We start from the raw sequence: 144,179 nt of genomic DNA, 5'->3' as shown, positions 1-144,179 counted from the left end.
CAGTATTATATATCTTTTTCAATTTGGGTAGTCTGTTTTAACGAGGATGCCGACTGTGATGTAAAATCAAGCACATGTCTTCACAAAGCCTATCATGAGTTCTGTTATAGTTAAAGGTACAGCCTCAAAATCAGTGCTACTCAGTTTTTACTGGTCTGAAAAAAGATAAGCTACTCCAGATGCAGATAAAAGCATTGCATTGAGGAGGTCTAAGCTGAACCAAACCCAATGCTTGCATCAGAGTCGATTTGCAGTTTACAGACAGGCAGCCATCCTTAGACCTCACTTTGACTGGTGTGGCTCTAAATGATGCTGATTTAAGGAGGGTACATGAGGAGAAAAACATCTTCAAGAAGAATAAAAAGGATCGTGGTGATTAGTGGAAAATTACCCTTGAGATTCAGTCTAAGTTAGGGACCTAATGGAAAACCTCTTCAGACTGTATTTCAGTGACATTCAACACACATCTGTTGATTTCTTCATCTGTGAGGGGCATTGTGTACTGAGGATTTACAAATTTAAATAAGATATGGGCTGAGCCATGGTTAGGGAGCCTTAAATGCAAATAACCAACTGTGGCTGCTAGGGGCCTCCTCTAATATCTCTGTCTCCTTCCACCTTAGTAGCAGAATCCTGATTTTATTCTTGGCAGCAATGGCCTCAGGTAAAAGATCACACATCCCAGCATCCCTTGCAGTTAGACGACATCACATGATTTCCAGCAATCATCTTGTATCATCAGGGGAACTTAATGATGGGAGTTTCATGCTATAGGGATGTAGGGGAAGAATGATAGAAGGAACCTAGCTCTCTGATGACTTTGTGGCATCTCCAGCCCTGCCTGTCAGTGGACTTCTACAAGAGAGAATAAATCCTGTGTGTTACAGCTTCTGTGATATGCAGTTGAACTGCATCCGAAATGATGGAGACTTTGACACTTGGAAGGTGGTTGCTCCAAGAAACAGAATTTAAAGTGTGATATTGACTGAGTGGAGGAGGTGGAAAGGCAAATATTTAGAACTCAGACGTTGCAAACTGGAAAGCTGGTGACCCTAGTTCTGCATTGGTGGAGCATTTGATTGAATTGTTGCCAACGGTAACCGGGAAAGCAAATGGCAAGTTGACGGAAGCTCTCACTTTAGGGGAAATGGCAGGAAAAATTCAGTGTTTGTTTGCTGTCTCTTTCCTTCCACTTCTAACAAAGTCCCACAAAAGAGAGCTCGCCGGTCTGAGGGCAAATACAGAGAGAAACACTGCTTTGCTTGGGAGGTCCCCTCTGCTTCGGGCTGGCAATCTAAGTTTATTGAGAATCTTATAAACTGAAACTTTGCTGGCTTTGTATTACTAGCGGCTCGAAGACCAACACCTTAGCAAGAAATAAGGCTGGTGTCCACCACCACAAAGACAGGATTAAGGGTGCTGTCTTCCACAGTGTGGGCTGCCTGCCTCTGAACTCATTTATGTTGGGGAGTAAGCCCTTGTCTTTAAGCTTCTGAGATTTTGGATTAATGAACTTAATCTTAATTGATACTCTGGTCTGGGGACTGATTGTGAAGGTCTTATTCTGTTGTGCTGAGGCCTTGGCACCTTATCCTCTGGGCAGGGGGAGCGGCCTGATAAGACCTGATAAGAGCGGGTTTCAGGAGGTAAGGAGCAAGCGTCCTCTAAGATGGTGTAGGTTATAAGGTTGTGAGCAAGGTCTCCTATTCCATACCCTACTGCACCCCAGCTTGCTTGGCTCCAGACAGTCTCCGCTTACACTTGTACTTCTTTGATTTTTGAGTGCATTTCAGATGTTGGAAGTCTCTTAATGAATTTTAAATACTCAGAGTAGAGGATGGATGCAAAAAATGCTCCGGCCCCTGACAGCTGCCAAAGGCCCCTGCCCTGTGGGGCCAAGCTCTGAGGAGTGAGGTAGAGATGCCCGGGAGCGGAAGGGGTGTCACAGAGGAAGCCAAGCTCACAATTCTGCACAACATTGGTGCAGCCAGGGGTGCCGGGATGTGTTTTTCAGTCAGATGTATTCTCTGAGGCTAAACCTGCTCAGCGTCAGTGAGATGGAATTTGATCCATGTAGATAGCAGATCTGGACATTTTGGGCCTGGATTATTTGTTTGGCTGTCTCCACTGATCGAATTAACTGGATAATTGCCAAATCTCTTCTCAGTTGTGCTCCGCTAGGCAGCTGGTGAGGCCAGCAGGACGGGATGGGCCTCTGAGGGCAAGCCAGATTAGAGAATTAGCACGTGCTTGCTACCTGGTCGACCCAGGGAACTGGCTATTTAATCAGGGTGAGGAATGAGGGCCTGGGTGGGAGGAAGTGGGTGATGGATGGGCCTCAGATCTCCTGGCTTTGCGAGCAGGAAGGTGTAAGAGCGATGCAGCCCAGATTTCCCCAAGTAGCCCTCCGGACCAGCAGATAAGACGGTGCCTAATTAGAATTAGGGGGCTGCCCTAGTTCTGCTCCTCCTCACTGTGGTATGTATGTTGAAGATGTCGTGGGGGTCTTCTCTCTAAGCAATTTGTATGTGGGGAGATGGGTTTCTTAAACTCTAGGGCCAAGAAGAGCTTTAAATGGGCCATGGAAAGGACAGGGAAAGAGGTCTTTCTTTTACCCTTTTCTTGGCACACTCTGGTCTTTGACTGTTATTCGGATTGTTTTGTGTGTGTTTCTTGCCTCCTCAGTCAGGATGCCTCTTCTCTAAGAGATGATTCTCTTTTGGTTTCCTCAGCACCAAGGGCAGCATCTGGTGCATCATCAGTGCTTGCTGAGCTGGCTGGTCTGTTGCTTAATTCAGTAAGACTTATTGAGCTCTTATTATGTCCTTGTAGACTCAGGGGAGAGCAGAGGTGGTCAAGCCCAATTTATAAGGAGCCACCCCCCACCCCCGCCAGTTTCATGGGATTACAGTGCAGGATGGCAGGAGAGATAATAGCTTTGAATGGAAACACTGGGGGTGTATAAAATGGTGTTGGAGGCCAACACACTCATTGAACCACAGCCCCATAAGGGCTGAGGAAACAAGGGAGGTGTTAATTAGCCCCATTCAACAGAAGAGAAAACTGAGGTTCAGAGAGAGTAAATGGCTTGCTTAAGGTCATGCCACTAGCAAGAGTCAGAGCTAGGATGGAGACTCAGGTTTGCTGGCTCCCTTTGTATCTCTAGTCTCGCCCTCTTGTAAAGGATTACATCTTGGCGGTCAGTGAGGGTGCAAGGGCATTGGGTACTCCAATCGGACAGGGATCTCAGACTTGTGCTCTGCTGCCTGAAGCCGGCTACAGATGGGTTTGTTGGGTTCAGATGGTGGTGGTGTTGTGTTAAAACACACCGAGTTACAAATCAGGATATCTCACATAAAGTTTCAGATCTCTGCCTTCACTTGGAAAAATAAGAAGACCCACCATTCCCGAGTCACAATTTACTGGCACCCAGCGGTAACAGGCTTTCTGGTTAGGGTCGCTCACCTCCTCTGCTCCTGGCTTGACCTCTTCAGACATTTGAGTTTGTGAGTCTGGGGTTGAGGGACCAGAATGCTGACCACTCTCCCAACTCTTATCCCTGGATGTTTGTTTTTTTTTTAATTGCTGTATAGTCAATTTACAATGTTGTGTTAGTTTCTGGTGTATATCATAGTGATTCAGTTTTATATATATAGATAGATACATAGATATCTCTTTTAATATAGGTTATTACAATATATTGAATATAGTTCCCTGTACTACACAGTAGGACCTTGTTGTTTATCTATTTTATATATAGTAGTTTGTATCTGCTAATCCCCAAATCCTGATTTATCCCTCCCCACCATCTATTCCCCCTGGAAACCATAAGTTTGTTTTCTATGTCTGTGAGTCTGCTTCTGTTTTGTAAATAAGTTCATTAGTGTAATTTTTTTTTTTTTTTAGATTCTACATATAAGTATTTTTCTTTCTCTTTCTGGCTTACTTCACTTAGTGTGATCATCTTTAGGTCCATCCATGTTGCTGCAAATGGCATTATTTCATTATTTTTTTATGACTGAGTAGTATTCCATTCCATAATCAACATATTCTAGTAGACAGAGCACTGGGCCAGGAGTCAGAAATCTTGGGCTGTCGGTCTGGCTCTGGGAGTTGGAGCAGGTCACTTTCCCTCCTCCTCACTGCCAAATGAAGTCCTGCTATGGTGTCTGTGTGGCCCCCAGTGTTTCTGTGTAATGGACAGAGACAGTGGAGGTGAAAGCTTTTCATAAACTGTTGACTGAGAATAAAAATAGGACTGGCAGGTGGTTGTGATGAATGAATGGTGAGGGTGGGCCCTGCAGAGAGAGGGAGTATCTGCCTGCACTCCCTTTTCCCAAAAGAAGGGGCCTCCAGCCTGCCTTCAGACAGGGCACAGGGAAGTGGATGTCAGTAAGAGTGGGCTCAGCTTCTGGTCAAGGGTCCCAGATGTCCACTGAGAACCATCGACCAGGTCGGGAGGTGAGCGCAGGAGACTCCTGGAGGCCTTTATATCAACAGACTCCTTGGTCCCCATGCACCTGGTCTGGCCCCGAGGACTGGGTACATCTGCACGTGGCCCCTCCTGGCAGGGGGCAGCAGGCTGGGTGTGTGCCCGGGGATTCCAGCTCTGTTCCGTGTGAGTTCCGCAGCAGCTATCGCCCTCAAGCCATTTCTGTTGGACTCCCTCTCTCGGGAACTTCTGCTTTGTCATTTAAAATAGTTTGGGAACTTCAGATTTAGCTGAGTGTCAGAGCAGTTTATTTGGTCTGTAGGCGGTTTTGTTTTTAAAATTCATGACAAGTTCCTTGCAACATGTTTTATTATTTTTCACCACCTGTTCTACCTTGGGGGTGGTTTTAAAATCTGGGACTATCTATCTATCTGTCTTTTTTTTTTAAGTTTCCTTATTTGCTATTTATGTGTCTTGCAAACATACAACATGCACGCACATAATGTGAATTTAAATATAAATAAATAAATATATATACATACATATATATATATGTATATATATATGTATGTATATTTCTCCTTCTCCCTCTGTGGCTTGATTGGCTTTAAACTGTGGTTGTAATGTTGAAGGTGTATGTTTTGCCAGGCTAATTATGGAGTTTTAAATGATAAATTTGTAAAACAAATAAATACTTGGAAAACACTTTGCCAATGTAAAGTGCTATCTCCTTGAACATTTATAGCAAAAAAAAAAAAAAAAAAATATGCCACAGGAATTAATCCTCTAAGGAAAAAAGCCTTTGAAAATGTTGCTACTCCTTTCAGCTTCCACTGATGTAGAAAAGGAACAGTGTGTCCATTTTCAAAGATGGAAAAATCAAGTCTCACCAAGGGTAGCTGGAAGATCAGTGGTGGAGGCAGGGAGCCCATCCCCAAACTCCTAACATCTATGTAATTATTTGCAGTATCTATGTCAACCAGAATAAAAGACATATTTACAGCACTATATTCTATTTCTTTTCTCTAAAAATACACGTACCATGCATTCAAGTTTAACGATGGTTTCCTTCGAGCCCCTGGATTCAACTGTGCCTGAAGCTGAAATTTTAACTTATGTGAGCCAATAAATTATCTTTGGATTTCTTCTACTTAATATGAAAGAAAATTAAAAAAAAGTCCCCACCCCCCAAAACAATCTATGCTATCAGAGTTAAGCTTTTAACATATTATGTACTTAAATTTGACATAAGAATGTGAAGTTTGTATTATCATCTCCATTTTTTATAGATGAAAACCCCCCAGATATCCAAGTGGAATATCCTATTGCTTATAAACCCAGGTTAACAGGTATATAAGTCTCAAAATAAATCAAGATTCTTTTATAAGAAATTAAAAATAGTCCACTGTATTTTTCATAATTATCATTGGAAAATATGTATTAGGGTCCCTGATGTGGTGCCCTATCATGGTCCTTTTGCTGAGATTTTTCAAGGAGTGTTTTATTTGTGGCATTGAGACACTGATGGTCTCTTTATTGCCATGGAAACAGAAGCTTCCCAGGGCTCTCAGAGGACCTGCCGTATCCTCTGTAGGTCCCCGCTTCTCCTATTTCTCAAGGAGATGATCTGTAGGATTGCGTGACTGGTAATATGGGGAATGAGTAGAGTGAGGTGCATTAATTCCATAATGTATGCAGGTGGAATTTGCAGAGTAATGTCCTGGAGCAAATATAAAGCCAGGAACTTGTAATGGTTAGGAACGTGGGTTTTGGTGTCATACATACCTAACTTAAGCTTAAGTTATTTGACCTCTTTAAGCATCTATTTCTCCATCTATAAATGGCAATACTATGATTGATGTATGTGCTTAATAAATGGTAGCTATTCCTATTATTTCCCATAAGTGTGGTCAGGTAAATCGGAGCACCCCTGCAATCTTAAAATCTTATCTTTGAGATTCAAAACATTCAATACCGTAGTAAGACTTGGAGGAGTTCTCCAATAAAGCAAACTGATTACTTTCATTCATCCTAGTGTTTTTAAATCTAACTTACAGATAAAATGCTTTTCTTCTCTGGACTTTTCCTGCAGAGCTAAGAGTCCCATGGAACACACTTTGAGAAACCCCAGGGATTCATAACCTACAGTAATTGAGGGGGATTCATTAGGCCACCACTAGGGGGTGTGCCAGCCAAGTTTTCTGATTCTCAGTCAGAAAAGGGGGTTTGCTCTGAGCATCCAAAGAACAGAACAGAATTTGAAGGTTCCTTGGGGAGTAAGGAGAGACCAAAATGGCAATGGCTTAGAGAAGCAAGGAAAGGAAAGAGAAGTGGCCACACCATGTGGAGAGAGAGAAGTTTTCCAGCCCTTCCTTTCCATTAAGACATGCAAATGGCTGACCTTTGGACAATGAATCAGCAAAGACCCCAGAGTGGCTGAAAGGGGAGACATGACTTGGAAGCCAGGCCAGGGCAGGGGTGGGGACAGGGAAAGCAGGCTAACTGCAGAGCACCAGGGGCCTGGGGGCGGGAGGGATGGGGGGGGTCAAAAAAGACTAACAATTGCCAGGATATTGGTTCCTATGTCTAATATGAAGATTATATATAATATATACTAATATATAAAGTAAATATATGTTTTCTGTTAACTAAAGGTTTTCTCCTAACTTTGGACACAGTTTGATGCTTGTAAGTGAGCCCGAGTGGTGAATTAGAAGGTGGACACTGAACATCGAATGATATAAATGTTCGGAGTAGGAAATTTGATCAGTTCAGAAAAGCAAAAAGAAATCACTTGCAAACAGACAACCTTCTCCAATAACATTTTGAAGTATGTAGGGGGATCTATAAATAACTGGGTGTTTGAGGGAGCACGTGTTGGCTACGATGCTTTTGGTTACAAACGACAGCAACCTGATGCAAGAAGCAGCTTTATCATACGGATCTGGGATCTTTGGTCTCATCATCCTGAGGGCGGGGATGGCGCCAGGCCTTAGGCACCGTGGGGACAGCAGGGACTCAGTGCCGTCAGGACGCTCTCTTTCTCTGACTCGTGTTTTTCTCTCTGCATTTGCCTCCTCTTGTGTCTTCTCTCTGTGGCTCGGCTGCCGGGTCTCTGGCTCACAGGGTAGGACACGTGGGCCCAGCAGTACAACTCCTATCATTTCTGTGCTGCAAAGAGACAGATTCCCTCAATTCCAATTCCAGGATTACTGGGAGGGAAGAGGATTATCCTGGCTGGGGTCAGATGTCCACCCTGAACCAATCAACTGTGGCCAGGGGCCAGCCATGCTGCACGTAATGCCTCCTCTATGGCAACAGTGTGTGTGTGTGTGTGTGTGTGTGTGTGTGTGTGTGTGTGTGTGTGTAGTGCCCAGAAAAGCTGAAGATCTGGAGATGGAGAGAGAGGAAGGGGATGCTGGCAGACAAAACAATATTTAGTACTGTGTATATTTTCTATATTTATATAGCTGAGGTTAAACTATATGTAAATGTATCCTGTTTTTAATAAAACCTTATGTCATCGGCCTTTCCCCCAGTCCTCAAAAATCTTTGTAAATAGCATTTTAAATTATTGCATTGTATTCTGTTATTTGGGTTTACTTAACAAATTTTCAATTTTTAGATATTTAGATTGTTTTCATTAAAAATTTTTGGGAGGCTAATTACTAATTAGTATTAGTAATACTGTGGTGGAAGGAAATTTTCCTGATGTCATGCAAGGATTAGGTACATTATTGTGAATAAAAATAAATAAGATTTGGTCTCGCAATCCCTCACCCCGTTTTATAGTTGATGCCAACTGTTCTGGATCTCACCCCCTATTCTGTTCCACTTTTCCCTTCCACCTTTCCCAAAGTAAAAATGGTGGTGGGAGTTGAGGTTTGGGACTGTGAAGGAGAGGGGGCAGGAAACAGATATGGTGGCTCCCCAAGGCCTCAGGTCTGCCTTGTCCCTGACCCTTTTCCTTCTGGAAAAAGTCAAGGAAAAGTGAGTCATCTGTGAATAAATCCTTCCACCTAGAACGGAAGAGGTCAACGTCCCCAAAGTCAGGCATCTCAGGAACGAGGCTCCATTTGGATCAGGCTGGCCAAGTTAACGCAGGAGAATCCAGGAATGGAGACCATCAGGGGACCTGAGCAAAGGCAGGCTTCCCATGCTGTGTGCAATTCACTACCTCCCTGCTTTGGGAAGCAAACAAGTCGCCCAACCACTAACCTGCCACATTCTCCCCTGGGAAAGGCAGTCTCGGAATGTTGGTGTTTTTCAACATCCCGTGATTTTCCCCAAGTTGGAGTTAAACATTTGCTCAGGTTGCAATGTGGCTATAAAGGCCCTTTGTGGAATAATGAGATTTCATGAGATGTTTTCTCACGGAGAACAAAGAATCCCTAAATGTGATAACCTTAGCCGGAGGGCTTAGACTGTTTGAAGGAAGCTCCATTGAATGCCACTAGGAAGGGAAGAAAACTAAAAATGATGTCTTTTTGTGTGCCAGGCACTGTGCTGGGCACTTGACATTTTATCCTTCTGAGCTTTTAAATGGGGCTACCCCGGACAGTGCTCTCTGCGTCGATTTGCCTGGATGTTTAGAGTTGCTCTATTATTTCAGGTGATCTCTGTTTGGGGGGAAGGTTCAGAATGTCCTCTGCCATTGTTTTTCTGCATTTTCTAACACTTTCTATTTGTGGAATACTATGGTTTTTATTAGATATTCCAGTTCCTTCTGTCCTGGAGCGGCTCCAACTGATGTTTTATCATTCTTATTTGTTTTGAATAATAATAAGTGAATAATAATACCAAATGCTGTGACTCCAGGAGGTGGAACATTTCTCAAGCTAGGGCTGTGTTTAATTTTGTTTTGGAAACTGCCGAAATCATTCAGTGCAAGGGGGCCAACAGGCACTACTTTTCTGACTGGGGTTAGGGAAATGGGAAATAAAATGTTCTTGCTTCATTTGAGAGGGAAGGGAGGCTGATACCTGAATGTGATGTTTCCCTCCATGGTGGGGTCAGACCCCTAAGCTTGAGAGCAGATCTTTTTTGTGGGGGAGGGGAGTAATTCGGTTTATTTATTTATTTGTTTATTTTAATGGAGGTACTGGGGATGGAACCCAGGACCTCGTGCATGCTAAGCACACACTCTACCACTGAGCTATACCCTCCCCTCACCTTGAGAGCAAGTCTTGAATGGAGAGGAAAATCTCATTCATTTGGACTTTCTACTAACAGTAGGAATTTGGGGACATTGATCAATACTTTTGCACTGCCTAGGGAAGAAGTGTTTGGTAAGCAAAGAACAACGGGGCAGTAGGAGCAATGTTTGACTCCCATAAAATAACTACATTCGCAGCTCCTGTTAGGACAGCCCTGCCAGGCCCTCTGTCTGATTAACTGAGGGGTTGCTCCCTGAGGTTAACTGAGGTGTGCTGTCTCCAACTGTGAAAACTGCATTTCCTACCCAGACAACCCAGACAACCGCACTCTGACTTGCTTCTAATTCAGATCTCCCTCCAAGTAAGTAAAACTCTAGCTAGTAAAATAATAAGAGTTCTCTACATTAATTGGCTTTGTTTAAGGAATTATAGCAAGTCATTTATACTTTTTGCTCTGTTTCCTCATTGGTAAAGTAAGAAAAATAATGGGTCTTCCTTACAGGATCATTGGGAGGATTCATTGAGCTAATTTATGTAAATTGGTTGAACAGTGCCTGGCATGAAGTAAATGATCAATAAATGCTATTTATTTATTTATCTAGGGGATGATCAGGTACATGGCGGCTGCCTGCTAAATTGCACTGGTGTTTGGTCCTAATGCTACAACAAAGAACTTGTGTTCCCTGGGCAGACAAAAGTGAGAGTGGGGAGAAGAAGTTTGGAGACATGTTGAAACAGGAAATGGGAAGCTGACATCTACTGAACCCAAACTAGGTAGCCTGTGCTGCCTTACTGAGATTTTATAATTTAACAAATCATAAATAAACACTGAAACCTAAATGAATGCATGATAATAAAATACAGAATATTTTGTCTCCTTTAGAGCCCAGGAAAAGCGAAGAATCTTGCCAAGCAGAGCTGTGTGTGGATAAGAGAGCCAGGCTCCAACCAACACACCCTGCCTCCCATGCTCACCCAAGGCTCCGCCCCCACAGACCACCTGCCAAGTTCACTTCGGAGAAAACAGAGCATGGTGAATGATCTATGTGGAATCTGACGGAACCAAGTGATCCTAGGCCAGGCTGCTGGAGACAAGGTGGAGAAGGATAATGGGGAGACAGACCCTTCACCAGTCCTAGGGGAGAAGGAGGCCGTGGCCAACACCCAGGTTCTCAGCAAAGGTCGGCTGTTGCACTCAGGTGGGACTATTGTTGGCTAACTTCAGGCAAAGACATTTCTGAGCCCTACTTTCATTCTCTGTAATATGGGGATGATAACACCCACTTTGCAGGACTGTTAAAGGGTTAGAAACAATACTTAAATGTACACAACGGAGACATAATAGGTACCCAACAGTTATCAGTTGGATTGTGAAACCCCTGCCAGATTCATATGTTGCTGTCACAACACCTAGTAATTCAGAATGGGACCTTATTTGGAAATAGGGTTGTTGCAAATGTAATTAGTTAAGATGAGGTTGTACTGGAATAGAATGGGCCCCTAGCCCAATGTGACTGGTATCCCTATAAAAAGGGGAAATTCAAAAACAGAGACAAACAGAAACATGGGGAGAATGCTATGTGAAGATGAAGGCAGAAATCAAGGTTTTGCTTCTCCAAATCAAGGAACATCAAGGATGTCTGCAAACCACCGGGAGCCAAGAGAGAGGCATGGAACAGATTCTCACAGCCCTCAGGAGGAACCAACCCTGCTGACACTGGGATCCCGGACTTCCAGCTTCCAGAGCTGTGAGACAATACATTTCTGTGGTTGAAGCCACTCACTCTGTGGTACTTTGTTATGGCAGGGGAGAGAAAACGAGTTCACCAGCCAATAGGAATGATCCTCATCATCCTTGATAATCACCGTGGCTCCTTTTCTCTGCCCTCCTTCCTGATGGTTTCCTCCAAGGCATCCAGTGGGCAACCTGAGCACCATGAGGGGGGCACAGAGGGAACGCACTGTAGGGTGGAATGATCGGTCTAAAAGTCTATGTCTAAAGGTCTCCTCCGCGCACAGCTCAGCCCAGGCAGACAGTCCACCCAACCTTCCCTTCTTCTCCTGTTCCCACCCTCCTCCCCCATCTTCTGCTCCTCCTCTGCCCACGTATTCACTTCGTGCCCATCTGTGCCATGGGCTCTTAGAGAGGACTATTTCTCTAAGTCCCAGCAAGGCTCCTGGATCTGCCAAACAAGGATGCCCGGCTTGGCGGAGGGATCATAGACAATTGTCATGACAACTCCCTAGGCTTGAAAAGTGCTTCTGCAAAGTGCTTTTCTAGCCATTGGCCCTCAGAAGAGTCACACAGGGCAGGGAGACACCTGGGGTAAACTAGAGGGACTGGGTGGGTGGGGTCAGGGTGGGCAAGCAGGGAATAACCTTTAGGAGTAAAGAGCAGGAAACAAAACCGTAGTATTCTGAATAATTTAAAATTCTGTGAGCCTAGGTGTGGGAAAGCAGGAACCGAGTCTCCTGGGAAGGCTTGAGGGTTCTGGAGCACACGGAGTCTGTCTTTCTTTTCTCCTTTCCCCTTCCTTTCTCTGCTCCCTGTCTTCTGTGCACTGCTTTCCCCTCCCTCTTAGCTGGGTGCTGATGGGGCCAACCTTATGTTGCCGAATCCTCCCATTAATCTGGTCTGGTTCCCAACGTGTGATTTAGTGGTGTTTCGTGCCCTGAGCGTAAGCAGAGGGGTGGCAGGAGGGGAGAAAAAGGAGTGGGGGGGGACCGTTTGATCTGCTGAAATGCACCTTAAGAGCAAACCCATCCACATTACTGAGGGTATCAGCTGGGTCCTGCCTACAGTTATGTCAAACAAAGTGTGCTGCGAAGTGCCAACTCTCCCTTTGTGCTGTGACACCGAGAGCTGCCAAAAGATATTAAAAAGCTTGCATGAACTAGGTGATGGCAGCTGTAACTATCTAAGTTACTGCCTGGCAGCTGCAGCGCTGCCTCACTGCTGCTGGCCGCCTTTATGGTTGGTTCTCCATTTGTTTGCCCTTTCTCTAGGAACTGAGAGCACCAAGCCTGCAATGGGCAAGTGGCTGCCCCAGCCCCTCGCGCCTGCAGGAAAGGATGCTCGCAGCGAGCGTGGCCAAGGAGGGGCACCCCCTGTGGCTCCTGGGAGAAGTTGTGTTTCTCTTGGCTTGGCCCCAAGCCTGCTTTTGCATCGGTCAGCTCGACTCCAAGGAACCTTGGACGAGCGGATGGCGCAGCGGTGAGCACGCACACCCAGGCGCACACACCAAATGCAGCTTTTTGTGTTTGTGTGTGTGGCTTTTTTTTCCCCTTCCCTGTTGGCGCTGAATGAGTGAGAACAATATCGCCAGCTCCAAGCCCTGCCAGTCCTACATCTGCTCCCTAAAACCTCCAGCAAATAAGAATACGGTGGGGTTGTTTAACCAACACTTACAGTATACACACTTTTCAGCTTTTCTCCCTCTGGGTTGCCCAGGCTCAGAAATCTGGATGCTGGTGGCAAAGGGTTGAGAGATAAGGGGCTAATGATCCCTATGGGCATCTGTCTCTGAAGCCTCCTTCTCTGACAGGTTGATCTGTGGCATAAAATACATTTCATTGTCATGGGCTTCGGGGAAGGTGTCTGTACCGAGCTGGTTTTTTGTGTTCTTCTGTTGAGTTTGGTCTTTTCAGCTGTCTGTTAAATAATTCATACAGCTCATGAAAGTAATATTTCTGGGATGTAGGGGGTTCCATTTTTCCAATTCCGTTTCACTCCATCTTTTTTTTTTTTTTTTTTTTGAAGCGTTGGTGGGGAGAACTTGGCAGGCGTGGCCTGGGTGGTATAATAAAACCTTCTGTCTTTTCCTCTCACTTCTCCAGCTCAGGCTGGGAGGGCAGGAGAGGTTGCTGACCTTCAGCAGGCCGAGTCAAGGTCAAGGCTGAGGTTTGAGTTTGGCCATCAGAGGGATCCAAAGGCGTAGGCCTTTTTCATTGCCATCAGAGCCATTTTCCTGCTGGGAGGGTCTTTGTTGTCAGTATTCTCCCAAATGCTTGCCCAGTGCCTAGCATGGGGCTTTGCCACTGGTAGATAGTCAATGAGTGTCTAACAAAATGAATTGAACTGAGGCCATTCTGGGGGAAGGCAAGACTCAGCACTCCTAACCTCTGTTATGGTCAAGTCAATCAAATAACCATGCTGGCCATTTTGTTTCTCTTCATGTGTTGGGTGGGTGTGTAGGTTTCATCAATGCAAAAGCAAAGCCTCTTTTTCTAGAATGAGCAAAGCCTCTTCACTCTAGCCCTGCAGAGCCCCAGAGCTGGGTTCTGCGTCCCATTGAGTACTGGCCCCACTCTCTGCCCTGGATTGTGGTTGCCCACTTGTCTATGACCCTTGACGGCACTGAGAGTTCCCTGAGAGCAGGAACCAGGTCTACTCCGTGCACTGCTGGATGCCCAGCATTAAAAATAATGTTGGACATGTAGCAAGTGTTCTTTGAGTGTTTGTTGAGTGAATATGTGAAAATATATTTTCTCTGAACAACACAAGTTTTTATGGTATCATGTACAACTTTCCTGAAAATCTGAGGTGGGAGGGAGGTTTCTTGGAGCCCTTTCATTCCTTTAGAATCTCCACTTTATCCTGAATCTCCTTGGTTGGACTTCCAGTTTCCAGAACTGTGAGAAAATAAAGTCCTGTTTTTTAAGCCACACAGTCTGTGCTGTTTTGTTACGGCACTGTGAGCTGATGAATACAAGGGATTAAATGATAGAAAAATAGAAATCTTAGCATCGCATTTGGCACATAGCAAGGGAAAATAGTATAAGTTAGAAGTTTTTCTCAGGGATTTGTGGCCTAAGAGGTCAAGGACCCAAGGCTGGGGTGTGGTGGGGAGAGCCCAAGGAACGTCCGTGTCCACGTGGGGGAAAGGGCTAGGATGTTTTTCAATGAATTTTGGAAGGCTTGTGGAGGAGGTAGGTTTTAGTGGGTGCGAGTGATGGTTGAGAGGTCTTTGGACGGTAGGATCAAAGTGAAGCCTTTCTAATATGAGGTGCAGACCGAGGAAGGTGTGAGAAGGGGAGGGGACTGTCATTTATCAAGGGTTCACTATGTGTCAGACCTGTGCTCTGCACATCACCCGTGTCCAACATCGAGGTTCCAGCCAATTCCGTTCCCAGTGAGAGCGCTCCTTCTGGCTTGCGGAGGACCACCTCACAATGTCCTCACACCTCCTATCTCCCGGGCATGCGGAGAGAGAGACAGAGTGAGCTCTCTGGTGTCTCTTCTTATAAGGACACTAATCCTTTCGCATCAGGACTCTGCTTCTATGACCTCATTTAACCTTAATTACTTCCTTAGAGGCCGCACCTGCAAATGTAGACACACGGGGCTGGGGGTTAGGGTTTCAACATAGGACGTATTTTACAGAGGGTCAGTTCCTGCACATTCTCCCCCAAACCACCGTGGTCTCAAGCCACCAGGACTGGAGCACCTTTTATGCAGGGCTCTGGGGATCCCACAGTCAAGCTAGATGCAGTCTCGGCCCACAGAGGGCTTTCAGGCCAGGAGGGGAGACAGTTAAGTGTGAAGAGGGTCTGGGAGATGGTTAATCAGGAGATCTCAAAGCTCTGCTGAGGGGATTTATCTGTAGCGGGGTTGCTGGAACCCCAAATGTCAGACTGACCAATGTTTGAAGGACTCGGCATTTTTTGCCTTGGTATTAATGTCCATCGCAGGGTTTAGTAAAACCCATCGATTTAACTTATTTTTATTTTTGTTACAACTGCCTGGCTTCCAGTTAGCTGCAGGTGGATAATCTGCTTTGTAGCTCCCCGGGGCCAGTTTTCAGTCCCCAGCTGACCTATTTTTACCACTTCAGTTTTCTCAAGTCACCTGTGCTGCCTTCCCAGGGACCCCACTTTGCACATCACATCTGTCCCGTTCAACAAACATTATCCATAATGAGCCTACTGGGTGCCAGTCCTCGCGCTAGGCCTGGGAACCGACAGCTGAATCAGACACAACAGAATCAAATCTGATTCAGTTCAGAGACTTTATAATCTTTTCCTGAAAAGTTGAGCGGAAATTAATTTTGGTAAATCTAACATCGAATGTAGTAAGAGAGTTTACTTTTCAAAGGAAACTTTACAATTAGGGTTTGAGTGTCTGTACACTGGGTGTCTTTCGAGTGAGGCACTTTTTTTTTGGATGGGACTTTTAAATTTTGGGCCAAATTATCCACCCCTCTAGGGCACCTGTCCCTGTGGGCCCAGGTTCGGGCACTCTCCTGCAACTTGGAGCTTATGTGCAGAATTTCAACCCTGCCGCCACATTTGGCTCCTTGAATTTGCTCCACTCCAAGAGCGTGTGTGATGCCGACAGAGCTCTCCCTCTTGTGCCCAGAAACCACACTAAAGAAGTGAGGACAGATGCAGCCACCACTGCCCTTGGTAGGGGAGGCCATCGAACAGAAGGGCGCGAGAGCAGGGATGTGGCACAGGAAGCCTATTGTCCCGGCCGCAGCAACCCCGGGCACGTGGACCCCTGTTCTCCCGGGCTGCTACCCCTCGAGGAATGCAGAGGGCAGGCGCGGGATGGGCACATGGCCCTGGAGGCTGCCCCTGCCAGCAGCGACCCTGGTGGGAGCCGTGAGCAGAAAAGGACCTCACCTGCTCTTTGTGCAAATCGTCATCCATCTTGAGTAGCCAAGTACTGATTCTGGCAGTTTGACTCATCTTGCGGATGAAAACCTGAGGGCTTTCCTGAGATGAGAGGTGGACCAAAGTGAAGAGCCTTTCTTCAGAGTGGCCCCCATCTATCGGCGATGGATGACTTGGATTTGGGCTGCATTTTGGTCATCCCCGAATTGTCTCCTGGCTGGGATCATACAAAAGGCAGCCTCCTCACTGCACACATTCAGAGCAGAAAAAGAGGGAGGGGGGTCACTCTGGGAAAATCTCACAAGCATCGGGAAGATGCTGATCTTCAGCCGAGCGCCTGTAAAATGATAACCAGCCTGGGCAGGAGGACGGCGGACAAAACCAGATAAGAGAAAAGACCCAGACAAAGAGCTTCACTGGGCTCCTGGGTCTTCTTTCAGGCGGAGGACTGCCTACGTGATTGTTGTGAACTAGAGTTAGGACCAAGGGGACTGGAACATTCTCTGCTGATTTCCTTTCTTGTCCTTTTTATATGGAGGGCTGTGTGGAGAAATAGTGGGGTGATGAGAAACTTGTTGAAGAGAGCCGTGCAAACAATGGCTGGTGGATGCCAAAGCTGGCAGTCAGTGCTTCTTAATGTTTGAATGGAAGTGACTGGAGCTAGCTTTTTTTTTCCTTTTTTTTTTTTTTTCCACAGTCAGTGTTGCCAAGAAAACAAGGAGTAGCTGTTTTAAGCATTTACAAATGGTAATGTACCAACAGCTGGTCTCAGTCCAACGGAGCTATTGTAGGGGTATTAAAAAGACAGGCCAGAGTTGGAGATGTACTGCCAACCTCCCTTGCAGAGTTGGGGAACATTTTCCTTGGAAAAAAAAGGTCTTATATTCCTGCGGAGATCGACAGGACGGTTCTCCCGTGGAGTCAGTGCCTTGCTTGGCAGAGGAGGCCGCGCGGGCGGGCGAGCCAAATGCTTCGGCGACAGGGTAGCGCGGTGTCGGGGGGCTTGCGGCGGTTTTATCAGCGCAGCCCCGCCGCCTCCCTGCCGGCCGCGCGGCGCGTGCGCGCCTGCGTGGGGACCACGCCGTCCGGCGTGTCCGGGTCCCCAGTCCTCTGACCGCCGGCGGGGGCACGTGAGCGGCAGCAGCTAGACCAGTGTCCGCCTCCTGTTCAGAGTCTTGGCTCTCTCCTGTAAATCCATCTCTCCTTCCCTTTACTCTTTCCCCAGGCCACGAGGAGGTAGGAGAAAAATCTCACGAAAACCTGGTCCTCCCTCCCGTCTTTCCGCATCCTCTGCAACTAGCGGACGGCATTTAAAGGCACCTGAGGAAAGGGCAACCCACCGTTTCCCCCTGCTTTTCATCTCAACCCCCAGTCTGGGGTATTCTTCAGGGTTTTGTTCATTTCAGGAAATTGTAATACACAGAACATGCTTCTTCGCTAAATGTAATTACCAGCGGCCCTGTGTTTATGGATGAGGCATGGTGGAAAGGAATAGAAAATGATTATTTTTCGTTCTGAAGGCCTTCTTTATTAGTGGTGCGGTAGGGACGTCAGCTGCCTTCTCTGAATGGCAATGCAGTGTTTTGCTTTCCCCGGCAAGATAAACGATCTTATTTGTTGATGTTTGGTGCTTGAGATGACATTTATGTGAAATAAAAGGGACCAAATTAATAATAAAAAAAATGATTAGCCAGACACAAATGAAAAATGTACATCTCTCCCCACCCCAGTTAAGTTGTTTGTATTTACATGCTATTCACAAATAATGGCAAAATGCCCAATAGTTGGATGGCGAGGTTTTTTTTTTTTTCTTTTACAATCATATGGCTTGATTCCATTTTCCAGATCTTGTCTGAGAGCTGCTATTTGAAATAAAAATGTTTGCATCCATTTCCTCATTAATCCTTCCGTTGTAATACAACCTGCTGCAGAGAAATGGCAAAACAGATGCAACAATGAAAATTAAAAGGGATGGACACTTATCTTGGGCTATAAAAGCTGCTAACCATGTAGGAACTAGAGAGGCTTTTGGACAGAAAATATGGCAAATGATAGAAACAATCATCGGACTAAGAGTTTGCTATTTGGAAAACTCTGGTGGGACATTTCTCTGCTCGTAACGGCTGGAGGATCACTCCTGAGTTTAGTGTGCACCAGAGAGAGTGTCTGTCTGCTTTGCCTTGAGGCCTGTCTTCAATATTTGGTGCATCTACCCATCTGGTTTCTCATTGGGCTGGAATTTTCTCGACACAAACAAGCATTTTGCAAAGAGCCTGTGGTCCTCATGTTTTGAGGGCTCTATATTTTGCTTGGAGATACTGCTTCCTGCCCTCCTGGGAATCAGAGGTTGAGTTCAAAGCTGTGTTGACCTTGATCTTTATTTTTTAACCAAATATATTGCATAGTGGGGAAGTGGAGTGTTTTTAGCATGTGTTGGGATCTCGATTCCACACTGCTCGAACAACTTGGTGAAAAGGAAAAAGAACTTTCAAATGTACCTTTGTTGCCGTATGTGATACCAACCTATATATCATTCTAGGTGTCCCCCCCTCCCCCACGTTAGTTGTCTGATGTTATTTCATGGCTATAGTCAACTGAATTCACTGGGATTCGGGGTCATAAGTAGATTCAGCCTTTTTGTATATCTCTATTTTGCATCACCTGTTTGCAGTCTAGGGGTAATAAAGAGACAGAGAAAGGCAGAAACATGGTCTTTACCCTTGTACAGCTTATAACCTCTTGGCAGAGACTGGATTGGCACAATTAAATGCACATAAAGACAAACAGCCAACCCAGAGCCATGCACAAGGGAGTTGATGAGTGGAATGTGAGGTGAGAGCGTGGCTGGGGCAGGAGGTTTATTTGGTGGAGCCACAAATGCAGTGTTGAGAACGGGAGACCACTACTACTTGCTGATGGGCTGATCAGACCCTAACAAGTGAACTAAACAACACAGGAGATGGGGGCTCAGGCATTTGGAATGTTTGTCCAAATGTGTCAGGCCTCCAGTGACTGGCCCCTGGCTTGAGTGACACAATGGAATACATTTTAGTCAGGATAAAGGTGCATTTTAGAAGAAGACTAGTGGTAAAGGAATTCTGCAGCTAGATCAAGTCTTGGCTCTACCACAAACTAGCCAAGCATCCTTGGCCTTAATCTTTCAGTGCCTCAGTTCTCAAATCTGTGAAATGGGTAGAGGAATAGTGCCTATTTTATAGTAGCAATATGAGGATTAAATGATAGTATATAGCACAGTGCCTAGCATCAAGTATGTGTCCAATAAAAGACAGTGTAAACAAAAAATTGTTCTTATCCTCTTTATATGTTTGCTTTGCTTTCCTTTCTAGTCTTGTCTAAAATGCGGGGCTAAAAGTGTATTAGTAGTTCTACTTAACATCATCAGTTGACAGAGAAAATTCTTATCTTTTCACTAGAAAAAAGGTCCACTCCAAATTATGTAGCTGAAGACAGGAGACTGGACAAATGACTTTTCATAGTCACTCTAAGAATTTGGTTCTCAAATCTTTTGAATTCTTCTGCCTCAAAAGCCTTAGCAGGGCTTGGCCACGGGAAAGTATGCCTTTTGGGAGTGGATTGGCAGGCAGAGGTTAATTTGGTACAGTCCCCAGCACAGAAGTCCCACCAATGATGTAAGAGTTGGGAGTCTGGTTCTGTTGAACCATCGCATCTACATTTCTAAAGCGGTTTCATCAGAGAACTGCTCACAGTGGTGCTGAAACTCACCACTACTAGGCAGGCGGCATTGCACATGCGCAGCTGCTGAAGGGGATGAGCAGGGAAGGCGGGAGAAATAGTAACACAGTACCTGAAGCCCAGTCTCAGGTCGTGTAGGCTGGCACACAGTGGCAGCAGAAGGACCAAACTGGCACAGTGCAAGCAGAGATGGATTGGTGGGTGGGAGGAGGAGATCAGGGCTGGGGAGATAGCCCTTGTCAAGCTAAAGCTTCGGGCAGCTCATAGGGGAAGGACCTGGGTGATGTCCTCGTTTATCACTAACTTGGACGTGAACATTAGCTGGTTCCACCTAAATTCTGGCCTCCCAAATATTGACGGGCGTTAACTAATGAACCCTTCAAGGGCAAAACCCATATCTTCTGCATCTTTGCATTTATTTCACTAACACTTGAAGTCCCTGGCCCAGTGTAGGTGCTTGCTGTCTCTTATTAGAAGACTGACCATGTGAATACTGCACACGTGTAGAGTGCAATGGAAAACTGCTTCCGCAAACATTTTCTTGCCAAGTTTGGGCGCGAGACTGATAGGTGTAGTTTTCACAGCTAGAGAAAAGATTCAGGAATTCTGACTTGGCTCTCATTTCTTTGGTCAGGTGACTCATTTCTGGAGCAAGTTCCTGTCCCTTAAGTGGGGATGTCAGCATATGAAAGAGCTGCCCAGATCTTTCTTTTCCTCTCTGGGGAGGGAAAGATATGTGAAATTCAATGACATCTGCTGATATTCAAGCATATTTTTATTTATTCATGACCATGATCAGGGCAGAACCTCTAATTTCAACCAATAATTAGACTTGACAATAGATGTGGAAATAAAACATTTTTGCTGAATTCACTTGTCATTCCTCCCTGCTATAGCTGGTGTAACCCAGATGTCAGCTGTCCCCTTATTTTTCTCTTTGAGCTCCCCCCTCCCTCAGTCCATTCATACAAATGCATTAGTGAGTCTTGTGGCATTTACTAAGGGTTTCATGGGGGAGACAGAGAGTGCCAACACTGCAGACTTCTTAGTCACCCACTAAATATCTCCTGAGGTCCAAGAACAGTTTTCTGAAGACATTTTCATTGCCATTCACCAAGAAGCTCTTTTTCTTTCTCTCCCCACACACCCAGAGCAGTAGGTTTCAACCCCGCACCCTCTTTCCCACCATTCCCAACCTCCAATTCCTCGCCTTTGCATTAGGCAGTTTTGTATTTCATTCTTGATTTAATGCTATTCTTCATGCTGCTGTTCACGGCTGATCTAAAGACCTTCTGAGCCAAAAGGCCCACCAGCCTTTGCAACTTGACTAGCGTTCCTTTTGGAAGGATTTGGATAATTGCCATCTTCTGCACTGATCACGCCCCAGTGTTCCTTTATGCTTTTTGCTGTTTGGTCCTGGGGATGAAAGTCAGGATTATGAGATGGCTGTATCTGCAGAAAGTCCTTGCTGGCCTTTCCCTGAACTTCCAGGAGAGCGACAGGGCAGGAGCCAGAAGGTCAGGAAATGGGCAATGATGGGAGATGAGGAAGGATGGATGGTTAAAGCAGACAACACTTTTAGAAGTTTGCTTGTGAAGGAGAAGAGAGAGATGGGGCTGGGATGAAGGGTCAGGAGAAGCTGTTTAATAAAAGAGAAAGACACCAATACATGTTCGAATGCTCATGGGAAGGAGAAAGTAGAGATGGAGATGTTGAGGACTGGCAGGAAGAGGGCATATTTGCAGACAGATGTCTCTGAGAAGGTGGGAGAGCACGAAGTCCAGAGCACTGGAGGAATTAGACTTAGCAGAGGACAGACGTGATGGGAGAAGGGTGGGGGAGGGTACCGGCTGGGACAGGTTGGTAGTGGGGCCGAGGGTAAAGCGGGGACAGATGAGGCAGGGTGGATGGTGCATATCTGAGTGCAGGGAGGGGAAATTCTGTAGGTTATTGTTTACTATTTACCATGTCACTCCCTGGAGCCCGTCTACAATCCTGGTCTGCAAGCTTCCTATGGACCAGTGTCTTCTCAGTGGGCTGCTGGATCCAGCTCATTCTGGTGCTGATTGTTAAATCTTTAGGAAGTTTGCAAGCCAGTCATTAAACCACTGATAGCTTGGAATCAGCTATGGCGAGAGAGTGCAGACATTACAGAAATCTGCAAGGGCTACAAATCAGGGTCTTTTCTTCTCCCCAGAAGGCTGACTATTGAACATTCAGCAGCACACCGTGCTTTGAACTCTTGCTCCCTACCTCGCTCATTCGGGTGCACTGTTTGTCCTTGTCCGCCCTGTTTGGCACACTGCACCCCCATCCCCCTGCCAACCTCCCAGAGTGCACAGAATGCCTTTGCTCTGCTGCGCCTTAGCTTTCTCCTCTGTCCTCGGGTCTTTGCAGCCTGGGAGGCCAGGTAGAAATGGGACAAGGGTGGAGCGGAATATGGTTTCTGAACAGCGTGGAGCACATCACTGGGGCCATGCCTGGGCTGGGATGTTCATGGTGCTCTTCTGCAAGAGATGTTCCTCAGCGGAGATGCGGCTGCTCTCTCCTCCCACTGGCAAGTCTGGCAAACTTTGGCTTTAATTATTTATTGCCAAGCCTGCATCCTGGTGGATGAGGGAGTTCCCCCTCCCTCCCAGCTTCATAAAACACATGCACAGAAGCAAGCAGTGCAGCTGCCTCCCTGGCTGGGGATGAGGGCACCATCAGTGCAGTGGCAGCTGGTAACTGCAGCGTGGCTGATAGGGGCTTCCACAGGTGGCTCACTCTTTCCCAGTTCTTTAGCAGAGCACTCTGCTTGTCTTCCCACCCTACCCCTCACCTTCCTCTGCCATGGCTTCTCCGGGCTTCTCTTGTCCTGGCTATCACTGGCCAATAGGAAATGTTGGGAAATCTGGAACTCAGGACTGGAAATGTCATTGGTCTGCTGTCCAGGGAGTATGATGAAGTGGAGAGAGCCCAGCTTTGGAGACTGACAAGCCTGCAGTTGAGTTTGGGCTCTGACAGGTCTCCCAGTGACCTTGGGCAGCTTCAGAGTTCTCCTCTGGGAAGGATTTAGTGTGATCATGTTTGTAAAGAGACTGGTGCAGGGGCTGATTTGGGACTGAGGAAGAGTAAATTATGGATTTAATATCCCCTTCCTCCAGGAAGCCTTCCTGGATTGCCACTCTCCTCCTCTGGTCACTAGTCACTGACACTTCTGATGATGTCCCATATCTATATGCTTCCATAACATGCTGATACTCAATATGAGGATGAATACATTTTATGTTGCAAGAAGCTGGGCTAGGGGCAATGTGGGTAGCAAAAGTTCAAAGCTGCTGTGTGCTGCTGAATGCTGAATAGCTAGTTTTCTTGGGAGAGGGAGATCCCCTGATTTGTAACCCTTGCTGATTTTTGTCACGTATACTGTCTCACCATGGCTGATTCTAAGCTACCAATGGTTTAACAACTGGCTTGCAAACTTCTTACAGATTTAACTATCAGCACCAGCATGAGCTGGATCCAGCAGACTGAGAAGACACTGGTCCATAAGGAGCCTGCAGGCCAGGACTCAGGGGGGCTCCGAGAACACACATGGTAGATAGCAGTGACAATAACCAACAGCAAAACATTTAAGAGTAGTTACGCAGCAGCACAAGGCAGTGCAAAGAAACTGTTGACACTTGAGGGTCTTCCATAAAAGGAAGGATCAGAGCCGAGTCAGGGCTGGCATTCCAGATAAGAAAGAATTTGATGGAGGGAAGGTAGATCTCGCAGAGTGGGCAAATGGCTTTGGCAAAAGCTCAAAGGAGGAATCCAGAGGGTCCAGCTCAGGGTGAGATGGGAGTAACCCAGAGAGAGACGTGAGGTGAGTTTGTGGCTTAGCCCTTGGGCTCTGCAGTTGGAGAAAGGCAGTCTTGAATCTTAGTTCCATCACTAACATGAAGTTTTATGATCCTAAAAAATAAATGGAGATAAAATGAAGATGCCATCTACCTTTTAGTGATGTTGTGAGGATTAAATGAGACAACACAGGTGAAATGCTGGCCCAGTGCCTGGCGTTAGTGAGGGCTCAGTGGATGGTAGCCATTATTTGTCCTGTTCATCTTCTTCATTACCCAGGGGCCTGAGAACGGAAATCTGCTTCTCCTTACCCAGTACAGGGCGTGGCACAGGCTGGGTGCCCACCTCGTGTCCTCTGACGGACGGCACGTCTCTGGGCCAAGGCTGGACAACAGGGCACTTGTGGATTGCTTTCCCTCCCAGCCCTTCCCGGCTCGGTGTCGTGGGGCAGCTTTGAGAAGCTTCAGGGTCTCTACCTTCTTCTGTGCGGTGGAGCCTGTACCTGGCGAGTTCCAGAAGCCTGCTGCTCCCCGGACGCCTTGTTATTCTCCCCTCTGGGCAGTAGCATCAGGGGACATGCTGGCGTAGGGGGACCCTTTGGCTTGTTCTGTACAAGTTTATCGAGCATCTGGGCCTGGCCCTGGGCTCGTCACTGGGAAGCAAGATGAATAAGACAGAGGCCTGCCCTCAAGGTCTCAGCTGATGGTGGGGATGGCGACACTCAGTTATGAGGCTTTATGTGCCATGATGAAGGCGTGTGTCCATGTCACACCACGGCCAATTTGGGCAAAGTCTCCACCACAGGCTGGACAACAGGCCTGTTCATGTGGTTTGCCAGGGTCTCCAGAAACCCTAGAGGCTGCCACAAAGCCCTTTCTAAACTCTCGAAGCACAAATCCTTTAAAGCAAATCAATGCAAAGTCTGTCTTCATCTTTTAGGGGAAGTGATACTAACAGTGTCCCACTCATCAGATAAAGATGCTGGTGCTGTGAAAGGGTGGAGAATTGCCTGGGTGGAGCAGGTTCCCCCTCCCCTGACCAACCTCCTTCCCCAGGCACCCCCCCCCCACCGTCTCTGTGGAATATTCTGCTACCTGCGAGCACCTGGGCAAACCATCACTCTGATGATCCAACTCTGACATCAGTTAGCTTTTGACAGAAGACTAGACCCCTACTCTTTTTCCTTCTTTCTGTCTCTTTTCACACTTTTTGGTGCTACTCCCTTTCTTTCTTTTTTAAAAAAAAAATGATTCTCTCCTCAAACCTTCAGAGGGCTCACACACACGTATACCACTCAGTCCCCAGTGGATCTAGAGTTGAAGAAATTGCTCATTCTCCATTAAATTTTTTGGCACTTTGTTTCAGCCTGTGGAGCAAAGTATTGGTTCCAACTGACCAGCATTCCACTGTGAAGGATGGTCTGTCAGCACCAAAAGCAGGGCTGGGAAGGCAGGAAATCTGAGGTTTGAGGGGTGCTGAGGCCAGCTCAGGAGTCAGGAACAGACAGAGAGAGAGAGAGAGAGAGACCTGAGTTAGGGCAAGTCAGACTTCACCTAGGCCAGCAGATGATCTGAAATTCTGGAGGTCATGGCAGAGAGGTAGAGAAGAAACCAGGAAGGCATTTAAGAAACAAACGGTCTCAAGTGTCAAAGAACCAGAACTAGCCAGGGTGACGCCTGAGAGGCAAGTAGGAGCCAGGGGGGCAGCCAGGGGGGCAGCCAGGGGGAGGCGAGGACACGACGTGGAGCACATGCTTCGGGGACACATCCGTACCAGTCCAGCTGCTGTCCCACCAGGTGGTCCTCTGTGTTTCCTGCTGGAGGGAATCTGCTCAAGGCCACCGAGAAAGGAGGACACAGGCAGTGCTGGGACAGAGGGGACAGATGGGTGGGACACAACAGCAAAAACTGGCAGGGGTGCAGACGCTGTTCTCAGCTCTGACTTTTATTTCTGACTCACTTTTCTGGTCAGTGGGTAACTGGACTCTTTTTTGCCGTGACCAGCCACGCTTCAAACAGAAATGTGGCACCTCCTATCTCATGTTGGCCAGGTCATGTACCTTGACCTGCGTTTTCATTTGTGGGAAGGGGTTTGCTGAAACACTCAACTTCCTCCTCAGCTGGGTCATGGCCCAAGATGCATGTTGGTGACACTGGATTCAAAGGACTTTTTATTTATTTATTTATTTGACTGTTGGACTTTGACATTTGGCTAATTGTTCATGGTTTCTTTTTTCCTTGGCAACTTGGAACCAAATTGCCATCCTGTGAGGGCACCATTTTATTTGTAATTCACCCTTGGTTTCGTGCTATTTTTTTCCCTGTATGTTTTCTTCACCCTACTTGTTTTTCTCAATCTCTCGGCGTGTATAAACCACCTCAGTTCGTTTAGAAATTAGCCTTAGAATTAATTAAGTGTGATCCCTGTGATATTTTTGCCTCTGCGTTGAATAAATATATACTGAAAGTCCATGGGATGGATTGCCAATCAATGCTTAACATCTCAGCAAACAACACTGGGCCCTTAAGGGCTATTATACTAAAGAAAAGACAAGTGCCTGCCCTCAAGGAGATTCTAGTCCCAAGTCATAGACAAAACAGATAGATCCAAGTCAACAGAACTATTTAGCTACAAAATTGTAGAGTTGTTATAAATAGAAGGGTCTCACTAGGTCCTTCATCCATTTAAGAATCATTAATTAGCACCTAAAATGCCTGAGGCACTGGGTTATTTCCTTGTGGTAAAGCTCTTGGTCCACATAGAGTGTCCGCATCGTAGTCATGGTGAGGGTAAGGGCTGGACGGCTTTCTGGAAGAGGTAACTCAGTAAGACTGTGCCAGCAGGAATGAGTAGAGCTGAATAGATCCTCGGTGTCTTCCTGGAAGACATGAGCCTTAGCAGTTGTGCTTTGAGTGAGTCCAGCATTTTCTTACTCACTTAACCATAGGTGGCTTTTTGTTTTGGTTAAGGAGGTGAATGTTTCCTCCAAAGCCTGCTTTAACTCCCAGAGTTCTCTGCTTGTTGGCAGTATGGCTTTCCCAAGCTGCCCTGATAGCCTTGCCCTGTCTCTGCCACCTCTTCTTAAACCACGTCCAGACCTTGAGCCAGACAGCACGAGGGCTGGTGGGTGCATGAGGCAGCCAGCCCCCACCTACCCACTGCCATGGAAGCCCCGCGATGAATGGCACGTAGATGCCCAGCACTGTTGGGAAGAGGGGACCCAGGGCGGGCCAAGATGGCAGATGGCTTAGAGTGGCATGCTGTTTTCAGGCCCCTCTACCTTTGTTGATGGTGCCATTTGAAGCTGCTGGTTACTGTTTTTAGCTTGGCTGTCTGTGGGCTTGAGGAGAGAGCTTTGGTAGTCACTCAGGAATGCAGGGTATTTTTAGCTAGGAGATTCTGCTTCAGGCATGTGCGTTGTGTTCTTCCAGTGACAGGCAGGGCAGGGGTGGGCGAGGATCTGAAAATGTGGGGGATCAGCTGCATCTAGTCATCTAGAAAAGAGGTGGGGAGGTGATGGATAACCGGGACCCTCTGTTGGGTCTCCCAAGGGATTTAAAAAAAAATCTTGTCTCCTTATTCTTCCTCTGAAGCTGCTGCCCAGGTGAAACGAAGGTAGACTCCAAGAAGGAAGGGAGAGTGGAAGACAAACTGCCCTGTGGTCGAAGAACTGCCTAAAGGAACTGCGGAGCCAGGAACCACATTTATTAGATTGTCCCGTAAGAGAACAGGTGGTTGCGAAATTAAAATTTGCGGAAACCCTTCTCATATGTTTGAAATCAAGTTGTAGTTATTTATTTTTGACTAATTCACAAGAAAGAATGAATGAGCAAACGTTTGTCCGTCTATTTATTCATTCACATTGTGGCCACGCACGATCTTTAGTCTGGGAGATGCACAGAATCATCCAGCTTAATCCATTCCCCTCTTTCTCTGCCCTGCCTGACACCCGCCTCTCTGCCCCTTTCAGAGACGAGGAAACTGAAGCCCAGAGAGGTGCAGTGACTTGTCCAGGGTCACACTAATTCGCAGCAGCTTTGGGACTGGAACCCAAAGGTCCTGACACCAAATGCCTTCTTCTGTATTGTTTCTATATTGTCTATGTTTATTATATCATTGGAAACATCTATGTTGCCTACTTTTTGTTCTTATTTTAATGAACAAATGAAAAGGAGAGCTTCAAAGACTGCCTGAGATAGGGGTGGGCAGGGGCCATGCTCAGAGTCTTGAAACTCAGAATTTTTCTAGCTTCCTTCTTGGCTACCTTCTTTTGGTTTCCTTTTGCTTGATGTAGCTCCGATTTTTTCTTTTTCTTTTTTTTCAAGAGAAGAAAGGATTTATTACTTGCAGCAAGTATAGAGAACACTGGGGATTCTTTCCCAAGGCAGCGTCTCCCTGAACGTAGCTCCCATTTCTTGAGCACCTGCTGTAAAGAAGTCACTATGCCGGGTCCGTTCACATGGAGAAGTTTGCAAACTCAACAGCCTTTGAGGAAAGCACCAGACCCAGCTTTTCAAATCTGAAGACAGTGATACAGAGGAGTGAAGTTGTTTGCTTAAGATCAAATATCAGCAAGTGACAAAGCCAGAATGCAAAGCCGGGTCTGTCTGCCGCAAAGACCAGTACTCTTTCCCCTGACCCCCGGCTGTTTGCGCAAAACCTTAGGAGCTGTGTTGTTCGGTGTCTTGGGCACGGCGGTGGGCACTCTGATCAGTGGAAGATGCTGTGTACACTTGCAATGTGGGTTTTCACAGATGTGGAGGAGATGAGGTATTCCATTCCCTCACACTCTTTAGTCACTAATGAATACAATGTCTCCTTTTGCCTCCGGAAGTCTCTTCAGATTAAGCTCAGCCGGTCAGACCACCTCTTTCCTTGGACCCTCAGGTTGGCTTTAGAGCTACTGCTTGCACCCCTAGATTCTTACCTTTTTCCAGAACTCTGTCTGTGTATGTTTTGTCTCCTGAGTGGATTTCCACAAATATGGTTTAGTATGATTGAGTGTTTACTGAATGTCTCCCAAGGAGCTGGGAGCTGGATCACAGAGGTGGCTCTGTACTTTGGATCTCATGACAGGACGGGGCTCTGAGCCACTCATTTATTCTTTTAACAAATGCAGTGCCAGGCAGCCTCAAGGTGTGGAGTCCAGGAGGGGAGGAAGGCAAATACACAGGGCGACCTGAAGTCCCAGACACCTCCAACCCGGTGGGTCACGGGAGCCCACACTGACAGTGACTGCTCCGTGGGACCCAGCCCCACCTACAATCTGCCCGTGTCCCCAAGTCTCCAGGAGATAGCTCACTGCCTCCCCTCAGCCTCTTCAGATGAAGCAGGCTCTTCATTAGGCTGTGTCCCCAACTCTTGACTTATCATTGCACAAAGACTTCAGCTTCCCACTAGGAATACTGAGGATACTGAAGGTCCCAACAGGACGTGAGGAATCCTGAGAACTGAGGATTTAATTTTTCCCAGGGTGTGAGTTTCCCAAGTTGGACAGGAGGAGGAATGTTATAAGCTCCTTGGGTTAAGAGACCCAACTTCTTGTTCATCTTTGTATCTCCGGCTCCGACTGTGATATGTGACAAGCACGAATGATGTTGAATGTGCAGGTGGATGTGCGAGAATGGATTTATTAAGTGGCTTCTTCCCTGTAAACTCAAAGGGGATCTGTCATGGTCTGAAGAGCTGACAATCGGCGTGTTAGAGAAGACCGGACTGGGCCTGGGATCACATTCTATCACATACAAAGTGACTTAATGTAGTAACCACCCTGCTCATGGAGGGAGGGAGCAGCCTTGCTCTTCATCCCAGGAGAAAGCCGACCCGGAGGAGGGGAGCCCCTCTGTTCTCTCCTAACTGGATTTTATTTTGGATTCCCTCAAAGCAGAGCCTGAGACAGGGATTTGGGGGTCTGTGGCTTACGAAGGGAGGACCTTCAGGGGAAAGGGAGCGAGGGAAGCGAGGTAACACTGAGAAGGTGCAAAACAAGGGTGGGTCCCCAGCTGGAGTCTGGCCCCAGCCGGATACTCCGGGAGCCTGGAGCCTCACCTGCAGCACAGAGTTGGCCCACTTTGATGCAGAGGTGCTGCCTCTGTACCCCTGTGTCCATCAGGGATGGGCTGGGAGCTGACAGGGGAGAGGGCTGTCCTCTGGGGTGGCAGGGAGTGCTGTTCTGCTGAAAGCGGTTCTTTGAAGAAGACGGGGCAACTGTGAGCCGATATTCACAGCAGCTGGGGGTGGGCGGGGTGGGAGCACCAGTCCGGTACAGGGCATCTGGGCCGGGCCCAGCGGTGTGGACTGCACCCTCCTGGGCCTTCTTCAGTGAGCCCATAACTACTGTTATTTTCATTTCATTAGTCACCGCGTACCTTTATCCTCTCCCTCCCTCCTTCTCACCGTCCCTCTCTGTTTTTATTTTTTCATAAATATTGGGTGAGCTCCTGCTGTGTAAGGTTTAATGGGATATTGTTGAGAAATACAAGTCACGGTCCCTCTTGGAGAGTCTCACTGTCCCACTGGGAAGACGTGACCTACCGGAGTCAGCAGTGTGTGCAGCAGCATTTAATTGAATATGACTTTGTGTGGCTGAGAGAAATGTAAGTACCCTAGGAGTTTAGAGAAAGCAGCCATCAGCAGGGACCAGGACTGTCACAGAGGACTTAGAGGTAAAACCACAAGCCCAAAGCCACTTGTGAACCGGTTGGTGCCAGAAATGGTGCCGAGGGTCTCTCGTTCCCCGTCCCTGGGCTCTTCCTTCTCAAGCGATACTGATGGAAAACAACTGCTGTGTTCAGTTCACATCCCTATTTAATTCAGTTCCTTTTAGGCCACACAAAGTTTCTGTCTCAACAAAAGCCTTGGTCGGGGCGGCTCTGCCGATACCCTCTTGTTCTGCCTTAAAACAATGGGGTGGGGACAGATTGTGGCAGAGTGAGGTGGCGGCTGCGGCCGCCCTGCCCGCCAGGCACAAATGAGGCCTTTCAAGTCCGGGGATGTAACTCAATCCCTCTTTCAGTTCTATTTGTGGGATGAAACCAGGTGGAAAAGTGAGGAGGGGAGGAGATTGTGGCAGTTTTGACCTATTCAGGGTGTGTGTGGAAAAAGGATTCTTTCTTCACCTGGGAAATAAATGTGCACTTATAAAAATATCCAAGTGTAGTTGCTGTATAATATTATATGTTACAAGTGTACAATGTAGTGATTCACAATTTTTAAGGTTATACTCCATTTATAGCTATTATAAAATATGGGCTATATTCCCCATGTGGTACAATACATCCTTGTGGCTTATTTTATACCTGATAGTTTGTACCTCTTAATTGCCAACCCCTATACCCTCCCCCCTTCCTTCTCCCCACTGGTAACCACTAGTTTGTTCTCTGTTATCTGTGAGGCTTCCATTTTTGTTATAGTCACTAGTTTGTTGTTGTATTTTTTAGATTCCACATATAAGTTATGCCGTACAATATTGAATAAATGCACGCTTTCGATCCTGCTTGTGTTGGTTCTGTCCACCTCTCCCTTTAGGGCCACTCGTGTGGTCACTAGACCTCAGGCCAGGTTGATAAGAGTTGAAATGTGGAGACAAAATCCTTTTGCAAGCAACAGGATCTTTTCTCCAGGTTGTCTGGCTCAGTCCCACTGAATCTGTAATCAGCATCTCCAAGTCACAAAATGTCGGATTGGAGCTGCTGTCATTGGAAAGAAGGGAAACTGGCACTTGGTTCTTGTCCATGGCAGGGATCCTGAAAGGTTTCCTGTTTAATGTTTTATTTGCATTAAAAAAAAAAAAAAAAAGCCAGCGTCTCCAAACTGGAGAAGATTCAGTGTGTGGGTGCCGTTCATAGGCTGAGGGTGGTGTGGTGGGAGCTTCCGTACCATCTGAAATCAACTCCTCAAAGGCAGCCATTTTCAACACGATCCTTGTGTTTGCTTGGCAAAATCCAGGATTGGAAAAACAAAAGGTTTTCCTGCCAGATTCCATTAATTTCAGCAGCAGCAGTAGCAGCAGCAATCTGGTTCTGTCGGATGAATGTCTGACAAGAATGGCCAGGAGTGAGGTTTGGGAGTCTTGCGGGGTTTCTGTCAAAGTCTAGATTCTCTCTGCCCATCTTTTCTCTTCCATAAGAACGTGTGGCCACAATGACAGAACGATAGGCTGATGAGCTGGCAACATCCCATGAGTGAGTGGGAGGACAGGGGTTTCTCAGAGGGAGCAAAGATGTGGAAGGAATGGACAGCGTGGGCTCGTGGTGGAAGTGTCCCTCTGGCCCAGCCACAGGAGATGTCAAGGGTCACTTGTCACCTGCTGGGGCTGGAGAGTGTCCAAAGGGACCTGGTGTGGGAGCAAGGGATAAGTCCCGAGGTGTCTGCTCTCTGGGGACACAACACACTGCCTGGAAAACAGGAGCTGCTGGTTACAAAGGGTGACACGGACGGAGGGGCTGGTGACCTGGGGCGAGCAGGAATGGGGCTGGGGAATTTCCACTGGGTCCATGGTGAGGTCGGCTTGTGTGTGACCCGCTTGGAAATTTTTAGGTGTCCTGCAAGCAGACTGGAGATGCCCTCCTCGGGGGAGGGTCCTAAAAGCTGGTCCTGCAGTTTGATGATGATACTAAACATGGGCTATTGGCTCAGTTATTTCTCAGCTGTAATTTTTTTTCCTGTCCTTTTCGTAGATTTTTATGATCTGGGGGGGAAAAAACTTTATGGAACTGGGAGGATCCACGAGCATGTGACCAACAGAGCGAGCTTACTGGATGGTCATCAGCCTCCCCCAGGAGGTCAGAGGGAAGGTGCGTGGTGGCTCACACTCAGGTGTAAACAGCTCCTTACCGCCCCATTGGATTAGATTGCTTTCCTGAATTACCAAGCTAATCACAGCTCTTCTATGAGGCCTGCAAGAGTCCTAGGGGTTATTTAAAAACAAACAGCCAGCATGGGCAATTCACCCACCCTCCACCCCCCCAAATATCTCACAGCTTTCTGACAAAGCACTAACTCATGACAGTGATGACTGAGCACGAGGATGATGCAGCTTTGCTATGGTCCCTGGCCCTGGGCGGGGTGTGGTCCTCCTCTGTCCTGCTTAGTCCTCTGTCCTTCCTGGGCAGACGAGGTTATCTTTATTTTACTAACGAGAAAGCACACCTGAAGACCTTGTCCTGCCCAGGGTCAGGTAGAGCTGGGACCAGGTTTGTTTACCTGAAAGGCCTGGCTGGACCCCCCAAGAGGGGGCGGGAGTCCTGGGGCTGAGGCTTCTCTGCTCAGCTCGCTGAGGGAGAAAGAAGAGGAGGTCCAGCCCCTGGGGGGGGGGCCTCCTTGCTAGGCAGGGACACAGGACTAATTCTGGCCATTGGACTGTAGCAGGAGGGATGGATGTCAAGTCTAAGCCAAAGTACAGAAGGGGTGTGGGTCTTCCCTTGCTGCAGCCTGCCCAGGAGCCAGTCTAGAAGCATTGCTGAGATGCTGATGTCCCAGGTGGAGGTGAGACCCCCGGATCATCAATAGAATCAGAAGGAGCAAGAACTAATGTAGTGAACACTGACATTTCAGGATTTGTTTCCATCATCCAGTAGCCTAACTTTCTGGAAGAAAACTCACCACTGGGTTTTCATCCACCTTTTTATTTTATTTTCAAGAAGGTGGAAAGAGTGTTAAGAGGAGAAGATGGAAAGGAACACATCTGTGGCATTGGCATGCACATTCTCTTTGTCTGACATTGTGACATCCCTCTCTAGTGACTTGTTATGCTTCTTGTCACCAGTGAGAGCGTGGGATTTATGGTTCCTTGCATCCTCCAAGTGCATAGTAGATGCTTGGTAAACGGTGGTTGAATTGAGATGAGTGAAACTTGGCTCACTAGAATGTAAGCTCTGTGAGGTAGGGAATTTGCCAGTTTTGTTCATGGCTGTATACCTTAGGGTAGTCGCTGGCACATAGTAGGTGCTTAATGAAAAGTTATTGACTGAATCCTGCAGCTTCAGATGTGTAGGCTCTGTCAGTTACCTGAGCCTTTCCCTTACTGCTGGAAGCACTGGGAGACACAAGTCACCTACTCTGTCCGTATAATGTAAGGGCCTACCTGGCTCTTTAAAACTTGAGAATCTTTCTTAAATCCAGTCACAAGGATGCTGCTGGGTGAAAATGGCTAGCGGGAAGCTAAAGATTAAAATCACACTTTATAATCCTTATGCCAAGAAAGATGGGTGTCTCTGTGTAGACCTAACACCCCTTTGTTGCTGATGGGCAAGGTGGGTGACATTCCTGTATCTCTATGGATGTTTCCACTGATTGCTTCGTCTCCGTCCATGGAGAAATGGTCAGTTTTACATGTCAACAAGGCTGGGCTATGGTATTCAGTTATTTAATCAAATCCTAATCTAGGTGTTGCTATAAAAGTATTTTGTAGATGTGGTTATCATCTATGATCTACTGACTTTAACTAAAGGGAATTACTCTTGAAAATGTGGGTGGGCCTCATCCAATCAGTTGAAGACCTTATGAGCCAAAATTGAGGGCTCCCAGAGAAGAAGGAGTTCTGCCTCAAGACGGCAGCATCAACTACTGTCTGAGTTTCCAGCCTGCTGGCCTGCCCTGCACATTTCAGACTTGCCTGTCCTGTGGATTTTGGACTTGCCAGCTTCCATAACTGCATGAGCAAATTTCTTGAAGTAAATCTCTTTACACACACACACACGCACACATATTTCACTGGTTCTGCATAAAAGACACATGGGTCTTTTATGTAGGGCCTATTAAATCATAAATTCATAATCCCATAGGAAAAGATTATGTTATTACTGCTCCATAATTCCATTGATTGAGCAACGCAGTGTGATAAGTTCTGTAATAAAGGGGCGTGCTAACCGTGCTGTACGCGTTAGAGCCAGAGGAGGGAAGAGCCTGGCTTTTTACCTCAAGGGACTTAACATTACAGTGGAGAAAGATTGCATCCCATTTTCTCCTATTCTTTGTCATGTCCTCTTGGAGCCTTTATACTTTTACTGGGAGGGTCTCTCTCCTCTCAAGAGGTGAGGCATTTGTCCTCCCTGGGACAGAAACCTCCTGGAGCTGGTTGAGGAGGTGGAAGGTTGAGGGAGTGAGGATGTTAGGGCACTTTTGAATGGATTGTTTCAACATCTGCCTTCTGCTTTCTGTTCAAGTCAATTCTGCACATTTATCACTGCCTCACTGGGGGAGCTCTTGTCCCCTAGAAGTTCACACAGCGGACCGAAATGCAAAGGACGTTCGGAGATGTCACGCCAGAGCATGAACCAAGCGTTAAGGGATGTGAGGAAGGGAGAGAGTTCTGATGGGGAGGTCAGGCAAGACTTCTCAGAGGCACCATTTTAACTTGAGTTTGGATAAGAATTCAACTTTTCCTGAGGGGCAAAGACGGGGATGGAGACTGTTCTCAAGAGAGGTAACAGCTCCAGGAAAGGCACAGGGGAAGGAAAAAAAAACATAAGGTACGTTCAGACAGCTTGGAAAGTATGTTTAATCTTCAACGTAGTGGATGTCTGGGTTGAAAGAAAAGAAGGAACACCAAATAAGATGTGGACTTTAATAGGAAAATAATTGAATTTCAAGTTCAGACTTGGGATCATATACAGAGCAGAATAATGAAACTTTAGGAAAGGATGTTATTTTCTGTCTCCGTTCAATTTATTACACTGTTCCAACCTGGTGAGTGGGCTCTGTAGGGTAGGGGTAGGACGGTGGGTCTAAGAAACAGAAGATGCAGCCACAGGCTTAAGGAGGTTATAGTCATACTGGGGTGATTGATAGATGGAGCAGTTAACATTCATTTGAGAAGCTTTCATTCAGTGTCTGCCACGCTTCAGAAACTTGAAGCACGTAAAATTAACTTTAGGTGTGGTGCTGCCCTCAAGACGCTCACAATTTCAGTGGAAAAAAAACAAAAAAAGAAACTATTTTTTAGACCTCAGTTAAGCGCTATGACAGAAAAATCATAGTGGTGATTTGGGTGTCCAGAGGGTTGACTGAGGAGGGTAGGAAAGAAAGGCTCTTTGGAGGAGTGTGTTTTTAAGAGGCAGAGACTTGAGCATGTTTAGGATGCAAGGTGATGGAAAGGAGGAAGTAGAGAGGGAGAGACTAAAGACAGAAGAGGGAGGGTGAGCAGGTGGAATCCAGAGCTGGACGGAGGAGCCGCCTTGGACAGGAGGAGGGTTGCTTCAGAAGGAAAGAGGAGAGGACAGGTGAAGGTGCAGACAGGTTTGTGGTGAGGGGGAAGCTGAGGGAGCACCCGCCCTAGGTTCTCAGCATTTTTGGAAGGCGGCAAGGCTGAGATGGAGTGAAGAACAAGGTGGCAGAGGAGGATTCTGAGGTGAGAGACCTTAACCAGAAGGATGGATCAGAGAAGAGGGGAAGGGCTCGGCGGCAGGGCTGAGGCTGGAGACTCCATTTTCATGGAGGTTGCAGACCCACGATTGTGTGATTTCCACCGTTGTCCTCAGCAGCTTGGCTGCAGGAACGAGGGATTTTGATGAATCTGGAATTTAGGATTCCAGGTCAGGAAAGCACACCTCGAACCTAAAGGCGAGGAAGCTACTGAAGGGACAGATCATGAGGTGTTGGTTAGAAAGGGAAGAATGTGAAGCCAAATAAGAGGTAATAGATGGAGAGAAATTTACTTTGTCATGAACACAGAGTGTCTGTGAGATGAAAAGAAAAAGTAAATTGAGGAAAAGAAAGATAAGCAATTGTATTCAGAACAAGTGATCGGCTTTTAAGACTGAAGATATTGAAAAGGTAGGGTGCGGATTTGAAGGGGTCAGAGTTGATGGAACAGAATGGGCCAGGGAATATGAGGATGCAGTGGGGGAAGGGCGGTTCTTCCATGAAGGCTCCCTGGACGATGGCAGAAGCAGGATGGAGAGCGAGACAGCCGGGTAAGTAAGGGGAGCGACAGGGCGCACAGGACCTCCTTCCTCTCTCCCTCCTGAGCGCTGTCATCCACTGACCCCTTTTCCTGCCCCGCCCCCTCATTTACCCGCTATTCAACTCTCCAGCCCCATTTTTATGGAAAACATTTATGTATGATGGTAAGGCCAGATTTCAGAGGGCCCGCAGAGAGGTGGAGGGAAGTGAAATGACAAGGAAGGCCAAGGCCTGGCCGAGAGGGAGAAGCTGGGATGTGAAAGTGTTTCTAGCTGCTGCAGGCCCCTGAGAAGCTGACACCCCTTGTCTCTTGTGGTACAGTGGGCCTTTTGAGCTTTTCCTTTAAACGGCAGAGAAAAACGTTAAAAATGTTGCTTTGGGCCTTCGTAGAGCTCAGCCTTGCCTAGGCGGAGGGATGGCTGTGGCTGGAAGCAAGATGGAAGACACTGGGGCTCTCAGTGCTCTCTGACCTTGGCCAAGGTCATGCCTGAGTCAAGAGGGAGGTTGAAATTGGCTTGTGTCCTGATGGGAGAGGTGGGCACACCTGGGCATCCAGGCTGGTAGAGGTGAGCCCCAGGTGATTGAGCGGGTCAACTGACAGCACAGCCAAATTTCAAGGTGACATTTAATCAATTGCTGAAGCTCGTGGCCCAGTTAGAAAGCACTCTGGGCTATCAGGCTGAAGTCATCAAAGAGGAGCTTCTGCAGGAGTTGGACCATTTAAGACTTCCTACAGCTTGGGAGTGGAGGTGGACGTGGGCTGAGCTCTGCAAGGGGCAGTGCTTCAGAGAGGTCAATGCTGGGTCCTATGAAAGGGCCACTGGATCCCCTATTTGGTTTCTGGCCGTTACCCCCATGGGCGTGGGGTGAGAGCATGTGGCTGGCATCTTCCAGGGACAGCAAGAGGCTGGGTGAGTTGGCTACCTGGCAGACTGGCACAGGCAACCGACTCACACTGGCCTCCTTGCAGGTTTTGTGGGTGTTCACAATTCTTACTGCTCCATCCCAATCCTCCCACTTGTTTTTACAGCACATACAGTATGGCTGCGACAATCAACCGCCCCTGGAAGCCTCTGTAGGCAGAATGATGGGTCTGGGCTACTCCCCATGATTTTGTTTGCATCATCGGTTCCTGCTGAGACTAGTTAAGTCCCCTTTGTTTGGGCCTGGCAGACCGCAATGGGGCATCCTATCTAGCGGGAAGTCCTCATTAGTTCTGCCTTCAGAAACTCGTTCTATTCTAAGCCATCCATCCTTGCATCTGCAGAACAAATGGCAGATGGGCTGGGACTGGGGTGGGAGTAAGGGAGAGAGAAGGCTTCACAGCTATGGTGAGAAAGGTGACAAAGAGAGAGGGCTACAGCTCAGTGGTAAAGAGTGTGCTTAGTATGCATGAGGTCCTGGGTTCAATCCCCAGTACCTCCATTTAAAAAAAAAGAGAGGGCAGAAGACACTGTCATGCCATTTCTTTGATGAGGACACAGAGTATGCTAAGGTTTAGCCAAAGGAAGCAGAGGAATGACCTGTAGCTCCTGGCCCTCTTACCTCCATTTTCCTCTGTCCCAAATGACCCCTTCCCTCTCTGCAGTGGTATCTAAACATCTCAGTATGTTTTCTGTTTCAGGGCAATTCCCACATTGTGTAGAGGCCCCTGCTTCCGCCTTTAGAAGCTGAAGTGGAGCAGGTGTGCCCTGTCCTGCCCCCTGGTGTCTGGGCACATGCAGGTGATGTAGTCCTGGACAACTGGGTGCTTCCATCCAGTAGTGGAAGTAATGAGGGTCCAGCAAGGGCAATGTATGTTCAGTGACAGGAGTGGTATCTGGGGCCAGAGGCCAGACTGTGCCTGCAGGTGTGTTGGCTGTCTCTACACTGCTTGGCCTCCTTGTCTCCTGTTGGCTGCTTCTCTTGTATTTCCATCACCTCTATGAGCTCTCAGTTATCCTCCCAACAGGTCTCTTTTCCACTGAAGGTGGAGTTGCTTTCCGTTGGCAACTGAGAATCCTGACTGAGGAGCATGCCCCTGGAACCCATGGTTCCTTCCCCCTTTTCTTAAATTCAGAAGCCCATGGTATACATTGCTCTTTTAGTTGAGTTTGTAAATCTTGTCTTCCTGTGTTATAAGCTTCTTGAGGAAAGGGATCATGTTAAATTTTTCTTTCCCAAGAGCCCTATGTTATTTTGTTTGCTCTGTAACATTTATTGAATAATGAACAAATGAACGATCACGTGGCTGAGTATGTGTATTAGCTACCTATTGAAGCACAATAAACACCCAGAACTTAGTGGCTTAAAACAGCAATAAGTATTTATTATCTCACACAGTTTCTAGGAGGTAGGAATTCAGATTGGCCTGGGGGGTGGTTTCCTCATATAGTTTCAGTTAAGATGTTGGCTGGGGCTTTTGAATCCTGGAGTAGACCTGGACAGTCTAATACCAAGACATTTCATGCAGGTGGCTGGCAAGTCAGGGCTGGCCTTAGGCAGGAGCCCTCAGTTTCTGTCTGTGAGGACTTCTTCACTGGGCTACTGGAGTATTTTTATAACATAGCAACTGGCTTCTCCCAAAGCAAATGAACCAAGACAGAGCAAAGCAATGCCTTTTGTGACTTAGCTTCAGAAGTGACACTCCTTCATTTCCGCAATAACCTATTGGTTCCACAGTCAGCTCTATTCAGTGTGGGAGGGGGCTATCCAAGAGTGCCATCTTGGGGGCTGTCTGTTGCCACATGGCTCACAAAGACGCCAGGACTGGATTTCAGGGTCAGGGGCTCTCTCAGCCAGATACTTTGGAGGTTACAGGGGAAGCTAAAACTGATGTTGGCCAAACTGGCTCTGAAGATGAAAGCAGGGGTCTCTCCTCTGAGGTTGCTCGTTCTTCCCTGGGGGTCTTCACTTTCAGTTTCCTGATGTGCCCCTCTTGGCATCCATGATCTGATCCTCAGAGGCCTGGGGGTGGTGTGGGGAGGGGGGTATGGGATGTGGGGTGGAGGAGGTGACGTGGGCAGAGTTGGGAGGCTTCTGTTACAGGGAACTGACCCACGGCTTCTCATTCCCACTAAGTTTCTTCGTCATTTATTTTTCTTGTGGTTGCACTAAATTCTCTTGCTGTTTGGCTCTAGAAAGATGGAGTGGGTTGAATAGTGTCCCTCCCCAAATTTGTGTCTACTTGGAACCTCAGAATGCTATCTTATTTGGAAATACGATCTTTGCAGATGTAATTAATGTAAGGATTGAGATGAGAACATACTGGATTAGAGCGGGTCCTAATTCCAGTGAAAGTGACCTTGTAACAGAAAAGGACAGAGACACAGAGAGGGAGTGATGTGATGATGGAGGCAGGTGCCAAAGTGACCTTCCAGGGTCAGACCCCTCCCCCTTATCCTCTGCTGTAGCTCCTCTCTGAAGTGCCTAGATAATAGTGTCTCATGCATATTTCCTGAGTTTTTCAGATGCTAAAAACTACCACCAAAGGGAAGAAATTAACTACTTGATGATCAAGAGCGTGTGGCCCCCAGACCTCCTGGCGCCTAGGAATCCGTAGTGTTGACCGCCCTGTTACCTCCACATCAACCAATCAGAGAACTGTGCACGGGCTGACCCCACACCCTGCGATGCCCCTCCCTCACCTGGCCTTTAAATATGCCTTGCTGAAACCCTTTGAGGAGTTTGGGGTTTTCTTGGTCATGAGCCACCCTGTCCTCCGTTCTCGGCCCTGCAGTAACCCTTTTCTCTGCTCCAAACTTCGACATTTGGGCTTGTTTGGCCTCACGGTGGGTCAGGCACACGAACTTGCCTCCGGTAACAAAGGAACGCTGAGGCTTGCCTGCCAGGGGAGAGTAGTGGCTGTCCTGCCTCCAGAACCTCCAGACAGAAGCAATCCTGCTGTCCTGACACCTTTCGGACTTGCGGCCTCTTGCACAGTAAGAGAACACATTTCTGTTCTTTTAAGCCATCCAAGTTGGTGGTGATTTGTTACAGCGGCCCTAGGAAAGTAATCCAGAAGGAGAGAGAAAATACAGTCTTTGAAAGACCTTCTAAGCCTGACCTGGTTCAGAATGAGTAACTGGGGGTTGGAGTTGGGTTTAGGCAGGTGCTCCCGGGCGGCGGGGTCTTTCTTCACAACCAGGAAAACCTCAGGGTGGCTTGTTCACCTCTGACCTTCCACAGCCTCCCCACATCTGATGGTGCTCTTCCCGGTAAGGTCCCCGGGACAGTTGACACTTTGCGGTGGGATGGGGGTGGAGCCAGAGGGCTCACAGCTGGAAAGGCGGAGTGGCAAAAATGGGACCTGTCGCGGCCAATGGTCCATTGATTGAGTTAATCAACAATTTGTTCATTGACTGACTAATTAACTGAATGATTAATTCAAGGTGAATCAGAAGCAAAGCTGTGTGATTTTTTTCTCCCCTTTTCTCTAGTTTATTTCTACACTCCACCTAGGAATCAAATGCTCCTCTTAAATACGATTTAACGGATTTTGCCTCAACAGAGTATTTGAATTTTAAAAGTGAGATCTGGAAAACTCAGTACTCACTCACTAGTGCTGGTGATGCAATCAAGGAAGGCTTCCTCCGCCCTACTGCTCATCCCACGGCAGTCTGCCTAAATCCGCGGTGACAAGCTAGGGGGTGGGCTTCTCTGTGCCATCTGAGGTGGGACAGGACTGGGGTGGGGACAGGAGAAACTGAGAGAACCCTCTCTGCCCTTGGGCAACTCTCTCCCACTTCTGCGGAATAAAGCTGGGGGTGGGGTAGATCAGCCCAGGGCTTCCTCCTTGAGTGGAATTGACCTTCGGAGGGGCAGTGCTGTCCCCAACCCATTCCTCTGGGGCTCTTTAATGCCAATCTGAACAGTCTGGAAATGGAATCCCTGGGACCCCTCCCATCACCATTATTATAATAAACTCCAGAATTGTAGCCACGGAGCCTCAGGCTTCAGGAATACAGCCTCTAATTACCTCGCTTCTAAATGCTTATGGTAATGGACGATGAGGCCTCATGCATCAGACCAGTTAAATTGCTGTGCATCTCAGGCACAATTTATTCAGCAGACGGCTCGCTCAGACTTGGCAAATGGAGAGAACGTGAACTATTCGGGAACTGTTAACTTTTAGAACAACCTGGAAAGTGCCAGGGAAGCCTCTGGAAGGGAGAAGTCAAGTCAGTGAAGTCTTGGACCATGAGTTGTCATTCATGTCCACCTCCCTTTACTGCCCACCCTGGTCCCATGTCACAAGGACTTGAGCCTGAAGGTGGCAGGGATAAGCAGGCACTCTGCTGGATGTGGGCAGGGGTTAAGGAGGGCTGGAGACTGATCACGCTGGGTCTCTGTCCTCTAGGAGTTTATTTATGTCTGGCGGGGGGCAGACACCCACACATCTGTTTCATGGGCCACGCTGGGACACGGATCCATTCTATAGAGTTACAAATTGAGGATCTGGGGCTTACTGGAGACTGAGTCATCTTGCCATGGAGCTTGGGGAGATTATGGAAGGTTTATTATGGAAAATACAGGAAGGTGATATCCTAGACATTGAAGAACGCACAGGGTTTAGACTGGCTGAAGGGAAAACTTAGTGAGTGACCAAGATGTCTATGTAGGCAGGGAAGGAGGCCTTGAGCAATATGGTGGGTTGTTAGGTGAGTGGGCAGGTGGCAGAGAGGGAGAAAATGAGAGAATGCACTGTTTCCAGGAAGCTGCGGCCAGGCTGTGAAGCCAGATTCATTTCCTTTCCCAAGGGAATATGGGTGCAGGCCTCAGCAGTAACAACCCGGCCGCCACACCCAACCCCTCAGTTGGGACTGAACAAAGGCTGGTCAAGCCGGGCCCAGCGTGTAGGACAAGGAGCCTGCGTTAGCTCTGTGTTAACTCAGTAGAGCGCAAACCAGCTGGATGGCTTCAGAGCTCCCAGCCCTCCCCCTCCATGCCCCCCACCCCTCCATGTCCTTGAAGAGAGACTCGGGTCTGCGCGTGGTCATTCCTACCCCTGGTGTGATCCTCTCCTCTCCTCCCCATTCTTCTCCCCTATGTTATGATCTGAAAGGGTCAGCCTCAGCTCCAGAGAACTTGACCTTGGGGTGAAGAGCCAGCGGCAGGGAGGTTTGCAGGCGGACTGCAGCTGGCCATGTGCTGGTCTCGGGCAAAGCACTCCCTGGGGCCTGTTCTGTCTGCACAAACGGATATGCGATATGGCACTTCCCACCACCCCGGGATGGGCTGCTGTTCAACTCAGAGGCACCACAGGGCTCTGGCCAGCCTCCCTGTGACCGTCTTTTCCTCCTTCATGCTGCCTTTCATTCATTCGCTTGTCCCTGACGGCTTCCAGATCTCCTTATACATTTGCTATGAATCTTTATTTCCAGATTAGCCACCATGCACACAAAATGGAGTGTCTCTGATTTGAGGAGCAAAAACAGTGATTACTAGATTGGTTCTCGCTCACAGAATGTGGAGGAACAAACAATGCCGCCCAATTTCAGTTTGTATAGCGTCTTTCAAACCATGCGATGCCCCGGGCACAGCGCAGAGTTGCTGTAAATAATACAATCGCCGAGATGAACATTCTAAACATCTTTGCATCGAGCTTCATTTTGTCCTGCCATACTGGGCCCAGGAGGCTGGAAGGAAAGAGAGGGGGCTGGGTGCAGCCCCGGACCCTGGGGAGGGAGCCAGAGGGGTGCAGCCTCAGGGGCCAATGAAGAGAGATGGGGGACAGTGGTCAGGAAGAGCTGTGTTTAAATGAGCGCAGGAAAGGTCATTTCAGACAGGAGGAGGGAGAGGCAGGTAGAAGGGCGACAGGAGAGGTGGCTCCCTTTGTGGAAGTGTTCAGAGTGTCATGGAATGAACACCGGGTGGTCGCTGTGGCTGTTTTACTTGCATAACCTGTGTTGTGGCTCAGTTTTGTTTCCCTGACCTTGGATTTCCCACAAGGAGGTGTATGGGACATTAAGTTCCCCACAGGCCTGATGGTCTCTGAGGCATTGATCCTGTGGCCTCCACAAATCCCCTGGATTCTGGCCACCTCCCCTCTGACTAGGGGGCTAGGGCAGATGCCCCCTCCCTCTATGCCTGCATCGGGAGCATCCCCAGCTTCCAGTGGAGCAAACCCTCCATCTCCTGGACCCACTCTGGAGCAGGGGAGGGTGAGCCTGAGAGACTACACCTTAACTGAAAAACCATCTGCCTCTGAATCCCCTTGTGGGACCTTGGGCAAAAGACAACAAAGCTGACTGTATTTTGCCAACTCCAAATAGGCATAGATACCTATTCACTGGGTTTTGGTGAGGATTAACTGAAATAACATGTCTAAGGTCCCTGGTATGCTGTCTGGCACACAGTGAGTGCACAAATAATGGTGGTTATGAGGATGATGATTTATATGACTGGTGATGGTGATTCAGACACTGAGAGGGAACACACTTAGCTCTGGGGGAAGCACATGGGGACTGAGGGTAGGTTGCAGGTTGCACGCTGCCCTGCTGACCCGACCTGGGGGTCCCCGCTCTGGGTGGCTGCCTCTGGGATGAGCTTGGAACTCGCTTTCATTTTCGAGTTGTTGAAGTTGGTTCATCAGTTCCTCTTAATTTGGGTGAAGTTCGCCATATGGAGAGCAGGGAACAGTGTTAAAAAAGCTTTCACACATAGATAGCACAGCACTCTCTCTGCTAAATGAGGACTGTCTTCCCCGGCGCAGATTTCACACGCCGATCTCCAGGGTGTTGAGTTCCCTCATCAACAGGGGTGGAGTTGTTGAGGCTCTTGGAGCCATTGTCTCTGGCCAGCGGGCTCCTGTTCCGACCCCAGGAGAAATCCCATCTTCTTTTTCCTCCCCAGGGGTGAGGGTTTTCCAGCCCTCTCAGGTGCACCGACTTTGCTTCCAGGACTGGGCGGAGTGTGCCCGGCTCCTCCCCACCCTTCCTGCTCAGCGGCTGCCAGGCGCGGCGCGGGGTCTCCCGGGGATGCCTCTGGATGCTGCTCCTGTTTCACGTCTGGAAGGGAGCTGGGCTGTTCTGAATTGAGCCCAAGCCCCCTGTTCCCCAACCCACGGTGCAATCTCTAGAACTTTCCCAGCCAAGACATCTGCCACAGTGTGGCTCCCTACCCCTCCTCCCACGACTTCTTCCTGGCCTGACTGCACCAGTGTGCCTATTTGAGTTGTTAGAAATCCGTATCTTTGCTTGATGACTGGAGGCTGAAACGTGCTGTCCTTTCCTTCCCAAGGTAGCACTCTTCCTGCAGGTGCTTCGGAAGGCTCTCCCTCAGCCAACAGGACAGTGTTCCTTCCCAGGGGTCACACTGTCTGGCTTTGTCTTTCTGGGTGGGGCTGCAGTTAGCTAGGGGGTCAGTGGGAAACTTGTTTGACCTCAAATTCTTCCCCATATGTGCTGGTCCTAGATATTAAGATCTCATTTCCTACTTACAATAACTAGGCGAGGTCTGTGTGACTGCCCTGATTTTAAAGAGGGGGAACCGGAGACTCTGTGAGGTTGAGGGACAGGTGCAGAGTTGCACAGCTAGTTAGTGGCAGAGCTGATGTTCAAACCCAGATCTGACCCCAGATCTTGTGCCATTTCCATCAGCCTGCTCCCTGGATCCCATCCTTGTCTTAGTGGTAACACCCTGGTGCATCCAAAGATACCTCACACTTGGGTCAGGGCAAAAGCTGCATAGAAATACCGTTGAAGACTGAAACTTAAAAGGCGATGGGAAGAGGGCTGGCAGTTTCCTAGACTGACTTTATGGAACGGCATCCTGTCTTAGGATCGAGAAGTGAGATGCAGCCTGTCAGAGTCTATGACTTTGTTCCAGTGGAACTTTACCACCCACGTGGGTTTGGCTCTCCTTGGGACCCCCGCACAGCACTGCAGGGGCTGGCTTTGCCACCCTGAGGGAGGAAGGGGAGCTTGAAATTGTTTTTTGCGATGTTTTCATTGATTTTCTTTAATGCACAAAAACATTTCCCTTCCCACATGAGCTGAGTTGAGGGGGACAAAAGAAAAGATCTGACACAAATTTAGGGGGCTAGGTGGAGCTCAGGGAGGGAGGCTGAGTGTCTTGTCGATTGCTCTTCAATTTATCAGTATTTTCCTGGAGTTCCTTTGCAAAGCCCTCTGTTTAATCCCACTGCTGGGTAGGAGATCGGGAGAGGAGATGTGGCTTCCCGGGTCCCTTGGCTTCCAGACCAGTTTAGGCCGGCAGCTCTTCCCCTACTCTGTTGAAACTATAGCCCCAGAGCTGCTTTGTTTTCCCCTGAGAGCATCTGGCTTTCAGAGTTCTAGGTCCCCAAAAGGAAAAAGTGGGGGAAACTGGTACGGCTTGTGGCCTTATGTGGGGCTTGGGACCTGATAGGAGGCCTCGGTCCCCAGAGCTCTGATGCTCTTGGATCTGTAATTTACAAGGGAAACAGTCCCACACTGTGCAACAGCTGTCGAGAGCACTGAACAAGTTCCAACAAGGCTTACGAATTTGATGAAAATAAAAATAAAAGCCAAACATCATGGATCAAGATCTTAAAGAGTGTTGCCCCGGGTGGGTGAGTGGAGTCTGGGGCGACAAGGAGGAAAACAGGGACCCTTGCTCTCTGCTCCCTGGGCCTCCTCTCCTGAGGGCTGCCAGGCATTCCAGGGCCCTCAGGCGAATGCTCTCCAAAACCTCAAAGAAGCCTCCTTCTCAGGTTTCCTTGGCTGGCTGCTGGTTCAGTTTGTAGGACTACTATCAGGCAGTGCCACAGTCTGGGTGGCTTAGAACCATAGAAATGTATTGTCTCTAAGTTCTGGAGTCTGGAAGTCCAAGATCAAGGTGTCAGCAGGGCGATACCCCCTCCGAAGGCACTAGGGAAGGATCTGTTCCAGGGCTCTCTCTTGCTTGTGGGAGAACAGCTCCGATCTGCACGTGGCATTCTCCCTGTGTGCGTGTCTGCCTCTGTGTCCAAATGTCCCCTTTTTATAAGGACACCTGTCATATTGGATTAGGGCCCACCCTAATCATCTCATTTTAACTTGATCACCTCTTTAAAGACTCTATTTCCAACTAAGGTCACATTCTGAGGTATTGAAGGTTAGGACTCCAACATACCTTTATTGTGGGGGACAAAATGCTAGGAGGCTCTCTCTACCTCAGAACTGCTGGGGTTTTTTTTTTTCCAATTAGCTGCCCCTTAAATTTGAATGAGACTTTACAGTCACAAACTACTTGTGTAGTGAGAAAAACCTGGGCTAGAAATTCGTGTAGGTCTGCATTCAAACCCTGGTGTCCAATTTACTAGCTACTGGGGTGGGGACATCCAGCAGTCTGAACCCTGTTTCCTCGTTGGAAATTAGTAGTAAAATTTCCATTTTATGGATCAAACTTGAGTTCTGATGAACTCAGGTACCTGGTGTGGTCCCTGATACATGGCAGGTGCTCAAGAACAGGAAGCTTGAAATAGAGGAAAGTCGTTATTCTCCCCTTTTGTGGATGAGGAAACTGAGGCTCAGAGAGCCTGATCTCGGGCAGCATGACCGCCATCTCTGCAGACTCTGGACCCCTCCTCTTAGACCCATCCCCCCTTGTGCCCCATGTGGTTATGGTAATGATTCATGGTATTGCATTCGCTATGTATTTTTTAGCCTGTCGTCTTCTCTTGCTAGGCTCCAGCTTATTTGAGGATTGTGATGAACATTGTTCCCTTCTTTTTTGTATTTGGTTTTTATTGTAGTGAAAGATATCTAATGTAACACTGACCATTTTTACCATTTTAAAGTGTACAGTTTTGTGCATTAAGTACATTCCCATTATTGTGCAACCATCACCACCCTCCATCTCCAGAATTTTTTCATATTCACAAACTGAAACTCTGTACCCATTAAACATTAACTCTGTTCCTCCCTCCCCCAGCCCTTGTTTCTATGAATTTGACTATTCTAGGAACCTCGTATAAGCAGAATCATGCAGCATTTGTCCTTTTGTGACAGGTGTATTTCAGTCAGCATGTCTCAAGGTCCATCCATGTTGTAGCACGTGCCAGAATTTCCTTCCTTTTTAAGGCTGAATAATATTCCCTTGTGTATGTATATCACAGTTTGTTTATCCATTCATCCACTGAGGACATTTGGGTTGTTTCTACCTTTTGGCTATTGTGAATATAATGCTGGTATGAAATTTATGTACTAATATCTTTCAGGCACTGTTTTCAATTCTCTTATTAATGGAAATGATTAAATCTAACCATATTCACCTTTGTATTCTCAGGATCAATTAGGGTACCTTGAGAACCTTATTACTTAACAAATGTTTGTTGAATGAGTATATCAAGGAATGAATGATTGAATGAGTAATTGAATAATACATGAAACAGGGAACAGAAGCCTGGCAAGGAAGAAGGGGGTCATTTTCACAGTAGGAGAATCAGATGAAGCCCATGGACCAGATTAGAAGGAAGGAGAAGGGAGTGGTCAGCTTTTGCAAGAACTGTACAACACAGCATTTGGACTGGCTCCATGTTACACCAGCAAGGACTCAACCAAGGCACTTACCTAATGCTTTCCTCTGAGAATTCTTTCTGAATTAATGAAGGTACCAACAGGTTGATGCTTTTGATTAATTACTGTGCTTGAGGACATATTGGAAAGTGATCTGGAATTCTGGACTTGCAGGCAACAACCCTCTAGGCCTCCTCACCCACAGGCAAATCAGAAGTCTTACCGGCAAGGATTCCCCATGGTTTCTTCAAGCACCTACTCCTAGGAGCCTGCTTCACGCATCTGTTCTTTGCCTCACAGAACTGGTTACATGCACTGCCCGTGTGACCCGTTCCTCTTCTATCTGACACGAATGTCATGTGGCTGAATGTGACTTTATTTGTTTTTCTTTTGTTCGGAGCTGAGGACAAGCTGCCCGTCTTCCTCCTAGCCCTGGATGCTGGGAGGCTGTGATTGGCAGTAGCCCAGGATGAAAGAGAAATGTGCCTTAGGTAGCAGATCTGCCAGAAAAATTCTGGCTGGTCTGAGCTCATCTCACCCCATTCTTGATGGCAGGAGTTTTTCATTTCTCTGGGCAACTCCCTCCTCTCATCCCTCAACCAGCCCCTAAGAAACTCAAATCCCAGGGGCAGCAGCATTGGCTCTGAAGGTTTCTTCTCATTTTGTCAGCTCATCGCTCAGATTCGGCCACCAGTTTGACAAGGAAAGGACCCGGGAGGGTGGTGTCAGGGGGTGAGGACGGTGACTCTGAATGGCTTAGCCAAGGCTTACTGCTGCAAACTTTATTTAAAAAATGGCAGTATCCCGCTGACCTCCTCTTTCTAGATAGAGAAATAAGAAGCCAGTGAGAGGAAGGACATCTTTTCTGCATCACATCCAAATGAAAGCAGACGCCCATCTGGAGGCCCAGGTTCTTTCTTATTTTGATGTTAAAGCAGGAGCGTTGGTAGGGGGCTGGATGGGGGAAGGCAAGCCCAAAAGGGAGTTGGAAGGGAGGAGGGGGCACAGGCTGGGTGAATAGGAACTCAAGAGCTCTTCTGCACAACGAGATTAGCGCGATGTGAGCATTTCCATGCCAAGGTGCTAACGCAATAATACACACGAGTTTGCCAACTTTTCAAATTGAATGTATTTGATTATTTGCTTTTAATTAGTGTGAGTTTTGGAGTATGTACAGGATTGTCAGGGATACACGCAAAGCCTCCTACAGCCCATGAAGCCTCCCGTCGGTAAAGACGGGCCGGGATTGTTCTTTTTTAGCTGTGGAGAATGAGATTTAACAGCTCTGTTAAATGTTTTAGGCCATTTCCATTGTGCCTCTGTTTCAACCTATTGGCAAGACCAATTGAAGGGAGAAAATAAACCTCTTATCTGATCTGAATGCTGAGCTCTGCTCCTAAGAAGAATTTTCCAGCTCAACTTTGGCTTTCCATGAACATCCCTGTTTTGTGTTGAGTTGTGCTTTCTTTTCTTTTTCTTTCTAGAGTTGGCTATGACGCTTTTTCTCTTCTTCCTTCCCTGTAAGGATGTTTTAGGAAACATCTATACACATGAAAAAAAAAATAGTGAGCATGAGGCAGAGGATAAGGGAAAGGAGAAGAAATGTGTTTATATAACTTAGAAGCATTTGGAGGGCCCTTTCTCTCTGCCAAAGACTTGAGGGCATCCTGGGTTTGGTGTCTCTCCAGGCAGTGGGCGATGTTCAGGGAAATTCGAGGGGCTGTGCTATCCCGGGGACAATGAGGCTGCAGAGAGGCTGGTCTCTCTAGACTGATGAGGGAGGGAGTTGGATTTGAGCCTTATTCCCTGTGTTCCCATCTGCACCTTGGGGGACAGCGGTATCCTGGCTGGTATAACCAGCTACCGCATCTTTCATTGTATTGTTATTTTACCCACGATCTCTCCTGCCCCTGCCCTACGCCCACGTCGCTGTCTCAGCAACTCGCTTGGGCCACGGAGGAGCCACCATGTAGCAGGGAAGCAAGACCCCTCATACACATTCTGCGGACAGCCGCCCGCTCACCCATTACCTACACAATCTCTCAGTTACATTAAAAAAAAAATCTTTCCCCCCCTTAACAATAGAGAGGAACAAATGGTTGACAAATAACAACAGCAGCAGCTCTCCAACAAAAGCACGCAATTATTACAATTATACTATCCTTGATTAGGCTGCCATGCATTGCATTTCAATGTAATTGATGTTGTAGGTTGACACATCGGACACCAAATATTCTCGCCTGTCCCTTCTCTCTTTTGTTTCAGAAGCTGATTTGCATTTTCTATGCTTTTAGTAATGAAGACTTAGCACTTTTCCTCCATTAGAAAAAAAAAGAGGGATACAATAATCTGCAACTCGGCACTTGTTTAAGGATTCTGACCCTCGAAAATACCACTTTGCTTCACACATTAGCTGCTTACAAAGAAGGAAGCTAATGTATCATCTAATTGGGCAAACCACTGCATCTGATTTCTCTCAATCAGACTATTAGCTTCGTAATTACCCATCTGCCTCGTGTGGAAAAACGGCAAGGCGCACACCCAGCTAATAACGTTCTCAAGAGCTCTCCACCGCAATGAGAGGAGGCGCCGTGGAGGGATATGGTCTCTAACCATTTCGGTGCCAAGGTGGTCACACAATGTAGGGGGGCTTTGCCAACCTCCCCCCGCCTGCATGTGTTTAATTATTTGTCTTTAATTAGTTGAAGTTTTTGGGGTCTGTTCAGGATTGCTGTCACTGCTGCTGCGGTGGCGGTGGTGGTGGCCGCGGTGGCCGCGGAAGGGCGGTGACCAGAGGGACCGCGAGGAGGAGGCTGCGTGTGGCCTCTGCCAGGGGTGCCGGGGTTGAGGGTAGCCCGTCCCCTGGCTTGGCGGGTGTCCTCAAAAGGGGATGAAGAGTCCACCGAGATCCAGCAGGGTGTTTCACTTCTCTTGCTGTTCCTTTTAGTCTTCTGGGGTTGGGATTCCCCCCTTTCCCCATGTGGGTGAAGAGGCGCCCTTTGTATCCCTGCCAAGACTTGCCTGAGGGCGAGGATGCCAGGAAGGGGCACCTGGACCTCCTGGTCTGTGTGCTTTGGCTTGTCACCATTTCTTCTGGTTCACTTTCCTAGTGGCCTTTTATTCGGTTCGTGGCTGCTGGGCTTTGCCGCGGTCTGATGATTGTGTGACCTTGGGCAAGTCAAAGACTCCTCCTTTTCTCCACTTCCATAACCTGGGAAAGGAGGTTGGGTCCACTTATGTCCTCAGAGACTGAGGTGGTTGGCAGTTGGGTAGGTTTGGGAGGGCAGGTGGGGCCGATTTTGGTGCCAGCTGGAGTAAGTTGTTGGGGTCTCCTAACCCCTCAACTCAGTAGCTCAGACGGCTATTAGTTGTATGTCTGTCTATGTCAATTTTATTTGAACAAACAGTTCCGGCTAAAATTTTTGAGACCAATTGGACACCCATGGTTCAGCTAGTAATGTCCAATGACAATGTCCATTTCAAGTCAGTAAACAGTGCTTATGGGGACACCAATATTCACCATGGAACAGTGTCTTAATTTAGCCCAGAGCCTCTGCTATTTAAGTAGGAGGTAGCATATCAAAATGGAGTCTTTTAGGGCTGACATAGTGATGAATTTTGCATCTGTGGATTGTTTTTTGTAGCCAAGTTTAATTGTGATATGACTTAAAACACTCACTTATAACTAATACTAAAGTATTAGGTTGAGAACAGAAATTTATTTATTTACTTATTTATTCATTTTTCATTATTGTTTTTTTGGCAGGGGGAGGTAATTAGGTTTATTTATTTATTTTTAGAGGTGGTACCAGGGATTAAACCCAGGACCTCCTGCTTGCTAAGCATATGCTCTACCATTTGAGCTATAGCCTCCCCCAACCCAAGAACAAAAATTTAATATTTATTCTTATCCTATCATCCAGAAAACATTTTCAAAAAACCCTACCATGTGTGTGCTGTGGTGAGAGGCCCTATAGACATTATTGATATTGGGCATAATCCCTGACGATGTAACTTTGCTAAAAAAAAGGATAAGTTTGTCCCTTAACATAAGTAAGAGACAAAGTCTCAGGATTCGTCTGGTCTTGCTAAATGCCCCATCAAACGGGCCGTGATTTTCCACAACAGAGGCATGACACGTTCATTCACATATCAGTCAAATTATTTACATTTCATATTGCTCAGGTTTCCAGCAGTGAGTTCTTTTTAATTTCACAGTCCCCTATTGAAAGAGTCTGGTTGATCTGAGATACCTTTACTTTTCTATCTATAGGGAAGTTGGGGATCTTAGCAGCTGCATGTGTCTCTTAGGTTTTAGGAATTTTGTGGAAGATGCTGTCACTGCATTATATAGCATCTTACTTATAAAGATCTTCTAAAAATTCCTTCCAGGTATCTGTTCAAGGAAAACTCTGGCTTCCCTTGTACTAGGTGTACACCCTATATTTTATAACTGATCATCTTTTTTTGCTTTGGCTGCCAGGAAGCTCAAACATCAAATTTTAGCCTGTCTTCTCTGGCTTAGTAAGACTATATGTCTTATATTTTATGTGTGAGTTCCACTAAAGCTTTGTGATGTTTCTGTTTGTAGTCATATTTTTCTTTGCTCTCACTCCTGCAACTGATTGTTTCTCTTAAATCTGTTTATAGTATATGCAATTTTGTACAGTAAATCCTTAGTGGGAAATGTCCCAGTAGAAACAGGAACCAGAGAGGTTAAGTAATTTGTCTACATCACACAGGAATGAGTGCAGTCAAGAAATCTTCCCAGTGCTAAGAGCACATTTTGCCAAATGTTTTGATGTCAGCTGTGAAAGCTGCTAAAATGAGTTTCCCTTGTGATCGGCTACAATTTCTTAACTTCTCTTTGGCAAGGTTCACGTAATTTGTTGGCCTCTGTTACAGACTTTTACTCTTCCCTGGGATGCTAAGCAGTCTGAATGCATTAAGCCACATCCAGGGAGAGAGGTAAAGGAAAGATGCTCTCATGGCTTTCTGGGCTTGGGGTTGAGTCCTGATCATCACAGTTGTCACTTCTGTCATCCTCTGAGCCACCCCCTCAGGGTGCCTCCTCTGAGAAGTCAGTGTTTGCTACAGCCTCTGCATGGCCCCAAGGTTAAGGTGAGAAGGGACTTGTGCATCACTGAGGGAGTGAGTACAGAAGAGCAGTGGACAGGTTTTCTGCTTCAAACTCTCAGGATCCTCACACAGGCTACCTGCTCACAAGTCGCATATGAGGGTGTCTGGAACTTGTGGAATGTGCTGTGTGGGATGTGCTCTGCTTTTAGCCTCAAATGAGAATCTGTTTGGGTCAGGCCTTTAGCAGTTTTTCACTTTCCCTCAAGCATAGTCACTGTTCTCCAGAGACCAATAGGGAATCTGTTCCAAAAGGACCTCCCCAGGGAAGGTGTTTCCATAATGCAGCAATTCCAAACCTTTTGGAGTGGAAACATTCTATCAACTGCTTTTAACACTGCCCTTTCCCTCCCTCCCTTTTTACTGAACAATGTCATATGACCTTTTTAAATAAATATACCTCTTTTGAGAATTTGATTGTCATCTCCTCTTCCTCACCAACACAGACCTGGGAAAAACTGGACCCAAAGGGCAGGTACTACAAAACAAGACCCAAGTGCAATTCTATAATAAGTTCTAGTTTGAAGAACCCTCGGGAAGTTCTTCCCTGTCTCTAACTGTTGTCCCTCCTATTGCATTTTATTCCATTTCCTCCGAGGAGATAAACATCATACTAATATCTAGATAATTGGAAATACAGCCAACTTTCTATTGATTATAAGTAGATTATGTTGCAGTTTGTCTCTGGCAAATCTTGCTTTCATCTCTTAGTTAACATCTCTGTTGCTTACTTAATTTCTTTATTGCCTTTATAACCATTGCCATCTGTTACCGAGACTGAGGTTCAACAGGAACTAGAATATTGAAACTTTCAAAAGGAAAATAACAATTTTGAGGCCAATGAGACTGGGAAAGATAGAGGTCTTAGGGGAGAAAGATGTTTGCTTAAACTGACCACAGGATACTGAGAGTCAGGTTGGTCTTAGCAACCATCTGATCATCTTCCTCTAGGTTTATTGATGAGGAAATCAAGAACTTGATCAGGTAAGAGTCTTGGCAGATGTCACAGAGCTACCTGGTGCAAGATCTGACACTAGGGTCCAGGTCTGGGTATCTGGATAGTCAATCATGATTCTTACTTATCAACCTGAAAGGTGAAATTGCCCATTTTGAGCATGGAATGTGTGGCTGGGTAGAAGGGCATGCTGGGACAGAACTGAAAAATGGGATGGTTCTGAGCTTCCCAGCTCCTCTGGAATTTTGTCTTCATGATGCAATTTCATGATTTTGTGTGCTGTATCATGAATAACCAGGGCATCAGACATCCCCATTCAAAAAGGCAGGCGGAACCACAGACTGTAACACATACACTCCACAGTAATTTGACGTATGGAAATAACTTCACTTCTCTCCACTATTCCGATTACCTTTGTGAGGATCGCTTGCATTTCTGTAGACAATGAGGAATGGGCGTTATTTATGCCTTCACGTAGGAGGAGTTGGAATATCTGCAACATCCTCAGCCTCTGGACCACAGCCAGTCTGTATTTTTTCCCCCATCTGCTCCTGGTATTTTAAGTAAAAATGTTTGTATCTGCATCCCCCAAGCCCTGTTGTAAATTGTAAATCATGCCATTATATCTGGTAAAACCACAATGTCAAGCAACAATTCGCCAAGCCACAAAGATTCTCCGGAGTAATTTTCCTGTTCTCGTTGATCAGTTTTATATTTTCCCCTTGGCCATATGCACACATTAAATGACACTAATTCAGTGAGAAAACTCATAAGGGATAATATTTCAAGTGGCACAAATGGCAGCGATGCCTTTACAAGTATCTATTTTATAATTGCCTCCGCACTCTACCTGAATCTGCTCTTCTCTGTTGTTTCAGCTGAGTGAAACGGACGCAGAAGCGGAGCGGCGGTCGGGGAGTGAGGGAAGGGGGAGGAGAATGTGTTAGTTAAATTAGGTGTAAAAACAGGAAAATCTCAAGTCAAAAATTGTGTGCTTGCAATTATTTCTTTCTTCTGGTGAAGATATTTATTGTCTGATCTGGAGAAATGACAGGTGGGGAGAGCAGGCTGGTGCTGGCTCGGCGGGAAGGATGCTTATGATTGAATGTCTCCCATCTAGAACCTGAAGGCAGGACTTTATCTAGGTCATTCATTTCTTCTTTTAATTTTTTTGATTTTTTTTAAAATGAGAATTTTTAAGTAAGCTTTTTAATTCAAGTACAGCATATATCCAGAAAGGTATGTAATTTGTAGTTATACAGATGATTTTTTTTTTTTTACAAAGTGAACACAGCTGTGTAGCCACCACACACATCAAGAGGCAGAAGCTTTCCAGCTGCCCAGAACATTCCCTCTTAACTCTTTTTTTTGGCCAATAACTACTCTTCTCCCAAAGGTAACTACTATTCTGACTTCTGACATTATTCATTATTGGGTGTGTGCTCTTCTGCATCTTGTTTCTTTTACTTGATGAACATTATATTTGTGAGATTCATTCATGTTTGAGAGTGTGGAAGTATTCTGTTCATTGTCATTGTTCTATTGTATTCCATTGTGTGTGTGTGTGTCTATATAAATCGCCTGTCACTTATCCATTCTACTATGGATAGACATTCGAGTTGTTTCACGTTTTTGACTTTTATGGATAATTGTCTTGTGAACATTTTTGTTCATGTTTTTTGATGCACGCTGTGTGCATTATGCTGGGCATATACCAAAGATGGAATTACTGATTTATAGAAACTATAGATATTCAGATTTAGTAAGGACTTTTTCAAAGGGGTTGTGCCAATTAAATCTCCCACCAGTAGTGTTATGAGAATCCCAGTTGCTCAATACTCTCACTAACATTTAGCTTAATGTTTTTAAATGTTTGTTGAGCTCTTAACCATTCTGATGGGCGTGTACTGTATCTCACTGAAGTTTTACTTTCCATCTCCCTGATGACTAATGGAAGATGACCACTTTTTCATGTGTGTTTTTTTTGGCACTTGAGTATTCTCTTTTGAGCAATGCCAGTACAAGTCTTTTGCCTGTTTAAAAAAAATTGGGTTCTCTATTTTTCTTTCCTGATTTGTTGTTTTTTATATATTCTGGATGCAAGTCTTACACAATATATTAATATTTATACAGCAAATATCTTTTTCCATTCCATGATCTGCCATTTCACCTTCTTAATCCTGTATTTTGATGAGCTTTAATTCTTAGTTTTAATGGAGTCAATTTATCAGTCATTTCCTTTATGGTTATTGCTTTTAGTTTAAGAAATCTTTACGTATGCCCAACATCATGCGTGTATTGTCTTATTTATTTTTATTCTCTTATTTTATATTCTAGAACTTCACAGTCTGATATAGTCACCACTAGCCTCATGTAGCTATTGAGGATTCTTTTACTAGCTGTACTGAGGTGTAATCAATATGCAATAAACTACACATTTTAAAGTGTGCAACTGATACGTTTTGACTTATGTACACCTGTGAAACCATCACCACATTCACCACAGTCAAGATAATAAACATACCCATCACCCCTAAGAGTTTCCTTGTGCCCCTTTGCAATCTCTCCCTCCCAGCCTTCCCCCTGTCTTCAGGCAGCCACTGATCTATTTTCTATAACTATAGATTAGTCTGTAGTTTCTAGAATTTTACACAAAAAGAATCATATGATATGTACTCTTTTGTTTTGGCCCCATTTCTTTCAGCATAATTATTTTAGAGATTTATCATGTTGTTGAGTGTATCAGTATTTTGTTCCTTTTTATTGCTGAATAATATTCCAACGCATGGTTATACTATAGTTTATTTATTCATTCACCTTTGATAAACATTTGGGTTGTTTTCAGTTTTTGGCTATTAGAAATAAAGCTGCTATGAACACATGTTAGTTTTTGTATTGCTGCCGTAACAAATTATCACAAACCAGTGGCATAAAACAACATAGATTTATTATCTTACAGTTCTATAGATCAGAAGTCTATCAGTGGTCTAAAATCAATGTGTCAGCAGGGCTGAGTTCTTTTCTAGAGACTCTAGAGGAGAATCCATTTCCTGGCTTCTTCCAGTCATTAGAGGCTACCCATACTGGTGGTGGCCCCATCCTCCATCTTCAAAGGCAATAATATGGCATCTCTCTGCCCTTTCTCCTGTCGCTACATCTCTCTCTGACCACAACTAGGGAAAATCCTCTGCTTTTAAGGATTCACACGATTAGATTGGACTCACCTACGTAATTCAGGCTGATTTCCTCATCTCAAAGCCGGTAGCCTTAAATTTTATCTTAAAAGTCCCTTTTGTAGTGTAAATAATCACCGGTTCCATGGCTTAGAGGGCGGACATTTTCAGAGAAGGGGAGGATGGTGGCAATTATTCTACCTGTTCCATTAATGTTCATTTGCTTTAGTTTCTCTTGGGTGAACACCTAGGAGCAGATTGACTGGATCATGTGGTAGGTGTATGTTTAACTGTTAAAGAAACCCCCCCCCATTTTTTTTTTTTCCAAAATTTTGTAACAGTTTACATTGGCATCAACTGTTTATGAGAATTCTAGTTGCTTCACATACTCACCCACCCTTGGGATTGTCTGTCTTTTTATTATAGTCATTTTAGTTGGTGTGTAGTGGTATCTCATGGCTTTAATTTCAATTTCCCAAATGGTGAATGACATCGAGCATCTTTCATGTGCTTATTTGCCATCCTTATATCTTCTTTGATGAAGGATCTGTTCAAATCTTTTGCCCATTTTAAAGTTGCTGTTTCTTTTCTTTCTATTGAGTTTTGAGAGTTTAAAAAAATATTCTGGGCTGAAGTCCTTTATCAAATATGTAATATGCAAATACTTTCTCCCAGTCTGTGGTATGTCTTTCCATTCTCCTAAAAGTGTCTTTTAGAAAGCAGATTTAAGTTTTACAAACTTCAGCTTATTAATTTGTTCTATTATAGATCTGCTTTTGTTGTATCTAAAACATCTTTGCCTGATGCAAGATCACAAAGATTTTCTCTTTTATTTTCTTCTAGAAGTTTTATAGTTTGAGTGTTTTCATTTAACAAAATATAAATAATAAGAAAAAAGTCGTCCATATTTATTCACTTGGCTACCATTTCTACTGTTCTATCATTTGTAGAGATCCTTACTTTCATCTAGTATCATTTGCCTTCTGCTTAGAGGACTTCCTTTTACATTTCTTGTAATATGGATCTCCTGGTGATGATTTGTGTCAACTTCTGTATGCCTGAAAGAGTCTTCATTTCACCTGAAAGATATTTTTACTGGATATAGAATTCTAGGTTAACAGGTTTTTTTCCCCTTAAGTACTTTAAAAATGCTACTCCACTGTTCTCTCATTTGCATTGTTTCTGGTGAGAAATCTGCTATTGTTCTTACTTTCATTTCTCTATAAAACTTTTTCCCAATTGCTTTTAAGATTGTGCATTATCACTGGTTTGGAATGACTAGATTATGTTGCAGGTGATAGATATATTTTTTTCTCCGTATTTCTTTTCTTGTCGGGGTTCGTAGAACATTTTGGATTTGTGGTTTTATGGTTTTCTACCAAGTTGGAAAATTTTCAACCATTATTTCTTCATGTCTGTTTTTTTTTTTCCTTCCCCTGTTCTTCAGCCATTACAATCACTCATATAATTAGGCTACTTGAAGTTGTCCCATAGCTTACCTTTGATCTTTTTATTTAAAAAAGTATTTTCTCTGTATTGCATTTTAGAAATATTTATTGATATTTTATTGTAATATCTTCATTAATCTTTTCTTCAGGATTGGCTGTTCTGCTGTTAATTTCATCTAGTGTGTTTTTTGAAATTTGATGTGTCTTTTAAATATATTTTTTATGCCTCTGCTTAACTTTTTGTATGTATGGAATATAGTTATAACTATTTTAATATTCTTGTCTGCTAGTTCAAATTGGTTGTTTTATCCTGTTATTTGCATGCCTGGTAAGTTTTTATTTTATACAAGAGATTGTAAATTTTATCTTACTGGGTGCTAGATGTTTTTATATTCCTATAAATATTCTTGGACTTTGTTCTGGGAAGCAGTTAAGTTATTTGAAAACAGTGATATTATGGGGTCTTGTTTTTAAGTGTTATTAGGCAGATCAGAGCAGTGTTTCATTTAGGCTAATGATCACTCACTGTTGAAGCAAGACCGTGTGAGTACTCTACCTGATGTTCTGTGAATTATGAAATTTTCCAGTTTGGCTGGTGGCAACAGGTAATATTTTTAGCTTTGTGTGAGTGCTTGATACTATTCTTTCTGACCCTTTCTTGTGTTTTCCCCTTGGCCTTGGGTAGTTTCTTCATACATGTGCTGATCGATTCTCTGTTCCACACTTGATGGGATCTTCTGCAGATCTACAGAGTTCTCTCCGTACAAAGCTGCTTTTTCCCTGGTACTCTTTCCTGCCAGTTCAGCAGCTTTGGCTTCCTTGGACTTTCCAATCCATCTCCTCAAGTCTGGAAGTCCTCTGTGCTCTGCCTGTGTTTCTTCTCCTTGCACTTTCTCAAGGTAGTGTGTTGAGGCAGTCGCAGGACTCACCTTGTTTTTTTCACATTTCTCAAGGGTCACTCTTCTTTGTTGCCTGATGTTCAGTATTTTGAAAAACACTGTTTTATATTTTTTGGGCTTTTTTAAAATTTTTCAAGTAGAAAAGTAAATATATTTTCCCAGCTTATCTATGCTGAAAGCAGCAGTCTTGGTAACAATTTAAATTTGAATTACTTGATATGAATAAAATTTTAAAAATTCAGTTTTCAATCATTTTAATAGACACATTTTGAGTGTTCAAAACCCATATGTGGTTAAAGGTTACAACATTGGATGGTGCAGATATAAAACATTTCCAACATTATAGAAAGTTTAATTGGTCAGCTCTGACATAGAAGTATAATATTTTAATTTTACAAAAGCATCTGGGTTTATTGTTGTGCATGGTATGAATTAAGGGTCAAGATAATGTTGTTTTTCCAATATGGATATCCAGTTGTGTTGTTTATTCTGGACCTTGGCACTTCCACTAAATTTTTAGAAATAGTTATCAATTTCCAGGAAAAAACATGCTGAGGTATTAATTAAAATTGAATCTATCAGTCGAGGGAAAATTGACATCTTTAAAACTTGCATTCTTCCCATCAATGAATGTGGTTTATTTCCTTACTTACTTTTTTTCTAATTTCTCTCAGTAGTAATGTTTCATATTTCTCTGGGTAAAGGCCTTAGTTACTTTCCATTAGATTTATTCTTAGGTATTTGATTATTTTAGTTGTTTTTGTAAATGGTATCACTTTTTGTTTGTTTGTTTGTAACATTTTTTATTGATTTATAATCATTTTACAATGCTGTGTCAAATTCCAGAGTACAGCACAATTTTTCAGTTATATATGAACATACACATATTCATTGTCACATTGTTTTCTCTGTGAGCTACCATAAGATCTTGTATATATTTCCCTGTGCTTTACAGTATAATCTTGTTTATCTATTCTACAATTTTGAAATCCCATCTGTCCCTTCCCACCCTCCGCCCCCTTGGTAACAACAAGTTTGCATTCTATGTCTATGAGTCTATTTCTGTTTTGTATTTATGCTTTGTTTTTTTTGTTTTTGCTTTTTAGATTCCACATATGAGCGATCTCATATGGTATTTTTCTTTCTCTTTCTGGCTTACTTCACTTAGAATGACATTCTCCAGGAGCATCCATGTTGCTGCAAATGGTGTTATGTTGTCAGTTTTTATGGCTGAATAGTATTCCATTGTAAAAATATACCACATCTTCTTTATCCAGTCATCTGTTGATGGACATTTAGGCTGTTTCCATGTCTTGGCTATTGTAAATAGTGCTGCGATGAGCATTGGGGTGCAGGTGTCATCCTGAAGTAGGGTTCCTTCTGGATACAAGCCCAGGAGTGGGATTCCTGGGTCATACGGCAAGTTTATTCCTAGTCTTTTGAGGGATCTCCATACTGTTTTCCATAGTGGCTGCACCAAACTGCATTCCCACCAGCAGTGGAAGAGGGTTCCCCTTTCTCCACAGCCTCTCCAGCATTTGTCATTTGTGGATTTTTGAATGATGGCCATTCTGACTGGTGTGAGGTGACACCTCATTGTAGTTTTGATTTGCATTTCTCTGATAATTAGTGATATTGAGCATTTTTTCATGCACTTATTGATCATTTGTATGTCTTCCTTGGAGAATTGCTTGTTCAGGTCTTTTGCTCATCTTTGGATTGGGTTGTTTGGTTGTTTCTTATTAAGTCGTATGAGCTGCTTATATATTCTGGAGATTGTAAATGGTATCACTTTAAAATTTCACTCTCTAATCTTTTTTTTCCCAAATAAGTGAAAATGCAATCCATTTTGTTTATTATCAGTGACCTTGATGGAATCAATTATTAATTTCAATATTTTATCTGTAGATTATTCTTGGAGCTGTATGTAACCAAATATGTATCTAAGAATCATGCTGACTTAATATCTTTTCTCAAATTTTTATGTTTTACATTTCTCTTTCTTGATGACTTATATCAACTAGGACCTGTAAAAGTTTATTGTTAAAGTGATGATAATGGACATTCTCAGGGTAAAGACTTTCAATATTTCACCATTAAATAATGTATGATACATTTTTTGGTAAATACTCTTTGTCTTCTTAACTTTTTGCTTGATTTAAAGACAATTCCATTTAGTATTTCTTGCTTGATTGATTTTTAAATTTCTAGCATGATATTTGAAGTCATGAACAGGTGTTGGATATTACTGAGTGCTTTTTCTGAATCTATGGAGATGATTACATGATTTTATCTTTATTTTCTGTTAATATGATAAATTATATTGGTGGATGTTCAAAGTCTAAATCAGTATTTCATTATTGGATTAAAATAAGTTGTTTATGATATCTTTTCCTTTTTAGATATTACTGGATTCTATTCTTCCATTTGCCTATGTTTTTGCTGAGTAAGACTCTTCAAAAAGACTTTTGAGTCTATGCTTTGTAGAGATATTGGCTTGAATTTTTTTTTTCTATGATAAGCTTGTTTGGTTTTACTATCAAGATTATACTGATTTTATAGAATGAACTTGGAAATGTTGGTACAAGATTGGCATTATTTCTTTCTTAAATATTTGGAAAGATTAACTGATAAAGCAATCTGGGCCTGGAATTTTCTTTGTAAGTAAGTTTTAAATTATGAATTCAACTTATTAAATAGATATAAACTTTTAGACTTTTAAATTTGTCTTTGTGTCAGTTGTGCTGAGTTGTGTTTTTTTAATTTGTCTGTTTGTTTAAAGTTTCTCTTTTGTATTTTCTTTGTGTCTAACTTGGTGTTATTTTTCTAGCTTCTTGAGCTGGGTGCTTTGTATAATTGATTTTCAGCCTTCATTATTTTTTCCAGTATGTGCATGTAAACTATAAATTTCCCTCTAAACGAGACTTTTGTTGTATTTTATAAGCCATTATAATGTTGTATTTTATTACCATCCATTTCTAAATATTTTCTGATTTTGATTTGATTTCTTCCTTGACCCATGGATTATTTATAGTTTTTTTTTCATTTTTTTCCCTCTGTGTTCCTGTTTCTATATTTTCTGCTAATCTACCTTCTAGTTGAATAATCTCTTCTGATGCACTAATATGTTGTTAAATCCATCTCTTTATTACATGATATCTGTAATCGCATTTTTTTTGTTGTTAGAAGTTACATTTGATTCTTTTAAAAATTATTCACTGGTGAAATTTCCGTTTGTGACACATTTTCTTGAACACATCAATCACAGTCATTTTAAGTTCCTTGTTTGATAATTCAAATAAATGAATCATCTGTGAGCGTTTTTATTGTCTATTTTTTCTCTAGATTTTTAATCATTTGGTTCTATCTCCTGGCATGCTTTTTAATTTTTGATTGAATGCTGGACATTGTGTTTGAAAAATTCTACAGATCTTGATGATGTTATTTATCTCTAGAGAAGATATTTTTATTTGTTTGGCCAGCAATTAGATTAAGGGCAGATTACTTTGATTCTATCAAGTATTGAGATAGCTCAAGACAGTTTCAGGTTACATGTAGACTCTCTGTGGGCTGCTTAATTTCTGGGTTTCTCCTTTGAAATCTCAACTAAAAGTTTGGTGTGTAATTGAGGCTACTCCTCCTTGGTGGGTCAATGTTCTAATTTTAGTCTTTGCACTCAATACAAATGATAATATTTTAAACCATTTATAGCCACTTAGCTGTTTTCTCTTGTCTTCCCAGCCTCTCATTCAGGGCAGCTTAGGATCAGCAAATACTTCAAGAGCAAGAGCTGCAAAGAATTTTAAGCTTATTTTGCTGAGGTTCTTTTTTCTCTAGGATCTTGGTTTCTTAAGTCATAGCCCCTTGGTGTCCCTGAATTTCAACTTTGGTCTTCCCAACACTGTGGGACTGTCAGATACTCTAGGTCATTGCTTGGGGCAATGAGAGAAAGAGAGGGGCTGGGAGGACAGTAGTCCATGTAAGTGATACAGCTAGTGTTAATAGCACATCGTTGAAAGGGGCCTCTACTACACAAACCTGACTACAGCCATGTCCATCTCCTGCCCATGGCTCACAGCCACAGTACTTTGTTGCTTTAGTTATAATGACACAACTTCTGTTGTTCATGAGAGAATTGCCTTCCATAGAATTGCGTTTGATTATGTGCATAATCAGATATACTGCACTGCAGGGGAGATGGGAAAATCTTTAGTTCCTTTGTGACATTGTCACTTCCGATCATCCTTCCCCCAGCCCCTTCCTGGCTCAAGAATCCCAATTACAGGTGGCAGAAACACTCCAAAAACAACCATAGCAACAACAGTCACTGAGCCTCCTGTGTCAGGCACAGCGGTAGGTGCAGGAGACGAGCTTGAAGACGAGCTGCAACCAAATGATCTAACAACATTTACAGAGAGATCTAAGACAGGGACAAGGGAATGGGTAAGTGGATGCCAGGCTGTCTCTCTTCTCCTACAGTTTAACAACTTTCTCTTTAATCACCTATAACTCAATTCTTTCTAGGCTTAAAAAGTCCTTCAGAGGTGCTATGTCTGAGCTGTAAAATGTTAACAGAAATAGGTAACTATTTTATAAATACTATTGTTAAATAACACTTAGTATGACAACGCTAGTTTTGTGCCAATTCCAATGACCTGGGGAGAAAAGGACCCTAGGGATACATGGAATTAGTGCAAAAATAATTTCATATATTAAGGTTTTACTCTGTCCTAATTGTGTGGCAGTCTTTCTAGAGGAGGAAAGATCTGGATGCTGCCTGTTCGTACAGAAGCCAGAGAAGGTAGAGAAGGTAGCTGAAGGTGAAGGAGCTCTCTGGTTAGTTATCATGTAATGTTTCCATCAAGCATGCGGTGAGAGTAAGGCATGATGAGACATTAAGAAATGATTGAGATGAAGTCCTAACCCCTGCCCATGTTGGGTCTGGGTACCTCCCCGGCTGTGCAGCTAGTCCTTCCTTAAGGGAGGAGCTGGGTGGCACGTCTCCCGTGTTTACCACCGGAAGTAACAGGAGGGGTGATAGGTAGGGAAGGAAGCCATACAGACAAATGACAGCAGTACCAGGCGGATGGTGGCAAGTCATTCCAGAGCTCCATTATCCCATAACACTGTGTGTTTTGCACAGACCAAGTCCAGTCAAGAGGAGGAGACTGGGAAGACTTCACGCGAGAGATGAGATTTGAGGTGTCCCTGTCAGGACGGATAAGACAGGCTCCCTGCTGGGCTTGTCACAGATGAAGGGTGTTTGCAGAGAACAGTGATGAATGGCTGACGTTTACCTGGATCTTGTTCTTTGTCAGTCCCTGTGCTGAGGGCTTCCCATGCGAGTTAAGCCTCACAACCATCGTATGAAGTGTAGGAAATTGGCACCCGTGTTTCTATAGAGGGAAACTGAGGCTTCGAGAGGTTGGACTTGGAGCGCCCAGAACACTCTGGCAGCACATGAGAACTTGAAAAACCAGTCACGCCTGTTGGCATTGAAGCTAACCTCTAGAGTCAGGGCTCAGCCATCTGCACCTTACACGAGCTCTCCAAGTGATCCTAAGGAACAGAGAGGGGTGAGAAGTAGTCACAGAGAGGAAGCTCAGTACTTTAAACAAATATTACAAAGTATTTTGAGCATACTGGCAGTTATTAAGGAAAATACAAGAAATTGCCCTATGCCTAATACCCACCTTAAAATGATAAACAGTGCTGATCCAGTTGTAGTTCCCTGTCTCCTCTGTCTCTCTCCCTCTCCTAGGGAGCCACTACCCTGTATTGAATTTTTCATTCCCATCCATTTCCTTACAGCCCCCTTTGAAGGCTGACTTCCGTTACCTCCGTGGGATGGGACACTTCGCCACAAGCAACCGTAGCTCTTTAAGATGTGATTCTAGTGGTGTGTGTGGCGGTGGGGTGGGGCTGGGGGGAGGTGCGCTTGTTCTTTAGGGGAGGACATATCAGCATCTCTTGGAGAAAGGAAATTTGTCAGATTTGGAAAAGCAACCCAGAAGTCCCATCACTATCCCTTCCCCCCCATCTCCAGGAGTTCCTCCTCAGTTACGGTATGGGTTCATCTGCTTGTTTCTTGTCTGTCCCCTCTGCCCACCATTGTGCCACGTACCCTCTTGAGGGGGAAGACACCCTGTTCATCATTCTACTCTCAGCGCCCCGGGCTTGCACTTAGTGGGCAGGGGCTCATTAGACCTTTTTTTGAACGAAATGAAAGACTGAACTTACAAGCTTCTCAAGAGCTGGAGAGCTTTTAAAATAACAAAATGCAACTGAGGGGTCAAGAACATGGGTTTCGGTGGTAGAAAACTTGGATGGGATCCTAACCCTGCCACTTCTGATCTGTTACACATCTTGGGCAGAGTTACTCAACCAGTCTAAGCCTCAGTTTCCTCAGCTGTAAAATGGGAGCAGCTACTCAGTCGTAGTGAGGTGAGGATTAAATGACTCCATGAATGTCTTAAATGTGTTAAATGACACAACGTGTGGGAAATGCATGGGAAACCTGTTTTGCACAGTGCTTAGTGGCAGCAAGTGTTCATATTAGCTTTAGCTATGGTGCTGGGCTTCTGTGGGGTTGTTTCCGCCTTGCGCCCCTCTTTTCCTGGGAACTGTCCCCTCCCACTCCGAATGGCTCCCACTGGGAAGTCCTGTGTTCCTGTATACCGCGGTCACGTGCCATGTCCATGTGTTCCTTGCCACTGCCGCCATACCTTGCTGTTTCCTTCTGGGCACTTGGTCCACTCTTTGAAGTGTGGAGAAAAGTTGGAATTAAGTCCCCAAAAATATTGGAAAATTTTAAGGAAAATTAGCTGAGTTAGAAGTGACCTTGAAGATGCCTTTAATGTACCTGTGAAAATGACATCATGGAAGGAGGAACCATACCTTCTTGGAAAGTATTCCTTGTTGCCTGTGCAACTGCCCCTGTTAGAACAGCAAAAGTAGGGCATCTCCTGGTCTTTAGGTTAGGGTCAGCTATCACCTTGAGGTGGCACACAGCATTTTGAAATTTTTCCCCCATGTGAATATCACTGACATTAATTAAGATGATATCCACAACCTTGGGGTATTAGCTGATGCCTCCCAAGTGCCAAGAATAGAGCCTGGTACATAGTAGATGCTCAATAATTATTAGTTGAGTGAATGAATGAAGGACCATGTTCAAAGTGACTTTGTTCTGTGCATTGGCCCTAGATCTAGATATAGGATCTTGCCATTCTACAGATGAGGAAACTGAGGCCTAGAGAAGAAAAGATCACTCAGCTTAGCTAAAAGCCATGTGATGACAAGGACTCCTTTTTCTCTGTCTCTAAGCCATTGCTGCCAGGCTCTGCTCCCATACGACTACATTACTGCATGGTTGGGTGGGGGGTCAGTCAGTGACTGAAGATGGGGAATCTCTCCCTATGGGAAGCTGACCCCGGGAGAGGAGTGGGCATTGTGGCTGCACTTGGGGGTTAATGGAATGAGCACAGGCATGGGAAACGTACACGGCGGACAAGCTCATCCAGGCTGTAAGGACCAGAATCCTCACTGATGCTCCTGAATCTGGTCATTCCAAACTCCAATCAACTTGGTGTATTTTTCTCTATGGAAGTGACCTTCTTGCCTTATGTATCATTTCAGGGCCAGGGAGGGCAGTCCAGAGAGACTCTGATGAAATTCAGGGAATTGCTGCCTGAGGGAGGGGCGGTGGTGCAGAAGTCTGCAAGAGCATAGCAGACTCTGGCTGCCAGGGTCCAGGGACAGACTCTCCAGAGAGAGGACCAGGCTAGCCTGGACTTTTCTGGGAAAACAAAACACAATCAAGCAGGAATCTGAGGTTGTGGAGGAAGCCCTTCCCTAGTTACTGTTGTCCACACTTTCTCCTGGGAAGGGGATACTGGAAAGAGACAGAGGCAGATTTTGCTGCAGGCTGACTGCTGAGGAGCCTGTTCCTGGCTCCGAGTGCCCGGTAGCCCTTCCCATTCACAGTGCACAAAGCCCTCCCAAGCCTTTCCTAATGGGAGGTGTTATCTCCATTTTCCAGACTGAGGAGCCCCGCGTGGAGAGGAGCTGGGCCTTTCCACCCCCGCGCCACCTCCACCCTTGGTGGGCAGAGGGTGAGTTGGTGGTGGGGGCACAAACGCGGTACAGGTCTTCTGCTTCCAAACCCGAGCTTTATCTCCCAGACCGTGCTGCCTCTTGGAGCCTTCTGGAAGAGGCTCCCGCTGTGGAAATGAGCATCAGTCCAAACTTTGGAGCCTGGCCTTGAAGGGCCTGAGCGACTTTCTACCCCGCCTTCAATGCCTTGTGCCTTCCCTTGACAGGTCTCCATGCTGCCAAGAGAAACTGCAAGCTGTTTCTTTGCTTCTGTGCATCCAGGCAGGTCTTTGCCCACACCCTAGATTTCCCTTTTCTCCCTACTTAATTTTTCTCTGGGAGTTATTTAAGTGAAAGCATACAGATCCTGGACAATATGTGGGGTGATTTTCTTTTGTACTCACGCATTTGGAATATAATAGTTGTCATCTGTATAGCCTCTCAGTTCATCCATTCACTCCTCGACCCATCCTCTGACATACATTTATTGAGCTCCTACTGTGTGCCAAGCTCTGTGCCAGAGCTGAAGGACTCTCGCCCTTCATAGATGATTGGGAAATAGGAATTTGTAAGGATGGACCAAGTCTTTCTCTAGAACATGCAAATTCTGAGGACAGTCAAGGATCAGAATGCTGCTAAACCTCTTTTTCTCAGACTCATCTGGTGAACCGCAGGAACCCTTGTCCCCACCAGCAACTATCCTCTGGTTCACAATGGAGGTGGTGGGACTTGTAATCCATCATCTTCTGTGTTCTGTGTGGCCTCCTGGCTTCCCGGGCATGGTGAGGTGTCCAAACGCTCCTTCCAGGTCAGGCGATTGGCACTGATGCTCATTCCAAGAGTGCAGTGAGCAGGCTGCCTCTCAGCAGCACAGACAAGGCTTTCTCTTCTCTGACCAGCTTTGGTTTGGGCCGTGAGGCGGAGCCTCTGAATGACACCGTATCCCCTCACTCACAGCAGTCACCTCCAGTGCAGTTAGGGTGCCCAGCCAGGGCCACGGCCAGCTCCGCGTCCCCCTGCAGCCTGAGGCAGCTTCTGTGGGCAGTTGTTAGTGTTTCCTGTCGTGCTAGTGCCCCACTTGTTCTCTCTGGGAATGTGTGAGCAGACCAGGTGAAAACATGCGATTCAACAGACACCTTGGTTCCGGGGCCTAGCTCGGCCACATCTTGGCTGGGAGATGTTTGGTCAATTCACCAATCTAGACTATAAAATAGAAAAAAAAAAAAAAAAAAAGTCTCCCTGGATCAGTCAGGGTTCTGTAGACAAAGAGAACCAATAGGAGCTAGAGACTTATTTTAAAGAATTGGCTAGCACAATGTATCTTAAGGGATTTAAAATAATTTAAATTGACTGATAATTTATTTTAAGATGACAGACAGAGTTGTGGGAGCTGGCAAATCCAAAATCTGTAGGGCAGGTCAGCAGGTTGAAAACAGTAGGTAGGAGCTGAAGTTGCCGTCTTGAGGCAGAATGTCTTCTTTGGGAAACCTCAGATTTCAATTCTTCAGGCCTTCACCTGATTGGGTGAGACCCACCCACATTCTCAAGTGTAATCTTCAAAGTCAACTGGTTGTAGCTATTCACTACATCTACCAAATACCTTCAGAGAAACACCTAGGTCGTGTTGGTTAAGTAACTGAGTACTGCACCCTAGCCAAACTGACCCACAGAACTGAGTATTGCATTCTCTCATAGGAGAGTTATGAGGATTGAGTGAAATAATGTAGGCAAATTGCTAAGCAGGGAACCTGGTACTTGGTAAGCATGTATTCATTATTGATATTATTACTACCATTATTATTTTGTATTTTCCATTTATCATTGAACGGCTGATTCAACAAAGCCATGTGCTTCATTCCAAGGTATTTGCTACTCTGATACATTGCATCTCATAGGAGTAGTATGTGTTCTCATCACTCAGCTCCTGGAGAACAAGCATATGTCTGGTTTACACACTGCTCAGAGTGAATGCTCTCTATATATGAAGAAGCAAATCCACAAATGAAAACAAAGTTCTTATGAGCCTGGCTGTCCAATGCAAGTAAATATGAATTTCACATGTAATTAAAAATTTTCTGGTAATCATGTTTTTTTTTAAAAAACAGATACTAATATCCAAAATATTATTTTAAAATGTGATCAATAGAAAAATTATTAGTTAGACATTTTGCATTCTTGTTTTTCCACACTGAATCTCTGAAATCCAGCATGTGCCTTGTACTTAACAGCACATCTCCGTTTGGACTGGCCACATCTCAAGTGCTCAATAGCCCCATGTGGCTAGCGGCTACTGTCTTGGATGGCATAAGTTTAAGAGACTGTTTCTCCAAGGTTAGTTCCTGAATAATTGCATCCTAGTCACTGGGGCTGGTTTCTAGAGTGGGCAGCATGTTGATAATGGACCCTACTTTAGAACGAACTCAGTGCTATCCACTGACTTATGCCTGCCAGTTTATAGCCAGTTTATGATCAGTCCTCACAAAAATAAGAACAGAAATTGAGAGCAAGCATTCAGGAAATTTTATAATGATGGACAGAGTAATTTTACATCCATTGAATCTAATCATAAAAATTTGGGATTGGATTATGTGTTATTTAAAATTTAATTTTTCTACCAATTCATTTGTGTTGTGCTTTACAAAAAGTATCTGGCCATGATGAAGTGGAAATAAATTAAAACTGGCCCTTTGCCAGAGAGAGTTTGAGAAGAGTGTCTCTGGGGTAGATGGAGGACTTGTGTTTTTAACAACCCCCCCAATACATCCTAGACTTATGGAAGTTAGAAGTTTCTGAAATCTCCAAGAAGTGTAGACCTCATTTCATTTTTATTTTATTTTTCTCTCCAAATTGCTGTGTGTAGAGGCACAGCCTCAGGCCTGGATGGGTCTTCATAACAAGGACAGTGCTGCTGACTTCAAAGACATTGTCCCAGCGCTAGCGGGGAGGCCTGTCCCGCCCTGAAGTCCACGCGGGCCAGAGCACGCATCCCACATGGTCCTGCTTCTTCTCCAGATCCTTTGTGACTCCTCTAGGATCCAGGGATTTTTCAAGGTTTTCTCTGATCCCCCACACAGAGAATACGACTTTTCAATCTCCATCTCTTGGAGCAGACAATCTGTTAAAAAAAAAAAAAAAGGAAAAAAAAATCTCTAGACCCAAAGGAACTCTATTTTTTCTTGTCCTTGCTCAAAGCTTTTATAGAACATCTTGAGCTTTCAAAGGCAGTGCACGTATTGATTTTTTGTCCCTGACCCCCAGGGTTCATTGCTGCTGTGTTTTGGGCTAAGGCTCCCTATAGAAATCCCAGTGGCCTCAACTCGGGAAGTCTTGGTGATTGGATGATACTGGAAGCAGTTTCCTTATATAAACCATCACAGATATCCTTTGTAATTTGTCATCTTCTCTTTATGTGAGGCTCTCCTCACAGGAATTTTTCTGTGTGGCTTGAAACTTTTAAATCAGCCTTCAGGCCAGAATTCCTGCAAGGAAGTGGATGGAGGCTTTTAATTCTGGTTCTGCTACAGCTGCCAGTGAAGAGGTCCTGGCTCCCACCCCACCCACCCAATACTCAAATACTAGAGATAGATACCGTCCCTTCCCGAAAAGTCTCAGTATATCACTGTCACTTTTCTAGGGTAGGCATAACATAAGACCACAGACAGCGGCTTACACAACAGAAATTTATTTCTTACGGTTGTAGAGGCTGGAAGTCCAAGATCAAGGTGTCGGCAGGGTTAGTTGGTGTCTCCTGAGGCTCCTCTCCTTGGCTTGCAGATGGCCACCTCCTGGATGTGTCCTCATGTCCTCTACTCTGTGTCAACGTACCCCTGGTGTCCCTTCCTGTTCTTATAAGACCACCAGTGCCATTGGTTAAATGGGACCTCACCTCATTTAACCTAAATGACCTGATGAAGGGTCCTATCTCCAAATCCAGTCATATTGGGGTCAGGGCTTCAACACATGGATTTGGAGCTGACACAGTCTACAACTCCTCAGTTCGCTTCTGCTCACGGCCTGACTTCCTTTTGGATTTGGGGGTCCTTGCACGTGATGGATGTGTTCCCTGCCTCTCTGACCAGTGATTGCGTCCCACCCCACCCCCCTCTGGAGGCTGTCCCTACGCCGGGGAGAGGCCTGCTCGACTTCTCTGAGTGTGGACCACGGTCATCTGCCCTCAAAGCCTTGTTGGATTCTGCCTGTGGTGCCCCTGCTGGCTCTCAGAAGAGTGTTTTGTGGTCAGTGGTGAACTCTAGCAGAGACTGCCCTCCACCCCCTCCCCTTCAGAGCCCTGATTTTGGTGTGCACGACAGTTCCCGCCTCTTGCACAGAGACGTGTCCCCCTTCATTGCCCCCAGTTCGGAGGGAGAACAGGAACTGGCCACCTGAATCCTTGCCGCCACTGGCACTCCTGTTCTTCCCTTTAGAAGACTGGGTGCCTCCTTGCTTTCCTTTTCCAGTCTGTTTTATGACGGGAACCCAGGACCATTTCTACTTTCTTTGCAGTCATTAAAACAAAAGACCAAAGAGGCCAGAACAGGCAGATGTAAGTCTTTAGTGACCCTCATCACCTCGCTAAGTGAAGAATCAAGAAGCGTGTGTCTGGGACCCTTTGTGAGTTCATTGATTCATTGATTCATTCCTCAAACATTTGCTGAGGTCCATCACCGCCCGGGGAGTGTGTTGGTGGGTAGGGGTGACAGGGAAGAGACACATGGCTCCTGCCCTCCAGGGATGTTTGGTCTGGGAATGATAACAGTCCAGTAAGCAGGCAATTGCAACACAGTGCGGCAAGGGCAGTGTCGGGCAAAACTTGCATGTTGTTGTACACAGAATGGGACCCCCAGCCCCCCCTAGGAAATTCAGAAAAGGCTTCCCAAAGGGGATGAATACTGAGCTGAATCTTGTAGGAAAAGGAGGAGTCAGCCTGGTGCAGGAGGGCGAGGTGGGAAGAGGAGAGAGGGTGGGACTTTCTAAGCAGAGGTAAGAACGCATGAAAAGGTGGAGGTGGGAAGGAGGGGGGCCACTGAGGAAATAAGTAAGTCTTGCATCTGGTTTCTGGGGGCCAGTAGTTAGAGCCTGAGGATGGTTCTCCCTCTCACCTGGACGCTGAGGGATGCACTCCAGTGGGGTTTGTGTGTGTATGTGTGTGCGCGCGCTGGTGTGCACAGTAAAGGGAAGCTCCTAAAATGAAAATGGCACTGCCCCAGCTCTCTTCCTACCTTTCTGATCACATGTTCTTGAACTCCTTCTTGGGCTTCCTCTGACCATCCTTTCTTCCTTCCTTCATCAGTCACCACATCTCAGCCCTTCTTTATAGAAATAGATGTTGTAGAGAGCGCTTGTCTCTCCAAGCCTCGCATCCTGCTCTTGTAGCTAGCAGAGACCATACCGTGTGATCCCGTCTTCCCTCCAGAGCTCTGGGCTGGCACGGCCAACTGACTCACAGGCATTCCCACCATCGCCTAGTCTAGGGTGACCACGTGTCCTGGTTTGCCTTCGTGGTCCTGGTTGTGTGTTTTGTTTTGATGTGATTATTAACGGTGCCCTCTTGCTCACTCTCAAGTGTCCCATGTTAAACCAAAAATTATATGGTTACCTTCCATTATACTTTGCTCTTTTTTCGCCTCTTATCCCTTCCCACTTCAAAGATCTCTTCTGATTTCTTGGTTTCTGATGTTTAGTGCTAGGAAGGTCTATGGACTGTGCCTTTTTCTTTGTAATTTTTCTTCATCCCATCACCCTTTGTTCTTTGTTAATTTCTTCCACATTAACCTACCTTTCCCTTTACTCTACTGCAACCGTGGTCCAGATTCTTGCACCCTCTGGCCCTCTTCCCACTCCCCAGATCTGGTCTGAGCAATCTATTTCAAATTTATTTAACACATATATTTTTTATTGAATTATACTTAGTTTACAATGTTGTGTCAACTTCTGGTGTACGGCATAATGTTTTAGTTATACGTATACATACATATATTCCTTTTCATCTTCTTCATTATAGGTTACTACAAGATGTTGAATATAGTTCCCTGAGCTATACAGTAGAAACTTGTTTTTCTATTTTATATATAGTAGTTAGTATCTGCAAATCTCAAACAGCAATCTATTTCAAACACAGGTTTCACTGACTTACAGTTTCAACTCCTCTAGTGGCCTCCCAGGGTTTATAAGATGACATCCTTACTTTAGCTGAGCATTTAAATTTGCTATATTTGGCCTAATGTTACTTTTTGGAAAAAAAAACACATTTAAAATTACTGCTTGTTACTTTGCATCAGCCAGTTCATTCCACTGGCCGAACTTGAAGACGTGTGCCTATTCCGACTTCCACATCGTAGCTCGTGCTGTGTTCTCTTTTATTCAGTGTCCTTCTAATACTTTTCTCCCAAGTCTTATCCAAACTTCTAGGCCTAGGTTGATTCCATCTCCTCCAGGGTGCTAACTCTGAACTCTCAAGCCCTGAGGGGTCAGTTGGTTTGTCTCTCTTTTTCTTTTTTCTTCTGGGTCTTTGGATTCCCTTCTGTTTAGTGCTCAGCAGAGTATAGAGGTCCTTGTTCACGCTGCTTGAGCAAATGAAATATTGGCTGACTTGAGGTCTTGAAAAGACATTCCTTTTATCAAACTCTTATTTTTCCAAAGGCTAGATATTTGCAGCCAGCACTGTCACCTCAAAAGCCATGGTGTCGTAACAGGATTTCCAAACCACACCTGGCTCCAAATCCTCTTGTGTCCCCAACCGGCTGTGTGACCTTGGGCAGACTCCTGAACCTCTCTGCAACTCAGCTTCCTCTTCTGTGAAATGGAGCTAATATTAGTATCTGCCTTCGGAGATGGCTGTTACGTGCTTAGTATATAGCATGTGGTATGTAGAAATAACTGAATGCATGTTTGCCATTATTGCTGTCAATTTTTTTCCTCAACAACCAACCAATCCTTGGTAACAATTACCTGGTTTACTATTGGGTCTTCTTGAAGCTAGCAGGTTAAAAGACAGTAGCAATGACTGAACTTGTAGACATTTATTTGGGGATAATCATAATAAAAAAAAAAAAACCCTTCCTGATTTACCCCCAAATTAACACCAATAGGTGGAATTAAAACCTCATGCCTGCACATTGCCTGCTCTACCTAATTTAAGTGAGTCTTTTAAATAATGCCAGTGGGAGGCTCTTGCACTTCCCTGCACCAACGCCACATTTTCCTGTGCTGATTACCTATTGAGGACTGTCCCCCCTCCACTTAGCTAAATTTGCCCCATCCTGAGACACCAGTCAAGGTCCATCTTAGAGCAGGTGCCATGGAGTTTAGCCCTTGTCTCCTACAGTAAGGAATTAAAATTTATCCTTATTTTATGGAACTCAGAGAACTTGTCTCTTTGATGAGCACACAGCAAATAGTTCAGAAATACTTGTGGGTTAACTGCTATTGAGCACAACCACTGGGTTATCCAGGGCAAATTTATTGGAGAAATGTGTTTTCACCTACTCCACGTTCAAAAGAGCATGTGCCCCCAGGTCAAGTCGAACCCACCAGTTCTGATTCTTCTATTGGACTGATAGCCCACTGAATTCAGAACAAAGAGAGGAAGATTGGAGAGTGGACATATTTTCGGATTTTGCGCGAATTCAGTATCACAGCTAAACATAGCGTTATTTAGCATTATGAAATAGGCCCATTTTAGAGCCATTTTAAGTAAACCTGCGTGTTGAAGCTTCAGTTTTTTATGTGGGTCACCTGGATTCTCCGTGAACATGAGAAAATGAACCAAGGATATTTTAAGCGAAGATTCCTGTTGGGTTTTACTTCCTTACTGTCCTCAAGCTCAACTCAGCGCCTGAAGGACACGATGTCGTCCGCAAGCGCGTTTGGCGGGGAGACTGAGCAGAGCAAGGACGCGCCTTTCCCGGCCCGCTGTGCTCGGTCCTGCCGACTCCCGCCGGCCGATTCCCTCCGGGGCGCCACCGGGCCGGGGTAGGGGAGTTGCGCACGGCTCCCTGAGTCTACCTGGACTTTTCATCTTTAAGGCCTGTTTTTCTAGTCTCTTGAGTGCTCTTGGGCGAGTCCCACAATCTCCGTGTTCCTCCTGGCAACACGGAAGCTAGCTATCTCTAACATACTCTCCGTCCCCAACGCTCGTGATGGAGAAGATGCAAGACGGGCTTTCCCAGAATTTTCCAAAACGGTGAACCAGACAAACCTGAGCGAGGGCGAGAACCCAGGCCAGGAAGTGCCAAAAATGCGAGGAGGCGAGAGGCCCCGGAGCCCCACACGGAAGGCTGTCTTCACCGGCAGCAGAGCCTGGGACCCCGTCCCCAGCGCCCACCTCCCCAGCCAGGGCCGCGCCAGCTGCTCTTCAAGGAGAAGGCGAGACTTTGAGATGAACAAGGCTCTTTAAAAACATGGGGGCTGACGGTGTGATAACCACTCAAAAGCCAACAGAACAGCTGCAAAATATGATAAAAATCACTTGAAAAGTTCATTGATTTTGCAGCAAAACTGTGAGTACTTCACTTTAAAATAATTGTTCCCTTGCGCTCTCGAATCTTGTACTTGAGCTGCAAGGGCGTTGGGTCAGGGCAGCATTAAGCAAACAGGCCTGGGAAGACAATGGCACGTGGCTGAAGAGACACTTTAATCATGAGCTAATTTACAAACCAAAGCCAAAGAGAGTCGGGTTTTGTCTAAGATTATTAGAAGATGTTAATTCTGGGCTGAAATGATTTCTCTCCCTCCTTTCCCCCCTGAGCTCATAACTAATACAGAAAGGAACATCAACCCAATCTCGCCTCCCCAATTCTTATCTTCCTAATTAAATTTTGTGACTTGGCATCTGAGGGGGTGGCTGGGTTACTTTTTTCCCTTTCTTCTTTTCTCCCCGAGGACAAGGTATTTGTTATTCAAATTCTAGATGTTTGCTTCTATACCCTGGTAGAATGGCTGTTGGCCCTTTCTTCCCATTTTTTAATTCTGGGTTGGGAGACACAGTGAAAGAACTGGGTACAGAATGAGGTCCTCATGGGTCCTCAGCCCAGTGGAAACCAACAGGCTGCTCAGTGGCCAGTGCTGGCCTCTCTGTCCAGATCAGCAGCGGGCTCTGTCCTGCCCTGTCCCCTCTTGCTGCCCCCACCCTCCTCCCAGGCTGGCTGGGTCCCATGGCCCGGACTTAAAAGTACATGAGCAAACAAACCCCAAACTGGACTAAATCTCAATTATCCGCATGAGTGGAGGACTAATCCTATTCATTTTCACTTGGCCTTGGAATGCCTTGTGTGATTTGTGCAGGACAGATTTACCTGGATGTTTCTGCTTTGCTTGGATGAATAGTGTTACCTTTTCCAATATGCCCACAGATTGCTGGTGAGGATAGCACCCTGGCATCCTTCTGGGGTGGAAGGGAAATCAATTTGGTGGGAGAACCTGACAAAGATAACCCACATCTAATGTCACCGAGCTGGCTGTCCTCCCATCATTCTGTCTCATGGCCATTTCTTCTAGTTTATTTTTTTCATCTATTCAAAGCATCTGGGTAGACTACAGTATCCTGACCCATTTCCACTCTCTGATGGTAAGCAGAAGCAATTTACGGATTGACTCATTTATTCCATAAATAGTTATGAAATATCTCCTATGTGCCTGGCAGTGTGCTAGGGGCTGGGACACAACTCTAAAGTCATCGAGGTGGCGCTTACACACGTATAAGATAGTCTGGTCCCCAGACAGTGATCAGCGAGTGTGAGGGGATTGTGATGAGAAAGGAGAAGTGTGGGATGGTATCCCTGGGTCAGGACACCTAATGGAGACTTCTTGGGGGATGAAAGAAACATTTAAGAAGAGGAGAAATCTTACTAAAGACCTGAAAAACAGTCTCAGGAGATTGGGTGTTTGGGTGGGAGTGGGGGTGTTCCAGGCAGAGGGAGCTCCTTGTGCTGAGGGCCAGCAGAGGTGAACTCCAGCGTAGGGAGCTGGAGGACCTGAGAGGAGTTCAGAGTGGTTGGAGCGGAGTCAGAGGCTGGAGGAGAGAGTGGACAGGCTAGACTCGTAGGGGTGGGTACTGAAGGCTTTCAAAGAATAGTAAGGACTTTGAATTTTATTCCCAACCCTCTGGCTGCAAACTCTGAGGGAGAGAGTCATCAGTGTTCCCGGCTGGTGAGGAGTCTGTTACCCCTTCAAAGAGCTATTAAAAAAACCCAAAAGTATATGTTTAGTGTTTATTTTTAGAGGATCAGGAGACACTAATTCCTTATTAATAAAAAATTGTGTATCTCTTTCTTTGTGTTCAAAATAAGGAGTTAATTCTTTTCCCCTTAACGTAATAATTTATCATGTTTGGATTATGTTTTTTTCTTGTAATCTTACACGTACCTGGAAAGTGTTAATCGTGCATAGGTGTAACTCACAAATGTGGTTACATGATCTTATTAAACATATTTTTAAAATTTCTCTTTTTTGGATGCCATGTAGATAAGAAGTGTTCCCATTTTTCTGAGTCTTTTTCTTTTGATTTTTTTTTTTTTTGGTATGGGTGTCATTTTCTGAATAAGACAGCTTCTTGCAAGGCTTCAAATTTTATATATTTATTTATTATAGTCTTTTTATTGAAGTATAGTTGATGTATAACACTTTATAAATTACAGGTGTGCAATATAGTGATTCATAACTTCTTAAGGTGATACTCCATTTATAGTTATAAAATACTGGCTGTGTTCTGCATGTTGTACAGTACATCCCTGTGGCTTATCTTATACCTAACAGTTTGTACCTCCTTATCCTTTACCTCTACCTTGCCCCTCTCACCTTCCATCACCGCACTGGGAATCACTAGTTTGTCCTCTATATATCTGTGATTCTAAAGGCCTTCAAAGTTAGATAAAATAAGTCACTTGTTTGCTAATCAGAACTGCTCCATAAATAATTGAGTTTCAACATTTCAGCAGAGATGGGTGACTTCAGATGCCTGCCATCTGGCTGGTCTCAGGTTGGTGGTGTGGCCCAGGCTTTTCCAAGAGAATCACTTTGTGACTATTAGAAATACTCTGTAGCGCTCAGTCTTCTGGGACACTACCCACTCGGGCCAGATTGGAACCATTTTCTATTTTGTCAGTGCTGTGAGTCACACACGGAACCTGACTTAACTGGCACCACATGTCTGATCTGCTTGAGTGATGTCTCAAAGTGTCTTATAAACTGTTGCCCCAGGGAGCTTCCAGGCCACCTGGCCCCATGATATGGTTCTCTCTGACACTAGGTTTGAAGGGAGCAGGAAGCAGACAGAGGGAGAAGCGTTGGTGACCTGGGTGAGGGGTTAAGGTGGCCTCAACCAGGAAATTCATAGTGGGGACTGAGAGGAAATACCAATTTAAGAAACACTAAAAAGTACAACTGGCAGATTTTGGAGAATGAGGGTCTTGTGAAGGATAGCGCCTGGATTTCTTGTTGGAGCAACTTGGTGGATGAGGATGCTAGCTATCGAGGTAGGAGAGAAAAGAGGGGTGGACGTAGGGAAAGGATGCTGAGTTCAGTCTGGACATACGGAACTTCAGGTACCTGTGTTTTACCCAAATTGAGATGTCAAAGAAGTAGTTGAATGAACGGGGTCTAGCTCAGGAGCCCTAGCAAGTGATAAATGTGAAATCTGGATGTCACTCATGTATAGAAGGGAGCGCTAGATTTAGACAAGATCGTGCAGAGAGAGTGGAGAGTGAGTGCAGACAAAGACTCAGGACAGAACCTTGAGAAAAGCCAGTTTTTAAGGCACAACCCAAGGAATAGAAACTACAAAAGACATTAAGAAAGAGCTATTAAAGAAAACCAACCAGTTTTAAGAAGCAATTCTAAATCTTTGTCTCATTGTGTATTTAAAAATTTTATTTATACTTATTTATCTTATTCACTTATCTTTACCATGAAATATTTCAGACATTCAAACAGGTATAGACTACAATAATATAGCGAACACCCATGAACACCCCTGCCGCTCTGGGCACCCCCCTCCTAAGCACACTTTCAGCTTCCCCTCAGGGCTAACCTATTCTGTAATTCCCATGTTTTTCTTTATATTTTCAGCATTATACCTCATGGTATCATCATGCAAAAGAAAACATCCTCTTCCATTGCAACTGGGACATGATCCTCAAATTTCAAAGAAACGAACATCTACAAATTGTTTTTAAAGAAATTACAAGTGTGCTTCTATTTGTTAAACACCACTCGCATTTGGATTGCTAAGTGTACCCAGTTATTAATTCATCTCTCTGCTCCAAATTCCCCCTTTGCTCTGCTTTGTGGTGCTGCGGTCGTGGTCTGTTAACATTTTTTCTTTGCCAGCTGATGCAGTGTTACCCTTGCCAGTAGAGGGCGCTGAAGGGGCACCGCAGGAGGCAGGGACTTCTCTTCCTGGTTCCAGCGTGCTGCTGCTTGCTCCTGCCGGGTGGCCGGTGGCTTGCAGGTCATCCAGGCAGGGTGCTCACCCTCTAGTGAGTTTCACTGGCATCCCAGTGGGTGACTTCTCAGGGAGCCTCATGGTGCCCTTTCCACCCCTAGGAGATAATTTTCTACCCTCCAGCCCTGGTGTGTAGCACTCCAATCTCTCCACCATCCAGGATGTGGCCAGAGCCACATCCTCCCCAATGAGCTCCAGCCCCAGGGTGGGGTTCCTTCCCTAGGCTGTCTGCCTCTGCCGTAGATGTAATGACTGTGCCCTATATCTGCTCCCTATGCCTGCAGTCCCTTTATTCTCCACTTCTCTTTACCCTTTAGAAGTTAATTCCATGTTACTGTGAATGGTTTTTTACATTAAACTTTTCTTTTTCAAACTATTGTATAGATAGTTTCTCCTCACTGGGTGCTGACGTTAAATAAGCGTTAGAAAAAACACTGGGCTTGTGGTAACAGACTCTTGACTTTGCACTTTTCTTAGTGGTGAGACGTTGGCAAGTCATGTCATCTTTCCGGATTTAAATTCCACTTCTATAAACTGGGGGTACCTTCTACTCTTCCTACTAGTGTTGTTCCAAGAATCACATTGGATGATGGAAGTAACTTATGAAGGGGTAGAGTACAGGATACACATTCAGTCCAAGTCCAAGTAGGAGAAAACTGAAGGGTTGGGGAGAATAAAAGAAGATGATGTAGAAAATTTTTTGGGAGCAAGACTCTGATGGGCACTTATGGCTTCCTGTCCCCCGAAGCCTCCTCTCTCTGTCCTCTCTGCTCAGTAGAATGAAAAGAAGCAACACTCCTAGAATAAGGAGCTTGAAAAAACAAAGTTCTTTCCTTTAATGATCTTAGATGTCTAGAAAGAAATAGGTTTATATTAGCTCCTGGGAGCTGGTGCCAAGGAAACCTAAGAACTGGGGACAAACCAACTGTAGGGGTTTTTGATGAATCTAAAATTTAGGGTGAACTAATAAAACAGCAATATAGATCAAAGAGAAAGATACCAAATTGTACCTTAAGACTTTTAAATTAAAAAAATGTTTTTTTTTGCTTTAGAACAATTTTTTAAGGCCTTGTTATATCTGAGTTTTAATATCAAATTACATTGTTTTACTGAAAGAGGAGACACTGGAGTCTCATTGTTCAGAATGTGTCTCTATGGCATGAGACCTAGTGGCCAAATATCCAAATTGCAGGTTTAGTTTTTAGTTTTGTGGGCAAAGCAGGCAGCAGGCTACAACTATGGTAACCAGGTGAGAGGGTACAGGCTGTAAGTTAGCAACCATATACCTGAGATGTTTCTGATAAAGTCCTGTTTTTGTGTGTTTTATTCTTCTCCATGAGCATAATTTGTTAAATGCACAACAAAAATTTAATTCTATTCAGTATTTTGTCCCATGTCCTGAGTCTTTTTGTTCAGAGAGCCTGGTCTTTGTAGATGAGTATGGCAGGAAGACTCATGCTAGAATGTTCCTTCTGTGGTCCCTTCCCCTTCTTGGTCCTTAATTTACTGGTCTATAAAATAAGAGGGGTTGATTTGTTCAGTGACTTTAGAATTTTTTAAACTGTGACCCATAGTGAAAATTACTTTTACATCATTTTATTTCTCTCTCTCTCTTTCTGCCTCTGTGTCTGCCTCTGTCTGTGTCTTAAACACACACCCCCCCCCCAAATAATTTCCATGAAGCAATGCCTATGCTTACTAACTACAAAGCATTTGGTCCCATTCTATGCCACGCCATGCCATTCTATTCACAAAACAAAACTGAACACAAACTGATGGGTTAAGAGCTGCTAATTTTGTGACTTACAAGTGGGTCTCACCCCAAAGTCCAAAATGCACTGAGCAAAATAATCTCTAACATACCATCTATGTCTATGAGCCTATTTTCTAACTTGATGATAAAATCTCCTCACAATGGGTCCCTTACAACTGCTACCACCACCTGCTTCAGCCCTACCAGGCATCTGCCATCAGCAAACCCACAGTCAATGAGAACCAAGTCTGAATATAGAATAGGCACCCCGTTCCTACCAGTACATAGTATTTGGAATTAGTTTTGTGCTCAAAATTTGGCATGTAGTGTACCTCCCCGACAGGATGCTTTCTTGTTGGCCTTCTGCCTCGGTCTCCTTTGCTCTGGGGGCCTAGATTCCTGTTTAGCTGTGAAGGTTGGGTCCTACCTCCTGGGTACCAGCCCCTGGCTGTGTCCTGCTTTATTCTGGATAAACCTTCCAAGAAGCATAATGATACCACCTGTTTGGCAACTGGATGTTTTTGATTCTGATGTCTGTCCTGCACATTTCTTCATTCATCACTTTTCTTTGGGTATTCGGAATCTGACTGCTGGCCTCTCTCTCTAGGCCCACTGTTCCCTCGCCTGTCTGTCACATGAAGATTCCAATAAGCATCATGGTCCAGCCTGGTGGATTGGGGAGTGCTAAACCTATAAATTTATGCATCTACAGATTTGCAGTGAGCCATGGGTAATTTAACTTTCAATTTGCCTATTAACAATTTCTGTGAAGCATTTGCTATTCTATAAATAATCACTTAAATATACCATGAAAATTTACCTTAAAGATGGAATTATTTCATGATTTTTAAAATAACCTTCCTTTGTAACATTGAAATGCATTTTCCCTTCTCTACCTACTCCTTGTCCCACAACCTACTTGTTTTATAAGACCACAGTTTTGTATATAGTTTCTTAAAGTGGGTGTGAATCTTTTTTAGCTCAGGGAAGTTCATGTATTTTATCACTATATTTTATATTTCAACTCTAGCTCCTCTAGGGATAGAAAAAGTTTCAAAACACCCCAAGGAGAATTTGGAGTTAGAGCTTAGGGAGGACTTCCTGATGGAGGTTGTGGAATGATTCCTTTAAAATAATAGTACTAATAAAAAGGAGAGTGGATTGGGGAGGTCGTCCTGATCTGTGAGAGTGGAGGGGGCGGGTTACATGACTTCTCAAGGTCTGACTCAGCCCTAAGATTCTTTGATGTGACTGCTCTGTCCTTTCCAGCTGTCTGGTTTTGAGCCAAGGTTTTGCCTGCTGGAGCCCTGAGCTCTGAGTGAGAAACTCCCAGCTCGACCCCACCTTCTGCAGCCCAGGGCCTTGCACCAGCTGGCCGGCTTGTGTGTGCTCTCTGGGAATTCCAGACACGACTGATGGGCGTCTCTGATTTGCTTTGACTATTTGGGCTTCCAGGGAAGGCCAATGGCGTATGGAACTGGTGAGCCCCTTCCAGGGACCTGCTGCCTCCGTTAGTTAACTCATTAAGGGCTTTCCGGGCATCCTCTCTCACACTGAGCAGAGTCTGCCTTTCACCTTGTCCTTTTTTTGCATTTCACTGGTTATGCATGGTTGACTGGATAACTCAGTTCTGCAACCAACCGCCGCATCAGAGTCCAGCCTCATTACTGAGTCCCTAGGTATGGCCCAGGTTAAGTAGGAGCCACTTTAATCCCTTTTTTGAGTACAAAGTGAGCCAGCAAGTGGAGTTCTCTAGACATATTAATAAAAGACTTGGGGAATAGGATGCTTTTAATTTAATATCTGTATGTCCACTGCAAGGAGCAGTTGGATCAAGAACTTGTTTGCTTATTTGTATATGTTTTAATGCCATCGACTCCTGAATAGGCTGAAACCCATGTGAAATCCCCACATTCCTAAATATGAAAATACTTGTATGACTTTCTTCTGAACCACATTCCTGTCTTGTGTCTTTTCAACTTTTGTGAACAATTGTCTCTTACTTCATGAGATCTTTTTATAAGAGTAAATGGACTCCCTAAAACCATTTTAAAAATTGTTTTTCTTCCTTTTTATGTATACATATCTTTCTAGGTAAAGATCTTATTTTTGTTCTAGAATCAGGCCACCACTAAAGTAAACTTTTAAATTCATTCTAAATTTCTTTTTTCTAGTAAGGTTCATCACTTTCCTTTTAAATTGTAGATGTTGTTAAATTCCTGAACAATCCACGAGTTTACTCTGGCTAAACATTCAAACAGCACAGCAAACCTTAAGTTTGCCTGGACTAACCACTCCAAACCCAGTTTCTGGCTAGAGGTGGCCACTGTTCAGTTATTTGGAGGGCCTCCTTTGAGCCCCTATCCTGAGCATTGTTGGAAGGACAGACTCTGCCGTCCATTTGCTTGAGCTTGAATTCCTGACCTGCCACTTACCAGCTGAGTGATTAGGGCAAGTTACTTAACTTATGCCTCAGTTTCTTTCCCTGCAAACATAATAGTACCTATTTCCTGAGGGTTTGTAGGATTAGAAGAGTTAATTTGGGTAAAGCACTTAAAAGACAATGTCTGGCCTATAGTAATTGCTCCGAAGTGTTACCTATATGTCTACCTACCTACTCTAGAGAATTATGTTTTATATATGTGGTACCACACTGTATGTATATTTCTCCTACTTCCTTTTTAAAACCTATTTCCATATTAGCACAAATAAATATAACTCCACTCTTTTTTTCAACTGCTGCACAGGTGTTCATTGTATGTACATCATTTATTTAGCCATCCCCTACTGATGAATACTCATATTACTTTCAGTGTGTTGCTATTGCTAACAAAGCTGCAGTGAACGCCCTTACACAAGCCTCCTTTCGCATGTCTATGTCAGTGTGTTTCTCTGGGATAAATACTGAGATGTGGAATTACCAGGTTAAAGGATATACATGTTGTTGTTGGTGGTGGTGGTGGTGATGTGTGTGTGTTTGCTATTTTGGACATTGTTAATATGCTTGCTTTAAAACGCCTTTTATTTTTATCCACCCATTGACTTTGCTGGGATCGTTTATTACTTCTTGTACGTTTGTGCTTCTATTAGGATCCTCTGCAGCCTGAGAGGTTCCTTTAGTATCATCCAGAAATGCTGATGATGAATTTGCTGAGGTTTTTTTTTTTTGGTTTTGACTTGTGAGCATTACTTATTGCCTTCATTTTTTCCCTTAAGTAAAATGTTTATTTTGAAATCTTCAGAGATTCACATGTTGTAAGAAATAGTACAGAGGGATCCTGCGTACCCGTCACTTAGTAGTAAAATGCTGTAAAACTACAGGACCAAAAGCCTGAGATTTTCAACAGGATCTGTCTACTTTGGCTGGATCTGTACCTTGGCAGCTCCCGAGCAGTGTCTGATTCCTGAGATCTTTGTGCACAGCACCGCACCTCCCATGGGCTATCCTCTGTGTGGTCTTTTGAGGTCTTGCCCTCCAGGAGTTGGACAAAAGCTGGAGATGAATTTTATGCAGATTTTTGGGGCTCTTTTTTTTTCCAGCTCCCTCCTCTCTGAAACTCTGCCCGCTAGACTTCAAGCACTGTGGCAACCATTGATGCTACTCTCTTCTCTCCATCCAGTGAGCTGGAAGAAGATGAAGTCAGGGAATTGAGAGTAGGCTAGATTGTGCTGGTCCTCGTGAGCTATTTCAGCCACTGTAGGCCATTATAATAATTGATATCACAGATTATCAACATTATAAATGGATGTTAATTTGGGGGAGCATCTATTGAGATAATTATATCGATTTTTCCTTTAATATATTAATACACTGGTTAACAATAGTAGGTATTTAAGCTTAAGCCATCTTTATATTTAAGGATAAATTATTTTGCTTATGATTCATTATTTTTAATATGCTGCTAATAAATTGCTAATATTTTACTGAGGACTTTAGTACACCTGTTCAAAATACTGGCTTATAGTTTTGTTTTCCTGTGTTGTACTTGTCCATTTTTGGTATCAGGGTTGTGCTAGCTTCATAAAATGAGTGAAGTAGCTCTCCATCTTCCGCCATGCTATGCAGCATTTGGTATAAATTGACTATTTTCTGTTCTTTAAATGTTTAGCAGAGAGTCTTTCCAAAGGCGATTTGTCCATTTTTGTTTATATTTCGTGAGACTGTTATAATTCATGTTTTCCTGTGAAATCATTATTTTTAATCTAGGTTTCAAATTTATTGCCATAGCATTGTACACAGGATTCTCTTCCTTCTAATTTAAAAAATCGTAGCCATAGTTACTCTTTTCCGTTCATTTGTAGCTCTCCTTCATTTCTTTATCAGATTTAGCAAGTTTGTTTACTTATTTATTTCAAAGATCTAGCTCTTAGCTTCACTGATCAATGCTTTTGAAAAAAATATTATCTTTCATTAATTTCTCGATTTATTTTCACTGACTTTTTCCTGCTTTTTCTGATTTGTTTATTTTTACTTTTCTAGATTTTTAATTAGTTCAATTATCAACAATTTTATTTTCTATCAAGTGTATTAAGGCCATAAATGTTCTTAAGATTCCCTTAGGGTGCATGCCATTGATTTTGGTATGCTGTTTTCTTTTGGTTGTTCATTTCTAAATAGTTTGTTTTTGCAAACCTACTTCTTTTTAAATCTAAGATTGTTTCAGAAATGGGTTTAAATTTCTGGGTGCATCTTTTGGGGATAGAGGGGCACTATAGTGGATGCTGTGGTGTGCCACCCAAGTTCTTCCTTTAGGACCAAGGCACCCATTCTCCCTGGTGCAGGGAATGTTGGCTGCTACTGGGTCACAGCCCAGTCTGTCTATAGTCAGTGCCTTCAGCCAAGGGAGCCACGGACCCAAAGTCACACCCCTTCTTAGGTTCCCAGGGCAGCTCACATCCAGTGACTGGTCCATGATGGGTACAAAGGCTTGAACTTCTTGCCTCAATTTGTACAGCTTTGAGGGGCAGTCTCAGAGCCAGAATCTCCTGTAGGCTTGGCTGAGATCTCTGTTACTGCTCCAACACAGTCAGCTCCTCCCTCTGCCCGGTCCTGCTTCCATTGCTCTCTCATGGTCACTGCTCCCCAGAGTGCTGCTTAAAACCCTCCTGCACAGATTTCCATCAGAGCCCATTTCCTGGGGAATCTAATTTCTGAGAGGGCTATCTTTTGGTTGTTATTTTTAATATGGTTTACATCAATGAGCATTTTTTCCTCCTGCACATGTATGAAAGTTTCTATACCTGGAAGTGGAACCACTAGGTTACAGGGAATATGCATCTTCAGCTTTACCAGATCTTGCTAACTGGTTCTCTGAAGTGACTGTGCCATTTCCTCTCCCATCAGTAGTGCAATCCATATCCTTGGCAGCACTTTGTGTTAGCATCCCTTCCTTATAGCTTCTGTAGATCGCTCTCTTTGTATCTCTCATGGATGGCTTATAGGTAGCTTTAAAAACCTCAATCAGTGAGTCTCCAACTTTTAATAGATTAATTCTAGATATTCACTTCATTATTAAAATCATTTTTATTAATCGATGGACCTGGAGAATGTCATTCTAAGTGAAGTAAGCCAGAAAGAGAAAGAAAAATGCCGTATGAGATCGCTCATATGGGGAATCTAAACAGATTCACAGACATAGACATAGAAAACAAACTTGTGGTTACTGGGGGAGGGAAGGGAGTTTGAGATTTGCAGATACTAACTACTATGTATAAGATAGATATACAACAAGTTCATGCTGTATAGCTCAGGGAACTATATTCAATATCTTGTAGTAACTTATGGTGAAAAAGAATATGAAAATGAATATATTTATATTCAGGTATGACTGAGGCATTGTGCTGTACACCAGAAATTGACACAACTTGTAAACTGACTATAGTTCAATAAAGACTATATATATATTATATATATATATATAAATCATTTTTATTAAAAAGTTCTAGTTAATTGACTTAGATAGTTCAAAATATAGGACCAGGGGTCAGAAAACATGTATTCTAATGCCTATTTACCCAAGATCAATTCTGTAACTTAGAATCAGTCATATATCCTCTCTGGACCTCATTTTTCTCATCTTTTAAATATGGCATTTGGACTAAGAGAAATTCCTAGGTCCCATTCACTCAGACAGCAAGTGATTCCCAGGGTTCAATCCCTGACTCTCTTTCCACCACTACCATCACCCGACTGCTGCCTACACTAGAGTCATCCCTTAGACCCTCCTCTCTTAGAGGAAGAAGAAATCTTTTACTTCTCATGGTGCTAGGGGCTTGAGATCAGGCTTAGAGTAGGAAAATGCCCGGAAGTGGGAAGGGGAAGACTAGGGTGGATTTCTTCATTCTCTTCGCTATTTTACTTTATCCCCCCCATTTCCACCTAACTCTAATTCTAACTCCCTACATACTGGTCTAGAGAATTAGGAAGCCAAACTGGGAAGGCTTCATGCGCCCTGGAAATAAGAGGCTATGTCCAATTCTAGTGTTCATTAATTTTTTTTTAATTTTAAAAAAAAATTTGTGTTTTGTTTATTTTGTGGGGAGGTAATTAGGTGTTGTTGTTGCTGTTTTTAAACTGATGGACCTCATGAATTCTTCTTTTTTTTAAACTTTTTGTTATTGAGTTATAGTCATTTTACAATGTTGTGTCGATTTCCAGTGTAGAACACAATTTTTCAGTTATACATAAACATACATATATTCATTGTCACATTTTTTTTTGCTATGAGCTACCACAAGATCTTGTATATATTTCCCTGTGCTGTACCATATAATCTTATTCCCACCTTATGTAATAGTTTTTATTTAGTTCTTTGAGATATCTCACAAAGTAACAAAAATCCAATCCTTTGAAAGTTAAGGTTTCAGATAGATTGATATTTATTGAAATTTATTGACTACGTATTGATGTTATTTTGGTAACAGTGGGAATACAGACTGAATGAGAGTCTGTCTGTCCCCTCAACGCCCACAGTCTGGTGGCAAGCCCTGGCACAGCAGGAGCGTGCTCCAGACAGAGAGTTCCAGGTGCGGTCAGGAGTCAGGGCTTATCAGTCCTGGGGTTGCCGCCCGAGCCCTTACTGAGGAGATGGAGTTCAAGGTGGCGCCAGGATGGCAAAGAGGAGGGGGTGAGCCAACATTGTCTATTCTGGCTCTGACTGTACATGGTTCATGCTTCTTCATGGGGAGAGATGAATAGAAGCTAAAATCATGGTAAGCTTTTCAAAATGCTCTAAGCTTTGGAATCTGCTCCAGGTAAGATCTGGTGTCACCCTTATGTGTCTTTATTATTAGCATCACTTTTTCTCATTCATAGTCTTAGGATCCTTTCTCTTGAGATTTTGGGGGAGAGAGAAGAATGTAAGGGGGGAGCTGCTGAAGAGCTCTGCTTTTCTTTGCCAGGCAGGTCACTGGTTTCATAAGAGAAGATGCCCAGTCAGCCATGAAAATAAATGACCACGTGTCATGTCTACAGACTGGAAGAAATCAGTCCACAAATTTAATAGAAAGCAGACCTTAAGGAAATGAGTCAAAACCCATCTTTTAAAAGATTTTAAAAAAATCTTTTATCTTTTTTCTTTACTAGTCCCTTCTAGACTTTTGTTTTTACTTTTCTGTGTGTGTGAGTGTGAAATTCCATACTGGCAGCAGGATTGATTGCCTCTGGGCAGATGTCTGTGTGTCTAGAGCCTACTGATAAAGGGGCAGGAGAAGGAAGTGGAGATACTGGGAATTAATGAAGGAACATATGGGAGGAATCAATACAAATTATACCAACTGAAGTGGAATTCCAGTGACCAAGCAATGTTGAAACAAAATGGCTGATCAGTTTTCATCCCTGATGGAAATGTCATCCAATAGTTCCCCTTCTGGGAACAACGCCACAAACAATTATAGAAAATTGACTTTATACCTGAATTCCCAAATGAGAGGGAAAAGTTCCAGGCACCTGATTTCTCAAATGAACACAAAAATACTCGTATGAAATGATCTGGAACAGTGTATCGGTAAATTATGTTCTTCAAAGCAACACATCAACATGTGCAAATGGAGACGGAACCCGAAAGGAGTGACCACGCTGGATGGGGTTCATCATCAAAGACTTGCTAAAAATGAATTTTACATTTTTTTAAGGCCTATGAAGACATAGATTGGGGTTGAAGACAGGGGTTAAATTCCAGGTGGCGAGGTCTTCTCCCTTCCGTGGTGGTTTCAGACCATGGAAATCCCAGCTAATCGTCTTCCCATCTCCATCTCCCAGTGCCTTCTGCACCCACAGCCTGTAGGTTGCAGGAAGGGAGCACGTATTCCAGGCTATTCTCTGGAGCCCAGCTCCAGGTGAGTGGGTGAACAAAGCCCCTTGGTGCCTTCTTTAGCATTCAGTTCCCTAAAGGTTTATATTTCATGCCCATCATTAACATATCAATGCCACCAATATGCATATATTTTCATTAAATTGCTTTCAGTTGGAATAGCTAACATGCCCTTGTAATGCCATTAAGTGTGAACAATTATGAAGAAAGGGAACATTCCATTTGTTCTCTCTTTCAAGACCTCAAACTAGATTGCCTTGTTCTCTTAATAGGTGAAGGTCCTTTTACCCAACAAATTAGATATAGACAAATTGCTTCTGTTTCAGGATATTTTGAAAGCCTTGCCTCTCTGTTACCTTTCCCATTCATTTGTACTGGAGGTGTAGTGTTAATTCTTGATCGCAGGCATGGAATGGGAGGAACTGTATCACCAGTAATAGAAAATGGTAGATAATCCAAAAGACATTTTTATTTGGCTTTGGAATATACATATAGCCCTGTCTTTGAATAAGAGGATCTTTGACATTCCAGAAACTTATTTCAAAACAAATTAGGAAGCCAAACTGGGAAGGCTTCCTGCCTCTGGAAATAAGAGGCCATGTCCAATTTCCAGTCCTGCCAACCCCGATTAATTCCACCTTGCAACTCACTTCAAGCTGTGGAAAAACACGAAGGGCTGTCAGATGCACTGACATTTTATTCTCAGCCAAACCTGTGCTAAAGCAGGGAAGGAGTTAAATAGACCCAGTTTCAACAGGTTTCCCTGAAGAAAACAGAGAGACTTGAGAAATCAACAGAACTTTGGTTAATACAAATTTAAGAATTAATCAGTGAAGAGCCTTTGTCTGAGGTTCCAACAGAGTAACTTTCCAAATATAGGTGTTCATCCAGATCAATACATCGAGTTCATTATGCACCAGACACTCTGACTGTCATAGTGAAAATAAGATTAAAAAACAAATGAGCGAACATCTTATGACTGTAAAGACTTAATTGCCCTAGTCTGTGTTTGTCTCTTCAACCTCGTCTGCACCTCCCTGCCTCTTGCTGACTACGTGCCAGCGCCCCTCGAGTCTTCTCTTGTTTTCTTGAACATGCCAGGTCTGTCTTGACCCGGGACCTCTATACACTGGTTCCCACTGCCTCTGCCTGGGGTTCTCCCATTTCTCCTCATGTTGTGACTCCTTCTTTACCTTTGGGCTTCAGCTCAAGCAGCCCCACCTTAGAGATGCCTTCTCTGAACTCCTATCCCCAAATACACCCCCTTTTGTGATTATCCACCTTAGCACCTCCTCCTTTTTGTGTCAGCTTGTTTCTCCATGGTGTCATCCTTTGCTAGAATGTAAGCATCCTGTGGGCAAGGACTTTCTTGTTCAGTTCCATCTTCAGCTCCTAGCACAGAGCTTGGCTTTCAGGGAAACGCCCTCTGTATTTTTGAGTCAATCAATCCACGCTGAATAAGATCTGATGTGAAAGAGCTCACAGTCTAGTGCTGACAGGTGGCAAGTCTGAAAACAGTAATTACTGTCAGTTATTTCAAAAGCTACTGTAAGCTTAAAGTTTTAAAAAAATTGCATGACCAATTTTAAGGATTTTTTTAAAAATTGTATTTATTTTTTGTTATAGACAGTTTCAAATCTTGCTTCATTTATATTCCCACCTACCTTTATCTTCCCACTATTGGATTATGTTGAAGCAAATTCCAGACATCACATGAGAGCCAGGACTAGGGAGAAGCAAGCGAGGTGCCTCAGGTTCAACACTGATGGGCACCTCAATTCAGGGCTGACCCTAACTTTGCAATACCTGATGACCCAACCCCAGCCCCAGTCCCGCCTCATATCATTTCACCAGTAAATATTTCAGTATGTATGTGTCTGTATAAGACAAAATCTCTTTAAATAAAAAGTCCACATAACTACATTACCATGATCACACTTGAAAATAATTTCTTAATATCATCAAGTGCCCAAGTGCCCAGTCTGTGTTCAAATTTCCCTGGTTATTTTGTAACTTTTTTTTTTTTTTTTTAGGTTGGTTGGTTGGAAGAAGGATCCAAACAAGGTCACATGTTGCACTTGGTTGACATGACTCAAAAAAAGTCTCTTTCAATCCCTTTCCTCTTTTTGTTGCTCTTTTTGTTTTGGATTTTCCTTCCGATTTATGGGTTAAAATAAAAACAGGTGATATGTCCTTGGAAAGTTTCTACATTCTTAATTTTGCTAGATGCATCTATGTGCTATCTTTGAATATGTTTTTCTGTCTGCAGTATGTCCTGTAAATTGGTAATTAGATTTAGCAGCTTGATCAGTGTCTTAGTTCGAAGTGCTGTAACACGATAGAGCACTGGGTGGCTTTTTTTTAAATTGAAGTATAGGCAGTTTATAATGTTGTGTCAATTTCTGGTGTACAGCATATAAACAAAGGACATCGATTTCTCACAGTTCTGGAGGCTGGAAGAGTGCCAGCAGGGTCGGGTTCTGGTGAAGATCCTCTTCGGAGTTGCAGACTGCTGGCTTCTTCTTTTATCCTCATTTTGCAGATAGAGAGGCTAGCTCTCTAGCCTCTTCTTATCCAGACACTATTCCTATTCATGAGACCTCCGCTCTCTCATGACCTGATTACTTCCCCCAAACTCTACCTCCAAACATCATCACATAGGGGAATAAGGTTTTAACACATGAATTTTCAGGGGACACATTCAATCCATTGCAACCAGATTCAATGCATTTGCAAGGGTGCTTCACAGAAGATACCTCATAGATGTTCTGTACATCCACACAGAGGCACATAATGTCTGATCATCTTTATTTTCGTAATATCAGCAATCATTGAAGATCATTGCCTAGCTTCATTACTTATTAGAGTTACAAAATGGTGATATGCAAATTTTACTATTCCTCCTTTATTTGTCAGCTGGACTATTTCTTTATAGAGGAATTTCTCATTGACTGTGTTTACTTTGAGATACAGAAAAGGCAGATACATGCTCAATTTTTTCCCCTTCATGTACTAGTTTTCAAGTGATAAGTTGATTTTCTTTTATTCTCCAAAGATGACCAATGACATTTGTTGTTGTTTCGTATCTTTAGGAAATCATGGGACTGATAATGTAATTGGTGTGTTTCAATAAAGTTGTTCCAACTTTTTTCAGTCGGAGCCCCTTCAAGTTGGCACCTGAGTCCTTTCAACAAGACTTAGTAGTCTTGCTGGTTGCCTGGTATGACTAGATGTTACAGGCTTATCTTGGATATTCACACCCCAGACCTACAATCAAGTCATTCTGCCAAGGTGCCTGGATTTCTTTTAGTAGAGAATTATATTAGGGAACCACAATCTGAATGTAAAAAGATTTAAATCCAGGATCCCTAATGTCTACTTCTATTATTAATATATGTATTTGTTAAAGGAAGACAGTCAACAATGTTTGATAGTCCAGGGCATGGGACCAGTAGAAGGGAAGCCGGTTAAGTTGGAGGCCAGCAGAAGGAGGAGTAAAGAAGAAAGAAGACATCGCTTCCATTTCCTCCTCTTCCTCCCATCCTCCCTGCCCTGTCACCTGCCTACCCCAACTCTCAGAGCATCAGGAGAAGCCAAACGTTTCCTTTTACTAAATGGAAAATGCCTATTGGTCTATCAGATCCAATTGGGGCAGGAATGGGGTTGAGTGTGGAGAACTGATGAAAGGACCACTGAAAGGAAATGTACACTTTTCCTTTTAAAAACAAAACATTCTTCTCTATATCTCTGTCTCCACTTTTTTTTTTTTTTTGGATTATGCGTAGTATTTGTTTGTGTTTGATACCAAAGAAGGAATGCAAATATTTGGTTACAAGTATGAGATGGCAGAAACTTGGGGAGGTAATGAGAGTGGCACTGGGTTTCCTCCAGGGCCCCGGGTGACGGGAGATGGAAGCCATAGCGATAGTTCTGCATTTAGACCTACAGCTGGAGGTGGGGTTTCCAGTGCTTCCAGCAGAACCTGGGGCTGTAATGTCCCCTCTGCTCCATGAGTGTGTCCACACCACAGCAGCTGTACAGCTCGCTGGGAGGTCATTACCCCTCGGCTCAGGAGCAGTGTTTCAGATTGCATAGAAAACGGTCACCTCTTCAAGCTGCTTGGAATAATTGTTGTTGTTATTGTTTCAGGGGAAAGCCATGATAGCACTGCTGAGTGGAGTGGCTGCTCCCTTTGTTGTTACCCGATATTTCTCAGTGGATGTATTTATTTTCCAGCATGCTTTTCCACAAAACTTATTGTTCAGGAGGAGACACAATTGAAATCAATTGCTAATTAAATTTGTGTCTAAATTAATAAATCACAACTATTCAGATCATATCTGTCTGAATAATTTCCATTATGGTGAACATAATTGTTAGATTCCGCATTTAATGAACCATATTGTTAGGTAAAATTTTTATGACAATTGGGACTAATAGAATATATTAACCTTTATTCTTCTCAGCGTGATACTACATTGGACCATGCTGATATGAAAGCACCTGGAAGAGTTTCATCATTAAGTAGCCATTGTGACTCTGCTGGCCTTCTGATGGAGCCTGAGAGGCTTTGGGAAATTAGTGATGTTTGATGTTTGCCAGTGGGTGTCCTCATCTACAGTGGGTTTTTGAGGGGGCCTTTGGTTTTGTGTGTGCATGTCTTTATGAGACAGAAACTGTACCAAACAAGAGCTAGAAAACCCCATCAAGTGTCAATAGCCAGTTTGGAGCATCTATCTACAAGTTACTCTAGATTTTGATCCTTAGGGTGGGTATGTAGTAGGGTGGCTATGGCAGGAATAAACATGACTCCTTTCCTAGGCGAGCACACTGTCTAATGGAAAAAAAGTGGAAGAGCTTTATAAGAAAGTACAAAGGACACCCATTCCAAAGAAATCCTAAGTATTTTAAACTAGAAGTTGTTTTACAGACCAAATCAAGATGTGACTCTCAAGTTCTATGATCTCTTTCTTAGAGATGTATCAGAATGTACACCTCCTGTTGAATGCTATCTGTGATCTGGACACCTTTCTTAATGAACTCTGCTTCAGGAGATGCCTTCGGAGTTTTGAACGCCTAGGATGGAACATCTGCTTTGCTTTTGTAACCAGAAAAATGACCCTAGTGCACAGAACCAAGAAATACTGCACAATGTTACAGTTAATGGTGAAAGCCAGAGGGAAGGTATAGCTTAGTAGTGGAGTGTGTGCTCAGCGTGCACGAGGTCCGGGGTTCAATCCTCAGCACTGCCATTAAACAAACAAACAAACAAACAAACAAAACAAATAAATCCCTAGTTACCTACCTACCCACCCAGCAGAAAAAAACCAGAATCTTAAAAAAAAAAACCCTAAAAAAGTAGTAATTCCCTTTAAAATAGGTAAAAACCAGCCTTCCTTGTCCATCTGTGACACAAATCAGCCTGGCAATGGCAACAGCTACCAATCTCTCACTGATTATTGACACGCCAATCAGCACTTTGTGCAAAATCCTGTATCACTGAAGAAGCCTGTTGGTTTTACCCTTAACCATGAAACTGACATGAAACTGACCTGAATGAACCGGAGAAGGCATAATTACATCCCCCCACCCTAGTCCCTGGCTTCCTTTCCTTGCCTGTGAGAGGGGTGGGGTGGAGTGGGAGGGTGTACTCTAGAACATCACCGTGGCACAGTGACGGCTTGTTGAAGTCACCACAAGTTGGCACCCGGCTCTGCTTTTTTGTTGATGGTTTTGTTAAAAGCAGTAAACCTCTCGTAAAAGGACATGTGGTTAGGATCATTACTTTTGCCTTAAACAAATTCCTAAGGAGAAAACTGAACCCCAGTTACCTTTGTAGTGGAAGGAGTAGGACAAATTTCCAGCTCTAAAAGATGCACCTCCCACCCCCAAATGCAGCAGTCTGGGGGTATGTGCACAAGGCCAAGTTTGATTTAGACACACTACTTAGGATTTTTAATCATCTGTTCCATTTGACTATTTTAGACTTATGTACTAAAAAAAATGAAATCTTCCCAAACTGACCAGGATTAACTTAGGGGAATTTTCATAGGTAACATAGGAGAGTTCTGGAGAATTTGACAGATGGCATTTAGCAGAAAGGACTGAGAAGGGCATTTCAGAGGGGAGGCGCAGAACTGGGTCTGAGTTGGAGGTAAGGGAGTAACTGACCTCAGGTGTGTCCTAAGATTCCAATCAGCTGCCAACCAGCCTCACCCAAGAATTCAGTACCTCCCCTTCCTTTCTTAAGACAAAGTTAGGAGAGACCTAGGCTGCTTCTCCAAGGTTGGTTTTCCAGGCTGTTCTCACTTCACCATCTCCTATTCCCTATTCTCTTTCCAAGCAATCTGTCCCCAGGCCTCTGACTAATTTTAGCCCAGCTCTTACTGGGCTCAGGGTGGACGCACAACCGCTCCTGTCGATCTGCCCATGGGGGCTGGGTGGATGTCAGTCATCAGCGGGGCTCTCCTCGGCCAGGGTCCATCCCAAACAGCGCCAAGCGTGGGGACAGCCTGCAGAAGGGACCTGGAGCTCACAGGGGACAGGCGCTCCAACCCCTTTCTGAAGGTTGTTTCTGAGGGTGGGTGCAGGGATATTTCATGCGGTGGATTACGGGTGTGGGAGAGGGACAGGGAAAAATCTCTTCCTGAAGACAGCGCCTGCAGGTTTGAAGATGACGTTCTCTCAGCTCCCTTTTTCAAAGCCATCAGAAATAGCACATGGAAGGTGGTAAAATGAGGTATAATTTATCAAGCAGACTGAAGAGGACATGGGAGGTATTTCTGTTTGGGTGCAGAAAAATTTAGTTTTGAAATTATTAAACAACATCATCATCTTCTTGGTGATTTTTCCCTTTTGGTAATCTGAGCAGAGCGCATATGTATTTGTGTCTGCAAATTACTTTGGAAAATGCATATTATTTACTTGTTCTAAAGAGGCTCTTAGGCTCTGTTGTCTAAATAGAAAATTTGGAGCTAATAAAATGGGACTATTATGGACTCCCAGACAAATAATAACAGAGGCTAATACCTTAAAGATTCAAAATTCAAAAAAAAAAAGAGGTCATTTTGGTTAGATATCAGAACAAAATTCAGTATAAACCTCAACAACTCATTTCTTTCTTTCCCCATTCTCTGCCTTTAGACACAGTCAAGGCAAACCGCTGGATACACAAGACAGTTTCTTCCTGTGCTCAGAGAGACAGCTGAGGCTTTCTAAATGTCATCACCAAAAATGTCTTCTGTAACTGGGGACCTCTGGACTCGGTGGAGAGGAGTAATTCTGTTCTGAGCTTGGATTCTGGGTACATTTGTGCTGGTGGAGGGCGTGTTTCAGGGGAGAGGTATCTGAGAGGTGGGTACCCAGGGAAACACAGGTCCGTGTTATCTCGGGTGAGCTCTTACCTCTGCACGGTGGGGGCCTGTGAGGCAGGTAGATGGTGTCTTTGAGCTGGAGAGGATTTCTGCCCCAGTCCCATTTCACCACTCACAAATGGTACAATTTTTCAAACACAGAAGCCGATCTACCCTGGGAGTTCAGAGTCTTGACTTTTCTTTGCTCATCTCCTCTTTCAAAGGTGTATTAACTAAGAGCGCCTTTGGGAGCTCCTGGGCATCTAATCTCTTCTCTGCCTCTGAACTCCAATGGTATTAAAACTCCTACAGCTCAGCTAGGTGCTGTGCCGAGCTCTTTCCCTCTCTGCTCCTCAGTTTTGTCATCCGTAAAATAAGTAGAGGCAGCTTTTCTTTTTCCAAGGTATCTTATGCAAGGTGTCACTGGGCAGAGTACAGACCTGTAGAGTTGCTTTGCTGAAATCAAGCAAGGCGCCCCACCAGCCCCTCTTTACCTGCCTCTCCCTCGGGTCCCTTTGGTGTTTCCCAAGGACCACAAGCACGTGGTCCAGGGCTCCAGTCACTGTTTTGAGTCCCCAGGATGAGAAGACTGCTAAGTGTTTCCAGCTCCAAGGTTGGCGGTCCCAGGTATTCCATGGGTGAACGGTCGTCTCTGGCCTCCGTGTTGGCTTTGATGCATGTGACTGAAACTCAGGGGTGAGGCCACCGGCTTTTGCCCTCTTCATTTGCTCTCTTGGTATGGAACTTGGGGTCTCGTAAATCAGTCTCTCAGAACTGCATGCTTGGGGGTGTCCTCTCCCACATGGCATATTCCCGGCTTTTGAGGGGGTGCAGTCCCTGGGCAACACTAGCGTTTCCCTGTGGCTGGTGCAGGGGTGTCACTGGGCTGTTTGAGGGAGTGTTGGGACCTAAGGAGCAGGCCTCACCTTCTGGAAACCTGCCTGGTTGTAAATCTCAGGAATCCTTCTTAGAGGACTGGAAAGGCCAGGGTTCACCACGAGGGTCTTGGCTGGGGCTTGGCCTATTCTTCCCCATCTCAGCGCCTCCCCGTCGGTCACATGACCCACTGGCAGCTTTCTTCACGAGCCCTTGGTTTTCTAAATGATCATGGATGACAGATCAAATTTGCCCCACACAGGTGATCTTTGCCATCTTAATATTTGTTAAGCTTTTTGATTTACTGAGGAGTTAAAGTCACGTCAGGTCACAAAACTGCACATTAGATTTGCTTCATGAAACACTCTGAGCGAACAGTTAACTCATTTATTTCACCATCTTTAAACCAATGTAGCTGAAGAACTGCGCCTCCCCTTTATAAATCTTCCCATTTATTCTGACTCAGGCTTACGGGAAGGTGCGGACCTAGCCTGTTCTGAGGTTTTACGTATGGCCGTGGACACCTGACTTACAGAGCTCATAATGGTAGCAAACCCAGCTCACGTATGTTAAATTGGCCAGAGAAAAACTTCTCTGGGAAGCCTGAGGCTGTGCTTTGCTGCCGGGAGTTCCCTGGCGTTTGAGACTCCTTGCTGTTCTCTCTTCTCTGACTGTGCCCTCTGTGTGCTTTTTCTGTTTGCCTCTTTCACTCCAGACGTCCAACTAACCTGATGAGAAATCTATGTCAAAGGAATTACGGACCATCAACGCAGACAGGTTGCTCTAAATGAGAAGGTCTAGAGGTTGTGATTTCTGACAGATGTAAATTAGGTCAAGAGGAAGCCAGCTTGTGACTTTTCTCCATATGGTTTAGCCCCTTACTCCTCCTCAGAAGGGGAATTTCCAGAGAGGGACGCAATGGCTCTAGGCATCTTTAGCAACTGTAGGAATGGTGGCTGAGACCTTGCCCTGTGCTAAGATCTGATGGTTGTGCTGAGTGAATTCGCGGTGCTGAGATTGAGAGGGGGGGCCCTTCCCTGGTAGCCTGACTCCTTCCGAATGTGACCTAGGAGAGAGCTAGGACACCAGACTTGTCATATTTCTATTTTCTAAATATTTCAAGTTTTATTTAAGGTCTAATAAGTAATCAATTAAAAAGTATTTCAAAGATATTTGAAAAGAACTTCAAATATGTAATTCAAAATATATTTATTAAATTGGGATTGCTATATCCTTCTTTATTTTTTTAATCTATTTCTTCTATAGATTTTTTTTTTGAAAGGCAAGTGAAAATCTTCACTAGTTTTGAGGTTTTCTCAGTGCTTCTTTGTGTTTATAATAGATTTTACTTCATCAATTTCTCTGATTTTCTTGAAGTGTAAATGTTTATGATGATTTTATTCTTTGGGAATTGTACCTTTTATCACTATAAAATATTCATCTTCATTTTCTTTAGTTTATAGTTGCTGGTATTTAATTCTGATCACTTTTTTCCCAAAATGCTTTATTTGGAAATTAAAACTAAACAAATACAATTACAAAAGATAATATTATAAAACCTAGATACTCACCACCCCAAGTGACCAAATGTTAACATTTTTCATGTGTACTTGAAAATTTTTTTCCAGTTAATAGACTTTTTAGAGAAATTTTAGGTTCATAGCAAAATTGAGCAGAAAGTAGAGTTTCTGAATTACCCCCCCCCACTCCCCACCTTCACCTGGCCCTCATATAACACACAGCCTACTGAGTTATAGGATGTGCAGGATCTTTTCAGTTTTACTAGATATTGCCAAATTATTTTTCAATGGGATTGTGTCAGTACACACAAGGAACATATGAGATTTTACTTTTTCCATATTCTTACCAACAATTTGTGTGGTCAGACTTCTAAACTTTTGTCATCTCACTGCTGTTCTGTTCTGTTCTTTTGTTCTGTTTGCTCTTTTTTTTTTTAATTTTACTTTTCATTGAAGTGTAGTTGATTTACAATGTTAGTTTCAGGTGTACAGCAAAAAGATTCATATATATATATATGAATATATATATATGTATACACACACATACAAACATACAAATATATATTTGATATATATATATATATGTATACACACACACACATACTTTCAGATTGTTTTCCAATATATATTATTACAAGAAATTGAATATTTTCTTCTGTGCTATACAGTATGTCCTTGTTGTTTATCTATTTTATGTATTGTAGCATGTATCAGTTAATTTAAACTATTACTGTGGAGTACTACTTTAGAAGGGAAGAGTCTGCTGTTAAACCATCCTTGCATTTTCTGCAATAAATCCTTCTTTCACAATAACATATCTTTATATACGTGCTAAAATTTAACTTGCAATACAGCAATACATTATGTTTGGTTTCTTTTCTATGCTTATTCATGAAGTAGGCCTATATTTTTCTTTTTTGTTCTGTCATTTTCTTATTTGTGTATCAAGGCCGTACTAGTCTCATATAATACAATGATGGGAAGCCCTCTCTCTGATTCTATTTTTCCTCAAACTAATTACATAAATTTTCTGTCCCTGAAGATTTAGTAAAATTTACCTGGATAACTAGATGATCTTGTTATCCAGTGTTTTGGAGAGATGGAGGCAAAAGTGGGAAAATACTTTTACTACCAATTCAGTTATTAAAGTATAGTCTTTAGTTTACTTAAAATTTCCACTCTACCTTGAATTTTGATAATTTGTTTATATATTTGATAATTTATAGTCTAGAAAATTATTCATTTCATCTGTTGTACAACATGGTTCATAAAACTTAAAAAATAGATACAGTAGTTGTAGTTAAGTTCCCCTATCATTCTTAATATTTTTTATTTGTACTTTCTCATCTTTTTCCTCATTTATTCTTACTAATTTTCTGAACAAATGCTTAAGTCATTTGTTTTTAATCTTGTTAATTTTTGATAAATGCGTTTAAGGCTATATATTTTCCACTAAGTAATGTATTAGCTGTGTCTTTTGAGTTCTGAGAATTTTTCTAGTTAGAAATTCTTTGTAAATTCCTCTTTAACACAGGAGTTATGTTAATGTGTGATTTTTAGTTTCCAAATATTTGGTTTTTAAGAAGAAATGTTTCTTTATTGTTAAATTACTATTTATTGCACTATGCTCAGAAAATGTTGCTTTTATGATGTCAGTTCTTTGAAATTCTTACTTAGGGTGCAGTCAATTGTTGTAAATGTTTCATATAAAATTAAAAATAAAATCTAGGTGGAAACAAGATTCTTCAATTGTAATGAGATATCTACATTGAAATTTCAATTGATGCAGTAATATAAAATAGACACTGGATACCAAAGTGATCTGTCATTCCCAAATGCAAATTTTAAAAGTAGATGAACCAGGACTGGTTTCATGAGTCTTGGGTCTTTTACTTGGGAATCATGACTGTTAGATTGAATCAATCTATTCTTTTTTTTCCCCAATATGTTAGTGTTCCTCATTAGTTCTATTAAGGTTTTTCACCTAAAATTCTATTGCATCTGATGACATTAATGCTAAATCAGCTTTATTTTGGTTAGTATTTGTCTAGTATATCTTTCTTCCTTCCCTGTTTCTTCAAATGTAATGTTATTTTATCTTGAGTGTAAATTTTTTAAGCAGTGTAATAGCTGGATTTTGTGGTTATTGTTTCTAATGTTTCCAATCCAATCTGAGGATGTTGTCTTTTAATCCATTTAAACTGATTATGGTTATACACAAATTATGGATTGTATCAACCATTTTGTTTTATTTCTGTTTACCACTCATTTTCCCTTTCTCTCCTTCTTTTTGATGCTTCTCTTGAAATTTTATTTTATTTTATTTCATTTTGGTTTTGCTCTCTTTTCTCTCCCTTTTCAGTAGTTTTTATTCCACTTTTGGCCCATGGAAACACTTATCCATTTTGATGTGTAACTTTGTCTTTTTAAAGCTCAAAAAAAAAAAAAAAATCTGTTATTTTGGTGTTTAAAGTAGAGGCAAAAATTTAAATGTAAAATCACAGTCCTGTTTCTTTATTTTCAACACTTTGTTTTTGTGTCATTTCAAGTAAGTCTCTTATAAAAACTTGTATTTAGCTTTGGTTTTTATTTTTTCAACATAACTTGAGAATCTCTGTTTTTCAGGAAGGGAATTTAATCCACTGACTTCTGTTATTTTGGGATAAGTGTTGTATCTGGTATTTCTCCTGTCTCCTTATTGTTCCTGCTCTGTTGTCTTGCTGTCCTTTTCTTCTTCCTAGCTTTTGCTTGAATGATACCTCATGTTCTTTTCTGCCCCTGCACAAAATTAGTTGGAACTTAAACATCTTAATTGTATTATACGAGTGAGAATCTTCATGTTTTTACTTTATAAAATTGACAAGTTATATTTTGTACACTTAATGTGTACACTGTATTATTTTGATACATTTATACACTGTAATATGATTGTCACTGAACAAAATATTTATCACATTACATTGAAAATCTTTACAATCAATACATGTTTTAAAATGTATTTTTTAAATTTAATTTCATGAATTAAAATTATCCTCTTAGACAAAAACTAAGTTTAGCTCTGCTTTTCTTTCTTTTCTATCTCCTCTTGAATCTCAAAAATTCTAATTTCCAGATTATACTTATTTTTCTTTTAAATAAACCATATTTCCTCTTTTTAAACCATATTTTTTCATAGCTATATCATAAACATTTATTTAGAAATAATTATACATATTACTGAGTTTCATTGAGCACAATTAATTCATGTGTATATGTCCTCTTCTTTTAGGAGGCCTTCATTTGAATTTATGTTCAAAATATTTGAAATTTTCACTAGTAATTTTTTCATTGAGACAATGGTGAACTTTCTGAGTATTTGCATGTCAAAAATTCTCTTTTGTTCTGTGTTAGGAGAAATAATTACTACATTGGGTAGAGATTCTATGGTAAAACTTTGTTATAAGAATTATATATAAAACATCTTTCCATTATCTTTTTTTTAGTGTTACTTTTGAGAAATCAATGACAGTTTTTTTAAAAATTGTTACTAATCTTGTCCATCTGTAAACGTACACATATGTATGAAACTGAAAGTTGCAAGGCATGTTTAGTTTGGTTCTTTTTCCTAGTCCTTCTGATATATGGCAGATCTTTTCAATGTGAAGTATTAGGTCATTCTTCAGTGGGGAGAGCTTTTCTCCTCTTACTTCTTTGGTTACTAGTCCTCTCTTATCCACTACACTGGGCAGGTGGAGCTCAATCCTGCAGGGAGATCTAGGAAACACTATACAACATGCCACAGTGTTATCCCAACTAAGGATGGAGGAAGCTGGGTTATTTATCTACAAACTCTCCATCCATCATTGATTGAGGACAACTTGTGGGGGAATCAATTGGCAGGCATTTCTGCTTGCTCTGCATATGTTGAGTGCTCTTCACCCCCTACCCCACCCCAAACCCCTCTACTCCTACTTTCAATGGAGATAAATGCTGAAAGAATGTGAGTGGCACATCAACAATGTCTGCTATGCCCAGCTAGACTACAAGCTTCATGAAGGCAAGAATCATCTGCCTATCATTTTCTTGCCATTGCATGGGCCTTATCCAGCATATCACCTAGCACATACTGTTGCTCAGTGAACATTTGTTGAAAGAATACAGGTCACTGATGATGGCACCATGAAGGAACACACAGAGCAGTGAGGGAGACAGTGGTCTTCTCTGATTTCTCTGTGACTTTATTGATACACACCATGTTCTGGTTATTTTCCCAGTGGGCCAGAATTATTTCACTCTTGGGTTTAATAAATCTGGGAGTTGTGGTTGGCTCTGTCAACTTACCATAGCTGCACCGAGTGGGTCGCTTCTTTTTCTATGTTTCTCTCATCCTTTATTCTCTCTCCGTCTTTCTTCCTTTTCCTTACTTTTTTTTTCTTTCTTTCTCATCATTCACTTATTCATTCTTTCATTTATTCAGTATATGCATGTATTGCATGCCTCCTGCCCTTAGGCACAGGGAGGTTCTGCCATGAAGGGACATCCCTACCCCATAGGTTTATTTTAGCATTAGCCATAGTCCATGTCACATGAAGGGGTAAAAGTGAAAGGGTCATTGCCTTGAATAGCCTGCTTGATTACCGTAATAAAAAAGGAAAAGTTTGCACACTGCTAACTGCAATAGGATAAGTGCCATCCTGTAGATATTCATGAGGTGCTGTCAGAGTCTAGGGCAGCAAGTGCCAGCTCAGCCTAGAGGTGGAGATGAGGCTAAGGAAGTTATCACACAAGAGCAGAAGTCTGAGTTAAATCTTGAAGAAGGATGGATAGGATTGTGTTGGTTGGAGAAAGCAGAAAGCAGTGCCAGGAGAAAGGATGAGTAGCAGAGGCATTTGCTATTAAAAAAAAAAGCAAAACCAAAAACATAGAATACAGGCACTCTAGATCCTCTCTTGCTCTTGTCCTTGCTCTAGTCTAGATGTTTTATGCAGTGGGAGCTATTGGTGCTCTCTCCAACACGCCATCTTGTCCAAGAAGTCATCTTCAGCTTGATGGTCTGAACCCGTGTTAGTTTACTCTCTTCTCCCAACAGATGCACAACCAACCTGGTGGTTTAAAGTCCTTTTGGCAAAGATAATCTTTTCTTGATCTTTGAAAAGGCAGGTACGGTATATATACACACGTAACAAATATTGTCTTTGTGTATTTACTGTTTGTAGAAAATATAGCCCTAATCCACCATTTATTAAAACAGGACAGGATTTATTCCGTTGGTTCAAGTTTATCAAATATGTGCAGATCTTTACATAAATTAATTCCCTTGTTAAATATTTGTGAAATTTATTAAGACTTTGGAGGAACTTAAATTATATCTGAGCTTCCCAGCTTACTTTGGCTTAATTTACTTTTCTTTTTTTTTAACTGAAGGGATTGATGAGGCTATGAGGTGTGGATTCAGGACTCTAGATGGTCAGGTGAGAGAGGGCCAGTGGGCAGTTGTCAACAGCTGGGACCTGACAGGCAGGCAAAGAAAGGTGACATCTGGGCACTTTTGGGTGAACCTCTCTGTCCAGTAGGCCTGGAAGATTCTGACAGTGCTGTTTGGGGACAGTGGGACCTGCCACTGTGTGATGATGTCCTAAAAGGCAACATCAGGGACAGAGCTGGAGTCCGTGACACCTTTCCTCTTGCTCATTGGTTAATAACCTACTGAGCCCCTGCCACGTGCCAGGTGTGGTCCCCACCGGGCTTGGAATACAAAGTGACCAAGATGTGGGCCTGGCCCTCAAATGAAAGACAGTCCTGTATACATAAGTCACAAATCCTGTCTTCACCATTTGTGGCCTCTCTGACCTTGAAGTTACCATTTCTTTAGATCTTCATTTCTTAATGCAGAAAATTAAGATAAATATAGAGAATTACTGGAAATATTATGGTAAGGCACATGAGAACATCTAGCTGAGTGGTAATTTCTGCCTTCTAGTTATATCCAGTCAGTACATCACTCCTGACATTTCCACCCCCTGAACCGCCTGAACATCTTTGGAGGGTATCCACTTTGCTCCACCACCCCTGCTCCCACCTGGTCCCAGCTGCCATCATCTCTCCTTCTCAGTGGTCTCTCTGAACTCATCTTTGTCTTCTTCCAATCCATCCTCAAGGTAGCAGCTTGAGTGTTTGTTTGTTTGTGTTTTTAAGGTCCAAGAATGATCATGCCAGCTCCCGACTTACAACTCTTCCATTCTTTCTCATTTTTTCTCTTAAAACTAAAATCCTACAAGGTCTTGCCTGACCTGCCCCTCCCCGCTAGTCTCACAGGCGGGCATAGTGGTTAATGCATCTGCATTCAGGCTGCCTGAGTTTCCATCCCGGCTCTGCTGCTTTGTGTTGTGGGGTTGAGGGTGTGAGACGTAACCTCTCTCTAGGCCCTTCCCCCTCTTTTGATGAGGTTCTATGAATCCTTAGGTCTCAGTTTAAAAGCCATACACTTCCAGAGGCCTTTCCTGATTCCATCCCCACACCAGTTTCTCTCTATGATGTGAGCCCATAATACCTTTTATCTTTCTTCTATAATACTCATCACTCCTGTGGTCACCTGAACAATTGCTGTCTTCTCAGAAAGATCCAGTTCCTTGAGTCAGGGATGCCATGCACCTTATGCACCATGGTATCCTCAGCTCACGCCTGGTGCCTGGATTTAGCTGGCACTGGCTGACTGTATTAGTAATAAGACATAGCTGAACTATCTGTAAGATTGTTAAACATGTTACGACAAGATGGTTTATAAACTATTATGGGAGCCTCCTAGAGGTTCAGCTGTGTCCAGAAAAACAAAAAGTGTCCTGCTGAGGGGTGCTGACAGGTATCCGATCCTCCAGCAGGCTTCCTGGTGGCGAGGAGGTGGCAGCAATGGCTCTATTTGCTGGTGGCGGTGGGCTGTCTGTTGCAGTGTCTATTTCTTCATGCCCAGCAGATTTTGGCAACCTCTTAGATTAAAGAGTGAACTTTCTTAAGAAAATAGAGGCCTTCAAACACCCTCTGGGGAACTAGAGCAAGAAATATGCAAACTGCATTAAGTGCCTGAACATCATGATTGGAGTTCAGGCTCTAAAAATGTTTCATTTCCTGCAAAGTTATATATAAAAACAAATTCTATCCCAAATTTACATATTTTCCTTTCAAAGGTTTTGATCTTCATTTGGAAAGACTCTTCAGTTTGGCTTTTAACACCTTAGTGACCTTAGGGCTTTCTGCCTTGTGAACTGTCAAAAAAACCCCTAAATACTCTATAAAAGTGTAACACTGTGGTGTATCCTTTAGTGATTCATATAATTGTCTCCAAATTAAATATGAAATAAAGAGCAGATGGCTTTGTGTTCGCTCTCTTTCCCCCTTAACATGATTAAACCTGTTGCGATGCAGTGGGCAGGAAACTTTGGGACGATCTGGAAATTTATACTCTTAGGGAGCCCGGGATCTCTCTGGGGAGCTGGGACATACACATCCAAGAGGAAAAAAAAAAAATCTCAAGAATCCAAGGATAGAAGAATATAGTGTGAAATATGCCTCTTAATCTGGGGGGACATGACAAGGGAAATTGACACAGGAAAAAATGGGGTGAGAGAGGATGGCTGTGTCCCAGGTCTTGGTCGAGGCCCTGGGATGTGCCCCGCCAAGAGAGGGTCCTTGGCTTCTTGCAGGAAAGAATTCAAGAGCGAGCCATAATAGAGTGAAGGTAGATTTATTTAGAGGGATACATACTGTATAGACAGAGTGCTGGCCATCTCAAAAGGCCAGAGAGGCCATGAGGCGTAGGGGTGGGTGTTTAGTTTAAAGTAAAAGTAGGTGTACACGCTGTAGACAGAGTGTGGGCCATCTCAAAAGGCCAGAGAAAGGCAAGAAAAAAGCCACAAGGTGCAGGGTTGTTGGTTTTTATGGCCTAAGGTAACTTCATGTGCTAACAAGTGGGAGGATTATTCCAACTACTTTGGGGTTGTTGGGATTCCCAGGAATGGGGCCATCACGCACTCTCTGACTTTTCATGCTCAGCCTTGAATCTGTGTGGTGCCTGTGGGAGTGCCATTTAGCAGCTATTGTATTTTAATGGGTGTATATTGAAGGTCAAGGTCTATACTGGGAGTTGAATCTTCTACCATCTTGGTGCTAATTGCTGTGTCATTGTTTTAATGGCTTTGCCCTGCCCCCTTCCCTCTCAAAATGACCAGCGCTGAGTGCAATTGCTTAAGGAAGGCAGTCAGAAGGAGTCGAATTTTGAGCACCTTTGTAGGAATGGAGAAGTGGGATTCTAGATGTGGAGAAGGGTCCCAGGGAGGGCGCAAGCAGGCTGTGTGGGAGGTGAAAGACTGGGAAGCCGATGGGTGGGAGAATCAAATGGGAGGGGGATGATGGTGGGGTCAAGGTCACAATGTTTAGCAATCATCCTCCCTGGCAAGCTGGGTATGTGGATGATATCACAGATCTAAGAGTGGAGAAGGCTGATTTTCCTCCAGGCTCCTTCATTTAGTGAACACTGAGCATCTCCTTGATTCCAGATTCTAAGTTAGATACTGAAGATATGATTGATCATAAGACACCATCTTTACTTTGGAGGAATCCAGAGTTGAGTTGGGAAGACACAGGAATGGAAAATTACAATACACTCCGCTGCAGATGAGAACAGAGGTGTGCAGTGGCAACCTGGAGAGCGAGGGACTCTGAAATGGCATCATAGAAGAGGTAATGTGTGTGGGATGCATCACAAGCATACAAAGACATTTCAGGCAAAGAACACTATCCCGGGGGCTTAGAATTATGAATGAGCCTAATTTGTTCAAGGGGAAAAGCAAGAAGTTCACAATGGCTGGAGCTTTTGGGGGAAAAATGGGCTTTGTCAGAATGTGAAACAGGACAAAGAGTTTAGAGACAGAAGGAGACACTCAGCCTCTACTCTGCAGGCAGAAGGGCTGGGGATCTCAACAAGGAGGCAACATGATGACATTTACTTCCAAGACAAGACTCTGGAAATGCTGTGAAGGACTGAGTGGAGCCAGACAAACCTGGGGTGGGGACTGCAGTTAGTAAAAAGGGTTTTGTGACAATCTCGGCAGCTGAGTGACAGCCTGAAATGGGAGGGAGCAGAGGGGATGGAGAAGGGATCACTTCTTAAGCCTGGCTGGGTGTGGTTTCTACTTGTTCCAGAAAAAGCTCTAACACTCCTATTTTCATTAATTTCCTATTAAATGAAAATTCAGGTCCTTCTCCTTCAGCCTTCACCCATTCTTCACTGACAGAAGTTGAAAGTGACTTGATATGGCAAGAAAAACAGCGACTTCCACTCAGAAGGGAAGAGGCACTGATGTGGACTGCTGGCAGTGCTGGCAGAAGAGGCCAACATTAGCGCACTGTTGATTTGCTAGGAGGGCTCTCCAAGGCCAATCTTCTCGCACTTTCCTTTTGACTCTGTTGCCAGGTGAAGTGGGTGGCTGTTTCCTCTGCTTGGGCATCCCTTCATGCACAGGCTCATTGTGCTCAGGCGTCCGGCAGTGGCTGTGTTTCCAGCGCAGCTGGTGGCCCCTTTTAGAAGGCATGGAGTTCTCCGCGGTCCTCAGAGGAGGGGGAGATGCATTGGCCTTTGGTGCCTGGACAAGGCCAGCACTTTTCCTCTCTGGCTGGGATGGGAGGTTCAAGATGGCAGGACTGTACTGTGGAAGCGCAGTGAGGGAGAGAATTAGTTGCTCTCAAGGGCATTTGAAAAGCAGCTTGTTTTAAATGTGATCTTAAAAGGTGGCAGCAGTTCATCTTTGTCTTAGCGGTGGCGGTGGGGACTGTCCTCTAGAGAGGGTGGGGCTGTGCAATAGCTCAGCTCATGCCTGGCTGGGATGAGACCCCACCTTCACAGAATTTTCTAAAGGACTTGCTAAATGAAGCAATGGATCCAGGAACTCAGCGCCATGAGGGCAGAAACAGGGTTGGGCTTGTTCTAGGGTGGAATTGGAAGCAATTTTTTTTTTTTTTTGCTTTTTTTTTTTTAAATTAGAGGGAAGCTGCATCATTTGAGGAGAAACTGATATGTCCCTCCTCAGCCACCCCACCATTCATCTCCAAGCCTGGTGGTGATGAGGCATTGAAGGTAGCTGTTAGAACACCACCTTTATCTGAAAGAAAATGCATCGGTCATCTGACAAGGAGACGGATTTATCTATCAGCCTTCAGGACCTCAGCATCAAGCAGACTATTAGACTGGCAGAACCAGGGTCCAGAGGGAAGGCTTTCAGGGGACACCCGAGTCAGGGGCGGGGTTTGCCTGGGAGGAGGGCGGCTCCAGGTGAGCCTCGGAGCTGGGGGAACAGGCAGCCACCATGTGCACAGAGAGGGTGCAGGAAGGAGAGCAAACAGACCTCCAAGTGAAACTTCCCCTACTTCTGAATTTCGCTGAGACCCAGCCCAGGTGGCTAAAGTCCTGGTCCCTGGTGGTGCTGTCTGCACTGGGGCCCATCTGCTGTTTTCTCCTGCACAATGGCTGCCCGTTTGGGGTTGTGACCCAGGAGTCCCTGTGGTTATCAACTGGGAGAGCTCAAACTGACACATGAAAAGCAGCTTTGTTTCGTGTCCTTGACATAACTAACCACGTATTAACAACGGAGCCTTGTGGTATTGAGGCTCCCTGTTTGTTCAGAATCTTAATAGGTGGGCTTTGTGCACGTGGATTTCTAGTACTGCTTACCCTGTATTTTAAGTCAAAGTGGATCTTTGTGTGAAGGATTCTCCACCTCCTTTTCCCTTTCTACAAAGGAGATAAGTGTTTTCACTCACCTTTTGTGACTTACAAGCAGCTGAATAGCACTTGTGGTGTTTGAATGTCACATAATAGGCATTATCACCGATAGAGAAATGTCCTTTTCCGCGTTTCCGAGCACTCCGATGCTTACTATCTTTCTCGCTTGTGTGTATGCTCTCTCTCCCTCTTGTAAAGTGGCTGTGAACAGTTCCTGAAAATGTTTGTCCCCTGTTTTTTAAAACATATATGTCCTTGGAATGCTGTGCGCGAATTGCTGTTCCCCTGGGAAACCGTTTGTGGCCAATCCCTTCAGCAGAACCCCTGGCAGCTCTGCTGGGCATATGGCAGGTGGGAGGGTGTTGCTCTGAGCCGACTGACTCAACTTAAGGGTAGTCACATCCTGGAGTCACGTGGTAGGGAGAGTGGTAGGAGAGAGAGTGGTGATGTTGTTTGTGGTGATGTTGGGGTCTAAAAATACCAGAGGAGACCCCGTTTGTGGTCATCGTCACACGTCCTGTATAATACGAGAGGCTGGTTCTCTAAGGCCAGTTCACTCCATTTTTCATAAAGGAGTCTACTTAAGTAGCTTCAGATATGAAGTTAGTGGCAGTTTGCTCTTAGTCACAGGAATCTTTGGTTGTACGAGGTTTATGTTTTCAGGTTCTCCGTTGGTGTTATGGGGTCAGGAATTGGGATGAGTGTGACAGTAAGAAGTCAGGATCCCTGAACTTTTTATTTTGATCAAGTTGTGCAAAAAGTGTTTTGGTGCAAAATGGTATCTTAGTGCCAAAATGGTGCCTGGCCAAGTAGACTCTGATATAACTTTCAGCAAAGATCTACTAACTTATTTATGGACATTAAAAGCAGAGTGCAGACAGCCAGAAGCCAAAATTTAAGTCGAAGCTACCCTCACCATAAAGAACTGCTTAAATAAATATGGACACATTCTTGGCTGCATGAAACAGAGATGACCTGAAAAATAATAGAAAAGGACTTTATTCACTCTTTCTTGTACTTCTGAGGTGCAAATGTATGCAAGTATAAATCCAAAATTTAGACATCATGTCTTCTCTCTCATTTTTCCCCACCCTCCATCATCTTTCTTCTTCTTTTTTCAAACATTTTTATTGATGGTGCTGGGAATTCAACCCAAGACCTCATGCATGCTAAACATGCTCTTTACCACCAAGCTATACCTCCAGCCTCTCCATCATCTTTTTATAACTCCTTGAAGTTAGAGATTTGCCAAAAACAACTGAATAGGAAGTGGAATGAAGGATGGTGAAGGCACACTGCATGCCAGAGAAGCCAGAAGTGAAACGCTGTGGGGCAATGCAGAGAGAGGAAAACCTAAGAGAAGCTGGTGCTGGAAATCATTGCATTTCACGTACTACATCATTTCAGAGGATCAGAGAACCAGACAGAGGTTTTATAAATGAATGGTTCTTTAAGTATGGTCCTGGAGCAGATTTGTTCAAAATGCAAAATCAGACGTCTGGGAATGGGTTCAGTAATCTGTGGCTTAACGAGCTTTCTAGGTGTTTCTGATCGTGCTAAGATTTGAGAACAGAGGCGATCTAGCAGAGGTGAAATTGCTGTATTTGGGAATTAAACATGGAGATGTACATTAGCCTGCCCCCTCGCTATAGAAATGATTAGGATGAGGTTGTGAAACACATTTAGAAATGGGGCCAATTTTGATAAATATAAAAATATGGCTAAAAATGAATGAATGGGCAAAATTTATTAGGCAAATGCAAACAAACAAAAAAGCAAAAAAAAAAGTATATATGTATTCTTAGTACTAAAACAGAGTTAAAGGCAAAGATCATAAAACATGGAGATGCTTACTTTCAGGGGTACATTGGAGCTGGCATGTGCTGGTCGTGAAAGCCAGCTGTGTCCAGCTCATCCCAACTCTTGAGTTCAGTGACCTTACATCAGTAACTTGAAATTAGCCATGGCGGGAGCATTTACACCACACCTGGCAAACACTACAAATCATAGCTTAAAATTTTTTTCCTACTGAGAGCCAGTTTATCATCACACCACTTGTTCCTTTATATCGATAAAGAGTAAAATCCACAAGGGAGATAGACATTATATATTTTGATGCACCATAACATTTTATTGAAATTGCTGGAAATACATAAGGAAGTCAACAGTGAAACAATATCAACAAGCAACTTGAACGTTTATCTCTCATTCTTTTGATAGAATGAGTCTGCAAACAATAAATAAGTGGAGAATTTGAATTACATAAAGAACTAAGTTGATTTAATAAATACGTATTTATTGAACAGTGTGTACTACAGTATATATTAGTTCTTTTTCTTCATCCATGCAATCTCTAAGCTTCAACCAAAAATCTCAACAAACTCCCAAAAGCCTGTATAAATGGTACAGGCTGTCTTCTTTGGTCATGCTGTAAAAAAAACTAGAAATTACTAACAGAAGTTTGATTTAAGAAAACACATACCCAACCACTTGGAAGTTTGCCTCGAACAAACAACAAAAACCAACAATTAAACCTCCAATCAAACCAAAAAATAAGAAAACAGTAACACAGCCTTCCCCAGTAGTGTCTAAATCATATGAGGATATTAAAATTTCAGTTATATAGAATTTAGAAAGTGACAACAAGAACATGACATATCAAAACTTATTAGATGCAACCAAAGCAGTAACAGAATTAAACTTCATTGTCTTAAATGCTTTTAATATTAAAAAATTAATGTAAATAAATAAATAAATTGTATTTTAGCCCAAGAAATAAGAAGTAGAGTTAAAAAACGGTCCCAAGGAAAGCAGGTTGAGGGAATTAAACGTAAAAGAAGAGATTTATAAATTCTTCAATAGTTACAAAGTAGTATAATTAGTAAATAGATTCAAATTCTAGGACTTTGAAAAGACTAAAATGTTATTAAAACATGGAAAATATAATAAAGAAAAAACTCATAATGTAGGAACAAAGTGGGATATAACTAAATATACAGAAAAAGTTTAAAAAATTTTAAAGGACTACTAGCGGAAGTTTTGTATTACTAACTGTACAAATTCTGTCAAAGGTAAATCTGAATAAATTAATGACCAAAAATGCTAAAAAAGTTTTCAAACACTTACATTAAGTAAGAAAAGAGTCAAAGTCTCTTTATATTGATTAATTTCAAGCTGTTAAAGAACAGTTAGTTTTTATGCTTTAAAATTACTTCTAACCATGAAAACAATGTGAAACTTTATAATTTCATTTCCTGATTTTGTATAATCCTATACCATAACCTGACAAAGGTAACAACCAAAATTAGCAACCAATTTCTTTGAGGATATATCTATTATGAACCTATATAATGAATATGTTCTGAAAGAAATATAAATGGCATATTTATATATATTTGCTAATAAAATTTGCTAATAATAAAAATAAAATTAAATGCCAGTAAATTAAAAAATAGATTATGGCCAAGAATTTTTGTTATAACTCTATAGGATTTTTCCACACCAAGAAATCTCTCAATACAATTATTCACAATAGTTCAGAAATTAAAAAAAAAAATATTTTAATGAATGCCATGAAATATTTTTGGTAAAATGAAGCAACTCTTCCCAAGAATATAAATGTGTTTTCCTTTCATGCTGAAGATTACTTATTTTACATCAACATTTAGCACAAACAGTGTTATAACACTTGAGGAAAGTCCACTAAAGATTATGCTGTCTGTTCCCGCTCTATTTTGTAATTATTCTCTAGTCATTCCAAGGCATGAGAGGAGATAAAGAGCTAGAAGCATAGAACTGGGAGGGACAAAATTATAATTATTTTCAGATGACAGGATTATAAAAATGTAAAGTATCAAATAAAAGATTTTAAAATGATTTATGGAGTTCAGGAAGGTGTCTATATATAAAGCAAACAGCAACAACAAAAAAATCACTTGCTTTCATATCTACCGTAGAATCTATTAGAAAACAGAAAAACATTGTTTCAATATTAACAACAAAAACAAAAATACCTAGGGAAAAACTTATTAAAACTATAAAGTGTTAGTGAAAGACATAAAAGAAAATCTGAGTGGATGAAAGTAATTACATTTTAAAGATACCAGTAACCTATAAATTTAACTTAATTTCAATCAGAATTTTCAAATGATTATATTTGGAGCATAACAAAATTATTCTAAAAGTAACAAAATGATTAAACATGAGGTAATAGTTTAGGAGACACTACTTTGGGCAAGATTTCCAGTGTTCTTACATGTTGCAGGTAGCAATAAACCCTTCCTTCTCCCACACAAAAACCCCCAAACAAACATGACATAATAGTTTAGAATTTGAAGGAAGAAGAGTAAGACTGGGTTTGCTCTACAAGATATGAAATGTATAATAAAGGTTGAATAATAAAATGGGAAGATGGCATCTTAAGTCACTTTGAGAAAAAAAAAAGATTACTCAATAAATGGTGTTTTAAAAATTGGACTTTCATTTAGAGAAAAAAAATTAGATTCTCCCAATTCACTCCATAAGATAAATTTCCATAGAGAAGAAATACTTTCCTCACACCTAAAGTGAAATGTATGGAAAGTATTGTAAGCAGAAACAGAAGAGTATTGACATCATCTTTGGTGTGAGGAAAACATTTCTTCACAGGTTAAAAGGCATAAACCATTCATTCATTTATTTTTCTGGTAACTGTTTGGCACCTAGTAGACTTTTAGGAAAGAAGTGGGTAGATTTTATTTCATTAAAAATTATGTTTACACAAGCTACTGTAAATTTATTAATTAGGAGGATCCATGGCTGGTAATAACAGACTTAAATCATTCTTAAATCAATAATGACTAATTTATCTCATGCAAGAAGAAATCTGGAGTTAGTAGTCCAGCAGGTAGTGTGGCTCAGGAAATCTGGGCTGTCTCCATCCTTCTGTTTCCTATCCCCAGAGTAGAGAGCTTCATCCTCATGGAAGTCACCTTATGGTTGCATGATGATTGTTAATGTGCTCCTAGGCTCTTATTTATTTTCCAGAAAGAAAGCAAATAGACAAAATTCCTAAGAGGCATGCCAACAGAGCCCATTCCTTATTTAAAATTTTTTTCCCACAGATCCTCATCCTGCAACTTCCATTAATGTCTCATTGACCATAATTGGTCATATGACCACTCCTAGCTGCAAGGGAGTCTGGAAAAGTGCACTTTAAAGCTTCTATTGTAGAGCAAGGCTAAGGAGATAGAGATTATAAATGGCTTTTGAATGTCTAACCCACAATAAACAAAATTCAAAGACAAATAAATTGGGCGAAATATTTTCACTGTATACAACAAAAGTTGTCCATTTATTTGTAGAGTGAGGCAGTGGAAATACTGACTAGGCTCTCTGAGGATTTGGGTAGAGCACATTGCCTGTCAGGCCTCCTCTTAAGGTAGGCAGTTTAGAGAGCTGCCTTAATGCTGGGGAGGTGGGGTGGGGCTAGATGCAAAATGTCCTTCATCAGTTGTCTTTGTTCTCCTTGGTTCAATTCAGTTTCTTTCACAATAAGTTCTTGAACTAAAATAAACTTAGGTTGATAAGGGGAAAATTGGGATTGATTAATCACTATACAGAATTTTAACCAATTCCTTCTCTTCCTGCCCCTGTCTTATTCCCACCACATTCCAGTTGCTGGGCCAGCTCTTTCCTAGGCCTCAGGCTCCTCTGTGTTTTCTAGGTTTCAACCACCTGGGCCCTGCTTCACCACGACTGATCTAAAATGTACTTTCTGTCCTCCAGAAAGAGTGAGTGGAGCCCACCTCTCTGCTTATAAGATACTCTCTACTGTCTTCCTTTATATTTTATTATTTGCTATTATTTTGTGTAATTTTTATAGCCCATTTTATAATTTATAAAGAATACAAAGATGAGGCCAAAAAAAAAGAGCTCCCCAAATCCAAATCTTTTCCTGTCTCAGGCTCTGTTTCCCACACTAGCTATGCCTGCCTTTCTTCAGCCTAAATGAGTTATGTGCAGTGACCACACCTAAATTCAACGGTAAAGCGAAACCAAGCACCTGGCATAATACCTCTTATTTAGGAAAAGGGGGAAGGTGTCATTCTCCCATTATAAGTTGTCAGATATGGTGCACAGTTCCATCTGCTTTGTGGCCTTGACCTCGATCCTAGCTCCATGACATTGAGTTAAGGCCAAAACCTCCAAGTCTCTCACAAGCCACCCTCTGGTGGCTCAAGGTCCTGAGATTCTGTAATTGAAAGCCTGGTGTTGACTCTGTCACTGTCGTGGTGTGTAGGGCTCTAGAGGCTTCCTCTTCACCCTGTCACTGTGCGTTGTCCACTGCCATCTGTCCCATGTGTCTTCTGAGATCCTGTTCTGTTCCTCTAGGGCCCCTCTCCCCAACCCAATGCAGGACTAATTTCAGGTTTAGTCAGGCTCTCTCAGTTTCAAGAAAAAGAGACCCATGCAGGCTGCCTGAGGCAAAGGGCAGGGGGTGGCTTAGAGGACACTTGTGAGTGAGGACTAAGTCTCTAGACAAAGCACCCCGTGGGTACGCTAGTTCTTGGTTGCAGGTCATGTGTTCTCTTTTTGATGATGTCTGTGGTTTTTTTTTTTTTTTTTTTTTTTTTTTTTTTTTTTTTCTAAATGGCTGCTTTTAGAGCTGGATTGCCTGAATTTGAATCTCAGTGTTACCACTTACATGACCTTGGACAAGGCGCTTACCTTTTCTGTGCCTCAGTTTCTTGATCTTCAAAATGAGTGTAATGATAGTGCTTTATAGGCTTGTCGTGAGGATTCCTGGAGTTAACATCTGTAATAGACTGAGACCACTGGCTGGCACATTTTAAACACTCATGTTAATTCCTTAACACGCTAACATGTTGCACGGTGCTGACCATATGCCAGGCCCTGAGACAGAGGTGGAGTTCGTAGCCCAAGGTAACGCTGCTAGAAGAAGGATGAGCTGGGATTCAAACCGAGGCAGTCTGGTTCCACAGTTCACACTCTTGACCACTTTCCTCTGCTGTTCTTTGGGTTTCTCTGCTTCACAGTTCCTGCTTCTGTATAACTGGAATTTGCTTTGGTCCCTCTGGCTCATTGTACCTCATGGCATTTCTCTTTATGCACATTTTCTACATTTGGTTTCACTATCAGCTGCCTGATTTTTCTGTAATTTGAGAGAGAGAGAGAGCTTGAGATGGTTGACCCAGCTCTCTTTTTGTGTCTGGCCGTGTGGTAGGTTGTTGGCTGGCCCCTGCCTCTGTTGTCCTTGGGTCATTGCCTTAACCCCTCCACTCAACTGAGGTTCAGAGAGAAGAAGAAAGTTGCTGCTTCAACAGTGATGGTGACTGGAGCAAATTCTGCTGGAAGGGGATCTGAGGGCAAGATGGCACCATGACTGAACTGCCGAGTGCCCCATAGTCAAGACGCAGCCCTGCTGTTCTTTCTTCTGAAAACGGACCTCCTGGTTTTGGCTCTGGTTTTGAAAGATGAGGAACCATAAAACAACAGCCTTCAGAAAAGATTTCTGTACATGGAAGGATGTTGGTAATGTGTCTTCAGAATTTCATGCCTAGCATGAAGTAACAATCATTTAAGGTTCATTTAATCTTTCACTCAGTGACTCATTCCACAACCATGGGGCACTCACCAGAGAGTGCGAAAGAGAACGCAATATCTGAATATTTATTGATGATTAGTGATTAGTAATTATTTAGCAAATAGTGTGGCTTCAATGCCATAACTCAGCAATGATGTCACCTTACATCAGCCCCTTATATTTAAAAGGGAATAACAATTCCCGGGGGGTTTTGTAAGAATTAGAGATAATAGGTATCTGGCATGGTGCCTGGCTGCTATTACTTTTAGGCAACATTTTCCCTAGAGTGAAAAGTGGCAACCCATCCCGTTCCTTCTGCTCTTGCTTTATGTTCATTAAGCAACTTTCTGACGTGTAATTTGCTCCTCTGAGGCAGTCATTCCAGGGGAGAGTGTTTTGAATGACTAATGTGAATTATCCTCTGAGATGTACTTCCCATAGTAAATTGGTAAATCAATGAACACATTAGCATTCTGGCTGGCAAATTAGGCTCCTGCTAATTTGGTTATAGGAGTAACTTCCCCGAGTATGACCTCGTCCAAGTGAACAGGTGCAGTCAGATTTCAGGATCCCCAAAGTTGAGGATTTGAGTGGTGACAAATGCCTTCCAGGTGCTGCCTACCCATAAGGGCCAACCTGAGCAGGAGGTGGTCTCACTCTGGAGATCCTACCTGAAAAGGGACCATTCACGTGGCGATGCTGCATGAGCTGGTTGAAACAGGGATGCCCCAGGAACAGATGCCCCGGTTAGACCTCTTGCAATTGGCCAGGTAAGAGGTAAAACCGTCCTGAATTAAGATGGTGGCAGCGGGCTTAGAAAGAAGGAAATGGACGTGTGAAGAAGCTGAGAAAGACGTGCTAAAGTTTACAATCACAACTTTGTAAAATTTTGCCCTTAGAGATTATCCACGTCAACCCTCTTGTTTTTCACCTGTGAATCTTGAGTGCTAGGTGATGCGCTCTGGTTCTGTCTCAGGTAACTGGGGTCCCACCCACCGTTCAGGGCCTTGATGGACACGCTGCACTGCCAGCCTCCTGACTGAGTCTATTATAGCTTCAAGTGTTTTGCTAAAACACGTTGTACAATGGCTGTCTCAAGTACGCCCAGGCATGGCTGGAGCTATCGGTACATACACTGGGTGTATTAATCAAGTTTAATAGACCCCAATGTCTGAAACAATGCCTTAATTTTTTTTTTTCCCGGAGACTGCACAGAAGTGTGGCATTGTACAGCAAATAAAAGTGTTGCTACAATGGCTGTAAATCAGAGCTTTAAACTATGTTTCAATTATCCTTCTATTATCCAGCTGGTATTTAAGCATGTTTATTATTCAAATCAGCAGTGAATGTGCTGCTGTTGTGTAAACAACTGTCACTTGCTGAAACAATGATTACGAGGCACCATCCCTTTCAGGTGTACTTAGGAGCACTCATACCCCTGCCACTTGTGTTTAAATATCGTGTAAACACAATGCTTGAGTGACTACTCTCACTCCCGTTCCCAATGCCTCATGCCAATTCTATTACATTAAGAGGGAAATCTATTAAATTTTTCATTTATACACATCCGTACACTGTTTTTACCCATTGTATCATTAAGGCTCAGATTAATATAATAGATATGCTGAGAGATACAGTGTGCATTGTAAAAGCCGGTTCAAAAATAAAAGCCAATTTCTCTGCATTATTTGGGGGTGTTGGAAAGCTTTTGTGAAAACAATGCAAAGAAAATTATTTTCTAAATGAAAAGCATGACATGGAGAAAGAAAAATTTGGCCCCCGGAAAGAGCAGTCTTGAACCTTTATTAGCTCCATTACCAATTCAGCATTAAAAAAAAAAGGAGAGCCAGAAAGTAGGACATTTGTAGGATGAATCTTTGTTTCTTTTGAAGGTTCTTTACTATCACTGGCAAGGTGTGTGTGGTGTGTGTGTGTGTGGTGGGACAAGTTTTGTGGGTGGTTGTTGGCTGAAGCTTGGTATTGCTACTGGGCTATGTTTCCAATAAATTTATCCATCTTTCTGAAGCCTCAGTTTCCCTATATAAACCAGGGAGACAAATTTTTAGTACCAGGGCATTGAAAATGGTGAGGAATCACAATATAGTCGAATGACTGATATACCAGGAATTTTGCATTACCTGAGTTATGTTAGTAAATTCTTGTTGATTGAGTTCAGTTGCCAACCTGCAAATATCCACTGTGCTTAGGGAACCACCGACAAAAGAGGGTGGGTGCTAGAGAGAAGGAGGTAATGATAGGATTTTGTTTTGGGATTGGAAATGTACAAGCAAGTTAATGGACAGGAGCTTGAGGACTTAGCAAAACCTCCCAGGTGGCTTATAAAAGAGCTGTGACTTGATCCTTGGCGGAAGGTGAATAATGTCCAAAACACTGCTTTCTCTTTTAAAAATTGAATTATAGTTGATTTACAATGTTGTGTTAATTTCTGGTGTAGAGCACAGTGGTTCATTTATATATACATATACAGATATTCTTTTTCATTATAGGTTATTACAAGATATTGAATATAGTTCTCTGAGCCATCCAGTGAGACTTTTGTTATTTATCTATTTTATACATGGTAGTTTGTATCTGCTAATCCCAAACTCCTAATTTATCCCTCCTGACTTTTCCCCATTGGTAACTAAGTTTGTTTTCTATATTAGTGAGTCTGTTTTTTTAATGAGTCCATTTGTATCATTTTTTAGATTCCACATATAAGTGATGCTATATGATATTTGTCTTTCTCTATCAACTTATTTCACTTAGTATTATAATCTTTAGGTCCGTCCATGTTGCTGCATATGGCATTATTTCATTCTTTTTTATGGCTGAGTAGTACTCTGGTGTGTGTGTGTGTGTGTGTGTATGTGTGTGTGTGTGTGTGTGTACACATACAGAATTTTGAAACTGTAGAAGAGTACGTGGAAGAAGATAAAAATCAACTTTTACCACCTAACCCAAAATTTATATGTATATATACTACATCTTCTTTATCTGGTCATCTGTTGATAGACATTTAGGCTGCTTCCATGTCTTGGCTATTGAAAATAGTGCTGCTATGAACTTTGGGGTGCATGTATCTTTTCAAATTAGAGTTCTCTCCAGATATATGCCCAGGAATGGGATTGCTGGAACATATGGTAAATCTATTTTTAGTTTTTTGAGGCATCTCTATACTGTTTTCCATAATGGCTACACCAAACCACATTCCCACCAGCAGTGTAGGAGGGTTCCCTTTTCTCCACACCCTCTCCAGCATTTATCATTTCTGGACTTTTTAGTGATGGCCATTCTGACCAGTGTGAGGTGATACCTCATTGTAATTTTGATTTGCATTTCTCTAATAATTATTAGAGATTATTAGATATTACAAAATGCTGCCTTCTTAGTTGGTTTCAATATACAATAAGTTCCTAGTTCCTTAGACTCTGTAATATATAAAGTAACCATATAATTTATCATAAAACTCGGGACATTTTAAGAATGAGTTGCATTGAATAGTTACGCCAGGACATCAGGTATAAACTAGCACTATCCAGACAAACCAGTATATATGATTGCCCTGAAATCCCACGGCTAAAGAGCAAATCTGGCTAAGACTTAAAGCAAGGAAAGAGAATGAAAAGATAGTGATTTCAGGGCCTGACTGTACCCTTCTTTGGATGTTGGTTATTGTTTTGAAAAATAATTGATCTTTTTTTGAGTAATTAGTAATTTTTTTGCCACAAAGGCAAGCAAAGTCAACTTTTAGAAAATGCAACAAGAAGAAGTCCATTTTTACACAGTAGATGAATTAGAGAACAGTTGTTCACTTTTCAAAATAATTATCCCATAGTGAAAAGACTTAGCAGATTCCTAGACCGCAACGTATTTTTGTACGTGATCTGATTTATTCAAGCCTCACCTGGAGAGTATGTGCTGCACAAATGTGAAGTATTTACACTTCCTACAACTTTAATTTCTCGGGGTCTTGGGCTTAGTCAACAGAGTCAAATAATGATTCTTGGGATCCACATATATGATATCAAACCAATAAATACCAACTCTTAGGTATCAGAGGGTGAGCAGGACTTTGGTTAATGAATTTTGTAATTTTCTCCCTTGTAACCGATGGCACCCGGAAGTTACAAGCTTCAATGTTAGTGTACAAAAATCATTTTCATCTCATGGAGAACCAGTTTTTATGCTGATGTTCTGTGAGTTCTACGGTCATTTTAAGCTCTTTGGTTTTTTTGTTTGTTTTATTTTGGGGGAAAGTAATTAGGTTTATTCATTTATTTATTTAACTAGAGGTACTGGGGATCAAACCCATGACCTCATGCATGCTAAGCATGCACTCTACCACTGAGCAATACCCTCCCCCCTTAGGCTCTTTTACTGTGTCCATAGATGTATTTTTTAAATTGAAGTACAGTCTATTTACAATGTCGTGCTAATTTCTGGTATACAGTATAGTGATTCAGTTTTACCTATATATACATTCCTTTTCATATTCTTTTTCATTAGAGGTCAGTACAAGGTATTGAATATAGTTCCCTGTGCTATACAGTAGGATATTGTTCTTTATCTATTTTATATATAGTATTTATATTTATAAAATATTTATATATTTTATTTATAGTATTAAAACTATAAATCCTGAACTCCCAACTTATCCTTCCCTACCCCACTTCCCTGCTGGTAACCATAAGTTTGTTTTCTATGTCCGTGAGTCTGTCTCTGTTTTGTAAATAAGTTCATTTGTGTCCTTTGTTTTTTCTTTATATAAGCATGTGTCCTGAATTTTCTTTTCATTGGTGGAAGAAGAATGTCAATAAATTTGTTGTTCTATACATCTATCAAGCAGCTGATTATCTGGTCTCTTTCCCATCTGGGCAGACTGATTCTCATAATGCTGCTTCTAGTATCTTGAATTGCCTGTTTCCCAACAACTTCTTGGGTTCTTGCTTACAAGGGTGTGCTAATTCATTCACTGGAGGGCGAATTGCCAAGATGACAGGAGCAGTGTTATTGTGCCTCTCGGTGTAATGCTCAAAACCCAAGATAGATCCCTCTTCAATCACGTGCTCTGTCGGTTCCTAAGCCCCAGCCATTGCCTGCACCTGTCTGTAAACAAGTTTCCTCCATCATGTATTTGTGATATTCCTAGTGCCAGTCACCAGGCCCTAAAGGCTTACAGCAAACCCTTCAGTGTCCCCGACTGCCTGACTTCTTTTACCCAACAGTTGGACACACTTTTATCTTTGTTATTTAAGATCACTTAACGGAGGGAAGTATGGTCTGGTTTGTTTCTGTTGTTGATGGAACACTGAAAGGTTTCCGCTGAGGTCTGTACGGCACCCTCAAACAGTGTGTAAACCCAGTAAACCCGGGCAAGATTCACTGGCCACATCATAGGTGTTAACAAGGCTGGTTGTAAAAATTGTCAAAGCAACACAAATTGTGGCTGCCACTTATGCTGTATCTCCCTCTTGGATGGAGCATGCTGGCTCTGTGGGTCTTGTTTGACCCTGTTCATCCTTCAAGGTGTCCAGTTCAAGTCCTGTTTTCTCTAGGAAGTCCGTCACCACTGTTCTGACCCCACCCAGTTCCTCCTTGAATCTATAGGAGTCAGAGTTTACAATGTTCAGTTCTTTTACTTAACCACAGTCCACCATTTTTTGATGCTGTTTCCCAGATTTTTCTTATCTACCAAACATATTAAAGGCTTATTTGAGGGGTAGGGGGCTGCCTTTCATTTCTGTGTGCTTTGGTGCCTGGCGCAGGGTTCAGGTCATAGGGAATTAACAAACATGAATTTAGCCAATATTGATTAAGTGCTTAACTGTATTCAAGCTTGGTGCTCAGTATTGGGAGGAAATACAATAAAAAAGAAAACACATTCCCTGCCATCAGAGGGGTTTCCAAGATAGGTAGGATAAATCCAAAGGAGAAGTGAGAAAAGAGGCTATATTTTAAATTCATGTAGCTAGAAGAATAAAATATGAAAACGGAGCTATGAGATGACATAATTTGAGAAAAACCTTCAACTGTAAGAGAAATACACTTGTTAAAAATTGAAAAATGTTGGGGAATGTCTTTTTTTTTTTTCAGAAATAGGAATGGCTTGCTAGCCCAGCAAAAGGCCAAAAGCTGGAGGAGCTACTCTCCTGAAGGGCTGTGAGCATCTGTGCTGAAGCTGTGTGGCTTTGGGACTCAGCTCTCCCAGGGCAGGATGGGGCTGGGAAGACCTGTATGGCACTGCTCTTGCACGCTGGGGCTAGCTGCTCAGGGCAGGAGGGAGCAGCTCTCTGGCCAGGCATTTATTGGCATTCTTGCAGAGGACACTGCTGGTGAAAGGGAGATAGGTTTCTTGATGAGGAAGGTACCATAGGAGAGGAAGCCAACTGTAGGTATTGCCTTGGGGTTACCCAGAAGCAGCTGGGGAGACTTTTGATGTAGGAACAGAATTCCTTTCCTCCTCTGCTCTGAATCCTCCAGCAGCAATGCATTCCCCTTGGAAGAAAGGCCAAAGTCCTTGGAACAGCCTTTAAGGCCCATGCAGTCCAGGCCCCTGTTACCCCTATGACTTAATCTATGCTCCCTTCTCCAGCTACATGGACCTCCTTACGTTTTCTTAAGTAAGCTAGCTACTGTCCTGCCTCAGGGCCTTTGCACTAACTGTTGCCCAAGCCTGGATTTCCTCCTGGATCACCACTCTCACCCTCTTCAAGCCTTGGTGTCAATGTCACCTTCTCAAGGAGGTGTCCCTTCACTACTTTTCCTCTTGCCCAGCACTCTTGATTTCCCTTCCTTTGCTCTATCTTTTTTCATGCACTTGTCATCTTCTACTGTATCATCTAATTTCCTTGTTCCATATTTTCAGTCTTTTCACTTCCAGAATGTAGATTCCATAATGGCACAGAGTTTTGCCCATTCATTTCCTGATATTCTCCTGTGCCTACATCACCACCCGCTGTGTGCTCAATAAGTCTTTGTTAATTTTATTTTTTACTGTAGTGTAGTTGATGTACAATGTTACTTTGAGCTGTACAGCAAAGCAAATCAGTTATACATGCACATACATATATATTTTTCAGATTCTTTTTCATTATATGTTGTAACGAGATATTGAACATAGTTCCCTGTGCTATACAGTAGGACCTTGTTGTTTATCTATTTTATATACAGTAGTTTGTATCTGTTAATCACCAAACTCCTCATTTATCCCTCCCCTCTCCTTTCCCCCTTTGGTAACCATAGTTTGTTTTCCATGTCCGTGAATCTATTTCTGGTTTGTAAATAAAATTTGTATAGTAAGTCATTATTGAATGAGTGAGTGAGCAGGAGGGTCTAGATTTGTGGTAGCTTTTAACGTGACCCTGACTTCCTTTGCACTCTTACCTGGTTTTGCCTGGGATATTCCTATTACAACTGCAACCAGGCTCTAACTTCATTTCTGATTGATTTTTAAACGGTTATGTCTTCAGGCTCTGTTGAAAAAATTCTCTATTCCTTTAGTGTCTCTGAAAGTAATTCATGGTCTATAAACCAACATTTAAATGCCCGGGGGAAGAACCTGGCAGGGAACTTCAGAGTGAATATCTTTATAAAGGGAGAAATTCCTTGGTAACTTGAACACTTGCTGCTTCCATATTTAGAGCCAAGTAAGTCAACCTTTAGGGAAACAATCCTTGTTCCAATTTAGGGTTTTTTAATAAACTGAGAAGACAGCTCATTCTTAGCGGCTGTAACAGCTCCCCCAGCCTGCTACTTAAGAAGCTGTTAATGGCTAGCTTATTAGCCTATTAGTAACTGTGTTAGCCCATTAGTAGACATTTAAGTGGTACAAACTGCTGGGTGTTCCAGCAGGGTGAGAGTTGGTTGACTTCCGTGCTGTGATTCCTTGCTTTGGCACATTATCTATGTGAGGAAGGGCAGGTTTCCTTATGTGGCATTTATTTTAATGAGGCACACCTGTACTTCCTTGCCCATCTGGGGTAGAATTTATAGGGCACTCATTTGGAAAGGGGTAGTTTTGTACTTGCGAGCTATAAACACTCAGCAGCTGATGACCTGACCATTAGCCACCTACCTCTAATTGCCACCTATCTCCCCCTACCCGTTACTTCCAGTGACATAGGAATTAACTAAAAAGCCTGGTGATTAGAGATGTGCCCAAAGCTGGAGGGGTGGTCTGTGTGTATATTGCAAAGAGTTAGCTTGCCGCGATTCTTGATCTGTTTTGTTCCTGTGGTAGGCAGAATAATGGCTTCCCAAAGATGACCATGTCTGAATCCCCGGAACCTGGGGATATGTTGCTTTACCTGGCAAAAGGGCATTTGCAATGTGATTAAGGACCTTGAAATGGAGAGATCAGCCTGCAGTATCCAGATGGGCCCAGTATGATCACAAGAGGTCCTTAAATGTGGAAGAAGGAGACAGAAGAGGAGGTTAGAGTGATGCAATGTGATAAGCTTGCATCTTGTGCTGGCTTGCAGAGAAGGAGGGCCGTGAGCCATGGAATGTGGGCAGCCTCTAGAAGCTGCAAAGGGCAAGGGAAAGGATTCTTTTTATAGAGCCTGCAGAAAGGAACACAGTCCTACTGGCACCTTATCTTGGCCCAGGGAGATGCATTTCCAACTTCTGACTCTGAAATTGTGAGGTAACACATTTGTATTGTTTTAAGCTACCACATTTATGGAAATTTGTTGCCATAGCAATAGAAAACTCATACATTACCCAAGATGGTCATTGGACTTGGTGGCAGGGCAGTTGAAGAGACAGAGAACATAATCCCTTTCCTTAAGGAATTAGGGTGGTGGAAAATGGGCACAGAAAGCATATTTTCTATAACAATATTTTGGAGTACAAACTTTAACCTTCACCCCATTCTTTTTCTTTAATTATAGTTTACAATATTATATTAGTCTCAGATATACAACATAGTGATTCAGTATTTTTATGAATTATATTCCATTTATAATTATTATAAAATGTTGGCTATAGTCCCTGTGCTGTATGATATATCATTGTGTCTTATTTATTTTTTTATACATAGTAGTTGGTGCCTCTTAACCCCCATCTCCCCACTGGTAACTCATTTCTTAATATGTTGCTTTAGCAGGAGCTAAATACCAAAACAGAAATAAACAAAAAAAACCCTCCAACCTTTCTACTCCAGACTCTATGGCATGCATAGTGTTTTAACAGGGGAGGATAAATACACTGACACCTGAAATAGCTTGAAACATAAAGCTACACGATCAAAAGAAACCATCACAATAACAAAATAATGTTGCACAAAGTGTGTGGGGAAGTGGCTGGATGACAAAACATATTACCGATGAGCAGCCTTATCAGTACAACACGCTCTAGGGTGGCCATCCTAACGGCCATCAACAAAATGCATCCCATGGTGGCCCTTGCTCCCAATATCTTGCTCTGAGTTGCTCAGGTATACTGCCATGTCTTCCATGTTGCTTATGGCTTGTTGATTGTTTTCACCCATTTTATTAATTCTAAACTACTTGACTAGTTCTGAGCTGTTTCAGTGATCTTCTCAATTCAAGCCATTCTTCTGTTTCTTTACTATCTTCAGAATGCTTCTTCTGTTTAGAGTTTATTTTGGTTTTAGAGCCATTTTGAGAAATCCTAAGGTATTTGATTAGGATTTTTTATGACTTCTCAGCATCCTTACATCTGATTTGTCAATTTAAAATCAAGCTTTTAATCTTGGGTTGATACGTAAGTGCTAAGGGAGGTATATCTTCTGGTAAATAGTCCTTGGCATTGTATTAAAGTCAAAATTGGTGATAAGTACCTGTCATGACACATACAAAAATTCTAAGCTTAATTTTAGAAAACCTTTGGAAAAGCATGTTGTTAATGTAGTGGATTGAATGGTGGGGCCCCAAAAGATATATTCACATCTGGACTTCCAGAACTTGTAAATATTGACCTTATTTGGAAAAAGAGTCTTTGCAGATCTAATTAAGGTTCTCAAGATGAGGTCATCCTGGATTATCCAGTGGGCTCTAAATCCAATACCAGGTATCTTCATAAGACATAGAAGAGGAAAAGACACAGAGACAGCAGACGACAATGTGAAGACGGAGGCAGAGGTCAGAGCTGTGCAGCTGAGGAATGCCTGAAGACGCCGGGGGCTGGGAGAGGCACGGAAGTTTTCTTCCCTGGGGCCTTGGAGGGAGTGCTGCCCCACTGACACCTCGATTTCAGACTTTTGGCCTCTAGACTGTGAGAGAATTAATTTCTGTTGTTCTAAGTCACCAAGTTTGTGTTACTTTGTCATGGTAGCCACTGGAAGCACATACAGTCATAAAACATTTAGTACCTCCACGTTACCTGTTAATGTCAACATTTGTAAACCATCAGGCATGGTTTCCACAAGATCATTGAATCACTGACTACATTCATTGGCTGGAATGATTATATGAAAAACCTCAGCTCAGCCTTTCAAAATTATTCTTAAGTGGTTTTCATACATAGGGTAGCTGATATTAGTAAAGGTTATAGTGTATTTCCACACACATGTACCCATGCGAGGCCATGGGGCGGGTGGGCATAAAGTTATTTTAGGAAAGGATAATTGTAGGTGAATCCTGACTAAGACCTACATCACTATTTCCCAGAGGGAGAAGGGGGAAATAGGGAGTCCAGCTGATCCATTCATTTTATAGGGAAATTTAATTACTGGCCCCAGGAAGCATTTTCTTTGAATTTTATGTAGCAACTGCATTCTCAGCAGATAGAGGGAGACAGACCTTGGGGCAAGCAAATAGGAAAAATAATCTATAAAATGTGTTCACAAAATATGACTTATTCCACCCTGGAACTTAATAGAAATCCTTTGACTGTTGTTCTGCAGTCAACAAGACTCATCTAATTGGTGACCATGGTAACAAAATCAGGTCATAGGGAGGTTCATGCTGAGATCAAGCATATGTAGATCTCCTAGTTCAAATATACATAAAGATAAGAACGTGTTGGTAAGAGTCCGAAACGTTAGGTGGAAGATGGGCTCTCCTGCGCTGAGCTCATAATACTGAGAAAATGATCATTTGTTTGCCATACGTTTTGCAGAAAAGGAAGAGATTTTTCAAATTCACTGGGGGGAAAGGATAATTCAGAAATGTGAGACCAGAATGAGTGCAGAGATGTTGCTTCATAGAGCTGTGTAATTTACTCCCTGGGGTTTGTAGTGTGTCTGACTTATATTTTAGACATAATTAAGTGATCAGCAGTGTACATTGTAAAATGAATGTTTAGGCTGCTTGAGGTTAAATTTTCACAGCCATAGCAGCTGCGTGGTACTGGCGACCACCCCTCCCCACAGCCCAATCCTCTCCCCCTGCATACAGTCAGTTATTTAAAAATCTGTGAATGGGACTAGCATTATTTCCACAGTCACCATTTTTCAGCCCTTCTAAAGAGCAACCACATCGTAACCACTGGATACCAGGATTACTGTACATTTCATGCTCATAAGCATTCTCTCTGTTCTGGCTCAGTAGCTGGAGTGACAATAATCGTATCAATTATAGAACAAATAATACTTACATATATGTAGGCTCTCATTTGATCCTCCGAAAGCCCCACGAACTAGGAAGTTTTCCCCATGATCTAGCTGAGAAAACTGAGGTGATGGGAGAAGTTACAGTTCTGGGAGGTCACAGGGCTTTTGCTTTTTAAATGCAGAATTAGGGATTAAGATCCTTAATCTCGAGTTAACGTATGTGAAAGGATCCAACCCAGGAGTCTGCACCTGATGATGGGAGGTGTTACTGTTGTGGTTCTTACTGTTCTGTGCTCAAACCCTGGGCTCTTCTGCAGTCTTACTGACACATGCAACCTCACACCCGGAGTCCCTTCTTTCTCAGTCCTGAGGGCTGTTGCTCAGAGACTCCTGCAGGGACCTTTGGAAGAGAGAGGGAGGGAGAAGGGCGCCTTTTCTTTTTCTTTCTTTTCTTCCTTTCCTCCTCCTCTGTACTTCCCTCCCCCTCCCTTTCTTTTCTTTTGTTCCATCCATCTTTTTATCACACTTAACCCATAGCCTTATTTCTTCCCCACTAAATCCCAGAGAAGATTAAGGCATGAGAGAGGAGAGGTGGGTGGCGAGGAATAATTTAGAAAGGTTGTCGACTTGCTCTGAGGAAGCACACACCTAGGATTAATTTTTGCTGTAGGCTCATTGGAGGATTTTTAAGGAGATGGATGGGTACTGTCTCTTTTAAAAAATGAAACAAAATATAACATTTTTTTCCATTGCCAAAGAAATAGTCACTGGATATAAAAAAAAAAAAAAGTCAAACAAGACAGACAGATAAGAAAAATGAAGGTCTTCTCCATTTCTGCTCCTTGAAGGTAACCATTGTTAACAACTTGATGTATATAGTCTTGAATTCATTTCTATGCCTAGTGAAGTGTAGTATATAATATCCCCAATATATAATGTGCACATATATTTAAAAAGTAAATTATCTTCATCTGATACACTCTCTTCTGCAGTTTACTTTTTCACTTAATAACATATCTTCCCACATTAGTACATGTAAATCCACCTTGTCTTCTGTCAGTAGCTGAATAGCCGTTCATTACAGTTGACTTACCAAGATTCATTATGTTTATGTAAACATTCATGCATATCTTCGCTGACTTATTGTTGTGTAAAGTGTTGTAGGATTAATTCTTAGAGCTGGAATTGCTGGGTCAAAAAATGCACACATTAAAAACTTTTTCGAGGGACTCCTGGTCTGGCTCCTGCCTCCTCGTCCCATCCTTCATGCTCTCCCTTGCTCCCCGCAATTCCTTTACTCTGATCTCTCTTGAACCATGAATTTGTCACACTCACTCTCATCATTGGAGATGGCACACTTCATTTTTCTCATTTGGAAATGTCATCATTTCTTTGCCTTGTTAGCTCTTATAAATTAAAAAAAAAATTTAAATTAATTATTATTTTTTTTAATGGAGGTACTGGGGATTGAACCCAGGACCTTGTGTCTGGTAAGCAGGCACTCCGCCACTGAGCTGTACCCTCCCCCTGCTTTGTTAGCTCTTTAGCATGGCAGCCTAGTTGTCACTTCCTCAGAAAAGGCTGCCCTGATCTTCCCAACAAGGTTGACTCCTCTCCCTGCCTGCCCTCAAGGCAGTGTGTACTTCCCTTTCATTGCACTTGCTACAGCTGTAGCTTTATACATATTTCTGCTATGAGTTGACTAGCATTTGTCTCTTCCAGTGGACCATGAGCTCCAGGAAGGCAAACCCTGTTCCTGATTTCTCTCACTGATGGGGTCAATGTGGTCCCAATGCCTGGTTCCTGGCACCTGGCCCGTTTTTCTACAGAGAACTTGAATGAGTGAATGAAGGAATGAAGGCTTTGCTTTAATTACATGCCAAATACCAGTGCATTTTCCAGGGGACTTCTAATGGGCCAATGGATAACCAGTACCCCCATTTTTTCCCTCATCACCTCAATAAACTAGAGCCACTGTGGTTTCTCTGCTGGTCCTGCTTCTCAGTCATGAGGCAGTTGAGAGGACGCAGGACAGACCCCTGTCCAACTCTGGGGGAGTGGGCACAGATGAACCACAGAGTCAGAGATCGAGGGGGCTGGGGTGTCATCAAGCCAACCTCAAACTACAAATGAAGCTGCTTTAAGGCCTGGAGAGAGGAAAACACAGTGAGTGGTAGAAGCAGAATGAGGACACACGTTTCTCAATTGGGGGCCAGTGCTCTCCGTATTCGTTTTCCCGAACGTCAAGGGGACATCAAAGGGGACTGAGGAATAGTTGTGATTTGTAGAATGAGACTGTCCTGAGAACTTGTTCAGTTTCTATTGGGGGCTCTCCACCGTCTCCAGCAGAGCATAGCTTCCTTTGTACTGGGTTACCTACACTTTGAATATCTAATGCCCACCGCCTGATTGTGTGCCCGAAGTTTGGGTTCTAGTCCCGTGTGCCCACCAATCCCATGAGGTGATGGAAAGATGGTGGGTCCAGGAAGAGGGCTCTGCCAATTGCTAGTTCTGGGTCTCTGGACAGGCCTCAGTCTCCCTGTTCTGTAAAGCAGGAGAAGAATCTCTGCTATATTCAGGCTCACCACCCCCGACTCCACTGAAGAAGACATTAAGTGGCCCCATATTGCCATGTGCAATGTCAGCTCATCCTGCTCGGCCATCAGCCCCACGTTTGTTGATCAACCGCTCCCTCCTCTAGGAAATTCTCACTTCACTCGTAGCCTGAGACAACATTTCCTCTCTATCCTCCTGCCTCCCTGGCTGCTCCACAGTAAATGGTAGAGATGAGGTTTATTCTTTGGTCTTTGAAGCTCCTAAGCCCAGACTTTTGGTTTTCATGGTGGGTTTCTCTTCAGCTGCTGACCTCTAAGTGTGGGAGAGCCCCTGGGCTCAGTCTCTGGGCCTTTTCTCTGTGTCCATCCCTAGTTTCTAATAATTTCATCCAAGTCTCCTGGATTTAAATGTGAATGTATACCCCAGCTGGCACCCTCTCTGAAATCCAGACTTACATCCAGCTGCTTATTTGCTCTCTCTAGTTGGATGACTAATTGCACCTATAATCAGGGACTCCAGATTTCCTATGTCTATCTGCTTCACTCTTAGTAAATGGCCACTCGATCCTTCCAGTGCTAAGCCTTGTGCTTTGGGAGTCATCCTTAACTCCTCTTATTCTCTCACACCCTCACCGCTGATCTTTCAGCAAATACTATCTCTCTACCTTCAAAATGTATCCAGAATCCAAGCCCTTCTCTCCAACTCTGTTGCCATTCTGATCCAAGCCGATACCTCTTGCCTGGTTTATCACAGAACACTCCGAATTGGTTTCTCTGTTTTCACTTTGCCCCCAAAAGCAGCCAGAGGGACCTTTTTATAACCCAAGTTAAAACGCTAATTATTATTGTCACAGCAAATATTTACTGGGCACCAGGTATTTTACACAGATTAATCTATTTAATCCTCATAATGACCCTACAGGGTAGGTTACATACATATTTTTGCAGATGTAAAAAGTAAGGCAGAAAATGGTTAAAGTTACCTGCCCAAGGCCAAGCAGCTAGCAATTTAAGAGCAAATTTGGTGAGAGGCATTTGTGAGAGACTCAGAGTAGGGGTTGTTTTTCCATCTTCTAAAATGGTTGATTGTCCTGGCCCCGTGTAGATCAGTTCTATAGGAACAGCCATGCTATCGGCCCTTTATGAAGCGCGCATGGTAGGCCCTGCATGAAGTGCTTTACACACGTCATCTCTCTTACCCTCCTGGGATAGCCCTGTGAGTAGGTGGCATCAGCCCATTTTACAGATGAGGAGATTGAGGCTGCTTCACAGTAAGTGACAGAGATGAGACTGAGACTTTGGTCAGCCCAGACTTTTCCCACTGGACGGACAGACTTTGAGTGAGAGAGGCAGGGGTTCTGAGGGATTCAGGTGGAGGCGGGGAGGGAAGTCTCAGGTGTGGCTTCAACGCTCCCTTCTTCTCTTAGAAGGGAGGTCCGTGGATCTGCTGAGTCAGAGACCAGCGCCTTCAGGCTGGGGCTGGAGTTAGCTGTTCCTTTCAGGGAAGTGGGAGACCTGACTGATGAGAGCCGTGTGACCCTGTCAGACCGAGGTGAGAGCACCGAGGAGCTGACTGGCCTGGGCAGGACAGGGACTGAGCCTCCTGGGTGATGCTGAGGCTCAGGGAGGGCCACGGACAGTTCTATTTTTTCCCAGGTCTGGCTGTGAGCCCGGGCTCTGCTGGCACCTAGGTGGCTTACGAGTTCCAGATCACGGGGGGAGCTCTGCTGGGTGTCTCTGGCCGTCATCAGCCTGCTGTGGGCAGAGGAGCTGGTTCTCCCAAATCTTTTCTCAACCTCCCACCCACAAGGCAGGAAGTACAGATCAGCCATTTGCCTTCGGGGGCTTCCTGTTTGCATCTTAGGCTCTTTGAGGATCACTGACTGTCCTGTGGGGATCAGCTCCCTGCCACGGCTTGTCTCAAGGACTTGACACAAGCCATCTCCCCTTTCGGGAACCCTTGTCTTACCCACGCACTCACATGCCCTGACTCCCTTTCCCACGGTTAACATTTCAGTGTTACCTCTGCATTCTCAGCTTTGAGGCCAGTTCCCTAGATCCCCCTGACTGAATCAGGGCCCTCGTTTTTACTCTCAAATCACCAGAAGCAACTTCTGCTTATGGTGTTAATCACTAAGCACTTTCTACAGTTTGAAATGACATCTTCTGTGCTCAGAGTTGATTGATCTCTCTCCCCGCAACTGAACCGTGAAACTGCCGCTCATGATAAGGACCATGGTAAGGATGACAATCAGGACAACAGCAGCTCACATTTGCTGATCCTGGGCTCCCGGCGTACTGCTGAGCTTTTCCATGTACCACCTGATTTAATTCTCACAACAACCCTTTGAATTACTCCCATTTCACAGATGGGAAAACTGAGCTTACATCACTTGCTCCTCACTGGAGTCACTAGGCTCTGAATGCAGACTTCTTGATTCCAGGGCTTGCTGTAAGCTCCATGAGGGTGGGGACTGTGTTTGAGCTCACCATTGACCTCTAGAAAGAGACTCATAGGAGGAATATATTATATGTTTTGTGAATTAACTTCATTTCTTTCTGCTAGGTCAGTTTTCCCCTGGCTCCCTTGTGGACGTGAAAGGTCAATTCTTTTTGGGATTGGGTGATCCATCTGTTCAAACATCTTTGTCTCTCTCGGACCCTTTGTCCCCCTTGGAGCTCTGGTGGCCCACATTCTGTTGACAGCCTTGAGGCATCTGGGAACAGCCCCTACAAGAATTTTCTTCCACTTCCAAGGTTCATGCCTCCATTTTCATCCCTAGCACATCCATCCCATCTCTTCTCCTAACTCTCCTGCCTTGGAAATCAGATGGAATTTTGCCCGTGTATTTTCTTCCAATAAATTGCCACTTTTTCTTTCCTTCTTCACTTACCTCGCCCAGCATTTAGGAAAGTCCCTTGGAAAAATCCCTTAGGGATCTCTGGCAGATCTGAGCTGCCTTTCAGGCTTTCAGCTGTGGACTCGAGGTCCTATCCCTATATGTGATGTTCCAGCATCCAGGTCTGTCCCCAAGTCTGTCACTCAACCTTAAAACCCAATGGGCCACCATTAAAGTAGTGCCACAAAGCCAGCAGGCTCAGACCAGCCACCCAAATAAACTTCTCATGGCCTCTCATATTTTCTGATGCAAACAAGGCTCCCTGGGTTAATAAGACCTTCTGTGATGGCCCCAGGCTGGAGCGCATGTGAGTCCTATTCTAAGGACCGTATGACTGATGAGGTCAGCATGTGAGCACCAGCCCAACGTGGAGGGCAGAGACCAATTAAAGCCATGTTTCCCTGGAGCTGTCTGCTTATATCTTGATTGGTGCTTCAGCCCATGCTGGTTTGTATAAAGGTTATTTGATCTCGTTTCTGCCTCCTGCACTGAGAACCTGGAAGTCAGGACTCACGCCCATGTCACCCTCCCTCTGCCCAGTAGGGCCATCGGCCCATGGCAGGCACCACAGGGCAGAGGGCAGAGGCTTGGTGTAGGAACATCTTGTGTGCATAGGTGAGGTTTCTAGATGATGAGAATGCTCTGTGTATTTTGTAATTTTAATTTGCAGGCATTGCGGAGGGATTGGAATGAAAGAGTGGGAAGGGCTTGGTGAGTCGAGGTGGGGATGGGGTACAGGTAAGAGCTGTGAGTGGGAGGAGGCGCCCACATGGTGGTGAAGAGACAGAAGGGGCCTTTTAGAAAAGGAACCCCAGTTGCCCTCTCCCCCATTTCCGTCCCTTTCTCTTCCCTTTTCTCTCCCACCGTGTTTACCTTGGAATCTCTTCTGCTGCTTGGTCCCAGTGACTTATTCCTAGACTGACATCTGTAATATCATTAGACTCCTGAAGCACCTTTCCTATTTGGAATGAAGAAAGAAGGAAGACAGGAAATGGCAGGGACAAAAGGAAACTCAATTTGATGAGCACTTACTATGTGTTAGACACCACACTAGGCAGTTGACTTATGTCATCTTGTCTCATTCTTATATGAATCCAAGGAGGTAGATGTGGTTACCCTCATTTTATAGATGAGAAGCCTGAGGCTCAGGTAAGGTCAGAAACTTCCTCAAGACCACTTGGTAAACTATTGGAGCTGAGCTGCAAAGCCAGCTCTGTCTGCGTCTGCAACTGGGCTCATGTCCTAGCTAGAGAACAGCCAGTCTCTGGGACAGGTGGGGAGTGAGGAATTGGAGGCCACCAGCTGCACTGGATGTATCTTATCTTTCCATCAGTAGCCTCAAAGCATTTTAGGCTACTGATGGAAAGAACTTTTTGAAACTCAACCTGCCCTTTTCTTTGCCTCCTTTCTCTGGCTTGGAGATGAGGCTTGTCTCTGTGTTGAATGGAGCCTGTTCTGCAGCCTCCCTGCTCGGTCCCTTTTTCTCAGTGGGCACTGTGTTAGTGGACCAACTCTAGTGCTGGACAGAGCAATCGCAGGGCTGGACACAGAGGTGGCTCTGGGTCTGACTGATCACATCTTTCTACAAATAAACCCGAAGATGCTGACGCTCTGAGGAAGTCCTCTCCCCCAACCCTTGTCCCTAGCTCAAGGGTGCTTTCCTTGGCACTGGAGAGTCAACAGGTGTGCACAAGTTTACTGAGCCCTGGCATGCCAGGGCTGGCACTGCTGTGGCCTTCACTCACCAGAGATGACAACTGCCACCTTCTGCAGGTTGCCCATCAAAACACATTGTAGCCTGGCACCTCCAGGGGCTCCAAGCAACCTGTGAGCGGGCACTGTGCCATCCCAGCAGATGGGCAGAAGGGGTGGGGAGCGGCCAAGGCAGGCCCATCCTGGAGGTGCATAGCGTGGAGGTGGTGAGGGTCTGATTTTCAACCAGGGAAGAGTCAGGAGGATCGTTCCGCCTTAGATCGAGAGGAAGGAGTTAAAGGGGGAGAAAGTCTGTGGTTTAGCCTGCACCTCGTTGGCTGGGGTTTGTTTTGTGGGGGTAGGGAAAGGGGACTTGAATAGCATCAAAATATTGTGGCTTTGACTTTAATGGTCTTAAAGGGAAACTGGGAAATCGGGGACCAACACTGAAGATCGTGGGAGATAAAGAAGAACAAGAGAGGCTTCTAAAGAGATTTTTACCCACTAGGACCACAAGCCCTTCTCCACTAGAGTCTGACTATCCTAACAGCACAGGGGGCTAACCTCCACAGCCACCAGGCCAAGGCCGGTCAGGGCTGTGGTCAGGGCCAGAGAAGCCCGTGCCCTGGCTGGTTGGTAGTACCAGCGAGGGGTTCCTAAGAGGAAGGAGCAGGCCCCTCGCAGCACCCTAGAGGGAATGACAGTGCTCCCGCTGCCCCAGGATCTGTGTCATGATTTTGGAGCTCAAGCAGGTGATTGTCAGTAAGTTCAAACATCTTGAAGGAGTCACCAGGGTCTGGCCTGCAGTCCATCGATGTGGGGGAACAGCCCAGCGGAAGCTGGAGAGAGGAGAGAGTACATCTCAGGAACAGCTTCCAGCCTGTCTGGGGAGAGCAGAGGGAGTGGAAGGAAGGGGCGGCGACAAAGCTGGAAAGGTGGGTGGAGCCGGCATTACACAGGACCTGGATGCCAGGCTGGGAGCCTGGCTTTATTTAACAGACAGGAGGAGCCATGGAAGGTTTTGAGTAGAGAAGTGCCCTGATCAGAGCTTTCTCTGAAAAACCTAGAAAGGGTAGTGATGTGCAGGAAGGTTCTGAGCCAGGGAGTTGGAGCCCAGGGGCTGCCGTGATGAGCTCATGCCTGAAGGAAGGTGATGGCCATGGGGGTGGAGGGAAAAGGAGGACGGGAAGGTCTTCACAGGATACAGTGATGATGGGATGAGAACCGGGGGTGAGAGGGAAGAGAGAAAGAAGACTTCAGAGCGATGGAGAGAACAGAGGGGCCATTAGTGGAGAAAAGGAGTCCGAGAAGGCTCTGGCTTGACGGGCAGCTCTCTCAGCTGGGTTATTTTCATCAACATGGTGCATATTATTTTGTACTATTTGTGGACTTGCATGGGTAATAAAGAACTAACTTTCTGGAGCAGTTTATTATTCTCACAGGAACGAAGGCTCCTGGTGACTGAGAACCCTCAAGCCTCTCTCCCAGGTCTGAGCTTCTGCTGCCCTCATGTATTTTGGCCCAAAGTACATTCCTCGCTTTTATACAAGGCTGTTTTTGACTACCCTGGCTTCAGAGCTAGCCTTTTGTGTCCCTCAGACGTTCTCTCTACTTTCACACGTTGCTATAATCTTTTGGTTATCATGTTGAATAATTTACAGTCTCTGCCAAACTGAAATTACATATGAGGTTGCTCTGTTTGTGGCCTACCCAGCAATTAGCCACACACCATTTTATCTCTGCAATTACACTGCAAAAGGAGAAAACAGTCCAGTCATTGTCCCAGGGGAAGCTGAGGAAGAGCAAAGTCTCAAAGCTGTGTGTTTGGAGGGGCTGGGCAATCAGTGATGGTACATGGAATAGTACTGAGGTTCTCGTCCAGGAAGACACCCTTCCTTTCCCGTGACCTCCTCACCAACTTCTCACGCATGTTTATTAAGAATCACAGAATCACAGACGCTATAAGATAATCTCTATCCAGGGTTTCATTTCTTGGGCTAACTCTGAAAGAGTTGGCTGCCTGGAGTAATGCCCTGGGAAAGATTTTGAAGTGATAATTGGATCCAGTAAGAGAGAGTGCTGTAATCAATTAGTGATGTCTGCTATGGGCAGAGGAACTACAGGCAGACCTCACTTTATTGTACTTTGCAGATACTGTTTTTCTTTTTTTGAAGATTTGTGGCAACCCTGTGTCGAGCAAGTCTATTGGTGCCATTTTTCCAACATCATTTGCTCATTTCATGTCTCTGTTCACATTTTGGTAATTCTTGTGATATTTCAAGCTTTTTCATTATTATATTTGTTATAATCATCTGTGATCAGTGATCTTTGATATTACTATTGTAATTGTTTTGGGGCACCATGAACCATGCCCATCTAAGATGGTGAACTTAATTGATACATGTGTGTGTTCTGACTGCTCCACTGACTAGCCATGCCCCCAACTCTCTCCCTCTCCTCAGGCCTCCCTATTCCCTGAGACACAATGATATTGAAATTAGGCCAATTAATAACCCTACAATGGCCTCTAAGTGTTCAAGTGAAAGGAAGAGTCATGTGTCTCTCACTTTAAATCAAAAGCTAGAAATAGATTAAGCTCAGTGAGGAAGGCACATCAAAAGCCAAGATAAGCTAAAAGCTAGACCCCTTGCACCAAGCAGTTAGCCAAGCTGTGAATGCAAAGGAACAGCTCCTGAAGGAAATTAAAAGTGTTACTCCAGTGAGCACACAAACGACAAGAAAGCAGCCTTATTGCTGATATGGAGGAAGTTTGGTCTGGGTAGAAGATCAAACCAGCCACAATATTCTCTTGAGCCAAAGCCTAATCCAGAGCAAGGCCCTAATTCTCTGCAATTCTAGAAGGTTGAGAGAGGTGAGGAAGCTGCAGAAGGAAAGTTTGAAGCTAGCATAGGTTGGTTCATGAGGTTGCAGGAAAGAAGCCATCTCCATGACAGCAAAGTGCGAGGGGAAGCAGCCAGTGCTGATGTAGAAGCTGCAGCGAGTTCTCCAGAGGACCTAGCTGAGATCATCAGTGAAGGTGGCTGCGCTGAACTACAGATTTTCAGTGTAGATGAAACAGCCTCTATTGGAGGAAGATGCCATCTAGGACTTTCATAGCTGGAGAGGAAAAGTCAATGCCTGGCTTCAAAGTTTCAAAGGATGGGCTGACTCTCTTATTGGGGGGCTAATGCAGATGGTGACTTGACATTAAAGCCAATGCTCACCATTCTGAAGATCCTAGGGTCCTTAAGAAGTATGCTAAATCTACTCTGCCTGTGCTCTATAAATGCAACAACAAAGCCTGGATGACAGCACGTCTGTTTACAACATGGTTTACTGAATATTCTAAGCCCATTGTTGAGACACTCTGCCCAGAAAGGAAAAAAAAAAGACTCCTCTCAAAGTATTACTGCTCATTGATGATGCACCTGGTCACTCAAGAGCTCTGAAGGAGATGGACAAGGAAATTAATGTTGTATTCATGTCTGCTAACACAGCATCCATTCTGCTGCCCATGAATCAGGGAGGAATTTTGATTTTCAAAGCTTATTTTTAAGACATACATTTTATAAGGCTATAGCTGCCATAGATAGTGATTCCTTTGGTAGATCTGGGCAAAGTCAATTGAAAACCTGAAAAGAATTCACTATTTTAGATGCCAGGAAGAACATTTGTGGTTCATGGGATGAGGTCAAAATATCAACATTAACAGAAGTTTGGAAGAAGTTGATTCCAACCCTCATGAATGACTTTAAGGGGTGCAAGACTTCAATGAAGGAAGTAACTGCAGATGTGTTAGAAATAGCAAGCAAAGTAGAATTAGAAGTGGAGCCTGAAGGTGTGGCTGAACTCTAGCCATCTTTTGATAAAAACGTGAACAGATGAGGAGTTGCTTCTTAACGGATGAGCAAAGAAAGTGGTTTCTTGAGATGGAATCTACTTCTGGTGAAGATGCTGTGAAGTGTTGAAATTATAGCAAAGCATTGAAAATATTCCAGGGGGAGGGTATAGCTCAAGTGGTAGAGCACATGCTTAGCATGCATGAGGTCCTGGGTTCAATCCCGAGTACCGCCTCTAAGAATAAATAAAGAAATAAATAAACTGAATTACTTCTCCCCACCAGAAAATATTCCATCTTTGTTGATAAAGCAGCAATAGGATTTGAGAGGATTGACTCCAGTTTTGAAAGGAGTTCTACTGTGGGAAAAATACTGTCAAACAGCATTGCCTGCTACAGAGAAATCATTCATGAAAGGAGGAGTTAATCAAGGCGGTACTCTATTGTTGTCTTATTTTAAGAAATTGCCACAACCACCCCAGCCTTCAGCAGCCACCTCCCTGCTCAGTCAGCAGCCATCAACACCGGGGCAAGACCCTCCACCAGCAAAGAGATTACTTCTAACTGAAGGTTCAGATGACGGTTAGCAGTTTTTAGCAATAAAGTATTTTTAAACAAAGGTGTGCATATTTATTTTTTAAGATATAATTCTATTGCACAGTTAACAGAAACAGCATAGTGTAGATGTAACTTTTACTTGAACTGGGAAAGCCAAATATGTGTGTGACTTGCTCTGTTGCGACATTCACCTTATTAAGGTGATCTGGCACTAAACCCTATCTCCGAGGTTCGCCTGTAGCGCTGAAAGCTGAATAGCTGACACCTCTCGTCAAGCTTGGACCTGACTCTTGAGAGATGTGAAAATTAAGGCCTAGAAGCACTGTGACTTATTGAAGATATTAGAAACTGACATGACTGTTTAGTATGTGCTAGGGAGTATTCTGAGTGCTCCATCTATGGTAACTTACTTCATCCTCACAACACGTCCTAGGTATTTACTCTCATGTTACAGAGGAGGAAACAGGAGGCGCAGAGAGGTTAAATGGCAGCTCGAACACACAGAGCAGGAGGAGGAGTCAGTGTTCAAATCCAAACGGTCTGACGTCAGCTGCATCCTTCAACCGCTGCTCTTCTGTTCTGTGCAAACCACGTCCCTCCTTCTAGGGGAGCCCAGAGCCCAGGTCTCCTGATCCAGCCCAGAGATCTTTTCTTCCATGGAAACAAATGGATATGCTCCCCAATGTTCATTGTCATATGTGGAAGGAAAAAAGTAATGTTAAGAGAGAAACCACACTTGATTGAGTATTTAGGGCAAGCCAGGCACTGGGTTAGGAGTTGAGGAGTCAAAAATAAAGAAGTCCTACCCAGCTGCTGTCCTGGAGAAGCTCACACAGCACAGAAAAGGCCCATCTGAAGTCCCACTTTATTCATGAAGTCTTGGCCTGCGACCTCTGACCCTGAATTCAGGCAGGTCTGCGTTCCTGGGCATGCCAATGACGGGTTTCTCATCGGTGATCTCAGCATCACTGCATCCCCCTGTGGTTAATCCTCTGACTGAGTTCACACTGAGGTTGCTCCACACTGACACTGAGTAGAGTCCTAAGCAGTAGCCTGCTGACCTTGAGAGCTTGCCTTCGTGGGGATTTGTACACTTGGCTGTTGACTCAGCCGAGGTCAGCAGGCTCCATCTGGAGGTTCATTTTATTAATTCTCCTTTGGACACTGGTCCTATGGCTATGTTACCAGTATAACTACATACCTCGTCTGTTTTCAGGAGGAATCTGTGTATGTGTGCAATAAGGTTAATGGAATAGAATAAAAATAGAAAATCTTGATTGAGACAAAGAAGAGGGAGCAAATCTTGCCAATCCTATAGGTTAACACAGTTGTTGTGATGAAGCAATAGGTTTCATAGGGTGGTTCCTGGGGGCCAGAGTAAGATGGAAAGCAGAGTAATGCAGCTGTCATCATTGGAAAGAGGACAGCATAACAGATCCTCAGAGGGCCCCCAACTCATCTATGTCAGGAGAGATGACCTTATCACACTTGGCTCTTATGGCCTAATACAAAATATATTTGGTCTTTTATTTTTTAATTGAAGCATAGTTGCTGTACAATATTATATAATTTATAGGTGTAACCAGCAATTCCACTTCTGGGTATATATTCAGAAAAAAAAAACCCAAAACATGAATTCAAAAAGCTACATGCACTCCAGTGTTCACAGCAGCATTATTTACAATAGTCAAGATATGGAAGCAAACTAAGTGTCCATCAACAGATGAACAGATAAAGAAGATGTGGTATATACACATATATACTAATGGAATATTACTCAGCTATAAAGAAGAATGAAATTTTGCCATTTGCAACAACATGAATGGACTTGGAGGGCATTATGCTAAGTATATTTGGTCTTTATTCCTGGTTCCTGGCACAGAGCTCCTAAAAGCCTTGGAACTTCCTGAGTGAAAGGAGGAGGAGCATTTTTTATTATTCATATTGAGTTTCTTTTGATCAGACCTGAGGTCGTCAATGCCAATAAGGTTAGTTGCTGGAAATCTCACATGACTGGAGGGTCTTTCACTTCCCTCCACACGCAATGACCTCCAGGGAACCAAGGAAGAGAAGGGGGCTGGAGACTGAGCTCTATAAAAACTCTTGAACAAGGAGATGTGATGAGCTTCTGGGTTGGTGAGCACATTGGGGTGCTGGGAGGGTGATGTTCCTAGAAAGAGCATGGTAGCTTCGTTTTCTACCTCCCACCGTACAGTGCCCTATGCATCGCTTTTATTTGGCTGTTCATGAGCTGTATTCTTTATAGTGAACTGGTAAATATAAGTAAAGTGGCTTCCGAGTACTGTGAGTTGTTCTAGCAAATTACAAACCTGGGGAGGGGAGATGGGAACTCCTGATTTGTAGACAAGTTGGACAGAAGTGTGGGTAACCCAGGGACCCACTACTTGCAATGGGTGTCTACAGTGGGATGGGGGTGAGGGGGAGGTTTTTTGGACTGAGCGCTTAACCTGTGGGTCTGTGCAAAATCTGGGTAGTGTTGGAATTAAACTGAATTGTAGGATCCCTAATTAGTGTCTGCGAAGGATTGGCTGCTGAGTGGCCGAGTCTCTGACCATGGGGCAGATCTGCCTGTAACAAGGGAATCCAGCGGGATGGGGAAGATGGCCACATTGGACAGGTGGCAGGTGGGACTTTAATTCCCAAGAGGCTCTCCCCACAGGCTGACTCTCAAAAGGGAAGTTCAGCTCCTTTCCAGGGCTTT

This window comes from Camelus bactrianus, chromosome 23 (genome assembly GCF_048773025.1).
Source record: "Camelus bactrianus isolate YW-2024 breed Bactrian camel chromosome 23, ASM4877302v1, whole genome shotgun sequence".
Classification (NCBI taxonomy): domain Eukaryota; kingdom Metazoa; phylum Chordata; class Mammalia; order Artiodactyla; family Camelidae; genus Camelus; species Camelus bactrianus.
This window is presented reverse-complemented; position numbering follows the sequence as displayed.